The 123,027-nt window shown below is 45.2% G+C and overlaps 2 protein-coding genes across 2 annotated transcripts; both read left to right on the forward strand.

The window, feature by feature from the left end:
* Positions 1–10,592: 10,592 nt before the first annotated feature.
* On the forward strand, positions 10,593–113,853 carry LYN (LYN proto-oncogene, Src family tyrosine kinase). Its single transcript, XM_080938743.1, has 13 exons — positions 10,593–10,798; positions 65,295–65,431; positions 68,536–68,581; positions 69,309–69,414; positions 71,852–71,950; positions 72,066–72,169; positions 73,278–73,427; positions 75,175–75,327; positions 82,838–83,020; positions 84,733–84,809; positions 105,096–105,249; positions 107,101–107,232; positions 113,271–113,853. Exons 2-13 carry the CDS (start codon positions 65,300–65,302, stop codon positions 113,471–113,473), a joined length of 1,539 nt encoding a protein of 512 aa, XP_080794869.1. The 5' UTR covers positions 10,593–10,798; positions 65,295–65,299; the 3' UTR covers positions 113,474–113,853.
* Positions 113,854–117,119: 3,266 nt separating this feature from the next.
* Positions 117,120–120,130, forward strand: LOC308437426 (ubiquitin-ribosomal protein eL40 fusion protein-like; the record flags this gene model as incomplete). Its single annotated transcript, XM_080938521.1, has 2 exons — positions 117,120–117,124; positions 119,728–120,130. 2 exons carry the CDS (start codon positions 117,120–117,122, stop codon positions 120,128–120,130), a joined length of 408 nt encoding a protein of 135 aa, XP_080794647.1.
* Between the last annotated feature and the right edge of the window lie 2,897 nt (positions 120,131–123,027).

Here is a 123,027-nt window from a genome sequence, read left to right on the forward strand (position 1 = left end):
CACATTCCCCTCCCTGTGCCCATACTATGGTACCACCTCTCCACTGATTACCATTTCCACTTGCTTCACTGAGGAAAGACTTATTTGGGCTCATAGGGTTTGGCTCGAAGTTATTCAGCTTATCAAGGCCTAGAAAGCTTGATATGGGATGCTTCACAAAGAGCAAGCCAATGGAAGCTGCTTGCTCACATCACAGGGGACCAAGAAACAGAGCTGAGCTATAAACCTCAAGGACTGCCCCCTAATGACTCCCTTCCTCCAGCTACCTCATTTCTTCCTTGCCACCTCTTAAAGGCCCATAACCTCCAAAATACCAGCCACTGGAGACTACATATTTAAATATATCAACCCACTGGGACACTTTACATGCAAACCATAACCTGCTTCTAGCCCTCCCCTCCCCCCAGGCTCATGGCCATCTCATAATGCAAAGTGCATTCACCTCAGATTCAAAAGTCCTGGATTTCCAATAGTGTTTAAAAGTCCAGAGTCACTCTGAGACTTAAGACAAGGTCATAGCTGTGAGTACCAGTTCTTAAAAACTGATGTACACATTCAACATATATAACAAGAGAGCAGTCATAAGACAACAAGGAAAGATTGCAGCAAAACCTGGAGTAGCAAAGGGAAGTGTCTGGCATCTCGGCTCATGATGAGATCATCTGGCTTCTCGTCATCTAGGGAAGACTCATCCTCCAGCATTAGGGCCTGAATTATATGTGACCTCTTGTGACCTTGGTTGTCTACTTACCAGAAATCAGATAATACCAAAGCCACAGAGCACACATGTGAAGGATTTCTTTGATCAGACTAATTGAGGCAAAAAAGATCCAACCTAAACAAGGACATGGAAAAGGAAGAAACGTTTGGGTTTTGCAGCTTGCCTCTGCCTCTTGCTGGCAGATTTGCCTATTGCCTGTATTTTAGAGCTAACTTCTTTGAAATTCCAGCACAGACCCAAAATCAGCTCACCAGGAATCTTCTCACACTCCTTTGCTGTGAAGGTTGTTGTGCTGGCTGCATATATGGTAACTTGACACAAATTATAATCATCGCCGAGGAGAAAAGTCCAGTTGAGAAAATGCCTCCACAAGATCAGGCTGTGGGCCAGCCTGTGGAGCATTTTCTTAATTTGTGATTGATGGGGAAGGTTCAGCTCATTGTAGGTGTAGCCATTGCTGGGCTGTTGGGCTGGTGTTCTATAAGAAAGCAGGCTGAACAAGCCATGATGAGCAAGGCAGTAAGTAGTACCCCTTTCTGCATCAGCTCCTGCCTCCAGGTTCCTGCCCAGTTTGAGTTCCTGTCCTGACTTCCTTCAAGTGATAGACTATGTTAAGGATGTATAAGTCAAATAAATCCATTCCTCCCAACTTCCTTTTGGCTGTGGTGTGTCATCACATCGGTATACACCCTAACATAAGACAGTTATTGATATAGAAAGCAGATTCCTTTTACACAGAGAATGTTAACAATGAGCCATGAATAAGGCCTCAGCCTATATGGTCTTCACGTATGACCTAACTCCTTTCTGGAATATCTTCTAAGAATTTCACAAACAAGACTGAACTTTTTGTTTACAATAAAATCTTTTTTTTTTTTTTTTTTTTTTTTTTTTTTTTTTTTTTTGAGCTGTAGAAATGGTCCAATAGTTAAGAGCACTGGCTGCTTTTCCAAAGGACATAGGTTCAATCCCCCTACCCCCCACACCTCAGGAGGTGTGACACCATCTTCTGGTCTCTATGTGTACTGTATACACACGGTGCACAGACATGCATACAGGCAAAGCGCCCATACACACAAACTAATAACATTTAAAAAAAAAAAAAAACTTAAATCTAAATTTTCTTTACAATCCTTGTGACCTAAAGTTTTATGATGTGGTCAGCCTTAATCCTACCCAAGTCACAGGAACTGCCATACTGTGTCATTTAGGTTCCTTAGCAATCCTTAGAGATGTAACATCAAAAGCCAAAATCAAAGAAAAAAAAAAACCTATATATAGCTACTGTAAAAACATTTCATTGATGCACTCTTGGTATTGGTATCAGATATGTCTTTCTTCCAGGGTGCCTCTTTCTCTTAATCTTCATGCTTAAAATCTATATTAAAATCTCTTTAATAACCCCAAGATCTGGTTCATATTGCCTTGAGATGAACTAGCTTTACCTGGGTAAAGGAGATCCTTAAAAGCTAAAGGGAATGTCTTTGACTTTGGGTATGAAGCAGCGTCTCTGTCCCCCCATCACTGACACCAAATGAGTTCATTACTTCTGAATTTGGTCTCACTCAAGTCGGCAGAGCGCAGCCTGATTGTTCACCAGAATGTGACATGGCATATCAGGCTTCTAGGTCAGTGTCTAATAGAGTCCTTGATCTCCTCAGAAAGCACATGACTGTCTCTATTATTTACATTTCTGTGGGTGTTAGGATTCTCCTCGTTGCCACCAGGATGCCCTATGAAACCCTTCTTATGTCATTCTGAGATTTTGCGGACCACGTGTCCACATTCTCCCATATTGCTACTAAAAATCCTAGCATTGGCTTCACCAAAGCAACAGCCCGGGGCTGGGCACCTATCTGCGCTTTGGTTCCTTTTCTCACTTCCGTGACCAAATATCTGACCAGCAGCAACTTTGAGGAGGAAGAATTTCTTTTTACTCACGATCTGAGGGGCTTCAGTATGACAGCTGCCTGCTCACATCTCAGCAGACCAGGGGCAGGGGAAGAAAAATGCTGGGACTCAGCTGCTATCTCCCCACCTCCCCTTGTTTTCTTCTATTCAGTGTAGAGCCCCAGTCTCTGGGATGGTGCTGACAGCTTTTAAAAACTGCCCCTCTCAGTGAGTCATCTCTGAAATATCTTCCCAACCATGTGAAGGAGTGTGCCTCACTAAAACCCTAGGCTTCTCTTTATCTAATCAAATTAATGACCACATACTAACCAATGGGTTAGAAAACTTGACTGCTCCATCCCCAGGACTTGCACAGAGTTGAGGAGAGGAGAGTCTATGTCTATACAGTGCACAAAACCAAAGGAAGTATAATTTATACAGAATAACCTCTTCTATAACCCTTAGGTCCTATAAATTGCTATCCAGTTTCAAAATCATGTTAGTTTAATCAAGACTTGGCTGTTGTGAAGTAAGGGTAAATAAGAACGGCCTGAAATTCTAAGTCTGTGATGGACTTTTTCTTCTGTACCTTTGAATCTTACCTATAACCAGAGCTAGAGAATGTAAGAGCCAATGGTAAATTGTCACGGGAGGGTCCAGTTTTGGAGGAGTGACATTCTCAAAGCCTAACAATAAATGGTTAAAACTAACAGGGTCTCTGAGGAGCTCGTACACAGAAACTACTTCCATCTACAAAGCAGATACACGCAGAGCCAGAGAAACCCATCCCGGGAAGAACTCTGCCTTCTAGAAGGCAACAGAGACTCTCCCACGTGCCCTGGAGAAGTGTTCACAGCTCTGTAGTTTTCTGAGGTGGGGCTAAGGAATGCCAGAGGACCAGAATGAACCCACACTGGACTCCATGACACTTCCTTGGGTACATGACATCACTAACCTGTTGCTCTGACATGCTCTGAGGACATAAGCCACTGATGCTCAGGCTAAAGCACATCAACATTTCCCACACAATTAGACTCTTATCAATTTCTGGGGCACACTTTTTGTTTCATATCAATGGTGGCCACGCACAAGAACTGGCATTACACAAAGCATCATGGTCAACTGGCTTTGGTCTTTCCTGGATTTATTTGATGTCTTTGGGTGGGGGGTTCTTTTGTTTCTTGAGACAGCACTGTTCTGTGTAGCTCTGGCCATCCTGGAACTCAATCTTTAGATGAATCTGGCTTGGAGCTTACAGAGATCAGCCTGCCTCTACCTCCTGAGTGTTCGTGTTAAAGGTGTGGGCTACCACCACCCACTTCATTTAAAGTCTTCTAACAGTACAAAATCGTAAGTTCTATAAGATGCTAAGTTTATTCAAAGGTAATATAGAACGGGCATCTAAACATTCAAGATGGGCAAATACAGGCACTCATAAATGTACATACACACATGAATGTTATAACACTGGCCAGTGAAGATAAAACTATTAAGATAAAGAGAGAAATGACCAACATTGTTATGTCAACATTCTCAACTGGCTATGTTTGCCTGGTAGGTATCAATAACAAAATTTAGAATTGAATATAAGTTGGATGTGGTAATTCATGCTGACTTAGGAAGATTGTTGTGAGTTTAAAGCCAGCCTGGGTTATGCAATGAGTTCAAGGCCAGCCTGAGCTGTATAGTGAGATACTGTCAGAGAGAGAGAGAGAGAGAGAGAGGGGAAGGGAGGGAGGGAGGGAGGGGGAGAGAGGGAGAGAGAGAGAGAGGGAGGGAGGGAGGGAGGGAGGGAGGGAGAGAGGGAGGGAGGGAGAGAGAGAGAGAGAGAGAGAGAGAGAGAGAGAGAGAGAGAGAGAGGGAGGGAGGCTGAGACCCCTGTCAAGACCAGAGCAGCATCACTGCTTTCCTGCTAAAAATCAGCATTTGATAAATTCCTGCATGGATGGTATCCTTAGTCAGAGTTACTATTGCTGTGATGAAATGTCATGGCCAAGCAGTCACTGAGAACTCCGAACAGGAACTCAAACAGGGCAGGGACATGGAGGCAGGAGCTGATGCAGAGGCCATGGAAGGGGTGCTGCTCACTGGCTTGCTCCCCCTGGCTTGCTCAGCCTCCTTTCTTATAGAACCCAGGACCACCAGTCCAGGGGTGGCACCACTCCGAGTGAGCTGGCCCTTTCTCCATCAACCACTAATTAGAAAATGCCCTACATCAGAATATGATAGAAGCATTTTATCAATTGAGGTTCCCTCCTTTCATATAACATTAACTTGTTGACATAAAACTAGCCAGCACCAATGGTATTTAATAATACTTGTTGCAAATTTTTTTATAGTCTGCAAGTTTCTTTTAAAAAATAATTCTCTGCATCTGTAAGTAATTTATGCTAAAGACGCCTATTTTTTCCTGGAAACAAATACAGGTTTGTTTCTTTTTCCAATTACTACCATTTTGGACATGGGAAAGTACACACACATTCTTTCTAAGAAAACCATCCTGGGTGGCTGCAGTCCTGTGGGTAGTTAGGCTCACAGATGATGAAATGCTCTTAGATATTTGAAATTAGTCTCTGGAATATGAAGTTAAGTGGGGATAGAGGAATAGGGATAGAATTTGGACAACTAGTTTTTAGGACTGAAAAAGAGCAGCCGCCAGGAGGCTTGTGCTGAGGTCCAGCCTGGAAGTAGCTGGAGAGTCCTGGCTGGACCCAAGGCTATCCCCCTAGAGATCTGAGAGCACAACACAGCTTGCTGGTAAGCTCGCCATTCAGATCCTAGGCTCCTGCTACCACTATACAGAACAACCCAGGGGGAGGAGAACTTGGAAGAACACAGTTAGGGATGGGCATGAAGCTCCGCTGTAGAGTGATTGGTTAACCTTGGCTAACCTATACCAGGTTATTGATTGATTGAGATTGATCTCTGGCACAACCGGAAAGAAGAACAAAAGAAATAAATGAAGAGGGGGTAGGAAGAAGAAGATGTAGAGAGGGGATGATAAGAAGGAGGAGGATGAAGAGGATAAAGAGGAAGAGGAGGAGAGAGAGCATCACAGTGCAATATTCAGTGCCTGACTACTCCCGTAGCTGTGACCCTGGATATCTTCGCAGTAATCCTGGTCCTGCCTGAGGATGGGGTTGCCATCCTCTTTTACCCATGGAGTCTCTCCCCAAAATCTCTGTCTCCTGAAACCTCTGTGTATTAACAGACTTACCTGCCACTTTCAACTTGCGGGGAAATAATTCCTGGATCCACATCTTCCAGCAGGAATCAAGCATCTCTCCGTGTTTTCAGATCAGTGTTGTCAGGGTTACTTCTGGAGGTACCCATGATGTCTCCTAAGGAAAGTGTCTTTCTGTAGCCGGAGCACCAGGCCCCTCCCAGTGCCTGCTTCCTCCATCTTGTTTTTCCCAGCTATTTGCACAGTGCTGATAGCCCTCTGACTAAAGGACACTGGGAAACTACTCTGAAAACTGGCTTAAGGGAGCAGGGGAGGCTTTCTCCTTGATCTTTATCATTTTTTAAACCAACAATCAAATTCCAGTAAGCTCTTTTTATCCAAAAGTCATAGGCACTTAACATTTGACAATCTTGCGTAATAATAATTGATTATCAGTGAACACACCCATGGTTGTGGGTAAAAGTTTGGTAAGAAATGGAAAATGTATAGTCGCAGAGATGGAGAGATAGAGAGATGGAGAGATAGAGAGATAGAGAGGTGGAGAGATGGCCCCTTTTGCCTCCAGATGAACTCATGTACTAAGAAGAAAAAAGCGCTTTATGATAGAAGTTCCCAGCCAGCAAGGTGTCATCTGAATCCTGTGAGGGAATACTGAGCTCAGAGAGAATTCGATGAAATCACTGATGTTTGTGTGTTCTAGAGATGGTTGGTTGTGAGCCGTCATGTACATTCTGGGAACCAAACCAGAGCCCTCTGCAAGAACAGCCAGTGCTTGTCGTAACTGCAGAACCAGCCACAGGTGTCCTATCTTAGGAAATGGAGGGTTAAGTGACTAGAGGGTAAAGGATTATTATTCCTCTAGTTGTCAGATGACAGTTCTGACCATTTTCAGGTAGAGAGATTGGTGGAAGAGAGGGAGAGATGGGGAGAGTGCTAAGGAACCAAAGTATGGTGTCTTAGTCGGGGTTTCTATTCCTGCACAAACATCATGACCAAGAAGCAAGTTGGGGAGGAAAGGGTTTATTCAGCTTACATTTCCACATTGCTATTCATCACCAAAGGAAGTCAGGACTGGAACCCAAGCAGGTCAGGAAGCAGGAGCTGAAGCAGAGGCAATGGAGGGATGTTACTTACTGGTTTGCTTCCCCTGGCTTCCTCAGCCTGCTTTCTTATAGAACCCAGGTCTACCAGCCCAGTGATGGCACCACCCACAATGGGCTGGGCCAGGGATGGCTCCACCCACAATGGGCTGGGCCCTCCCCCCTTGATCACCAATTGAGAAAATGCCTTACAGCTGGATCTCATGGAGGCATTTCCTCAACTGAGGCTCCTTTCTCTGTGATAACTCCAGCTTGTGTCTAGTTGACTCAGAAGCAGCCTGTACATGTGGTTAAATGTAAATAACAGGGGGATTGGGCAAAGAATATATGTTATTCCGTGTGTGTTACTTTAGATACAGTCCTGTGATTCTGAAACTATGTCTATCTAAAAATTGAAACATGTGTTTCTAGAGACCATAAGGCCACTTAGAAACCAGGTTTGGCATTTGTAGAATTGGAACTCAGGGTGGTGAGACCAGCTTGATAAGGAGAGGAGAGCTGGGCATCCATGCTGAAGATCTGAGGCCACTGGGGCCTCCCTCTCTCAGAGAGAACAGAAGCATGCTCACCCCGGTTCTTCTTACCTTCCAGACAGGGCCTGACAGAGCTTGGAAACCTCTAATCTGATTGCATGAGGCAATCTTTAATGTGTAGTTCACCGTTTTGGTGTAGCTACCGTGCAGTACACTTCTGTGTATCATCCAATGGCAGAATAACTTCGGTAAGACTCAAACTGTAATTATGGAATTGGCGTCATGATTCTTAGCATGCGGCTCACTTTTAATAACGTATTGTTCAGGTTTGCTCCCTGGTAATGTCGGACAACTGACTCGGTTGGGAGCTGGAGTTCCCTGTTTGATTTGGAAAATGGAGCAGGGCTGGGGTTTCTTAGCTGAGGCTGTGTCTGTGGCATCTCAGGCTGAGAAAGTGACTGAATAAAAAGTTTCAACGTCTCTTGAGTGAGCGCGCGCGCGCGCGCGCGCGCGCGCGCGCACACACACACACACACACACACACACACACTGTACTACAAGGTTCAAATCCAACACATCCACTTCACACAGGGAATTCGGGCAATCTGCCTATTCATGCCGAGCCTTTTCTACCTACACAGTGGAAAGAGCAGAACATGGTTGTGAGGACTGAGTAAGAGTCTCTTTGAAGAGCCTGCCTGGTGGTGGTTATGACAAAGAAGCCACTAATTACCTCCTTCCCCAAAAATCTGGGTGAACTATTACTCCTGGTTCCCTTGGAAAATTCTCCCACACCCTTCCAGCAAAGTGAACTTTCTCATCTCTGAAGTACGGTTTTCTAAAACCAGCAGGTTTCATGATAATTGTGCCAAAATGGGCGACTGAATCTCTCAGTGGTTCCTGATGGCATCTCGTTAATAGAGCGATCTAGGGAGCTTGAGGTTGTTGGGTTTCCCTCCAGACACTGACTTGATTGGTCTGGCAACGATGCTTTGTGGTATTGCCATTTAGATCACATGGGTCTCCAGCCAGGCTTGAAAACATCCAAGGGAGTCTCTCTGTCCGCTCCTCACAAGAGTCAAACAGGAGCTTGTGCAAAGAGGTGTGTGTGTGTGTTTGTGTGTGTGTGTGTGTGTACATGCTGGGCTCAGAAATCTGGACCTCTGGAGAAAAATTCCCCAGGAGAGTAGAAGGGGCGACAGTGACAGTCAATGCCAAATAACTTAATCTTATCCTGATTTGCCACACGCTATTAGCCAAGACTCCAAGGGCTCAAGGTAAGAGTGCAATTACAGCTAATGTATTGAAGAGGTCATTCAGCAAAGCCCAGAGTATGAATTCTCAGAAGGTGAATTCCTCTAGAGCAGTGGTTCTCCCACTTGCTAACGCTGTGACCCCATAATTATGGAACCCCCATGGTTATGGACCCCATGTTTATGTGACCCCATGGTTATGGGACCCCATGGTGATGGACCCACAACCATAAAGTTATTTTCATTGCTACTTCACAACTGTAATTTCACCACTACTATGAAATATAATTTAAATACATGTATTTTCCAATTAGCCCCTGTAAAAGGATCATTCAACGCCCTCCCCCCAAGAGGGTTGGGGTGCACAGATTTTGAACCACTGCTCTATAGGATACTTGACAGATAACAGCTCATGTGTACCACAGATTCCCAGGGTAACCCACTGGCTACTCTTCAGCAGGACAGTGACAGTAACATTGTTCGTTATGGGAATAACCTCACTCTTATTGTTTTCGTTTGAGGAAGTCTTCCCGTGGCTTAGTGATGGGAATCCTCTGAAAGGTGTGCTCTTTCGTGATTTAGTCTTCTGGTGGACATTGTACACTCACTTAAATCTAAGTGCTCCAGGTCACTTAATCACTTACTTTATTCCTTCTTGATGCCACCAGTAGTGTGGGCTTGTTGGCACCCGCATCACCACAGTCACTGTAGAGCGGTCTTACACCATGGGCGCTATGACAGTTATGACATCACTAGGTGATACAGCTTTTTGTTTTCATCTTCGAAGTCCCAGGGTTCATTGAAAACATGAGCCAGGCACTGCCGGTGCTCACACCTTTAATTCCAGCACCTGGGAGGCAGATCATATTTCAAGCCCAGCCTACTCTACAGAGTTGAGTTCTAGAACAGCCAGGATTACAAAGAGAAACCCTGTCTGGAAAAGAAAAGAAAAACAACAACAAAAAAAGAGATGTATCTTTATGCAAATGTCAGTCTTCCTCAGTACAAAGGACGGCTCCACTGGACTTTGTTACAAAGTGGCTGCTCTGACCTGTTGAACTGCAATTAGGGGATCCCAGAAAACAGAAGTCAGATTAGCATAAGTGGGTATCATAGTGTCAGGCTAATTGTGTACCTTGGTTCAGGAAGGGGCGTTCGTTTATCGAGTCAAAACTTTGGTTTGAACAAGCCATCTTACAACAAGCACTGGTTATGCACCTACAGTATGCCAAGCATTGTGTGTACACACAGGGACATAAGGGCACAGCCTTTGTTAAAAATGTGGTAACAGCTACCGGGACCACGCGCTAATCAATGCGAGCCCGGCTACCGAAGGAGGGCGGTTCTTGATAAGTAGACTTCCTCAGCTCCATTTTCCTGGAGGCTTTAAGCTATTGACACGCCTTTTAAATGCTCAGCTAGTTCCCACTCCTCATTCCAGCGAATATCTCGAGCACCCCTGGTACACCTTTAAGGAATTTGGTGTTTTGATTGTTAAAGCAAAGATTCTCATTCCCAGTACCCTTCCCCAACTCCTGTCCAAACATCTACTCGCTGGTACCCATTTCTCTCTGGGGAGCTCCAAACATTCACAGTGATCAGAGAGTGCTGCTTCTGTTCCTAAGCACACAAGGCGCTGAGGAGTTGGGTCAGCAACGTGGGGGGAACGTTTTCACGACCCTTGAGAACCCCCCCACTCCCAGATCTTCCATGCAACCCTAAGGGAGAATGCTGTTTCCGAGGCTGCCCCCACTCTTCCAACTTGCATGCTGGGTCTCCAAAGTCTGTTTGCTTGCAAAACCCTGCGCGACGGCCACACCAAATACCAAACCTTGGACAGGAACCAAACGGTCACTTCCCCGCCCTCCCAGCACAGTATGCAAATCCGAGCACCAGGAAGTAACTGGGACCTCTCGGGCCGAGCCCAGCGACAGCCAGTTCCTCTCCCACCAAGGCGGGCCTGGGCGCCTCCCGGCCAACGTTCTGCAGCTTGTAGCCTGCTGCAGGCCGGGCACTGTCCCCTGAGCAGTGTGCCCGCAAGCCCGGCTACGCGTCCTACTTCCCGGGCCCAGCAGCTGCTTCCCAGGCGGGCCCCGCAGGGCTATCCCGTCGCGTACGCAGCTTTTAACCGAAGTCACCGTGGAGTTCCGCCGCCCCGAAACTTCCACCGTGAGCGAGTGAGTCAGGGGCTTGAACACAGGGTGCTGTGTAGGGTGGACCGGGCAGGGACTGGGGATGGGTCATAGACCGGAGCACTGGTCGCTTTCTTGGCTCGGGACCCGGGGTTTCGGTGCAGCCACGGCTCCCGCAGCAGAGGTCGCGCACTGTTTCTTGGTGGCGCTGGCGCTGGCCCCGGGTGGTGGTGAGAGCATCCAGACTCCTCCAGCCTGGGGAGACTGTGACTCGCCCGGGCGATCGAGCGGGGACGCGGGGGCGGCGACTCCGCAGGTGTCCGCAGCGGAGCGACGCGGAGGCGTGGTGGGAGGTGCGCACGGGGTGGGCGCCCCTGGGTCCTTGGCGTCAGTCTCCCGCATGCTCGCTCTAGCTTTTCTGGCAAGGCAAGGAAGCCTGAGTCCACTCCGATTAGAAAGGGAGTCGCCTGGGATCCAGCCTCCAGTCTCCCGGCCAGGAGAAGTGGGGTTTGACCCCAGCCCCTCTCTAAGGTTGGCTGGCGGCTGAGGTCCCTGGTGACGTCGAACGGCTGCCACCGAGGCTGTAGCTCGACCTCCCGCGGAGCTCGGCTTCTGTCAGCGGGCAGAGGAGTAGTCCGACGCCTTGGCCAAGAGGAAGCTGGAGTTATTTTAAGAATTCAGGGATGCCTTTCCTTCAGAATGGGGGGAAGGGTGTATGCGACAGTTCCCACTCGCCCGCCTTATCTGGGCTGGCTGTAGTGGCTTCCCTAATGCTGTTTATGTGGTGTTTTTTTTTTTGTTTGTTTGTTTGTTTTTGTTTTTTGTTTCTTCCCCAATTGTCCTACCACTCTGGGCGCTTGTGGTTGTTTCTTCATTTCTTAGAGTACCGGTGTTTGTGTTAATTAAGCTAATCCGCCCAACTTCCTTGCTGCTCAGAATGCAGGTGGGAATCTAGGCCAAGCAGTCTCTCAGTTTGTGTGTGACTGTGGATTATTGAAGTTCCCGGTTTGGGTTTCCTCCTGATTGACAATGGACCTACTTCATAGGTTTAGTACACTGAAGGTCCTCGGAGAGTCTCCGCGTTATGTAGTGCTACTCGGTACAACTGATTCTCCATTAAAAATAAATAAATAAACGGAGGTCTTGGGTGGGTGGCACTTTGGTGATTTTTAAACCTGAGACCACATGTCTGAGGTGAGCTAGCTGACTTTTGAAAATCTATTTAGTATTACCTGAAAGGTGTGCTGCCCCAGAGGTCCCTCAGACCCCCTCAGTTCAAGAGGCCCCGAGACTAATGAGGAAGACGATGGACTCTTTGCCCAGAAGCTCAGCTAGCTGTAGGGTGTTTTGTCTCTGTGCTGTCAACACCCATAACGTGTTTTAGGGAAATAGGCTCTGCCTTGCGGGTGCTGGAGCTTCCTGAGCCCTTCTTAAGTGACAGAAAACTCCCCTCCCCCTAAGACTGATGCTTACCCAGTCATTTGGAGAAAGGCAGGGGAGGGGGGGTTGATTTGGGGGTTTTGTTGTTTTTAAAATTCGTCTCACAAGAGCCTTGACAACGAACCTCTTGGTTTGTAAGTGGAGTAACCTTCTGAAGAGGGCAACAGATGTGGAGGAAGAGAGGTCGGGAGCCAGGAATACTGAGCTCTGTGTGGTGTAGGAACCATTTGCCAGAGCTGAACTTTTGGACCAGCCACTTGGACCATGGATTGAGCTGGCGCTCCTCAGGGCAGATGTCCATGGGCTTTTCATCCTGACAATGTCAGTGCCAAGACAACGATGTTCTCTTTCTTGTCCCACACAAAGTCCTGGCGCCTGGTGCTTGGTCGCCTGGTGCTTGGTCGCCTGGTGCTTGGTCCGGGCTCAGTGAGGATCCCTTGAAGGAGGAAGGAAGGCTGCCTACTGGGCACAGTAGGGGACTTCTGACCCTTTCTGTCTTGGTTTCTGTACTATGGGGAGGTCACTGTAGAATAACAGCAGAGCCAGGAAATCCCTGGTCATGACTCTACTCCCTGTGGCTTGGAGGAGGTAAGGCGGTTTCTGTAGAGGCTGTCACCCTAATTTATTTCAGAGCAGAAAAAGCAGTCCTGCACAGCTTTGCAAATCAGAGACTTCCAAGACCTCCTCATTCCTGCGGTGTCTGTGTTCAGAAAACAAATTACAGAAACATCTGGGGTTAGAACTTACTCTTACAGAGATACCACTTGAAGCCATATGATCATATGTAAACCTGCACTGATGTTACAAACAGGAGCACAATATGTATACATGTACAGCATAAGATGTTGTTACAGCTCACTGGGACCAAGGAAGCACCAGATACATAGATTAACACAACACTCAAGTTCATTAACTGGTGATCTATTGGCAATGGAACCAGCCTGGGGCCTTTCTGAGCAGTTCTTAGCATTGAAGATGATTCTCTCTCTTTCCCTCTCTCTCTCTCTCTCTCTCTCTCTCTCTCCCTCCCTCCCTCCCTCCCTCCCTCCCTCTCTCTCTCTCTCTCTCTCTCTCTCTCTCTCTCTCTCTCTCTCTCTCCTTCCTTCCTTATTTATTTGCTTGTTCATGACTTCTGAGGCTTTCTCAATGCTGACTTCATTTGGACCCCCTCATGGTTCCCTACAGGATAGGCCAGGACAGACGTGGAAAAAGAGATTCAGGAACTTGTCTCAGTTAAAAGGTTAAACGGTCTTTGGATAGTACCGGTGTGTTTTTCCTACTTTGCCAGTAGCCAATTACTTAAAATTGATTTATTATTTAATCACATTTGAGAAAGAGAATTAGGAAGTCATTTTCTTTACTTATTTGGTAGTGTTTTGTTTTGTTTTTTAAACTAAGTATGGGGATATGTAGAAGGAGATCTCCAGGAAGCAATCTTTTATATTTTCAGAAACGTTTCCCCTTAGGTGTGGACAGTTCATAACTGTTATGGTGATAACCTGTATATCAGCTGCAACTGCCTTGGTTACAACACTTACTAGTCAACCATAAATGTCCAAGAACTAACTTTCAAAAGAATTCTCTCTGCCATCACTGGAAATAACTTGTCCACATGCTGTACCAGCTCTCTGTGCTTGTTAGGGTAAGAGCACCATTCCCAATGAAACTACGAAACCCAAAAGACCCATGCAGAAGACCATGTGTCTGGCCTTCTGGGTGTCTGCTGGGCTTCCTATCTTTTAATGAAGAGAAGGAAATGGAAGAGGAGGGTCCTTTTCCAGTCAGAAATACCGAAGTATTTCTACAGCCGCCCAGTTTCCTGATGCTTAAATTGTGAAACTGAACTCTGTCATCATTTCTAACACTTAAGTTCCCATTTGAGAGGAGATACTCAAGTGCAGAAAATGGGGCGTTAACTGAGGGATTAGAAAGTGTGTAACAGGGCAGTGTCAAGACTTATGTCTTTGTCTTGAGATGGCAAGAGGACCTTTCCTGTAATGTTGAGTGACAAACTTACATAATTATGTCAAATTCTGCCACAGTCCCATTTCTTCACTTTTAGTCCTTCAGTCTTTCCTTCATCTTTCTCTAGCTCTCCTTTTCCATCCTTCTTATTGGATAAGCCATTGGATTTGTTGCTTGCCATGAAACTGCTTCTTGAAAGTTGTGTTCACAGTTGGGACGCAGTTCTCTGGAAGCCCTGCTGACTTCACTGCGTCTTATCAACCACCAATGTCTTTCTAGGGTAAGTCCTGCCATCTTAGAAAGACTCCTCTTTCTGTCACTGGCCTGAGGCTAGTTGAGCAATTATGTTCTCACTATTGTAGCCACAGTCACGGGTACCCACAATCATAGTTCATAAAGCTGAGGTCCCTAATTTGTGCTGTTATAAATGGTGTCATATAAAACCACACAGAAGCGAAAATCACAGTCATTCATCTTGTTTTCAAGACCTGGCCTTAAATTTCCCAGACAAACCTCAAGGTCACTATGGAGCTGAGGGTGACCCTGGACTCTTGAGACAGCTCACCTACTTTTAAGGGCAAAATTACAGGCGTGTGACACCAGGTCTGGCTCATACATCAGTTTGAGAGACAATTTCTTAAGTGTCTTATTGACTAAGAGGGAGCCTTCCTATGTGTGTGGCCTGGACCATTTCCAGTTTATTTTCTTTCCTACAGTTTATACTTCAAAGTCATTCATTTCCTTTGTGCCCAATTCCACCTTTTTTTTTTTTTTTTTTTTTTTGTAAATATTCAAAATGTCGAAGGTTATCTTTCTGACTCCAGGCCATCTTGATTGGAAGCTACTCTTGAACACACCTCCTCCGGTCCCCTCCTCTCTCTGTGCTAACAAGACATCTGTTGGGAAGCTATATACTAACTTGGAAGGGGATACTTTTGAGTGCAAGGAGTCCATAGGTGAGACTGTAGAGGTGGATCAATGTTTACTCTTGTTCCTGAAGTCTAGATGGCTACTTGGTGCTTGGTCTTGTAAGTGTCAACTCCCATGAGGCTGAGGGAATGGAGAAATAGGTCTCTGAGAGACTCTCCAGAGAGGGAGGACTACTTCTGCTTTCCACGGGAAAGCTGTGTTGCTGAGAACAGAAATCAGCCAGAGGGAGAAGGCACAAAGGAAGTGATACCCCCCACACCCTGCACCATCCAGTCATTTGCCTGTGGGGCCCCTCCCTTCAAACCACTCAGAATCGCCTTTCCCTTGGGGTTCTTTCTACCAGCCTTGCTTGGTCAACAGGTTCATAGCCAGCTTTCCTTGGAAGAAGACAAGGAGGATGGGTGGAGGAAGGGAGAGAAGAGAGAGGGAGACTGAGCCAGAGGGAGAAAGGGTGAAGACTCTTCCCAGGCAAAGACCCTCAGCAGGAAGCTGAATATTTTGAAATATATAGTCTTGATTTTTTTCAAGCACCAGAAAGATGTATGTTTTGAAATTTCCCCTCATGGAAACTCAAAGTAAGATTTCACAATCTTTAAATGTTCTCACAATACAAGATCTTGACTGTAGTAGTTTAAGGATTATTTTTTTAAGCTCCTGAATTATAGTCTTTTGTTAAACTCTTCAAATGCAGCAGTACTGTGAACTCTCCACAAGCACAACCCCTGACCTAAAAACATACTTAACATATGCCCATAGCACATAAAAACCAAGTGGACAAATCAAAGGACGTCGAAAACTGACTGAAGAGCTTGTCTTTTATATCAGGGTGGTTGGGAGTCCTCCTGATACACTTGGGCTGCAAGTGAGCAGAGGTGAACCTGGGTCTGGCTGTAGATTTGTTAAAGAAATACAGATTCAGCTGGCTAGGGTGAGACACAGCTGTAGTAGCAGCTATTCAGTAGGCTGAGGCAGGAGGGTCATTTGAGCTCCTGAGTTTGGGGCCAGCATAACCAAAACAATGAGATCCCATTTAAAAACCACACAATCCAAATACAAATTAAGAGACATGTATCCATGTAGCATGTAGTCTTTGCTACCCCCCCTTTAAATGCTCCAGGATGCCCAGGTTCCCTTGGATGTATGCATAACACACACACACACACACACACACACACACACACACACACACTTACTTTCAACCTTTCTTATGACTCGATTGCTGAGTGTTTCCAATCTTCCACCGCTAGTGTGCCCTTCCCAATACTCTTAGTTCGGCACCATAAATCTGCCCTCAACTTTAGTTGCTCAGTTGCCTTCTCCCTGTTCAGCAACCCAAAACTTCCCTCAGCTTTAGTTGCCCTTCTAATCTCTGTTTGGGGAAACGGCCTATGGCCACTCAGCCTGAGATCTCAACATGGCTGGTTACCTTTTCTCCCTCCAAAGCATGGTGAAAATCTCCCTCTTCTCCTGCATCTCCTAGCTTGCCTGTGGGGACCTGGAACTCCAGCTTTTTTCCTTCCACCCATCAGCTGGCTCACGGCATCTTTATTGATCAATCAAGAACCAACTGGGAAACAGGACCTTAGCATCAGAACCACCCACTACATGTCCTTACAAAGGAATATCCTCCAAATATAAACGCCTTAAATAGCATTTGATTGCAAAATGCTCCCACTCCCTGTCGTATGTTTTTGTGTGTGCATGAGATCATGCATGGAAGCCTTAGGTTGGGACTCCTTATTTAGAGTTCTTCTAGATGGTTCTTTTAGGGAAGGGTCTCTCAGGCTAACCCAGAGCTCACTCATCTTGCTAGCAGGCATCTTCAGGAATCCTGTCTGCCTCTCAAGACTGGAATCACATGAACGTGGATTCTGTGGCCCCTTGTTTCAGCTGCAGGTGCTTTAGCCATGGAGCCATCTCCCCAGCCCAAAGGTGCTTTTTAAAAGCTGAATGCAACTGAGGAACGATAAGAGTAGGGGAAATAGCCTTCCCCAGGGAAGACCCCCCCAACTGTTTTTGTAATACCAGCCATAGGTCTTAAGATCAGATGCTTACAGATAACATTATACAGACTGAGCAGGTTGTATTTATGTGTTTAGGAACACACACACACACACACACACACACACACACACACACACACACACGTGTAACAACAATTAAAGCGAGGCCATGAATTTGAGAGACTTTCAGCATTAAAGGGAGGGAAGGGAAGGAGGAAATAGTGTAATTCCAAAAGGAATATTAAAATAATATTAAAAATAATAAATTTTAAAACCTTTGTGACTCATACATTAAAACTGTACACATTTGTGAAGTACCCTGAGATGTTTGAATACAGATATGTCTACATTCTACAGTGTTTAAGGGGGTATGAATCTGTCCCTGCCATAATTTGCATCTGGGATGGTCTCTAAAGTATCTGTGTTTAAGGCTTCGCTCCCAGTTTGGTGCTGTGCGGAGGAAGTGGGACTTCCCAGAGCAGGACCTCATGGGAGGTCTCCAGGTCATTTTTGTTACACTCTTAGAAGCTATAGTCAGTTCTCGGGCCTCCTTCTTCCTCTGCATTATTTCCTACTGAGGAGATGAGTGTGTTTTCTGTGCCACATGCTTCATCCACAATGTGCCTCTTTGTCATAGGCTCAAAGCATGGGGACCACGGATCATGGGCTGCTCCACTCCGGGTTAGGTGCCAAAACAAAGTGCTTCCTTTCATTAAAAATAAGTAAATAAATAATAAATAAGCATTATAGCATCCCTTAAAAAACTCATCAGTGGGGAATACGATTTATAAGCTCTACTTGTCAATGTTTTTATTCTAAAGTCTTCATAGTGTTTTTTTTTTTTTTTTCTGGGAGGATAAATGGGTGATGGTTTATTTATTTACTGTGGCATTGTGTGTACTAAACAATCTTTCTACCGCCTGCTTATCTCTTCCAACTCACATCCTTGTTCTATTTTACATCTATTTATTTGCATATGTGTGTGATACTGGCAAACACTATACAACCAAGCCTAATCTCAGTCCCTTTAAACATACCGGGAAGTGATTGTATTACTCACAGGAAGAATCTCCTTCACCCCTCCCAGAAAAAGGAGGAGAGGAAACACAGGAGAAACCCCTGGTACAGAGCTCCAGTTCCTGCTTGGAGGATGGATGCTGCTCAGTCCCACACACCAAAGGTAGCCTGCTGTTGTCTGCTCCACTGTCCTGTCAGCCTACAGACAGAAAAACAAGGCTGGCAAAGGATGCTCTTTCATGACAAAAAAGGAGTAAAAGTGCCCCAAGTTAAGATAATGGGAAACCTCAATAAACACATTTTAGGGTAAAAATACCTTATTTTGAAAGCATCTCTCTAAATTGCCCAGGCTGGCCTTAAATTGAGCAGAATACACACAGTTAACAAACAATGGCAGACACAGAGGCTACAGGCATAAGTTAGGGAGGTGAGGAAACTGGATTCTTGAAGGCTGCTTGTGAGGATGATGCTGTTGTCCTTAGTGATTTGTGGGTAATTGGTTCAAGGACCACTCAAGGATGTGACCTCACGTAGTCTCTGAAGTTTGGGCAGCCATCTCTAGGTTACTTATGATGCCTAAAACAATATAGAAAGAGTAAAAATACTTTTTACATGATATTCTTTTTTAATTATTTATTATTTTATATATTATGAGTACACTATAGCCATCCTTTGACACACCAGAAGAGGGCATCGGATACCATTACAGATGGTTGTGAGCTACCATGTGGGGATTTGAACTCAGGACCTCTGGAAGAGCAGTCAGTGCTCCTACCTGCTGAGCCATCTCTCTAGACCACTAGAAAAAAAAAAGTTTATACTCGTTCAGCAGTGGCACGTTTTGTGAATTTTTCCTGTCAGTCGTTGGTCGAATCTGCAAACATGAAATCATAGACATCAAGGCCGAGAGTAATTGTGAGCTGCATCCCAGAAATGTAAATATGGAGAACGCTTTCTCCTCCCCACCTTCCCTTCCCTTTCCATGCTTCCCCTCTTTCTCTGCCGTTCACTTCCCTCCCTCCCCTCTCTCTTTTTCTCTCTCCTTCCCTCTTTGCTTCTTCCCTTTGTCTTTTCTTTCTTTCTTGGAGACAAAGTCTTATAAGACACTCGAGACTGGCAGTTAGATTGCTGTCCTCCCCCCACCCCAGTCCTCCCACGTGCCAGGATTATAGGTTTGTGACGTCACATCCTGCTTTAGGAACAGTCTTAACTTATTTTTATTTTTGGAATCGTATCTTGCTATGTATCCTAGGCTGATCTTGCTCATGTTGTGTAGCCCAGGCTAACCTAAAACTCGTTATCTTTCCGCCCCACCCTCCTGAGTCCTGGGTTTATGTGTGTGTGTCATCATGACTGGCCAGAGCATTTCTTTAGAAAGTTCTGTGGTGTTCACTGATCCGTTTGGCTAACTTTTCTGTAGTACCTCCTGGGAGTCCAGCTGGTGTTGACGGAAATACAAAAGGAAGAGCTTTAAGGAGGAAGATACACTGTGAATGACAAGGATTGGATTCTGAGGGGACATCAGTTCAGCTCTGTCACTAGACCTTGTCCTAGAATGTGTAATGAGGCTTGGCGGGAGAATCCCTGACTAAAAATGACAGATTGTTTTTTAAATGAAGGAGAACTTTTAGTAAGGAGCAGCAACTTTAAGTCATAAGCAGCATCCTGACAGTTTTTATAAAGCATATGTGTATGTATGTACGTATGTATATATTATCTATCTTTTTATCTATCTATCATCTATCTATCATCTATCTATCTATCTATCTATCTATCTATCTATCTATCTATCTATCTATCTGCTTCTCAAGACAGTGTTTCACTGTGTAACTCTGGCTGTCCTGGAACCCAAAGAGATCCTTATGTCCCGTCTCTGCTTCCCAAGTTCTGGGATTAAAGACATGTGCCACCACTGGCTGTAAGAAGAGATTTATGATGTAGAATCAGGAGGCAGTTAGCACGTTTATAGCTTTGTAGGAGTGGGGGAGTAACTGAAAGACTCAAAGGGTGTTCTACAAAGCTTAATTCGAAAATAATATCCATTGCTGCTTGTTATGAGAATGGTAGGCTTCACTTGGGATCCTCAAGTGGATCTATGATTGCCACTCTAAGTGCGCCGAGTAACATTGGCCTTGTCTACGTGTTTGTCTACATGCCATTTGAATAAGAGATCTAAGTTTTGGGGCAGTCACCAATCTTTGCCATTCAGTTTAAAGGAGAGGCTATTGTGATGAAACAATCTGGCACCGGTCCTATAATTTATAGCCTACTAAGAGCATCACCATAACTGGAAATGGTATTTGATTAAAACTAAGCAACCGCTTGCATAATTAGGTGTAGTGTACCGAACAGCCACGGTAACCACTCCCTGTGAGATTCTGTTCATCGTCAACTAGAATAGAGTTTGGAGTTTGGATGACCCCGAGACTGACTCTTCCTAGCTGTGGGTTGCTGGGAACCTACTGACCATGCTAGCCTCTGGGAGCTTACATTGAACCTCAGAGATTGCTGGTAAGAGGTCCAAGTTGTGACAGATTGCAAACTGGCTTTGAAACACAGAGCTAGCTAGTAGTTACAAGTGTTAGTGAAACAGGACAAAAGTTGCCCTGTATGGCTACTCAGAAACAAAAAGAAAACAAAACCAAGGAGAAAAGAAACTGATGGCCAGGATGTGGAGAAATGAGTCTCTAAGCATTCATATTGGGCAAGTCAAATGGGGCAGCCATTAAGGGCAGTTCCTCAAGAAATGACACAGCAATCCCACATCTGGGTGTACACCCAAAAGTGGGGCTCTTGAATGATGTATGCCCACCCATGCTCAGTTAATTTAGAATAACCAACAAGCAAAGGCAAGTATGCTATACGCATAGTAGGCTATTTGGCCTAGAAAGGAAATTCTGGCCCTTGATATAACATAAATGAAGCCTGGGGGCGTTTGCAGAGTGAAACAGGCTGGTAACCAAAGGAAAAATAGTGTGTGATCACTGTGATGTTCATGGACTAGTCAATCCACAATGGACAGACAATAATTAGGGTGGTAGCTTCTAGGGGCTCTGAGGAGTTGGGAATGGGGAGATATTGTTTAATGGGTACAGAACTTCAGTTTTTCAAGGTGAAAATAGTTCTAAAGACAGCAATGGCTGCATCAGTGAGTTACAGCCTTAAAGTAGTTCGGGAGTAAATTTTATACTATAGATATTTTTGCTTAAAATTCTAAAGAATGATTTTTTTAAGGTCTACATGCAGTAATATGGACTAGGAGCAGTCTTGAGGATACATCACCGAGTTTGATAAATTCTCTCTTCTGATCCAGCCTCACCTATCAAGCTGGCCAGTGTGTCTGTCTTTGGTCTCTTAGGGTTTCTGTCACTGTAATAGTAATTTTTTTTTTAATGACTCACAAAAGTAACTTAGGGAGGAAAGGGTTTGTCTCGTTGTATGCTTCTGTATGACAGCCCGTCATCAAAGGAAGTTAGAGCAAGAACTCAAGGCAGGAACTAAAGCAGAGGCCATGGAGTCTTGCTGCTTACTAGCTTGCTCTACATGGTTTAATCAACCTGCTCTCTCATGCCATGGAGAACCATTTACCCAGGGATGTCACTGTCTGCTGTGAGCTGAACCCTCCCACATCCATCACTAATCAAGGCAGTATTCTCACGGACTTGTCTACAGGCCAACGTTTTGGAAGCATTGTCCCAAAAGTCCCTCTTTTCAAATATGTCTTGGCTTGTGCCAAGTTGACACAGACCAACCGCCACAGCGGAACACTTGATCACCCCATTCAATGTTAGACCTTGCAGATTTCTGACCAAGTAGGATAATGAGAGGCTTACTACAATAGAGCCTGTGCTGTGGGTGGTAAGGAGAAAGGTTCTTTTCTTGTCCTTTTGAGAACAATCCAGGTTGGCTGCAGGGAGCTCACCTGTGACACAGACTGTCTCCGTCCTTGCAGGTTTGTCATAGATTTCCCTAGAGAACCCTGTAGAATTCCCCCCAGAGAACCCATTGGATTAATGACTTCTAAAGGTACTTTCTGCTGTTTCTCATTGACTTTCTTTCTTTCTCTCTGATAAGCATTAGCTCAGACACAGCTTGAAAGAATGGATATGTGCACACTTATTATCTGTTTGTCTATGTGGATGTGGATGTCTGTGTGAGAGGGTGCATTGGGAGAGGTTCAAGTGTACGTTCAGAGGTCAGAGGTCAGAGGTCGGTGCCGGGTGTCTTCCTCAATCATTTCTCTATCTTACTCTCGTAAGATGGAGTCTCCTGAACCTGGAGCTCATAGCTTCTGCTAGACTGGCTAGTCAGGGTCTCCTTGTCTCTGTTTTCCCAACACTGGAGTTACATGGAGGTGTCACCACACCTGTTTTCTTGTCTCACAAATGCTATGGGTATGAACTGGGATTCTCTGGAATGGACAGAAAGCCATCTCCCCAACCCCTTGAAAGTATATTCCTGTTGGAACTCTCCTCATAGACTTCAGGGGGATATCTGTTTTCAGGGAGGGACACCTTACGTTAACCGACGCATGAGGAAAAGTACAGAAAGAAATGTCCGGTGCGGTGCAAGTGTTGGGGCAATGACAACCTGACCAAGAAACAGTCATCCCCACACAGGACTGCCTATCTACCCACCAAAGCACCATAGTGCTACCCCACACAGGACTGCCTATCTACCCACCACAACACCATAGTGCTACCCCACACAGGACTACCTATCTATCCACCAAAGCACCATAGTGCTATCTCGAAGGTATCCACCTTCCTGCCTCCCCTTTTAACTCAGTTTTCAAGACAGGCAGATTTTTAACAACACAGCGTAAAGGACTGAGAAGCCAAACAAAGCCAGTTGGTCTCCCAAATAAACCGATTTTCACGCTGTGTGTCTGGCTGAAACCATGATCTCGCACGCTGGGCTTACTGCCACTTGGGGACAGAGGCAGGTCCTGCCCTGCTATACACTCTGGCTGTTCTTCTCAAACTTCAGTTTGACCTGAGCCTGATTTAAATGCTTTTTTATTCATCCACTAACTAGTAAAGTTAGTTGGCACTGGCCGCGTGTGGCTTCTCTCCTACCCAGTTCTCACAGTGACACTAATTCCCAAATGCAGATGTGCCAGTGTGACTGGGACGTTTCTACTGACTCCCTGACTTCAGGCATCCTGTGAGTGGCATCGCGCCAGTGTCCGCAGTAGCCTTTGAAGCTCTGTGGACTCAGAAATCCTCTTCTGAGGTTACACCGGATCCATATTCTGATGTCAAGGAACACAGCATCTTCCTTACTGGCTGTTCGGTCTCTGCGTGGGTTAACTTTGCATATTCCATTTCATCAGGGTGCGGGATGGGGGAAGAGAAGCATAATTTAACCTGTGGAATTTGTCAATCCGTGAAGCCGCGCTTTATTTATTCATCATTCAGAAAACATTTCTTGAATGCTCGGCGCTCATAAATATGCATGTGATTAACTGTCAGTTATAACCCCTGGCTCTCAAAAGCAGACTTGTTCCGTACAGAAAGCCACGCTTCCACACCCTTGCCTCTGTATCTTTATTTGTAACCAAATTTGGATTGAAAATATTTTTAAAATTTGCCCTGGTACAAGCAATTGCAGCTCTTTTGGTTGTTGCTCCCTAAACGACACCGGACAACAGGGACTTACACAGCACTTACAATGTATTAGGTCCCGTAAATAATCCAGAGATGATCTCAAGTACATAGTGAATGTGCCTAAGGTCGATGCAAATGCTACACTACTTTATAGAACAGACTTAAGCATCCACAGATTGTGGACAACGATAGACTTTATTCCTTGCCGTCCCAGTTACATTGAGAGACTGCTGTGCTCAGAAAATTAAAGTGTTTCCAAAAATCGAATGAAAAGCCTAAATTTTTTATTTCAAACAAAATAGGGGCGTACCAGGCGGTGGGGTTGTGGGGAAGCTATTTTACCTGTGCAACGTTTCAAAGTGACACCCCGCAGGGGTGCTAAGCCTATGAGTGGACAGCTCACAGCCCTTGACTTCAGTTCATTTCTCCTCAGTAGACAGGCTGAGGGTCAGCATCTGCATTCCGACCGCCGGTGCCTGTTGGCTACCACAGGTACTGCTGAGGACTGAGAGATGAGCGAGTCTCTGGAGTAGAGGAGAGTGTGGGACCCAGGAGCCTGAGCAGAGAAAAGTGATTTCCAAGGGAGGAAGTGAAGCCTCAGTTGAGTATCAGGAAGACAGCAGAAAATGCAGCTGGGCTCAATTCCTGATTATCTTAGCAAAGACTGTAGGGCAGGGACTGGTACCAAGGTACATTGTGGTAGATGTCCATTGTCACTAGGGTGTGTGATGTCATAGCTGAGATTCAGGGACTGGAGTGATAATACACAATATTCCAATGTTGGAATATTGGCTGATGTTTTTTTAGCTCTCCGGTCTTCGTTTTCTGTCATACACAACGTACCAACCAACGTCTACAAGTCCATCTGCTTGTTTTAAAAATGAAATGAAACTATGTGAACTTCACCTTGTTGTGACAAAGTACCCAAAGTATCAAACCTACACACAGAAAACACTACTGTACTTCCTGGGTTTGGAGGTTTTAGGCTAAGATCCACTGATGTCATTGCTTGGGTCTCTGATGAGGCCATATAGCAGAAGAGGAATACAGGATGGACCAAATCAATCACACCTCATGAGCCAAGTCAGAAAGAGAAAGGAAGAAACAATGTTTCATGATCCCCAAGCAACTTGATGACCTCATGGAAGGCTCATCCACCTATTAGCATTTCTCAATATCCACCATGGGGGTGAGGGCCTTTGTGGGCGGGACACTCATCCAAACTATACTAATTCCTCTGAGTTCTTTGAGGACTCTTCACTTACTACAAACATTTGGGTATTGGTTGGTTGGTTTGTCAGTTGTTCTGTAGACAGACTGTGTGCTGCCTAAAGTGTTTTAGAATTCTTGAGCTTAAGCAATTCTCAGGTTGGTGAGACTACAGGTCCATCCCACCATGTTGGGCCAGGTGGTTGTGGTTTGATTGAGCCACAGTATCCCCAGCCTTTTCTCGGTTGTAACAATTCCCTCAACTCTCCCCCAGCCCCACCCACATCACCTTGCTCTATCTTACATTTTTACATCATAACCATCCCGTTTGAGAAATTGAGACTTGTGTGCTCCAAGTGAAATTCACTCTTAAGATGCGAGGGCAGGTTTGGGGAGATGATTGAGTATAAAGTGTTTGCTGAGAAATCAGGAGGAACTGAATTCAGATCCCCTGAAACCCATGTAAAAACTGGCCCGCCATTGCACATCTGTAATCTCAGCAATGGGGAAACAGAGACAAATGAATCCTAGGGTTCACAGAGCAGCCAGCCTAGGTAGGCAGTGATCCCCAGGTCCTGTGAGAAGAGGAAGAAAGGAGGACACCTGATGTCAACCTTTGGTCTCCATGGGCATTTGCACATGCACCAGCCCACATAGACACTGATGTGAGCTTTTATACGTGCACAAACCCCACCCCCATACATGGGGAAGGCAGGAGATGGAGTAGGGGAGAAATAGAGGTCTGGGTATACGTGTTGTGTATGGGGGTCAATGGAGTTACTTCTCCTTCCACTTTATGTGGCTTTTGGGACTCAAACTCAGGTTGCTAGGCTTGTGTGGCAATCGCCTCTGCCTACTTAGCCACCTTGCAGGCCCTTCTTTCCTTTTGGAAAGAGTCTCACTAGGTAGCACAGGCCGGCCATTAACTCAGGGTGCTCCTGCCTTAGCTCTACAGTCCTGTGCACGATCGTTTTGGCTGCAAATATGTCTATGCATTGCTTGTGTGCCTGGTGCCCAAGGAGGCCAGAATAGTGCACTGGACTCCCTGAAAGTGGAGTTAGCCACCACGTGTGTGCTGGTGATCGAACGCCGTGTCTTATGGGAAAGCAGCCAGTGCTTCTAAAAACTGAGCCATCTGACTAGCCCCTCTGTTGTGCCTTAGCACAGCCCTCTCCGTTCCAAGTAAAGAACGGCTTAGGTGTTGTATCTGAGTGACCATCTAAGACCAGAGTGCTTTGGAATTTGTTTTGCAGTTTTTGAATCTAAGCACCTATGAGATACCTTAGACGTGGGTTCTAAGCCTGCACATGAAAGCCATTATGTCTGATGTGTGTCTTACACAGCCAGAAGGCTCAGTGGGCCTGAGTTTTGACTGCAACCTATCACATGAGATCAGGGTTAACATTTTCTTCTTGTGGCTTTTACTGGTGCATGAATATTTCAGATTCTGGAGCATTTCAGGTTTCTTCTCTTTCTTTTTTCTAATTAGAAACATGCATTACCCTATTCTTAAAATGACATAAAGCTAATGTCCTACAGAGAAAACCCAAATTCTTGTCTCCACGTAAATAGATGTCAGGCTTTCTATGAGGAGGTTCCTGGGAACTTTATTATAAAGAGTCTGGCAGCTGGGCCACATTTGGCTTGTATTTCCTTCTGTATTGTTCTTCAACTCTGATATCCCTTCATCTAAATGGAAAACCCATGGCTTTAAAACACTCCAGAATACTCAGTTTGCTGAAAACTTTATAGCATACAATACTATAAACCTTTAAAATAACTTTTCAAAAAGTTTTATTGTCTAATTATGTGTGTATGTATCCGTGTTTAGGGAGTTTTGGGTAGTTGTGAGCCGTCTCACAAGGGTCAGGAAATGCTGGGGTCCTTTGCAAGAGCAGTAAGTGCTCTTACCAATTGAGCCACCTCTCTAGCTGCCCAAAATAACTTTTTACTGTTGGTGTGTTAGTTACTGCTCTTATTGCTATGATCAAATAACCAGTGGGTACAGCTTAGGGAAGAGATGGTTTAATTCACCTCACAGCCTGTCCACTGTGGGAGGGAGTGAGGAGGGAAGGAGGATGGAGGGAGGAGGGAGAGAGTGGGGAGAGAGGGAGGAGGGAGGGATGAGGAGGGAGGGAGGGGGAGTGAGGGAGGAGGGAGTAAGGAGGTAGGGAGGAGGAAGGGAAGAGGTAGTGAGGAGTGAGGGAGGAGGGATGGAAGAGGGAGGGAGGAGGGATGGAAGAGGGAGGGAAGAGAGAGTAAGGAGGGAGGGAGGAGAGTGGGAGGAGGGATGGAGGAGGGAGGGAGGAGAGGGTGAGGATGGAGGGAGGGAAGAGGGAGGGAAGAGGGAAGGGTGCAGAGGGAGGAGGGATGGAGGAGGGAGGGAGAAGGAAGGGAAAAGGTAGTGAGGAGTGAGGGAGGAGGGAGGGAGGAGGGAGGAGAGAGTGAGGAGGGAGGGAGGAGGGAGGCAGGAGAGAGTGAAGGAGCTCCACCTGAACTGGGCAGCTGAATGCTTGGCTCTACTTCTCCTTTCCATTCAGTTTAGCATCTCACAGACAAAGAAGGTCTTCTCCTCAGTCAGTCCTCTGGAAACACCCTCCTGGGCCCTGGGGTTTGTTACCTGGGTGATTCTGAACATCTATTAACTTGACAGTGGAGATTCACCATCATTATCAGCAAATAGTTATTTTACTTTTGAAATGAACAACAAAAAGAAATAGCGATGTGTGTGTGTGTGTGTGTGTGTGTGTGTGTGTGTGTGTGTGAGCATGCTTTGGTCTTTCAATCGATGTTTACGTTTTCTTATATAAGCCAGGTGGACGGCTCTTGTCTCTAGGCCCATCCACCTGTAAGCCAAGACTTAAGAACCCCTTGAGCCCAGAAACTCCAGGCAAGTGCTTTGAATGATTTGTTCACAGTGTCTGATGTTTCTCAGACTGAAGCATTTCTACTCTAACTCAACTTCATTTTGCAGACTTTGAGGTATAATTTACACTGCAGCTTCTGGAAGCCTTGTTGGGAGCATGGCGAAAACTCTTACCATGTCCTTCATTAAGCCAGTGACTTTTAAATTAAGTCTTTTCTCTTACTCATCTTCAGCCTTTAAGATATCAAAAGGCAGTGTGGTCTACCTCAGAATGAGTATCACTAGGAGGGAGCCTGGCAGGGGAAGCCATGTTTTCGGTTCTTATGTGATGCTGGACATGGAGCCCAGGGTTCATTCTCTGCCTTGGAGCTACGCCCTCTGTCCCTAACCAACTCTGAAAGCAATGCTATGTCATCATGTTTTGTCACATTGTCCTGTCCACTCATGCTGTGGGGATGACAGCAGTGAACCCTCCCAGGTGTCCTTTACAGGGGGTATCGGTGAGCCTTGGATCCCCCACTAGTGAACAGACTGGTCCACAGCTTCTTGGGGTTCTTGAAGGATACAATGAGGGCAGTCTGATGCCTCTTCACAGCCCTTCCATCTCCACAGGCAGCACCAGGGAGGTGCACTCAGTAGGTCCACACCCATCTCAGGACCTGGCTCCACAGTGGGAGGCACAAACCCTTACAATCGGAGACATCATTAGGCAAGCCACCACGTGTGTCACACCTTCTGTGGCTGTGTGAGATTTGGTAATTAATGATAGCAGTTCATTTTGAAGTCTTTCTGGGATTCTGTGGATATTTCCAAACATAAGAGAGGCTAGATAAACATTTAACACTTACTTTTGTTTTTGTTGAAACTGGTCGTTATTCAGACCATAGAAGTTTTTGACTGGGCTTTTCTGTGTGTGTGTGGTCTGGCCTTTTTTTTTTTTTTTTTTTTTTTAACCAAGGTCTTGCTATGTTGCCTGGGCCACTCTCAAATTCCTCGAAGTAGCTGGAACCGCAGGCACATTCGCCCATGCTACTATACTTGAGTGTCATTTACTTTTTGATACTGAGGCTTGAACCTAGGGCCTCATGCACACTAGACAAACACTCTGAATTTGATGTAACTGATCTAACCACCATCATCACAAATTTTCTTCCTTTTATCTTTTCTTCCTTCCTTCCTTTCCTTCTTACTTAAAGTATAGGCTCTCACCCTATAAGGCCAAGCTAGTCTTGAGCTTCCCTTTGCCCTACATCTCACATCTTCCTCATTCGCCCAAAATAAAGCCCTTTGCAAGGACCACAGCGGTCCAAACCAAGATGCTCACTTTGACTTGAGCCACCATTGTATTTTGAAGTGTTCGCTCAAGGGAAAGAATGTTTGGATGAACCAAGATGGACAAGGGAGACAAGCACACAGGGGTGATTTGTTTTCCCTGCGTTGTTTAGTCTCCCTAGGAAATGAAAGGTACTTTCCAGTAGAAGACCCGAACCCGGCTGAGGAGGTGGGGTGCCTCCTGCTTCCTCAGCTGATAGAGACCTGAACGCAAAGTCAAGCTGAAGCTCTCCCCCTCCATGAATGGCTACTCTTCAAGGAACAAGCGAGCAAGGGAGCCAGGGCTTAATCCAATGGGCACAGATGGGGAAGCAAGTTTCTCCTTTAGCTGGAAAAATTGCATAATTATGCAATATTGTGATCGTTTGTTTTACCTTCATACAAAACAATAACTAACTTTTACTCAGAGACTCTAATGAAGTTCTTGACTGAGCATACTTTGTTAGATGACTTGTTTCTTAAAAGGTGTTTTATTCGCTCTTGTCACGGATAAGGGCACTGAGATGCAGAGATAGTTACTGAGTAAATGAAACATGAGTCAGCAATCTCATGTGCTGTGCTTTCGTAAGCAGGAGGTAGTGTCCTTGATTTTAGTACATCAGCTGACTTTTGAAAAACTCACAGTAAATATGAGGTGGAGAATATTTTCTGAGCATGCCCTGCGCGCATTCCTTATGCTAAACACTAGTCAAGCTCTGAGTCATTTGGTCATGGTGCCTCTATGAAATAGGTGAAGTTATTCTGTGAGGCAGACAGCAGAGGTTAAAGTGTTACTGTGGTGTTGCTCAGCAAGGTAGAGCTGGAACCTGACCCTAGGAATCTGCTGTCAGGCTGAGCTCTATAAATTTGAGAATGGGAGGTTCTGTTGCTGGCTTGGGAAGGCAAAGACCCAGACACTCCAACCAAGAGAGCTCCACATGCCTGCATGTGCCAGCTTACTGTGGTCATAACTTAAATCGACAAAGAAAATAAGCTCAGTGAAATTAAACAGAAAATTGGTTGCCTACATCATGATCATTTAGCAGCACCCACGTTGGCTTCAGCCGACAATTCCTATTTCCTACCTATTTCCCTTGTCACTATTGGTTGGGAACAAATAATACTTTGTGTGTCTCACCCTTTTCCTTGGATGACTGGTTTTCTGCTTGTCTTTTTCTCTTCCTGCCTGACAGATGCTCTTTGGTACTGATGACTTTGGAATGCTTTCCTTTGAGATGGTACTACAAAATCTTAAACTGTTTCCCAACAGCAAAAGGGAGAATATGTGGTTTTTATAACTGAATAGTTTCTCCTCCTCCTGGTTTCCTGGTGGCATCTGAGGCAACCTGTCTAGGACATCTGAGAAAAACCAGTTTATTCCCAAGAAATGAAGTAAACTTTACGGCTGCTGCTTCGTACACTCAACAGCTAAACAGTTCCTATATGGTACTCCAGATGCTGGGTAGCGGATCTCTCCATGTATGGTACTCCAGATGTTGGGTAGCGGATTGCTCCATGTATGGTACTCCAGATGTTGGGTAGCGGATCTCTCCATGTTTCAGTGGTCACTCTCTGACATGGAAAACAGTGAAACAATGACTAAGACCCACAACATTGCATTAGAAAAGAGCGATATATTTAGATTTCCCAACTTTCTTTCATTGCTAGGTATCAGATGATTTATTTGGTAAAAGCTCAATTTCTTGTCTCAGTGAAGTCAGTACAAGTATGAATGTTTGAACACTGACTCGGATACAAAAGGTTGATGTGTCAGGCTGTGTACTTAGTACTTGTTCTTGGGCATCAGATGCTCTGGAGCTGGAGTGACAGGCAGTGTCTCGGGTGATGGGAACCACTGCATTATCTCTTCAGCCCCAATAGCCTGACTTCTTGCAGGCCTGGTATCAGGTCCGCCTACTGATTTAGCATTTAACTACAAATATGAGACTGCAGTTCTATCCTCAGTCCCATAGACAGCAAGAGCCACACAGCAACCTCACCAATGCCAAGCCTTAAACTGCTAGATTTGTAATTACATCTGGAAAGGGATCTTGCACAGTTGCCCAAGAAAAGGCACTGAAGAGCACAAAGAGGAAGAGGGGGGAGAGGAAAAGAAGAGGAGGAGAAAAGGAAGAAGATGAAAAGAAGAGGAATAGGAAGAAGAGGAAGAATGAGAAAGAGGAGACAGGAGAAGAAGAGTAGGAGGATGGGAGGAGAGGGAAGAGGAAGAAGGGGAGGGAGAAGGAGGAGAAGGAGAAGAACAAGAACAAAACAAGAAGAATAAGAAAGAGAAGGGAATTTTACTGAAAACTAGTGGTTGGTAAGATGCTTATGTTTTGCTCAGGTTTTTTGTTGTTGTTGTTGTTGTTGTTGTTGTTGTTGTTGTTCTTTGAGTTCAGATTTGGAGTCACAATGGAAGTGAATAAAACCTAACCATCCCCTCCTGAATAGGGCAGAGGACTGTAACATATGGGATCATTATTATAGCAACCGCCCTACAGGAAACCTGAAGTAAAATCCACCAAGTCCTCTCTTGCTTTGATTTCAGTTTAGAGGTGCAGGTCTGGGTGGGGTAATGTCCCTTTCACTATAGTTCTTCCTCGTTGTCTCTGCCCTCTAAAGACACTTCGGGTGGGATGAGGACACACTTTGTGAGACAGCCTCACTCTCCCAGGCCGAATTGCTCTATGTGGGAAAGCACAGAGCTTCTGTCACTCTGGGGATGTCCTACTCAGGGCTGACTTGTCTTGACTCTCGCAGCTCTGGGTGTGCCTACACTCTGCAAAGCAGCCCTTGACTGAGGAAATGTGCACAGTAGGCAGCCATGAAGTAGTTCCCTGGTAGCTCCATTCTTTTGTAGGGCTTTCCTGTCATCTTGTTTCTTTTACGAGTCAGAGTTAGATCGGGTACCTCCTGTCTTATCAAGGGCTGAGGTGCTGAAGCCACTCTGTGAACGTTATGTTGACAAGATTCCTCCTTTAGGAGCTGATCTTTCATGATCTTTGTGAGTTCCTTACCCAAGCTGAACTATGCTTGGTTATGACAGATTATGTGAAAAGTGTTCGTTAACAAAGCAGTAGGTGGTCAGTGAGATGACTTGGTGCACAAAGACACTTGCCACCAAGTCTGATGACCAGAGTTCGGTCCTTGCAGCACACATCTTGAAAGGAGAGTGCCAGCTCCCATAAATTGTCCTCCAGTCTGTGTGATCTCTCAGTGGCAGAGAGCACCTGCTATATGAATGAATGAATGAATGAATGAATGATGGATGAATGGATGTTTAAAAGAGGAAAAGAGATGGGATGAAACCAGCCTATCCAGACTCCAGCTGATGAGGGGATTTATCCCTCAATGTTTGTTCACTGATCTGTCCCCACCCATGACAAAAAAAAAAAAAAAAAAAAAAAAAAAAAAAAAAAAAAGATGAACAACGCATAATGGTGGCAGGGATACAGGAAGACCATACATAAACAGGTAGAGGCTGCTGCTGGGAGACCTTTGCAGTTTTCATGTACAACTCAGCAGACCCGTTCTCCAGCCAATTCCCTGCCTAGAGAAATGAAAGCACACACCCACAAGCATGCATACTGCTACAAATGTCGGCTTCGGTCACAGCAGACAGGTTTCAATCCCTGGAAGAACGTTTGATGAACTTTGAACTGTTTCTGAAATGAGGTCATGGGACTCAGCCCAAGTAAGGTGCTCACGGGAGCGGAAGCTCTTGCACACCCCATAAGCCTTTCTTCAGCTACGTAACACCTGCTATTAGTTCACAAGCGTGGAGCTGAGCTTCTAGGGAAGATGGCAAGGGAGAGAATGGGAGCACAGGTGACAGCAGTGTGTGGCTTGTGTTTGAAAGGCTTGTGTACACAGCACAACAGTCGGGGCCTCTGTCTTTTGCCGTGTATACATTTTAGACACTAGGGGAAAAATTAATTTTACCCATTTGCAAGTGTGTGGCTCTGAGGAGGGATTCAGTACACTCGCGGTTGTCTGCAAACATGACCACCATCTATGTGAAGAACACTACATCGACCTCAGAAAAGCAGACAGCACACAAGGGAGATCAGTTAACCAGCGTCTGAGGCATTAAGCCCTCACCTACTGTGTGGCCAGGAGTTGCCCCTGCGGTGCCTGGTTAGCGGTGCCTGGTTAGCGCTCACATGGGTTTGCCTCTTTCTGCTGCTTCTCCCCGGGGTGCACATAGAGCCGAGGCTGCCTGGCAAACCTTCCCTGGCCGTGGGTGTTGGGAAGCATGTGGAGCGCTGAATGGCCGTGACAGCAGAACCTATTTTCAAGGTCTTCTTAAAGAAAACATGCCCATACCCGGAATGTTGTGTATGCCTAGTAAGGACCTGGAGAATTTAGAAACCCGAAGTCAGCAGCATTTAGTATGATGGTCCTTCCAACCACTCCCCACGAACTTCTCTCCGGCTTCTGTCCAGGCCATCTGCCCAATTTGAAAACCACTCATCTGAACAACAAAAAGGCCTGCATGTCCAGATCACAGGGCTGGGGGCAGGGGGTGAGGGGAGGGGTGTAAATCCCGGAGTCCGCTGTGTGCCTCAGACCCTGGTCACACTACTATGCCTGGACCATTTCTTTCTTTGTTGTGCTTTCATCTATTTTTAGCTCTCAAGCTAATGAGATTTGGGACCATCCCTAATAACTTAATTCTTTCTATGCTGCTTTCTGTGACAGATTTTCATGTAGGGGTAGTTTTTCAACCTATAGCATCTCATCCTTGGTCTTTACTGTTAATCCTCCGCCCCCACCCCTACCCACACAATAAATATATCAACTTAAGTCACAGAAGTGTTTCACTTAAGGCCACGGAGGCTTTGCTGTGAGCCTCTGATTTTTCTCCTATGTTCTTTGGAACCTCAGCTTTCTGTAGCATGCACATCAACACTTTGGATGCTGACTTTCTACTCGGTTCTAAAAAATCAAGAGGTTAAAAGATGTCCAAGTAACTAAATCACATTCAAACACACAGACCAGATGGCAATTCCGTTGGCTGAGCTTTTCGTGAATCAATAGGAATGTGCACTCACAGCTCGGTGAGAAGGTCTGGTGCAGGAAAGGTTGTTTTAGGAATGCCTAAAACATATGAAAAAAAATGGATCATGTAAAGTGGAAGTCTGCCTAGAGCAAAGGAAACCTCACCTAATAGATGCCACCATTTTTCATTGATCAGCAAAGAGACGTTGAACTGGCACGTGCCCGATTCAGATTTGTGTTCTCCTGAGTCAGGGCAGATGCAGAGGGTATTCTTCATGTATGTTTCCGGGATGATTCAGGGCTCTGAGGAAAAAATCACTGAGTCATACAAAGGGGATGCTTGAGTACTGTAGATGCTTCTTTAGCTACTCTGATGTGGGGATGGTGTGTCTTGGAGCTCTGATCTATCTAACAGAGGAGGAGAGGTTCTAGATGGATGTATAGCATGTGCAGTAGAGCTAAGCATAAGTGTCTGCTGAGAAGGTTTTGTTGACTGAAGTTGAAGTACTCTGCCAGCCCCTCCTGCCTTCTCCATCCAAAAGTGGGATGGGCTCAATACAAATCTTAAATAGAACTAAAAAGCATGAAGAAAGACCCCAAATGGTTTTATTTTGATGTGGTGTAAGGAATGGATCCTGGGGCTCACATATGATGGACAAGCAATTTACCCTGCTAATAGCTTTAGTAAGAGGGTTTGTAAAACATATTGATTTTACGTTTTCTAAATAGTGTATGTGCGTGTGTGTGCACCCCTGGACAATCCCTAGAGCTAGGGTTATAGGCAGCCTCTAGTTCTGAGCCACCTAGCATGAGTGCTGGGAATTGCACTCCGGTCTTTTGGAAGAGCAACACATGCTCCTAACCACTGAACCAGCTCTTCAACTAAAGAGGGTTTTAGTTAGCTGAGGTGTAGCTGTACGAAGAAATCAGGGGGCAATAACCAATAAGCCAAATGAGGCCTTTCTTTCCCCAAGTTGTTTTGGTCACCAACAGAAAGGCAAACTAGGACAGAAGCGAAAACATCTTAGTATAGCTTGTGTGGTATCCAGGGAACATTTCCACTGCAAAATGATTTGTTGTTGGCGTGATATCTCTCATCCTTGGGTGTCATGTTTATCTGACAGCGCAGAGGCGGCGTCCTCTAAGTTACTGGATGGGGATCTGATAGATGTTAGCATCTGCAGTCCTCGGAAAGGTTGCAGACAAATTTGGGGAGGGAGGAAAGCGAGGATCAAGGATTATTTCTAGGTTTTGAAACCCTCAGAACTGGGTGGTACTCTTTACTGAGTTGGAGAAGATGGAAAGGGAGTGGCTTTGTCCAGTTACGTCTGACGTAGAGTGTAGTAGGTGTCTCACTGAAGATGTGGAACGTTGAATCATTGTGGACCATTCCTTGCCTGCACTTAGTATTTTAACCCAAATTAAGAAGTCTTCCTCTTTATTTATTTTTTTTTTAGTTATTGTTGCTTTGAGGCAGGGTCGCACTGTGCAGCACTGGCTGGCCTTGATTTCTACATAGCCCAGATTGACCTTGAACTCACAGAGATCTGCGGCTTCTGCCTCACAAGTGCTGAGATCAAGGACATATACCAATAGACGGGGCTAAGAAATCATTTCATTATGAAGAAAAATAGTGTCCATGAACACTATGATGTCACATTACTTGATATAAGAAGAAATAATTTCAAATATATATGTTTAATTTTTACTTTTCTGTTTGATTTTTGTTGTTGTTGTTGTTGTTGTTTGATACAGGGTCTCACAATGCAATTTAGCTGGTCTGGAATCACTATAAAGCCTTGGCTACACTGAACCTCTTGTGTCTGGAGTGCTGGGATTAACTGTGTGCACTACCATGTCTGGCTTAATTTTAAATGTGCATACTCATGTGTGTCTCTGTGGGCATGTGTACAACTTAAAATTAACTACAGATAATTTTTTTTCATAAAATGGCCCTATTATTAGACGTGTTCATTTTGACCATACCCTCTTACAGCAATGAACGTTTGTAGCTTATAGGTGTCACTTGCCTTTGACCACTGAGACCACTGACAATGCCTTCCGGCACAGTCGGTGGAAGACCTGCCTGTAGGAGAGACACAGCTAGATAATCTTTTTGGTTGATTTGTCTCAGTGCTTTGCCTGCTCTTATGTGTGTACCTTACGGCCATGGGAGCCAGAGAGGGCACTGGTCCCAGGACCTGGAGTAAGACTGTTGTGAGCTCACTTGTAGGAGCTCAGACTCGAACTCAGGACCTCTGGAAGAGCAACCAGTTCTCCTAACTGTTGATCCATCTCTGAGACCCACAAGCATGCTGATTTCGGAAGGTTCAGATGTAGAATGGTCTTGATACAGAAAAATGGTCTTCTACCAAAAATTCCAAACAGAAACTAGTGGTACGCACCTTTTCCGTCCCCCCCCCCACCCCCCTCGAGAATGTCTAAAGAACATTCTTTAAAAAAAATAATTTGTTTACTTATTCACTTTATGTCCCGCTCACTGCCCTCCTCCCAGTCACCCGCTCCCATAATCCTCCTCCACACCCCTTCTCTCCTCCTCTGAGCGGGTGGGGTCCCTGGGAATCCCCCCCCTCTCTGGCACATCTAGTCTCTTTGAGGACAGGTACCTCCTAAAGAGCATTCACGAGCATTCACATTAAAGATAAGGTTTACCACGTTTCTCTCTGCCAAAGGACTCACAAAATATCAAAAACATCGAAGTCAAATCAGCAAGTGAATTGTTTTGTAGGCTCAAGACTGCAGCTGTTTGAGTTTTGTTCATCATGTGTGCAGCCCTAGGTTCTGTCCCCCCAACACTGTCCAACGTAGGGAATGTATTGTATTAGCCACCTGACAGGAAGTAACAAGGGAGGAATTTTTTTTTTTTAATTTAATTACATTTATTTAGTCGCTTATTCAGTTTGCGCATGGACAAGGTGTGTGGAGCTACTGAAGCCGAAACTCCTCGGTGAAATAAGGTACCAAAAAAAAAAAAAAAAACCCAAAATCTTCTTCATGAAGCCCGAGAGATGTGTGCCTGTTGCCTGGACGAGTTCCACAGAGGATGTGGTATTCGAAATGGGTTATTTGAAAGGATGGGGGCTGCTTACACTGTGCAGTATCCCGGGAAGCTGGCAGGGGCTGAGCTAGGCTTCCCAAGTCTGCTCCCTTGGCGGGTTGGAAGGAACGTGCAGCGTGCAGCTAAGCAGAAAGCCTTTGCTGTGAGCCCCTGACATCCAGCCCCGTTACAGGGTCCGCAGGCAGGGAGGAAAGAGAGTTGGGGCTGTTGTAAGGAAAGCTAACTGGCTTAGCAGTGGTCGTAGGGAGGATCCGTACGGATGTTGGGGAAAGATACAGGAAAGGACGAGGAGGATGCGGCAGTGCGTGGTGACGTATTATTCAGCGTAGTGACGTAGAGTCCTGAGGGATGTCAGTAGATGAAGAAGGAGACTAACACTCAGGGACAGGTTCTGTGGCAGAGCAGGTCGCCAAGACTGTGTTCTGAGGAGGCCAGTCCCTCTGTTTCCTAGGAACACTTTATGTATTTGATAAGAAACATGGTTCAGCGGCCTTTTAACCTGTACAAAAAATTTTTTTAATTGTTTTATGTATCAGTTTAAAGAGGAAAGAACTGGGTCCGGAGGGTGCCTTGGTGGTTAAGAGCACTGACTGCTTTTCTACAGGACTCAGATTCAATTCCCAGCACCCACATAATGGCTCAACAACCATCTTGGATTCCAGCTCCAGGTAATCTGATGACCTCTTGTGGCCTCCAGGGGCACCAAGCACACGGATTGTACACCCACATGCATGAAAGAAATTAGTCTTTAAGAAAAGACTAGACTGACACAGCTTCTAATGCCCTCTTGGTGTGAGGGCTGAGGAGGCAGCAGAGATGTCTGCCTGTGACCAGGCAATCTCCGGGTCCTTGGGAGCCCAGGACTCTGCACGCAGCTGCCTGCCCTGTCCTGCCACCACGGTTGTGCCCCGACGATCTGCTCATGGAACTCAAGGTTTTTCTCTTAGTCCCTTTGCCAGGAACTAAGGTGGAATTCTGAGGGCAGGATCACCAAGTTTTTCTGGTTCTATTTCCACCTGCCTCTGTCTTTCCAGATATGAAGACTCCACTACCTCAGAACACAGTCTTGTGGATTTACCCGATAAGAAAGGCTGAGGAAGTTGCTGTTCTCTCAGCTCCTGACTCTCTGTTCTGCTGTTTGCAGTGGTGGTGCCAAGTCCCAAACAAATGTAGAAAAGGTGAACACTCTGAATCCCAGTCGGGGACAGCCAAACTTGAAGTTGGCTTTGAGCCATCTGTGAGCCTGGTTTCGTCTGCTTTCAATTAGGATGTCGTTATAGCCAATCAGACCGAGAGAGTACAAACGGCTTTGTTAATTAGATGAAAAAGTGACATTTTGTAATTCCCATCCAATTAGCCATAGGCTGGTGACCAGTGACTGCACTCCATCAAAGCCTTGTCTGTTGTCTGTTTCCCTCGGAAAAGTTGTTTTCTCATCCGTGACCTGTGCATCCAGCCGGTCTGCCCAGTCTAGAATGGGAGGCTGGTGTCTTCCACTGGGCAGCTCTTTCCATCTTCTGTATAGGATTTTGTGATCACGAATACCAAGGTTGTAGCTATTGAGCCACTGGTCTCCAGGTTTATGTCACTAGAGTTTGTTTTAAGGTATTTATTATTAACTTTGTGGTTTTGGAAAATGGATACTGCTATAAATCTGAACCAAGCAGTGTGGAAGTCTGCTCTCCTGAATCACATCTTAAAGGCTAAAGTTCTGTGGGCCCTGTGGCTGCACCCTGGGCCTTCTGTCTTGTCTATAAATCAAGGACATGGAACTTGAAGTTGAGCTAGCCTCCAAAACCCCTGAGGGTTTGCTCAGACCCACATTGGGGGGGGGGGGCTGTACCTCGATGTATACGTTGTATCCATACTATATTCCGCTCCTCACCAGAATGAAATACGGACCAACTGTTGTTGCTTTATGTGGCTTTGAGGCATGTATTCTGTGTTAATGATGTGGTTGATGTTGATTGGAACATGTATGTTCCCAATTCTAACACAGAATGGAATTACCCTGTGTTCTAACTTTAAGATGATGCTTGATAAAAATGATACTATTTTTAGAGCTGTATCTCCCACTTCTGAAGTTCGTTAGATGACACACTATGAGTGATTCCTCACAGTGTGGTCTGAAAGGGTGTGAATGAGCACAGACCTTCAACAGAGAGGGCATGTAGCACAGCCTGTGACCGGGAACAATTGCTCCAGATACGTATCCTTCCTTTGACGATAATCCCCCGAGTGCCAGATGTTGAGGAAGAGATAAATCCCTCGTCGTGCTGGCTTCTGGCGATGTCTCCCCATGGCTCGTGCTGGGGCAGAGCACAGGCAGACCTCTGTGGGCTCCAGCCTGGATATTCAGGAGAATAATGAGACTGAAGTACAGCTTTGGGCTGTGTGCGTGCAGGTTTTGGGGATGTGTGCTGACCTTTAAGCTCTGATTTGATGTGAGAACAGAGCGGGAATAGACGTGCCTGATGCTCAGAGGTGTGGCTGTGGGAAGGAGAGGGAGGGATAGTGAGAGGGGAGGGGGGGGAGAAGGAGAGGGGAAAAGAACTCAAACATGTGGTTCCTGTCTCCCACTTTCTGTCCCACATTACCCTAGAGCGCCGGCGGCCAAAAGATCATGACCAGATGTGGTCTCTTGACATTGAACCTCAAGAATTATAAGTCAGAATTAGCTTCTTTTCTTCAAAGTTTACTCAGATAGTTCATTGTAGTAATGATGGAGGAAGGACTATATAATGGGCTGTGTGTGTGTGTGTGTGTGTGTAAAACCCTAGATAGAAATGCAGAATACCAGGTTATTGGATTGCTGTTCATTTAGAGTAATAGTCAGGATCGGAGAGAATAACTATTCTGGCAGTTCTTTGAGGAAGGTGGATAGTACAACCCAAAATGCAGACACCGATAAGAAGGGAGGAAAGGAATTTCTCAGTTTGTGTACCGTTACCTGCCACTTACTGGGTGGTGGTGGCCTCGGGTGGTGTGTTACCTTGCGGGTTTTTACTCCTATGTCTTCTTACCGAAGACTCAGAAAGCCAGAGATTTTTGAGCTGCAAGGGATGGATAGGAACCAGGGTCACCCAGTTGTTTTACAACTTCTAGACTCTAGAAGTCAGGATGTATTTAGGTTGCTCAGGGGTGAGGCTCTGAGAGATTCCCCAAGCCTCATAAGCTGAAGTCACCAGTATGTCAAGTGGAACTGTGTATAATAAGACTAGTTTAAAGGAAATGACATGTGTACCCATAGAAGGCCTTTGGGTTTCTACCGAAACCTCCCCTGGCTAGCTTTAGAGAAAAGAGGAATTTATTGGAAGGAAGCTGAAATTTTGCACACAATTGCACAAAACTAAAGGAAGAGCTGACCAAGCAAGGCTGTGATGGGAAAGGACCTGCAGGGGTGGGGTGGTACCAGAGTGCTCCAAGCAGATGTCTCTGTCTCTCTGATCTAAATAGGAGAATGTGGTTTCCTTCCACACAGGTCTCAGCATAAGCAGGATGTGCTGAAGCAAGCCTCTCCCACCAGGGCACCCCCAAAACACTATCCTCTTACCCGAATTTATTTTGGCCTGGGGTGGAGTCAAGACTTGTGCATATATCTTAAAAGATCTGGGCTAAAACAAAGGCTTGTGGTCTTCTGCACTGACAGAGGGTGTTTTGTTTTAACCAGGTTGCCTAAGAAGGATGTTTCAATGGATAAAGGATGATGAATCTAGCGAAGATGGATATTTGTAGGCCAGCATGTATAAGACATCCACAAGAATTCTCCCAGATTGTGTGTTTAGTAGATGTTCTGGGTATATATTTGTCTCCTGTCCTCACGGAGTTGGTGATGATGCTCTTTCGAAATGATTTAGCTGAAGCTGGAGGATTAAGTGTCTTCCTAAAGTTTAGGCTTGCGACTTAGCCTTTGGTCACCATTCGCAGCAAATCCAACCATTGCGCCCAATGGGATTCTGATCCACTCCTTCTGGTTGGTACCCATGAGGGACTATGCGGTGGTTTGGGCAAGAATTCTCTGCCTATGTGGAGACGAATACTAGGTGTGTGGATTTCCACAGCCAGACCTTTCTTGGTGGCAGACATTCCTGACATCAAGGATTTTAGACATGTTGGCCAAGGAAGAGCACATCTTTGTGGAATCCATGGGAGAAAAAGAATTTCAAGTACAGGAAGAGAGATGGGCCATGCTGGGTCTTCAGGGCTGAGGGAGGGGAAATATGGAAAATGTGTGAGCATGGCTAGCCATGGTATTGTTGGTTTGAAGAGGAGGAAGAAGTTAGGCATGCAGCTCAGTGGTAGAATGTTTACATTGCTCCATCCCTGACAACAAAAGACCAAAACCAGTAAGAAATCGGTGACATTTTGACCTCTGTCTTGTTAGAAACGGAGATCCAGTTGAGTTTGTATGTTTCTAGAGTTAGGCGACTCTAGGGTGAAATGTCAATATGGTGACCTGGTAAAAACATGCTTTTGGTGAAGGAATTGGGACAGATGGATGGATACAGGGATAGAGTACATGCTTAGCATGCTGAAGCCTAGATTAGCTTCCTTATAACCTCCATAGAGAAAAGATGGGCCTCACCGAGACAACTTCTGCCTGAGTGATTTGGAAATGGGCTGATTTTTGCACGAAGGGATAGGGTGGACTGCAGGCAACTGTGAATTCTCTAAAGAATTAATCCACTTGGGCTTAATCATTAGGCAAATTTAGCTTCCTGGTTTCAAAAAGAGAAAACATACCCACACACAAAAAAGAAAAACTCCTGGGCCCCTGGGAATGAGTAGCTTCCTCCTCTTAGGGCAGTTTGAAAAAAGTCCCCTTCCTGCTCAGCATGAAGCAGTCTGGGGAGGCAGCCAAGAGGCCATGGGGTCCTGGTTAAGGAAGACGTGCCCCTGGGGCTGAGAAGCTGAACACACTGGCTGAGGTGGCAGGCTTGGAAGACTCGGGGCTGAGAGGCGGCTTGTTAATTCTGCATCCACAGGAGGAAAGGGGGTGTTCCTGCCACTGGGTCCCCTCCTGACTTCCCTGCTTCTTGATGCTGGCACTTACACTTACCAAGACCTGAGGGTACAAAGTAGGCGTCTTTTTGTCTTTTTACTTCCTCTGGATAAAATTAAGAAGTATGAGAGCCCATTGAGAAAGAACAGTCTATAAATATGAAATGTATTCCTGCCACTGTAAACGAAGGGATGCCTTGCAACAGAAGAGTCGCCTGGAGCCAGTATGAGCCGAAGATCTGGAATTTCAGCCACTGAATTTCAGGAAAAGGAACTGCGGGCCAGACTGGGAGCTTGTTCTCAATCTCTAAGTGCAGGGATAGAGTGCTGCAGTTGTTACCAGAATTTTCTGTCAGGCATGAAATATTTCATTGCTAGATACTTTAATATGCATGTAATTGACATTAAAATTATTAGCACATTTTTGTTGTTCTTGAAAAATCATGCTGTTATTTGATGTGTATGGGTGTTTTTTCTGCATGCATGTATGTCGGCGATGTGTGCCTGGTGCCCTCCGAGGCCATAAGAGGGCATCAGATACCTGGGATTGGGTTCCAGATGGTTGTGAGCTACCATATGGTTGCTGGAAATTGAACCCTGGTCCTTTAGGAGAACAGCCAGTATTCTTAACCACCATGACATCTCTCCAGCCCCAGTGATTGTGCAAAATGAAAAGTTTCACTATGAGACTTTCACACACACACACACACACACACACACAGAGAGAGAGAGAGAGAGAGAGAGAGAGAGAACATTCTTCCATCATGCAGACTCTTTCCCATGCTTTCCCCTCTGTCTCCTTTCCTGCCCCTCCCCCAACCTCTTCCTCTTCCCAAAGCCCTGAGCACATTTCCTCTAATGATTTTGTTTGTAGAAGAAGTCACAGGAGCCTCTCTTCCTTCAACTGTGATTAAGTCACTCTACTCTGGCTTTCTTTGCTTTAGGGGTCTGGGAAGGAAGCTGGGACACAGCCCATTGTTTACCTGCTTTGTGAGAAGCATTTAGCATCTGGTATTTTATTTAGTTCTCACAGTAGAGCTTTGTTAAAGTGGAATTATCCGAATTCACAGATGAAGTAAATAGCGTCATATTAAGAAACTTTTCTGGTGTTTATGTGCCTACTCAACAGATGGAAGGTCCAGGTTGGACCTGGTTTCCCCATACTATGGCCTTCTTCTGTATGTCAGGAAAATTGTTGTTTTAAAGCGAGAGTCTTCTAGCTCAGTCCTTTGAGTGTTTCCTGATTCTTAATGAAGTGGGTGGGATTTGGCTCAGATTATGGTGTAGCCGTGTCTGAAAGTAAAATAACTTTGGGAACTAACATTTATTGATCATTTATTATAAACAAAAAAAATGGCCCCAAAACAGAATGGGTTCTGCTCATAGGCTTCTTATAAACCACAAAACATAGGTCATAGAATTTCTAAGTCCGCTCTGATTCAACAAATGGTGCTTTGACACTGCCTTGTTGAGCAGGTAGCCATTGGTCTCCTTTCTCTGTTTAAGGTACCAGCGAGGAGCATGGAAGTAGACAATCGTTTGCCCGGAGGCCTAGAAATTAGTAGTGGTTGTGTTTGTGTAAGAGGTCCAGATGCCTCTCTTCACTTAAGTATGATGATTTCACAGAGGTGGCCGAGGTGACATTATGTCTGCCCTCAGGGTGTGTGCAGTTGAGCTGAGAAAAGAGGTGCACCTGTTTCCAATGCAGAGGGCTCAATGCACAGGCAAAGTCACACTGCCAGTTATTAACGTCGGGACTGGTGACTGGGGAGAGAAGTAAAAGGCAGAGGAGGGAGTGAGTGAGCTGTGGGAGGGCAGCTGGCCAGACCTTGCATTCGGTTTGGAGGGCTGCTTAGATTTGCCTGCATGGGAAGGACCTGCTCAAACCCACACGGGGAGACAAGATGGCTGCCATGTTCATCAGCTGAAACCTCTATGCCTGACAGAAGTTTTCTGCTGGGGCCCTGCGGGTGGTTGACAATGTAGGCTGGAGAGAGGTGTTGTCAGATTGTGAGCAGCAGGGTGTCTGTGCTGAGTGTGTACTACTTGCAAAGAAAGACAGTGCTCTTAGATCTAACAAGAGGTGAGGATGCTATTGGACAAGTACTACGTATTTATCCTATCAAGTAGCCTTTATTGTACAATAGCTATAGAATGTTTAGAGTGCCCGTCACTGGCAAGTCAGCAAAAGCACACTATTGACAGAAAGTCTAGCTGCTGTGGGCCTGCATCTTCATGAGAGATAGACTGATGATAAAATAGGTAAATTTTGGGTTGATGTCACAAAAGAACCAAGTAGAGCCGTGAGGTGGGAGGGTACTCGGAAGAGGACATCCCCTTTCTAAAGCTTGTTTCTCTGCGTGTCCTTTGTATTAAACCAGGAAGGTAATGGATGGGAGGAGGTCTTCAAAGATGTTCCCAGTCATACCCACAGTACAAGGGCAGAGAGAAGAGCAATGTCGTAGGAACCAGCTGGTGGGAAGCCTCACCTTTAGATAGATCCTGCAATCATTAATATCATAAAGGTCTGCCAGGAAAAAAAATTATCGAAGGGAAGAAAATCAAAATTTACCATTTGTCATGCATGCCTTCCCGGAGCTCAGAACCCAATGTGAGTCTGACACAGAATTGATGGGACCTGATAGGGTTGGATTTGACTAGGGGAATGCAGCACCAAACAGCTGGGGTTTCACACGCTGAGTGGCCAGTACAACGAGGAATAGAACAATCAATGAAAATTCAACAGAATTTTCTAATATGCTGCCCAAGTATGTAAGTCAGGTAAATATTGTCAAAGACTTTCTTACCAGGGTAGTGGCACAGGCCTTTAATTCCAGCACTTGCAAAAGAGGCCAGCCTGGTCTACAGAGTGAGTTCCAACACAGCTAGAATGACAGAGAGAATCCCTGTCCAAGAAAAAAAAAAGAAAGAATTTTTCAAACTTCCAACATACTACAGAGGTACAAAGTATTCCATTTATGTTGGAATTTTTATGGTAATATCACATGATTTTGCTTGTGAATTTGTGTTCTTTAAACATTAAATTTTTCCTTTTAATTTTAATCTTACTGGTTTTTAAATTTTTCTTCCTTTTTTTCCTTCCTTCCTTCCTTCCTTCCTTCCTTCCTTCCTTCCTTCATTTCTTATGAGACAAGCCGGCCTTCAATTTCAGTAGCAGAGATGACACTAAACTGATCCTCCTGCCTCTGCTCCAGTGCTGAGACCACAGGCACGTGCATCCCATTGAGCAAGTTTTACATTTTATAAGGAAACACAGTCTAAAACTGATTGATAGCGTTCCCTAAAGTGTTAGTCCCCGGGAAAGCCAGGAACGTTTCCGTCTGGAGTGTGAGCAACACAGAAAGTGAAGGCAGGATTGCTCAGTGGCCCCATGATGTGCGTTCCTGACACTGTACTTAAGTATCGAGCCTGTGCTGGCCGGACTCGCTCACATGGGCTAGCTGCTGTCTCCCATTTCTCCTGGTTCTGAGTCACAGTTTCTCTGGCACTCTTGGTTCATGGTCCTCTGACTACAGTATTTTTACAGTAAAGTAAGTTTTGGACGCAAGGACATGTTGCTGTTTAAAAAGATGTCCCGCGTTGGAAGGAAAAATTCTCTTTCCGTTGTGTTTTAATCACAGTCACTCACGAAGGGCCCGCCTGTACCTCGCCATGCAACTTCTCAGGCCTTGGCAGTGCTACTCGATGTCACTGTCCTGTTTCTGTTCCATTTTTGTGCAGTTGACACTTGACTGTTTTTGAATCACACCGGACAACCTGGTTTCGAAAAGCTAAGGGCACATAGTTGAGTCAGGGCTGAAACCAAGCTTGTGCCATGGCATTTCCCCTGAAAGCTTGAAGTTCCCTACAGTGTTCTGTAATGTCACTTGGTGTCCTGAGGTGGCTTGACACCAAGAGACATCCTTTAACTCTATTCCCATGGCTCTTCTTGGCCTCATTTTTGAGAAAGTAGTTCCTAGATCTCTCAAAGGAAAGTTTGCACATACTTTATATATCAGGGACCGAGGAGATGACTTGGTGAATAAAGTATCTGTGCAAGACCAAGACCTTGAGTTCAGATCCCCAGAATTCACATGAAGCTGAATGTAGTAACCCTTGTCTCTGATCCTAGCTCATACATCAAGATTGGAGGCAGATTCAGGAGAATGGCCAGCAGCCTGTGGTCCAGGGCAAAAGGAACATGAGACTCTGTCTCTTAATAGACCTAAGATCATCCTCTGGCTTCACATGCACACACACGGGGGGGGGGGGGCAGAGACAAAGATAGAAACAGAGATAGAAAGAGATCCAGAAATCCCAGAACAATAAACCAGGCAGTGGTGACACACTCCTATAATTCCTGTGCTTGCATGGCAGAGGCAGGCAGATCTTTGTGTTCAAGGACATCCTGGTCTACAGACTGAGTTCCAGGACAGCCAGGGCTACACAGAGAAACATTGTCTCAAAAACTTTAAAGTATGTGTTAAAAAGTAGTTGCTCTGCCAGGTTATAAAATGCTGATAAAGTCAAGCTCACTATGTGAATTTGTAGATTATGTGAACAATCACAAGGCTGCCTTATCAAATGCACTTTGCTTTACTGTTTTTATAAGCCCCATCTAATTGTATGTTTTATTTCTTATAAACGGCTTTGGGCCTATTAGAAATAATGACTACAATTAAACATTAATAGTGCTCTGCACTCTTCTGAGGCATTTGCTCAAGCTAAAAGTGTAGACACTTGAGAATTGTCTCAAGAAGATTGAATGAAATTCTACTTCACCCCCCCCCTTTCTTCCTATCCCTCCTCCCCAACACCTTACACTCAGCCCAGGGGGTTCAGAGCAGGCCAAGTGGCCTTGTGACCTGATAATGGCCAAGGCTGTTGGGTGTTGAGGGGCACATGTGGTACTGTAGAGCCTCCTTGTAGAGATGCATTAAGTTAACAGTCTTGGTAAAATTCATTTCTTTAAAGATTGATTTAAAAATCTTCAGACTGTCACCTATTCTGTCACGACACATGAAAGACATTAATGGGGTAAAGGCCAGTTTTAGGATTGTGGGAAATTGAGCAGAAAGCACAGTGTCTCCGTAGGAACCACACCAATGTTTCTGCTGCTAGCCAAATTCCCAGAGGAGTGTCTGGCCTTCCTCACGGTAGAGTTGACGAGCCAGTATTGATTACTGGAAGGCCACAGTTGTCACTTTTATTTGTTTGGCTGTTTGTTCCGTATTTTGCCAAAGGGTTTCTCTGTGTAACAGTCCTGGCTGTCCCAGAACTCACTCTGTAGACCAGGCTGGCCTCCAACTCACAGAGCTCCTGCCTCTGCCTCCCGAGTGCTGGGATTGAAGGCATGCACCACCATATCTGGTGTGGCTTTGCCACTTTTCATGTTACATGTTCTATGGATTTTGAAAAATACATAATAAGATGTTTCCACCATAAACTCCATGAAATAGAGCCAGTAAAACTGTTTGACTGCTCATCCATTCCTTTTCCCAGTCCCTTGACAAACACTGACCTTTTATTCACTGTCTCTGTTCTCTGCCCTTTCCCAGCTGCCGTGTGGTTGGAGCACATATTACGGAACCATCTCTTGTCCGCTTATTTCCCTTACTCATAAGCAGTAACAGCACCTCCATGGACATCTAGGTTGCTTCTGTATTGTTGTCGATTATGAATAAAGATACTATGAATATCCATGTTCAGATTCTTCAGTTTTTTAGTATAACTATCAAGGAGTGTGATTGTTGGACCACAGAGTAAGAAAAACCTTAAAACTGTTGGAGAGTCTTTGGGTTGTTCTCTATGTCTCCAGCAGGGAATGAAAATTCCTACCTCTCCTTATCAGCCCAGGCTATGAGTGGCAGCATTTTAGAAGCTTGCCAGTCTCATATGGTTATGGATAGCTCATTGTTGTTGTTTTAATTTATAGTTTCCTAATATGTAATGTTAGGTATGTTTTCATATACTTGTATGCCTCTTTATGTTTTAATCACACTTTGTATTGGCAAGGGGAGCTCTTGAAGGTTAGAGAACAACTTGTGGAAGTCAGTTCTCTCTTTCCATCATGTAGGATCAAAGGACCAAGCGCAAGTCTTCAGGTTTAGATACATGTACTTTTGCTCACTGAAGCATGTTGCTGGCCTCTGGCCCCTGTATACTTGCTAGCTTGCTTGCTTGCTTCCTTCCTTCTTTCCTTATTCACCCTTTCTTTCTTCTTTCCTTTCTTTCTTTCTTTTTGTGAGGTGTTTGCTGAAGTCTTTCGCATATTTTAAAAAACAGATTGCCTGTTTTCTCAGTCTTGATTTTTTAAAGAGTTCCTTTTATAATTTGATTTCCAGTCTTTTATTAAAGAAAAACTTTTCTAAAAGATTTTCCTCCTGTTGTGATTTAGCTTTCTTTTCTTTGTCTCTTTGATCTTTCTTTCTTTTTGAAGATAGGATCTTACCAAGTCACCCTGGAGCTCTTTAAGTAAACCAGGGATCCACCTGCAGCTGCCTTCTGCTTCTAGGATTAAAGACATGTGTCACCCTGCCTGGTCACCTTTCACTTTCTTAAGAATGGTTTTTGCCAAGAAGTTTTTAATTCTAATAAACTTCAACCTTTTTTCTTTTGTAGATCCTATTTTTAATTTGTATTTTAAACTCCAGCACCAGCCCATGTGCTCCTGTACTTTTCCCCCTGTGTTATCTTCTAGTTTTCACTTTACATTAGATCTGTGATTGAGACTGGAGTAAAGGTTGGGTCTGGGTCATTATCCCCATTAACATGGTCCATTGCTCTATACTGTTTGTTGACAAGATTGCCTTCTGTTTACTCCTCTGCCAGAGAGCAGCTGGTTGTGTGTGTGTGTGTGTTTCTATTTCTGACTACTATGTCATTTTAAATGAGTTTTTAGTTTCTTTTAGTGAAAATGAAATCTGAGTTATTAATCTAGGTTTGGCTGCAGGGGCCCTTAGCCATGCTGTGAAGCGGGGAATAGATACACTGAGTCGTTCACAGTCACACTGAGTCATTCATACTGTTCAGTCTATCATCTACCCTGAGACTACTTTATATTTAAGGCAACGTGCAGGCTGGCAGCATTGTCGCTGAACCTTTCAAGGCCCGTTTCAGCCAACATCAGGCCTGCTTATCTTGAAGACACCTCTGTCAGAGTACCAGACATCTGTTTAGACAGGTCCTCTATAACCTCATCTTTCACTGAGGACTAGGAGAACATATTTATTTGTTCAGCCCAGTCGAGAGCATAAATATTAATACCCGAGGGTTTCTATCATCAGTAAGATGCCAGCTTTCTTTCAGGCAGGTTTCATCAAGGGACATTAGGCAATGTCAAGAGACATTTGTGACTCTCACGAGTGGTAGTGGGGTGGGGGGTGGAGAGCTATAGACTTCAAGCTAGTAAAGGCTATGCTTGCTACAGAAGGTCCTATGATGCATGGGGAACTACCTCCTCTCCAGTTATTGTCCTGTTTCAACTGTTACTATTACAGAGGCTGAGAAGGGGACAGATTTATACCCCACACATGTTTTCCTCATTGAGTTGGCCCCTAGATAAGTATGAGCTGCGTACATTTGATGTCTACACCTAACAACTGTGCAAAAGCCTACACAGCCAAAGGAACACCCAAGCCACCTCTCAGATGGCAGGAGCTCAGTTTCCCTCTTTCTAATTTCATCGGTTATCCCCATTTTTTACGTTATGGTTTAACTACTTAAGTGAGACAGAGTCAACAGTTGTGTGTGTTTCTGAATATAGGTGGCTGGATTGTTGGTCATAAAGTCTGAGTCTAGAAACAGAGCTAATGCTTCGTGGTGCTTCTTGGCTTGTTACTTGTGTGATTCTGGTCCTGCCTCTGATTTCCCTTTAAGACCTTCAAGTGGCTCATTTCCCAATGTGTATATGTTTCCATGAGCTCATCTTCTTTTCATATTGTTCCTTTTTGTTAAGAGAAACAAATTAAACAAATCCTTGGTCTCAGCAATCCACTGCTGTCTTCCTCAGTGAGATTACGACAGTTCCTCAAGCGGGGTAAACCAAGTGGGAGGGGCTGCTTCCTGCACGCTGACCCGCAAGCATCCCTCAGAACTGGGCTAGGCTTGTTGGTGGCTGGACTGTGTCATACACCATCCTCTACCGATGCCCTGGCTTCTCTGTAGCTATGCCAGGTTTTTCTCCAGTCTTCAGCTCACTCCAGGCAGGAGGCTGTTGCCTGGCAACTTGCCCACCCCCACCCCCCCAACCCCCGCCATGGTCTCTCCGAAATTCCCATTGGAATTTCAGTCTTCCAGAGCATACCTGGGCTCACTGCCAGCATGGCCAGAGATTTTTCTTATAACTAGTACGAAATCGTCATAACTGAATTTCGTTTTCTTTTACTTTCTCAGCAACGCCTACATTTCCAACTGGACTCATTCATCCCAAGTTATTCAGTCTTATAGACTTCCAGAGCTGCAGGCTAGAAAATAAATGCACAATAGCTTTATGCATCCTATTCAAAGTTTGATTAAAGATTTAACATATTTCCATTCAGCATGTTAGATGTAAAATATATCATGATCTATATAGTATATAAGATATATACTGTTCTGTAACTTGGACGTGGTATATATAATACGTACCATATGTAACTAGAGGCTGTGCATATGTGTGTTGGGTATCTACTGCTTACATACACATATTTTATATTCATATAAAATGTGGAAAGACAAAACTCAAAACTTACTACATGGGCTTCAGTGATCAAAGTCAGATCATCAAGCTTCTCAATAAGCACATGTACTTGCTGGGCCATGCTGCTAGATCCACGCCACCATCTCCTCCTCCTCTTCCTCACCCTCATTCTCCCTTCTCAAAAAGATTTTATTCATTCTCTGAGCGTTTCACACACGCATCCAGTGTATTTTGGTCACATTCATCCTCCCACTCTTCCTCTTAATTCCTCTTATATGTCCTTCCCAACTTCCTGACCTTCTTTGTTGTTGCTGTTTAAATAATCAGTTCAGTTTGTGCCACCCATATATCAGGGGACACGCACGAAGTTTGGTTGACCCAGGAGCCATATCCTTAATAAAAGATTCTTCCTGCCCCAGAAGTCATCACCTGCCAGTAGCTCCTCAGTTAAGGTAGTGGCCTGTGGTCCTTCCCCTCTCCATATTGTAAGGTTGGCTGGCTTGATCTTCTGCAGGTCTTGAGCCCACACCTATAGTGGCTTCGCACCCACAAGCGCGTGGTTCTACCATGTCCGGAAGACACGGTTTGGCTCTGGTGCTTCCGCTGGCTCTTAGATTCTTCGATTCCATCTTCCATAAAGGTTGCTGAGCATTGGGGAAGGAATATGATATCAACGTGATGTAATATAAATAGATATAAATACTATTTGTGTTAAGCATCCCACAGCCTGACTGTGCATGTTAAAGGTACTTTTGCCAAAACTTCAAATGGGTATGCCAACAGAAACGCATAGTTTAGCAGTGGAAAAAAAAAATTAATTAAAATTTGAATTTCTATTTAGAAGTATTAGAAGGAAACTGGACCAAAGAAGGAAGTGAACCAAAAATTCCCAGCACATCCAATATGATGAAACTTGGGTATATGGAAGGAGATGCCTTTAATCTCAGCACTCAGGAGCAGAAGCAGGCAGGTTTCTGAGATCAAGGCCAGCCTGAACTACAGAGCACGTTCCAAGATAGAGAGAAAGAGAGAGAGAGAGAGAGAGAGAGAGAGAGAGAGAGAGAGAGAGAGAGAGAGAGAGAGGGAGGGAGGGAGGGAGAGGGAGGGAGGGAGGGAGGGAGAAGAAGAAGAAGAAGAAGAAGAAGAAGAAGAAGAAGAAGAAGAAGAAGAAGAAGAAGAAGAAGAAGAAGAAGTAGAAGAAGAAGTAGAAGAAGTAGAAGAAGAAGAAGAGGGGATAATAAGCATCCATTGGTGTGAAAGATTAGCTGTATCCTGAGATGTGGAAGAAAGTGCAAGTGAGAGAAGAAACAGGAGGAAGAAGCAAATAACCCTACAGCTGCATGTGCAATACAATAACATACAGCTGCATATATAATAAAATAACATACAGCTGCATATGCAATACAATAACATACAGCTGCATGTGCAATACAATAACATACAGCTGCATATGTAATAAAATAACATACAGCTGCATGTGCAATACAATAACATACAGCTGCATGTGCAATACAATAACATACAGCTGCATATGCAATACAATAACATACAGCTGCATGTGCAATACAATAACATACAGCCCTAGGTGAGAACATTAGAAAGATTACAAGTCCCAAAACATGAGGCTGGATACAGAAAGAAACAAGCTACCGATTATCAAAATAGGCAGATCTCACAGGAATACCCAAACTACAGTTGCTGTTAAGAATTATTAATAAAGCCCTAAGAAGGCTCAGTATCCTTAACTTCTAAGACATGGAACATTCCGAGCCAGATGTAGCGGTGCACACCTAGAACCCCACACCTGGGAAGCAGTGATTGGGCTACATAGTGGGGCCCTGTATTAACCTCCACCCAATACATTTTATAATAAACATCATAAACATATTCAAGAGGGCATGGCTCAGCAAGTAGGAGCGTGAGTCACTTCTGCAGAGGACCTGAGTTCAGTTCACAGCACCCATGTAGGATGGCTCACAAACTACTTTTAATTCACGTTCTCGGAATATCCATTCCCTCTGGCTTCTGTGGCACATACACACACATGTACACATCTACACACGGACACACATTCACATACAGAGTGAATAAAAAAATAGGCAAGAGCTTTTGAAAGTCGGTTAAAATTGGTAAGAATAGCATTCTCAAGCTATTAAAATAACAACAACGGGCTTGCATCTAGTATGAAAGTGCCTAAAACTTACAGTCGAAAAATGGTAGGCATTGAAGTGGTCATCCTAGAAACCAAAATCCTAAAAGAACTGACTTTTATCGAAATGAAGTGTGAGAACTGGTCCACATTGTCTGGCAAGTTATTTCTTTTCGGTATTGGAAGTAGCCCTCACGAAAAATGTTCCTTTACACTGAACGCTGTGTAATGCACCCCTCCCCCAGTAATTTTCTTAGAAGCAAATTTTCCCTGGAATTGTTAATGTCTGGCTAAGAGAGGCCCACATTCTAGAAGACTGCTACACCGGCTAGTCTGACCATGGCTCACTTGCTGTCTCCTGCCATATCCAAAAAAAATTTAAGCTGAAGAAACAAGAGTCTGGAGATTCCTTTCTAAGTGACTCTTACAAGTCATATTCACTACCCTCTATTTCTTTGCTCACCCCTCTCCATTGTCTAGGTGTCGCTTCTGGCCTTCAGGATGGGTAGCTCTTTCGTCTGGACTTTCTGCTCTTGAACTCCTTCTAGCAAATCCAGTGAAGCAGGGATTTATTAAAGGCTCCGAAGGGCGCCTAAGCTGCTGCATTTATGCGCTGTCGTTTCCACCCACCTCAGCATCCAGCACGCTTTCCACGCTCCTGTAACCTGTCCGTGGCACGGCTAGGTGTGCGGTTCTGGATCTATGGCTGTGTGAGCCCTAGGTTCTAGGTAGAAGATCTGACCAAGGGTTAGAGAACCTACATTTTAAAGAAGGCATCAAGCATGTAGGCTCTCTGTCAATTGCGTTACTTTGGGATGAAAAGGAAACAAAAGTAAAGAGGAAAGAAACCTGAAAATGGTAGTACCCAGCTAAAATATAATCCCAGCATTTGGAGAGTAGAGTCCTGAGGATCACAAGTTCAAGGCCACTATCTTGACCCTCCTTCTCCCGCAGCATGGTGGCTCTAGTGATACAGACTATAATACCAGTTCTCTCTCTCTCTCTCTCTCTCTCTCTCTCTCTCTCTCTCACACACACACACACACACACACACACACACACACAAAACTATAATTCTCACACTAAAGATAAAAGTTTATTCTAAAGCCAAATTCAGGAAGTCATAAATCAAGGGCAGCTTGTACCTCTCCGTGGACACCGGAGAGGTAGTTGGAGCAAGGTGTAGGAAGCTTTTCAATAGGCCCGAGATGCTATCTGATGATGACCATAGCTTTGGGGCTGGGAAGTAGTCTGCTAAGATAAAGAAATTCTGAAAGGTTTTACCTATTAGTCAAAGGTTGTTAGTTCTGATGCAGAGGCGCTCCAGGAATGGCTGGTCCAGGGGATAAAGCTGGTGGGAGATAAGACAAGCCTCCGGACCGCAGCATTCCAGCCTCCCAACAACACCGCAGCTCTAATCAGTCAGTCGATCTCCGAAGACACAGCTTATTTCCTGGAATTCTCCAGCTACTCCGGAGGCTGGAAAGCTCACAGCCAGCTGTTATTCCAGAGTTCAAGGCCACGCAGGGCAACTTGGGGAGACACTACCTCAAAAATAATAAGTGCAGAAGGACATCTGGTTCGTGAGCGCACAGACGGCACCAGAGAATTCAGAGCTGTTAAACACACAGGCGGTTCCCTTCCACGGAAGAAACTGTCACGTGATATCCATCCCGCAGGCTGGGGATGGATATGTTAATACCTGTTGATCTTTCCTATTCGGTAAGGCCGGCCCTCACTGAATCCCTCAGAATCCTGAGCATTGTTTTCTAGTCTATTGAATCCGTTCTTAGATGTCTACTTACCCTTCCTCCCCACACCCAGACTCAAGCCGTTTTCATGGGGAAAAAAAGGTCACAGGTGCTGTCTGCTTTGGAGTGGTACCTTGTGATAATCTTCATGTGAAAATTTCTTCTTCCAAAGTTTTGCTGCGTTTAAATGTGTAAAAAATAAAATAAAATAAACCTCTAGGAGTCAGACTCCAGAAGTTTTGGCCGTGCAGCAGCTAAACTAAGTTGAGATGAATCCAGATCTCATCTCACCTCACCTGGATTGCTTCCCTGTTGCTTTTGTTATATGGTTTGAATTCTTATCCGAGTGCCCTTGGATGCCAGAAGCCAGGTTGGACTCCTGGAGCTTCTGTTACAGGGGACTGTGTGCTGGCTGATGTGGGGTTAGGGATTTAACCAGAATCCTCTCCATGAACACCGAGTGCATTTAACTGCAGAGTCATTTTTCCATACTCCTTAGGTGGAGAGGCATTTTAAATTCAAGTTTTCCTTCAGAAAGTTCAATACAGAAAAGCTCGCCGTTTTGAAGTATCAAATTCTTGAGGCTGGCGAAATAACACAGTAGTTAAGAGAGGTTCCCAGCGTCCATGTTGGGCTACTCGTGGCTTCCTGTAACTCACCTTTCGGGTATCTGATCCCCTCTGCTGGTCTCTGAAGGCACTACACTCACTTCCACGTGACCCCCACACAGACAGACAGACACACACACACACACACACACACTGATACAGACACACGCACACTGACGCAGACACACAGACACACACAAAACTAAAGTCTCCTGTTCGATATGTTTTTGTGTATTTCCCACATTGCACACCATCGCATCACCACCGCATAATTCTGGAGCCCATTGCGTTTTCTGCGTGGCTCTCTACAGGAATTTATACACTGCAGTTCAGCGTCAGGGAAAAACCCTCCATTTTGCAAGTATGTTCTCTCCTCAGCCCTCAGTATGACTGCTCCTCAGAGTAGCAATCAGTGGGGTAAGCCTCTCAATTTGTCGCAGTCTCTTTCAACGGAACTCGGCTGTCTTCAGATGACGTGTCTTTAGGCTCGCAGCCTAGTCCTTCAGGCTGCTTCGCGCTGCTTGCCAATCTCACACTGTTCGGGGGAGAAGTCTCAGATTCCTCCGTGTTTTGCATGATCTATGTTCTTCCTGAGTTGGTCTTGGCCATAGAGGGGATGCTGAGATGTTGCTGAGTACTGCTGATTTGGGGGAAGTTGTATAGATATCGAGGACCTCCGGATTCCCCTAAAATACCTTCACAGGCTCAGTGAAGAAAGATAAAAATAGACCCTGGGTCCTTTGTCTTGACATCCTTTCCAACTGTGAGGAAAGAAGCAACAACTACTTCAAACTGGGTTACCTCTCTTCTGTACGTAAGATGTGCACCTGGTACAGGTCAGGGATTCTTAAAGCAAATTCCTCTCTCGAGACCCCTTCCCCAACTAACCACTAACAGAAACGGCATGTGGCATAATCCTGAAATTCCAGTGCTGAGAAATTAAGGGAAGTCTGGTGTGGTGGCACATGCCTCTAATCCCAGCACCGGGAGGCAGGCCGATCTCTGTGAGTTCAAATCCAGCCTGATCAGAGTAAGTTCCAGGACAGCCAGAGATACATAGTGAGACCTTGTCTGGAGAAAACAAGCAGGCAGACAGACAGACACAGAGACAGAAAGACAGAGAAGGGGGAGAGAGACACACAGAGACACTGAAACAGAGAGAGAGACAGATAGAGAGAGACACACAGACAGAGAAGAATTGAAAATTTGAGTCCAGCCTGGGCTGAACAGTGAAACCTTGTCTTAGAAGAAGCAGAGGAAACTGGAATGGTGGTGTGGGCTATGTGAACGCAGGCTCAACCCCAACCATTCACTCTTTCTTCTATTTCTCCCTTTCTCCCTTTCTGTGAGATCCAGCTGCCTCTCTTCTCACTCAGTCACCTTTACCAACATTATGGCTCACCCCCACCCTCCACCTATGGTACTCAAAACCCCTAGGGAGGGTCTGGTGTTGCAATTGGACAAACGCAAGTCCAGTCAGCTCTCTGGATGGACTCTAAGCTTGAAGGTGGAGCCTCCTCTTTCTCTCTCCACTTCCTGTCTGATGGGAAGGCAGTTCAGGAAGAGATTTTGAGACTGTCCAGGGGCTCCTTTTCTGCTTCTGTGGACGGTACTCAGGAAACACAAATGTTCTCAGTATCCCTATAACATCCCCTTCAGCAGAGCGATACCCTTCACAGCTCCAACTCACCCTTCAATCCACAGGTAAGGGCACCAGCTCAGCCACTGTGGCGGCCCTGGTTTTCTGGGATGTGAGTGGAAAGATCAGAGACTCTTGGGATGGTAATTGAATTACGTAAAGAGGGTCTAGCAACACGCTTTACGGCTGTGTTTCACATGGGGTTTGGGAACGCTCCGTCGGAGGGCTTCTTCTGGTGGAGCCCTCTCTTCCTAAGCTGGATGTTCTGTGTCTTTTTTTTTTCTTTCCTCTCTTAAGTTTCATTTCTGAAAGTGAAGTAAAAGGGAAGCAATAGAAGGAGGGCGAGGGCAGGGCATTGTAGTGATCGAGTCCTGTCCATGACGTTTGAACCAGACTTAAACCTGACTTGAGGCCCTTGGTCCTGTGGAGGTTCCAGTGTAGGGGAGTGCCGGGGTGGTGAGGTAGGAGTTGGGGGAGGTGGATGGGTGCGGGAGCACCCTCATACAAGTAGTGGGAGGTAGGATGGAATAGGGGGGTTGCAAAGGGGGAACTGGGAAAGGGGATGACATTTGAAATGTAAATAAATAAAATATCCCATTTAAGAAAAACCTGACTTTTGAAGGATGAGATCTTTTCTTGGGCTTCTGTCTTCTTTTCCTGTCTCTGCTCCTAACTCAGAAAACTCTCAGAAATGAGAGAAATGAGACTGTAGGTGTAAATCAAGGGTAGTTTTGAAGCCAGGTAAAGCAAGTTTCAAGATCTTGGACGACCCGGGACGGGTCCTCCTTGGCTGGAGTGACCATCCCTTTCTTTTCCACATCTTAGAGCCCTGTTTCCTGCTCTGTGTTTGCCCTAAGTAAGTGCTTGCTACAATGCAAAGTTAAGTAAAAGGAAGTCGGACATCAGGGCTCCCGTGGAGCCTTTAGGCGAGAACTGGTCTCGAACTCATGACCCTCCTGCCTTACCCAGTGCTAGGCGTTCAGATCTGTGCAGCTAGCAACATGGTTTCTTTTGTATTAGTTTACAATGGCATGCTATTTAAGTCACAAAGGGTTAGATTCTAGTGGTTTTGTCTTTAAATTTTAAAGATGTAGAATTGTATGGATCCTTCGTAGAATCGCGTTTGGTTATAATGTTCATGACTGTAAAATGGAATAGATCAGAATACAATAATACAACTAAAAAGAAAAATCTAGAATATTCAGATCTTCTCTCCTCCTCTCTCTTTCTGTCTCTCTCAGTCTCTCAGTCTCTCTCTCTCTCTCTCTCTCTCTCTCTCTCTCTCTCTCTCTCTCTCTCAGGGTTTCATTCTGTACCCCAGGCTGGCCTCAAACTCACAGCACTCCTGCTCCAGCAATCTCTAGTGAACATGAGATAACATGCAAAGGCTGACAGATTACTTAAGGAGAAACTGACATCCAACTTCCTATTTGGGGTTTAAGTTCTGCTGATACAAACAATGAAAAACTTGTCAGTTTGCCCTAATTTTATGAATTTCCCCGGTGGTGTCTACTGGTTTCTGTTTAGAATATAAAGTTGCTGGAGACCCCAAAAGCAGAGCCCAAGGTATCCAGGTGCTCAGTGGCTTTCTTACCCTATAGACAGCTATCCTTAGGCATTATTGCAGAGAGAGTCCAAGGATACAGGCTGATGACCATGAGTTAAGTCTGGTAGTACAGAATATTGTTTTTAGTTTAAAAAATTATTCATTTACTATTCTAAGTTTTTTTTAACTGAGGGTTACCTATATACTTGTTCTCATGAAAGAATCTTCTAGCAACAGATGTCACCAGCCTACCGACTTTGGAGTGTTGGCGTGTGTGCCTGTGTGCACAAAGAGCTGCCTATCCATTTGCAGCTCTGGAGCAGAGTGGAGCTTCTACAGGGAATCCAGACTTTGTCTTTTTGTCACGTCCAACCCTGAATGATAACAGCTTCACACAATTTAACTTGGTTCTATCCGCCCCCAAATTCCTTCCTCTTCCTCCCATCATATCTTCCTCTCACCTTCATACCCTCTCCTTTCTTTTGGAACCCACTTAGTCTACTTGGCTTTGTGAAATATTGATGGGTCTTGTTGACTCAACTCAATCTGATGCAGGTAACCAAAGCTGCCAGGAGTCTGTGAGTAGAAGGCCATTCCAAGTCTACACGGCACTTCACAGCATCCTCTCTGTTCTTGGCCCCCTTGGACGCTGACTTCTTTCACCCCCACCTCCATGCGGTTTTCTGAGCTGTGGCGGGGATGAGATAGACACCCTATTAAATGGTCATTCAGTCTCAACACTTTGACTAGTCACCAGTCTCAGCCTTGCCTGAGGCACCCTGAAAAAAAGAAACTTCTCTGGCCAAGATTGAAAATAGCCCTAAGCGTAAACATCTGGAAGACAGTTTGAAAACTGGTCCAGTTAGCAAAACAATAGTACATTCCCTGACTTGGGCCTATGAACCCCCAAGATGTGGGCTTTTGACCTTGTTTATAGCACTGGATATACATTCCCTCTTGAGGAGCAGGCCTCAAGTCCAATCAGAAGGTTGTTCATCACCTCACAATTTACATTCTACTTTGCACAAGCAGTCACACCTGGTAGATTGGAATTGTAGCATCCAGGGTTCACCACTGGATAACCCCAGTAATGTTCCTTCTCCCTCAAAGACCTTCATAGCAATGTCTGGTACCATGAGAACTAGCCAGAATAAAGAAAGTTTTCAGGTCAGTTCAAGCTTTATTTCTCTATGTCTCTCACCCAAAGTGGGTAATGTCTCAGCCACAGGATTTTACATATAGGTGGCCAAGAACAATGACTATAGCTTGTGTTGTTTGGAGGGCATCTGGGACCTTCTTGACTGATAACTTGTAGGAAAGTATCTCATGCTTAGTGCTAAGTAGGATTTTTATTTTGTAATTAGTGTTTCCTGGAGAAGTACTATCCATTCATAGTAAATATGTGCATTCAAAATCCCTTTAAAAAACATACGGTTTTTATTACATCCTAAAAATGGTGTGTGACTGCACACTGCACAGACATATAGAGCTTTTCTCACTGTGTGGGTACCAGAAATGGAACTTTAGCCATCAGACACGGGGCAAGCACCTTTGCCTTCCGGGCCTTCTTTATGTAATTATTAATACTTTTAAATTGGCAGACGAAGTAATAGTTTTTTCATAAGCGTTCTTACCCATTCTCAATTTTAGTTAATACTCCCGCCCCCCCATAAAATTAAGTTTAAATAATTTGCATATTAAATGTGCCTTTATTCACTGTTAGAAACGACAGGAGGCACACAGGGTATCACAGTACATGTCTGAAATCCCAGCACTGGGGAACCTTAGGCAGGAGGATTGAAGTTCAAGGCCAGCCTGAACTGCATAGTAAATAGTATGAAAAAGAAAGAGAAGACAGACAGACAGAGAGAGAGAGAGAGAGAGAGAGAGAGAGAGAGAGGGAGGAGAAAGAAAGAAGGAAAATGGATAATACCAAAAGAAGTAATTCATTCACATAACATCACTTACCAGATTTAATTAAGTCTGTTGAGTAGAAAATTAGAATTTTAGCTAGGGACTCACAGTGTTCCTGAATAAGGCTTGTCCCTTCTCTCCTGGTGAGTCACATTGTTCCTTAAGCATGCAGCTCAGCTGAGCCAGATAAGTCACCCATGGTATACAGAGGTAAAGCATACTGTGTTTACCTCTGTTCCCTGGCCTGACTCTGGTTTCCTTGTATTAACCTCACTGACTCTTATGGTGAAGCACTTTATAACATTTTAAGAGGCAGCCTGTAAAAACGATCTGTTTTAGCGTAATTAATTTACATTAAGTGTAGTGTAATCTAATAAAATACCTATTTCAAGCAGTGATATTGTGGGAAAACGGCAAACACACGGGCTGCTGCCTTGGCTTCGGTGTTCAGCCTGAGGCCGGCCTGAGGTCATGCAGAGAGGGCAAGCCCCGCTGAACCACTCCTGCAGCTGTGTGCCAATCTTTAACTCCTCCCAGCCCAAGTTCTCACCTCTGTAAAGGCAACATCATGATGCCGGGGAGCGGGAGCGGGGAGCGGGAGCGGTGAGTTTCTTCAGGGAGTAAACAAGAAACTCTAGCACATGATACGTTTAGTAAGATATATCGAACGTGCAAAGCAGCTCCGTCTGCTCAGATATGTTGTAACAATGCCTTTGGGTTTGGGCAGGAGTCGATTGCAATTCAGGGCTTTCTGGTTCTTTCCTACACAGCACAAGGAGCTACATGACCTGACTGGGTTTGTATGCAGGAGCCCAGACCTGAACTCTGTGCTTGAGAGCTCAGTCCCGGCCCTGTGGTCTGTGCTATTCTCCTTGGTCTGTCTTTCCACTTACTGACCATCATGTAGAACTTACTTCTGGTTCTGGGTTAATTGTGGTTGGCGGTGAGCAGGGTTGGGGGATGGGATCATGAAATACAAGCAAGGGCTGGAGGGATGGCTCAGTGGTTAAGAGCACTGACTGCTCTTCCAGAGGTCCTGAGTTCAAATCCCAGAAACCACATGGTGGCTCGAAACCAACTATAAGGAGATCTGATGCCCTTTTCTGTGTGTCTGAAGACAGCTACAGTGTATTAATATACATAAATAAATTAATTTTTAAAAATACAAGCAAATAGCCAACCAATGCTCTGGTCCAGGTTGACACCCTGCCTCAGTCCACTGGCTACTTTACGAATGTCCTCCACAGACAACAGTCGTCACGTCTTCTCCAGGCCTTCCTCAGGTCGAAGCACCCGAAGAATAGAGCCCCGCCCCCTGCTAGTTGGGAGCCCAACTTTAATGTTTCCCACAGAGTTATCTCTCCGAAAGAGTTCTCTACATCTCCGTGTCCGTCCAATTAGAGAATTTCCGTGGCTCCCTGCCAAAATGAAGACTGCACTGTAGCAAGACTCTTGAGCCTGCTGCAGGAATAGCATCTGCCAGCAAGCATTCTTAGTAGCAGCTATTCTTGAGCACATGTAGGACAAACCACTTTAGTTCTTAACGTTTTGAAACTCAGTAAACCTTGTTCCGTATCTTCTTGTTTCCTTTTTGTTTGTTTTGTTTTGTTTTGTTCTTTTGAGACATGGTTTCTGTCAGTCTGTATTAGAACCAGCTCTTAGACCAGGCTGGCCTGGAACTAAGAGATTTGCCTGCCTCTGCCTCCTGGGATTGCAGGCGTTTCCAAATTCACCTTTTTGAAAATGTCAAATCTACAGAAAAAGATAGAAGGACACGTCTGTCTTTTAGTCACTGATCTTTGTGTATCCGTTCCCCGCCTCTCTCCTCCAGCTCCCTCTCACTGTGGTGGAAGGATCTGGAATTGCAAAGACTTTACTCCTGCACACCTCGCTCACATCCTACATTTCCAAGGTACCTTTATTGAATCTATACAACTGAGACAATTCCTAAGATTGTGCTGGGACTGACACACTTCCCGCAGACTTTTCAGGCTATGCGTGCTCTGTCCCCTCCCCGGATTCAGTCAAGATCCACATGGCTCTCCTGCACCCTTCTAATGTCTTTCTGCATTGCTGGGACTGGAACCCTGGCCCTCATGGGTATGCTAAGCTACACCCTTTTAGTATGGGGTAGGAAGTTCTGCCTTCTTTTCCCTAGAGAAGTTCCAGACCAGTTATTTTAGAACAGGACACATTTTAGACTTGCCTAACTTTATCTGTCTTCCCTCCCATATTTTCTACAAATTGTGTGTTAGTTCTACCCTAGAGACAATGCTTTTTAAAAAAAAACAAAATTAATAATTAATTAATTTTTATGCGCCAGGCTTGCACAGTATGACTTAGGCTGGCCTTGAACTCTATTTTCCTACCCTGGCCTTTTGAGCTTTGAGGTTATACACATGAGCCAATATCTCTGCTTCTAAACTGAAGTGTTGGGAAGGTCTTTGACCATACATGCTGTCTCCCATGAAAGAAGAGCCTAAGAAGGGTTTCACTCTGTCCCCTTCCTTCCCTCTGATGCTTCTCATCGAAGACCCACATGGTCTGTTAGCACAACGCTGGGTGTCTGCAGTGATCCACTTGTGCCTTCTCTCTGAGGGAGGCCTGAGCAGGGCGTGGCCGCTCTCCTGTAATCCCAGCTTTCTGGAGCCTGAAATGGCCTGCCACTGGGAGTTTAAGGCCAGCCTGGAGGATAGACCAGCCTTGGGGTACAAAGTGAGACCCTGTCAGAAAAAAAGGTGGAGAAGAGGAGAGAAGGAAAGGAAAGGAGGAATGGGCCTTGAGCCCGTCTGGAGCAGCGGTACTGTTTTGATTTTGGGAGCTGTACAGCAAACTTAGCAGTGGGGGTGGAAGGGGTGGGGGGTCCTGTTGGGATCTGAGAAGCCCAGTCTCTGGAGCGTCCGTGTGTCCAGGGATCCAGGGCTTTCCTGAATAGCACACCATCATAAGGGATGGTCATTTGGACAGCAATTTTGGGAATGGGTGGGATGAAGAATGGATAAGGGGAATGAACCCATGCTAATTTACAGATCAACTTTAAGAAAGAAAGGAAGAAAGAAAGGAAGAAAGAAAGAAAGAAAGAAAGAAAGAAAGAAAGAAAGAAAAGAAAGAAAGAAAGAAAGGAAAGAAAGAAAGAAAGAAAGAAAGAAAGAAAGAAAGAAAGAAAGGAGAAAAAAGAAAAAGCCAACCTCCCCATCTCAGGAACTTAGGCTGTGAAAAGAAGAAGAAAATCTGTTTTGAAGCAGAATGCTCACTTCCCCTTTGTTTTGGGAACTACCTCTTGCTAGTTTGAGAAGAGAAGTTGCTGAGCTTCTCACCCAGACTGTTGAAGCTCACGTCCCCAGAGCCAGCCAAAGCCTGTAGGGGGCAGGGCAATGTCCAGGGTTCCACCGGTTCAACTCCTGCTCCTGCCACTTAAGAAGCCCAGTGAGCAGAGCTGGGAATTGAGTCATAAAGCCACACTCTATTCAGGGAGCTGTGATTAATTAACATTCTGAAAAATCTCTTCCATCTGATCTCCAGCCAACAGATTGGGGAAGAGGGGTGGGGTCGGGAGGTAAACAAAGGTAATCAGTCATGCAGAGCTCAATCCTGCCTCAACAGTCCAGTTGGCAGCCAAGTTCCTGAGATATCTGTGAAATCCCTGCCCCTTGTTCCCATCCCTACACCCTTCACTCATTCTGTGGCTGTTTTGGACACACCTCTCTCTCTCTCTCTCTCTCTCTCTCTCTCTCTCTCTCTCTCTCTCTCTCTCTTTCTTTCTCTCCCTCTCTTTCTAACTCTCTTTGTTTTAATTTAAAAATTTGAGATTGTAATATACACATCATTTCAAGCACTTTCTCAAATGCTGAGTCAAATTAGTTCCTATACCAGCCTTGTACTCCTTTGGGGACATCAGGGCTCAGGTTGTGGGGGAATAATTCAGAGCAAACAAACCTCACCCCTCAGTTCTATCCGTAGTCATGGCTTGTAGGTGGTATCACTGTGTCTTAAGAACGGCCACATTTCCTGTTTTGCAGGCTTGGATATCTTAATAGGAAGCCTACCTAACTGGATCATCTAAATGATCCTTCCAGTATATTTTACCCTCAGACCTGTGTCTCTTTTATTTCCAGTCTTGACAAAGGCATCGCCATCTTTGTAGGTTCCTAAGCCCCACACAGTCCACTCTGGCTGTCAATCACACCAGCCTGAAAAGCCTCAAGTTCTTTATCTCTCCCTTGCACACTGGGAGAGTGTGCCAGATGCGATGTGCCAGTCGTCCTCAGGAAATACAAACTAAACTGATATCGTCATATGCACTGAAGTACTCTGACATACTCTCTCTTCCCCTCTGACTCCTGGCCTTTCCTGCCTATTCCTTCACTAAAGGGCTACCTCTTCTTGCACTAGCTCCTGGGACCAGATTATCCAGGGTCACTATGGCTGCATCTGAAGACCCTTCCCAGAGCCCCTTTGCCGATTTAAATCTGTTTCCTCTCACTTCTGGAAGCTTCCTGGGACAGCTCTTTCTCTTCTTGCCTGAATTAGAAGTTCTTTCGTTTATTGGGACTTGTGTGTTCTGTGTCATAGACACACCAACCCAATTATGTTGAGTTGATGTAAAAGTGACGCTCAGAAAGCAGTTTTAAATAAGTGAAGAACCAAGATACCCTACTCCCAAACAGCATCCATCGCTGAGGATATTAACCAGTGTGTAGCAGTGGATAAAAGCATATTCTTTCTGTTCTTCTTTAACACAGAGATCTGAGTGGCTTTCATCCAATTTTGGATTGATTTAAAAAAAAAAAGAAACAAATGCCATTGCTTTTCTATTTCCACAGGAAATATGGGATGTATTAAATCAAAAAGGAAAGACAATCTGAATGACGATGGAGTAGATTCGAAGACTCAACCAGTACGTAATACTGACCGAACTATTTATGTGCGAGATCCAACGTCCAATAAACAGCAAAGGCCAGTAAGTAGCCTAGTCTCAGGGACAGCAGGATCAGAGCATCGCTGTGCATCCTAAACCCCAGTCTTTGCATGCAAAAAAAAAAAAAATCATCATATTGATTACACAGACCCCCCCCCAATAATTTTATATTCCTTGTAACTTTATCCTTTGAAAAGTGATTTTAGGGATCATCTGGCTACTCAATAGATTATAAATAGATCTTCAGTTGCATTTCCAAGTGTGGAGGAAACCATCTTTAATGGTCCGAATGAAAAGATCCCAGCATATACACGGGCCTGTGTGACTCAGGACAAAGGATTTGCAGGACTTAAACCAGAATCTAAAACGTACGATAGCTAGTGTGTCTTTGGGGTATTACATTTTATTCCTTATTGTCTTTTCTCCAACTGATTTAAAACCGTACAGAGTCTAAGATCGTCATGATTTATTATGGTGGAGGAAAAGGCTAAGGAAAAGCATATCTGAGTCCTCCTTGACACTTTACACAGGCGTCCCCATTAGAAACTTTATGAGTGATGAGCCACCTGCTGTACCTGGAAAAGAAGCAATGCCGGATTTTAGGAACACGGGGGAACTCAGAACTTGGGACAGCTATAACTTTAAATCTGCTTTACTTTGGAGCTTGTAACCCAACGAGCAGGTCCTCACTGGGTGTCTGTATGCCATCCCATTGCCCGGGTTTTATGGACTGTCTTGGCATTTAAGCCGAAAACAAGTTATTCCCATTTAGCTCAAATGCCTTTATCATCAGTTTGGCCAGGCATGGTGGTCCACACCTGTAATCACAAGTTGGCAGCAGAGGCCGGCAGATCCGTGTGAGCTTGAGGCCAGCCTGGTTTACATCTCAAGTTCCAGGACAGCCAGGGCTACGCAGTAAGACGCCTCCCTATCTATCAGAATCAACTGTCATCATCTAGAATAAGTCAGAATTAGTTAAAAAGAAGTGACGATGAATGATGATTGCATTGTGCTGTTAAGTTACTCTACATGGTGTTTCTGTATAGATAAATTATTAATACGTCATGTAAAATTGCATATAGAGGGGCTGGAGAGATCACTGTGATTATTTGCAGTGGCTGCTCTTCCAGAGGGCCCGAGTTCAATTCCCAGTACTCACATGTCAGATCACAATCCTCTGTAGCTCCAGTTCCGGGGCATCTGACATCTCTTCTGGACTCTGCCTGCACCACGCGCACACACGGTGCAGAGTTTTGTGCAGGTGCAATGCCTATGCTTATAAAAATAAATAAATTTGAAAAATAAACTATAGAAAACATATCCATACAAGTGTAGAAGATAATTTAGAGTGCTGGTAATTTGATGATGATGAATACATATCAATGTAAAATTTTAAATCACTTTATAAATATGGATATAGAGTTATATTCTGAAACAAACATGATTAATAGAAAGAAATGAAGGAGAAAAAAGAAATGGCAAAAGGTAGTTTTCTTTGTAGACTTCAAAGGTCTCATTAAAAGTTCTGTTTATTTCTCATAGCAAATTCTACAGCTTTTTATGTGCTTTAAAACCTAAAGATTTTTTTGTTTTGCTTTGTTTTTTCTTTGTTTGCTTGGATCTGTTTTTGTTTGTTTGGTTGGTTGGTTGGTTGGTTTTTTGTTTTGTTTTTGGTTTAGTTTTTTTGTTTGTTCATTTTCCTGTCCAGGTATTATTTATTTAGGAAAGCAAAGAAGGCTAGTTTAAAAAAAAAAAAACTCAAATATTCAGTGTAGAAAGGATTACAAGTAAGTTGGAAAGCAAGAGTGAACATGTTTAAAATCTTTCAATTGTTCACCAGGAAAAAAAAATAGTTCCCGTCTTCTGTGGTCATAGATGCTTTCCATGGCTTCTTAGCTCGGCCTTGTCCTATGGCCGTAAAGACTCTTAGCCTTTGCCACGTATGAAAACTGCACATTCCCAGTTTGATTACAAGGGGCTCTGCAAGTAGGTGAACTGGAACTGTTCAAGGAAGAGCTAGAGTGATAGTGTGGTACATCTTTTAGTCTTACAAACGTGTTTTAAGATGGTCTGGAATCCTTCAATTCACACATCTCAGGACCAGGCTAGCCAGACATATAAAAATGTGCTTTGTTGTATTGTAAACTAACCTCTCTAGTATTTGCAGATCGGCTTGCTACTTTCAAAATTATTTAATTTCTCATCTAATTGTTTCCTCTAAATCATATAAAATAGAATGTAATTCCAAATTATGCACCTCTAAATGACTAAAACCAGCAATATAAACTGCTTTAAGTCTTGAATATGAGTGTGGACCAATGATTGCTTGCTCCTTCAGTCCTTTCCTTTGGTGAATCTGAGATTTTCTTGGGCTCACTTTCAGGAGGAATTTATATTTTAGTATAAGCCACTTTGGTCGTGTTTTAGGAAATGACTACTCTAGGGGAAGCAGAGAGATGAGATGTTTAAAATCCGGGCCCAGGCAGGATGTCCTTAGAGGAGGTCACCAGGCCTTACAGACCCCCCATTAGTGCTCTTGTGTGGAAAGGGTTTGGAATAGAAGGTACCTCATGCGATATACCCACTGCCGCCATAACTGGGAATACCCCTGGCCCCTGGACAGAGTCAGACCAGAAAGCCTGACTTGGTTGGGCTTGTGTGTATCTCTTAGTGATAGGTCTGGTCATTAAGAGGCACATTTTACCAAGGCCCTACCCAACCAGTGAGCTTATGGAAGGCTCCTCCTCCCACTGCATAGAGGCAGACATTGCATTGGGCAAACTGCCACCCCAAATATCAGAGTCCTGCTAAAAACATGGGAAACCATCCTGGTGGGCTGTCATCCAGTTTCTATCTCAAGAAGCCCTATCCACTTTGCCTGATGATGCAAGCCAAGGGCTACATGTCCGGGAAAATCCCTAAAACTGACTTGCAGGTCCCTGCCGATGTCATTGAGCACGAGAGCCTAGCCAGGAGCCCTGGTATCACCCTATAGGATTCTTCTATTTGGCTCTTCTTTCTCGTTCAGTGGCTGCAAATCTAAACCTCACTTGCCGGCCGTTAGGGAAACGATATTGCATGTGAGAAGAAAAAAGTAATAATAAAAGATCATGACTCTTTTCCCTCTAACAAGTACTCTTCCGTAGGTTCCTGAATCTCAACTTTTACCAGGACAGAGATTCCAAGCAAAAGGTACGTTTTCTTACCAACATAGTTCACGTTTTGTGTGTGGTTGTGGGGAAAACATATGTAACACAAATTTTTATCGCAGTGAGGTCTTCCTTGTTTGTTTGTTTGAAGTGTCAACGTCAGAACAGGAAGTCCTCACTGCTGTGCACCGCTGCTAGCGTGTGTCACAGAAGGTTTTCATTATTCCGAGTGGAATGCTATCATTAACCACTCGTTCACTGCCCTCCACTCCCCTCTGCTCTGGGCAGCCACCATCACCCTCTCTGTCCTCACGGACTGGATTCTATGTAGCACATGCAACTGGAAGCCTAGTCTCTGTCGTTTTGTGCCTGGCTCATTTAGCACAGGGTCTTCAAGGCTCGGCTGTACTCCACTGTGTGTGAGAATTTCCACGTTCTGTAAGGCTGACTGTTCTGTGCATACGTATATTCTGTTCTGTGTATGTGTCACGTTTTGTGAATTTCATTGACGGACACTAGAGTAGCTTCTGCCTTTGGAGACCGTGGCAGCGTTGCCAGGATCACGAGTACAGCCTTTTCCTAAACATGGTTTTAGAGTTATGGTGGTAGATCCTATGGTATCTCTATGTGTACATAGGATACAGCGTGTGTCGTTTATAGGTGGGAAGCCCTGAGCTTCACTCCATAGGTCTCTCTCCACTGCTTCCTCTCTTCCTTTGTGCTTATGTTGATAGACTTTGAAGGACTCTGCTTGTGTCTTTTGTTCTTAGATCCAGAGGAGCAAGGGGACATTGTGGTGGCCTTGTACCCCTATGATGGCATCCACCCAGATGACTTGTCCTTCAAGAAAGGAGAAAAGATGAGAGTCCTGGAAGAGTAAGTAGGCCCTGGAAACACGCTGATCTCAGTTCCTTCAGGCTTCTTGCTTCAGCACCAGAAGGAGCTGGGCAAAAGCAGCTTCCCTTTTGAGTGGGCTGGTGGGCCCTTCTATGGTTTCTCTCAACAAGGACAGGCGCTGTTTCTTTCTTTGCCGAAGAGGTTTGGCTCTGTGGCATGCTACGTAAGATGGTCATTGTATAGTTTGGGAGATAGCTCAGTGAGTTCCCTAGGACCCACAGTTTTTAAAAGGAAACGTTGGATATGGTGGCACTTGCTTGTGGTGGCACAGCATCGGGGAGGCAGAGGTAGGCGGATCCCTGATGCTGTCTGGCTAGTCAGTCTAATCTGTCTGCCAAGTTCCGGGCCTGCAAAAAAATTAAATCTATACCTACACCTAGTCTATATCTATACCTAATCTATACCTATATCTATACCTGATCTATACCTATACCTGTACCTAATCTATACCTATATATGTACCTATACCTATACCTAATCTATACCTATATCTAATCTATACCTATACCTTTACCTATACCTAATCTATACCTATACCTGTACCTATACCTAATCTATACCTATACCTAATCTATACCTATACCTTTACCTATACCTAATCTATACCTATACCTGTACCTATACCTAATCTATACCTATACCTAATCTATACCTATACCTCTACCTATACCTAATCTATACCTATACCTGTACCTATACCTAATCTATACCTATACTTGTACCCAATCTATACCTATACCTACACCTAATCTAGACCTATACCTATACCTAATCTATACCTGTACCTATACCTAATCTATACCTGTACCTATACCTATACCTGTACCTATTTTTATACCTGTACCTATCTATATCATCTATCTATAGCATTTGAAGAATGACTGTGAGGCTATCTTCTGACATGTAAACACATGTACACATGTGATGCATATCTGCAAACACAAGTGCACATTCATAAATATGTACACAAACACACACACCATACCCACCATAATCCTGTGATTCAGATACTATCCTTTCCACTTCAAAAGTTAAAATTCCCAGGGATCGACTGAGTGGCTTCTCAAGGTCACAGAACTCTCACAAGAAAGGGCCACGTTTAGATGCAAGTTCAGCGACTAGTGCATTATCTTCAGTAAGGGGTCTCCACTGTCTCCCTCTTTGGCAGGCCAGGGTCAGGGTGCTGCTTTATGCAAATTCAGTACAGAAAGGAAGTTAAACAAGTGCTCGGACTTCCTTGTTCTCCCTCCTCACCACCCTGGGGCCTGGCCAGGGTCACACATGTGAGTCAAGACACAGGGCTCAAGGAAACAAAGCATGTAAGCAGCTGCAGGGAACCATCGAGGAAGCTGGGCAGGACTATTCAGTGTGACTGCGGCACCACATCCTCAGACATCACACCGCCTGGCCCACGAGCCCCGCCTATGCTAAAAAACCGCCCTCTGTACTTCCAGCCACCTCTGGACGGCTTCTGTCTAATACAATTCGGTTGTGATTATTATAGAAATATCCTTATGCTGCACTTAAATGGGGAATAATAAGAAAGACAGATATAAAAGCTTTAGGTCCTGAGAAGGTAGCTCAGTGGGAGGAATCTTGCCTAGCATATGCAAGGTCCTAGGTTCGATACCCCTACGTGGAACAAGAACAACAACAAAAATTCAACCTACATATTTTAAATAATTACCATCTCTAGTTTGCTCAGTTTGAAGGTGTAGCACACACAGGCTGCCTGTGTGGATAAAAAGTTCATAGGTACAGCTAAGAGTTGGTTATGATCCTCTTTTCTCCCGGACAAGAGCAGGCATTTGAAGAGTAACATGGAGACTTTTAGGGTTCAGTCCCATAGCGCCCCATCTGGAGCTCGCTTGCTCCTTCCCGGCCTGGCCCTTTCTGCTTCTCCTTCCTGTCGTTACCCTTTGGGTCAGTATGGTGTTGTGCGGTATTCTGTGAGAAGGCTTACTTTCTCTTCATTAATTCTGGTTTGCTTATTTTTTCTGTGTTGTTGTTCATTAGTCATGGTGCCTATCTCTGGGTAAAGTGGATGTTTGTATGAGCAAGTTTATAACACACGAATTTTAAGTCTCTATTCCCTTGACTCCTGTTGCTATAAGGATCCTTCCCAACATTTCTTAGCCACCTGGATAAGTGAGAAGTGTCTGGCTTTCATAAGGTCAGCCATTTTGCCAATTCTTTTCTATGCTGCACTGCAAGCCACATTAAAGTTGTAAGGATGCTTTTTCTTCTTCTTCTTTTTTTTTTTCCTCCTGTCACCAAATATATTTTTCTATGAAAAGAAATAACTTTTCTCCTTGGACTCAGGGGTTCCAGGCATGCTCCCTCTTGCCTCCACTCTGCTAAAGAAACACCCGGAGATGGTTGCCATTGCAGTTCTTGACTCTGATTTCTATTCCAGGCATGGGGAATGGTGGAAAGCTAAGTCCCTTTCAACAAAGAGAGAAGGCTTCATCCCCAGCAACTACGTGGCCAAGGCCAACACCTTGGAAACTGAAGAGTGAGTCCTATTGCGTGGCCATCTTCCTGTTTCCAAACGCTGCATGGGGATTGTGGGATTGCTTGTTTCTGTATCCCTGGCACGACACCTGTGACATGTGAGTGTGTCTTCACAGATGGTTCTTCAAGGACATAACGAGGAAGGATGCGGAGCGACAGCTTCTGGCGCCAGGGAACAGTGCGGGGGCTTTCCTCATCAGAGAAAGCGAGACCTTAAAGGGTGGGTACGTGGTTGAAGACCATCCAGAAGACTGCTTGGGGACTTGATCAATAATATCCTTAGATGTAGATCCTAGGGCCTTGTGCATGCTAGGCAAGCATTCTGCCACCAAGCTACAACCATAGGCACAGAAAATTGCTTGAAAAATTATTCCAGAATGAGCGAAATAGAGAATGCAGTAGGTTCTGGGAAGGAAGGGGTTATTTTTGTTTGGTTTTGATTGGGGTTGGGTTTTTCTTTGGTTTTGAGACAGAGTCTCCCTATGTAGCCCTTGGCTTCCCTGTAGCTTAGTAGGTAGACCAGTCAATAGGTAGACCAGTCAGGCTGAGCTCAAACTCAAAGGTCTCCTACCTTTGCCTCCAGAGTGCTGGGGTTAAAAGCTTGTGCCGCCACACTTACATGGTTTAATTTTAAATTTGTAGTTGTTGTTGTTGTTGTTATGTGTGTGTGTTTGTGTGTGTGCCTGCCTGGCAAGGCGCTCGAGTGGAGGTCGAAAGGCAACCGTGTAAATCAGTTCCCTCCTTCCATCATAGGTTCAGGGATTGGCTTCAATTTATCAGGTTTACACAGCAAGCTCTTTTTACCTGCCTAGCCGTCCTCCAAACACTCTGACAGTAAAGTTTGTATTTTGACAGCAAATAACAAATTCAAATGACAAACGTTAACAAACGGAAAACAGCCGTAATTACAGTCGGGCCCTGCTTGCTGTTTCGTTGTGTTATTATGAAAGTCAATCCTAAGTGTCAAGAGGAAACTCAAAATTATTTTCCTTTTCAGCTCAGTGATTTTTGGAAAACTACTATGTAGGGGAGTGATATGTTGGCTACTTATCTAGCAAACAAAATGCTACTGTCATATATCAAGTCCAACTTTTAAAGTACCTTTCATTTTCCCCTTTGAGTCCTTGGCTAGCCCGGAACTGGCCAAGATTTGCCTGCCGCTGCCTCCCAAGTGCTTGAATGAAAATCATCACTGCATCTGGCTGCAGGCCTTTCATGTGATGCTTTTATATTTGTATGCTTCATGGTAAAACATGTACCACAGCGTGATACAATGTAGACTTTATTAATAACATATAAGCATGCCTTCTCTTAACTTCTCCCCACAGGAAGCTTCTCGCTTTCTGTCAGAGATTATGACCCAATGCACGGGGACGTCATTAAGCACTACAAAATTAGAAGTCTGGACAATGGCGGTTATTACATCTCTCCGAGGATCACCTTTCCCTGCATCAGTGACATGATTAAGCATTACCAAAGTAAGTCGAAACTGGAGGCAGGGAGAGGTAGAGTATCCATGCAAGGATTAGCATAAAGCAGCAGGTACCACTCTATATGAAAGTTTTCTTTCAGTGAAAGCCGTAGATAACTCTCTATAAGCAGTTTTAACTTAATGTAGATACTCCTTGACTTCTGGTGATCACATGTTCCAATACCTTTATTGTGAGCTGACATACTGTAAGTTGAAAATACATTTCATTCACCTTGTCTTCTGAACACCCAAGCTTAATGTAGCCACCGGTGAATGTACTCAGCTACTTACATTCCCCAGGGTTGGACAGAGTCTGTCACCTTTACAATCTACATGTGCTATTGGCTCGTGCAAGCGTGCAAGCACTTGGCTGGGAACGAACACAGGTTGGTTGTGGAGGCACACTTTTACACCATGGTAAAGAGAAAGCATTAGGCAGAGCGCTGTAGGTGGGGGCTATCATGACATTCACAGTGACGTTGCTGATCTGATAGTCGGGGCCTTCTTGCTTCGTGTGAGTTACTTAATGTCTAGTGTTTCCTATGGAGGGAAGTATTTATTGTTTTTGCACAATGAATACTCTTAATGTGTGAAAATATTCAAAGTACAAGATATACCGATCCATGTCTCTGAGTAATGCATGTGTGCAAAAGAACTATGTGCCCACGGTAAGAGTGCACAACATAGCACCATGGGCGTATTTAAAAGTAGAAAGTAGATGCCTTATGCCCGGTACCAGTGTCTGCCTTGTGAAGCTCACCTCTGTGGCCTTAAGTCCATTTATTTTGGCTGACATCGGGTGCAGGAGTTGCTGTGGCGGGTTCCTCCTGTGTGGGTTTACTTAGGCCCCAAAGCACAGAGCAAAGACAGTGTGCTGAGAACAAGGGTCTGGCTTATGGAATCCTCCTTTCCTCTCTTACTTCTTTTATGCTCCGGCTGAGGTGCTGGGGGTGGGTTGGGGGTATGTGGCACCATCCTGTGGCCCTGTTGTGAAGTGCTGGGGTCACCTAACTACATTCTTGCCCGTGTGCCTCTGAGCTTATGAGGATACAGGAAGCACCCTTTGTTACGTGTGACAGTGCATCAAGGTCTTTGCTGGTTTTGTTTGTGTATGCCCGCCAGGTCAGTGAGCAAAATAAAATGTTTCAAATTATCTTCTGATAATTTTCAAAGTTGTGATTAGGCAGAAAGGTATCCCTATTAGCATTTTTAGATGGTGTCAGGTTGGACATTATCGATAGAACAGCTTATTCAAGATTCCTGACGTAGATGCTTCTAAAACAGAAAGGCCGTGCTGTCTCAGTTCTGCGTCGGCAATTCAGCCAGCGGAGTATCTTTAAACACATCCGCACTGCACATGTACAGATGACTCTCTTGTCGGTCCCTAAACAACGCCCGGTTACATGGTGTTTACATTGCACTTGGTAATATAAGTGATGCAAGAATGATTTAAAGAAGGTATATATATATATAACGTATTATATTATTTTATATAAGGGACTTGGTTATTTGAATTTAAGGGGATCCTGGCACACATCTACCATGACTACAGACTATATTGCTTTATATTACTTTCTTTTTTCTTTTTCTTTCTTTCTCCTCTTCCTTCTTCTTTTTTTGCATTTATTGTATGTATATATTTGGGAATCCAGGATTGAACCTAGGTTAAGACTTGCAGCAAGCTTTCTTACCGACTGAGGCATCTCTCCAGCCCAGCGTGTGTTCCTTAGCATTTGTTCTTCCTTTCACTTCAGAGCAGTCTGATGGTCTATGCAGAAGACTGGAGAAGGCGTGTATCAGTCCCAAACCACAGAAGCCATGGGATAAGGATGCCTGGGAGATCCCCCGGGAGTCCATCAAGTTGGTGAAGAAGCTCGGCGCAGGGCAGTTTGGGGAAGTCTGGATGGGTGAGTGTGCAATAGCATCCGACTCTGGAACGGATGATGAAGAGGTCTAGCCTCTGCCAGCCACTGAGCCAGGCAATGGGCCACTCAGAAGCATCATTTCCTGCTTTCCTGTCTGTCTTGGGCCAAATTCTGTCTGCTTCGATGCTCACTCAATGCAGACAGATGTGGGACTGGATAATTCCTTTCATCTCTTTCAGGATAGGGATATGGATGCTTGCCCAAATCCTCTCTCCTCTTGCACCGTTCTCTCGCCCTCACACTCTGGGCAAACACTTGAAATCTCAACTCAGCGAAATGTACACTCAGGCTTGGGACCTTTTGTTGTTGTTGTTTCTTTAAATATCTTTTGAGATCATTGGCATTCACGTGATTGTGTGAAAGGACACCGAAGATGCTGGAGAGATGGCTCAGCAGTGAAAGCACTGGTTGTTCTTCTAGAGGACCTGGATTAATTCCTAGCATCACAGGGCAACTCTTGGCTATCAGCAACTGCAGTTCCAAGGGATCTGATGCCTTCGTTCTGGTCTCTTTGGGTACCAGTCATGCGCTTGTGTATAGATATATGTATAAATACATAAACTGGCGAAACACCCAGACACATAAAATAACACTGAAAAAAAAAAAAAAAACAAAGAGATGCCAAGTCAAAGTAAAATAGCAATAAAATTAAGAAACAAGTTCAACTGAGGCAGGGGAGGGAGGAAGGAAAGGAGTGAGAGAGAAATGAATGAATATGCCCCACAAAAGCCTGAACAGAAACATTCATGACAGCATCATTCAGGATGACAGGAAAGTTGTCTAGAATCCCAACATTTCTGAGAATGAAGCAAAAGAATTTTAAGTTTGAGGCCAGCCTGGGCTGCATGGCAAAAACTTTCTCAAAAACAAAAGTATAAGCAATCTGAATCTTTATCAATAATAACAATAATAATAATAATAATAATAATAATAATAATAATAATAACGTATAAGCAACCACTGTTGTAGCCATAGAAGAGGAACTGGTACACAATGTAACGTGAGTGACCCTTGGAAGGAGCTGGTCACGGGGGTGTCATTCTATGTGCTAACAGAGTGTGAGGTACCCAGAACAGACAAAGGTACAGAGACTGGACGAAGGCGTCTGGTTGCTGAGAGTTAATGGAAATGTTTCTAAGTAGCTTATGATGACAGCTTCACACGTGCGACGAACTGTATGCCTGAAATGGGCGTGACATGAGTTGTTTCAACACGCTGGCATGTATGTGACATAAACAATATAGTGAGCTTCCAGGTACCATTTATCCAGTCCCCACATAACACCTCACAAAAGTCTAGCAAACCATCACTACTAAAATAGTGACGCCAATCATTTCTCTTACTCACTCGTTCATTCGTTCATTTATTCATCTGTGAGACATTTTTGTTCCATGTCCCTTGTCTTGTCCAGCACTTACTATGTAGCCCCAGCTGAACTTGAACTCATATCAATCCCCCTGCCTAGGTCTCCTGGGTGCTAGGAGCCACCATACAGCCTAGTTGTTTATAAATTATCTTTGTGAGGAAGGGAGGGAGGGAAGGAGAGGAGGAGGGCGGGAGAGGAAAGGGCAGGGGAAGAAGAAACAGAAAATATGGCCTGAATCTGAGTTTGGCTGTTGGCTAGACATCTCCTTAGCGCCTGGAAGATGTCGTCCTGCTGAACTTGAGCAGGTAGCACTGGGGGTAAAGCGGAAAGAAGTGGGTGCTGTGTGAGTGTCAGCGGTCAGAGGTGCCCTGCCTCACTCCCCTGTGCCTCTCTGTCCTCCGTCCCCCCATCTGAGCTTCCTCACACTTCGAGACTAACCAGATTTCCTTGGTTTGCTTTGCTTTTCTTTTTCATTCATTTTTTCATTGGATATTTTCTTTATTTACATTCAAGTGTTATCCCCTTTCGAGATTTCCCCTCTCCTATCCTCCCTCCCCTGCCTCTATGAATGTCTTCCCCAACCACCCACCCCTTCCTGCCTCCCCACCCTAGCATTCCCCAACACTGGGACAGCCCTGGCATTCCCCAACACTGGGGCATCGATCCTCCACAGGACCAAGGACTTCTTCTCCCACTGATACCTGACAAGGTCATCCTCTGCTACATTTGCCGCTGGAGCCATGGGTCCCCCCATGTGTACTCTTTAGATGGTGGTTTAGTCCCTGGAGCTCTGGTTGGTTGGTATTGTTGTTCTTCCTATGGGGTTGCAAATCCCTTCAGCTCCTTCAGTTCTTTCTCTAACTCATCCATTGGGGACCCTGTTCTCAGTCCAACGGTTACCTGCAAGCATCCACCTCTGTATCTGTCAGGCTCTGGCAGAGCCCCTCAGGAGACAGCTATAGCAGGCTTCTGTCAGCATGACACTTCTTGGCATCCACAATATTGTCTGGTTTGCTTTATTTTTTTAAAGTTTCTTCTTTTATTGTTTAGATGTATGGATGTTTCTTTACTTATGTCTGTGATACATTTGAATGTCTGGTACCTAGGAAGGTCAGAAGCAGGCATTGGATCCCCCCATCCCCCACCCCAGCAGGAGTTAGAGATGGTTGTGAGCTACTATGTCATAGTTGTCTCTGCCTCAAGCTGTTTCCTCTCATTTTCGGGATGTGTGCGTCTGTTGTGTGTGTCTTGCTCTGTTGTGTGTGCCTTGCTCTGTTGTGTATGCCTTGCTCTGTTGTGTGTGCCTTGCTTGTGTGTGCCTTGCTCTGTTGTGTGTGCCTTGCTTCCTCCGTGTATTGTTAATATTCCCAGAGATCTGACTGGACAGGGAGGACATGGAGTAAGTGGCTTCTTCACGCTTGGTCTCTGGAAGGCTTTATTTTAAGAAATGAATTTTTTTATTTGAATTTTTGCTTGATTCAGTCTTTTGGTTAGTTGTTTTTCTGAGACAGGGTCTCACCATGTAGGTCTGGCTGTCCTGGAACTCACTGTGTAGGCCAGGGTGGCCTTAAACTAAGAATTCTGCCTGCCTTTGTCTCGAAAGTGCTGGGATTAAAGGCATGAACCACCACTACCGGGCTGTCCTCTCTTTTGTGGGGGAGGAGTGTGATTGTTTGTTTGTTTATGCATGCTTACCTGCATGTATGTGTGTTCACTATGAACATGCCAGAAAAAAGCTTCTATCCCGTGGAGTTACAGACAGTTGTGAGCTGCCACGTGGGCGCTGAGAACCAAGCCTATGCCTCTGAACCATTCCTCAACCTGATACATTCTTATTTAGAAGGAATTTAGTTAAAACTAGTCATCAGGGCTGGAGAGATGGCTCAGCGGTTAAGAGTACTAACTGCTCTTCCTGAGGTCCTGAGTTCAAATCCCAGCAACCACACGGATATATAATCTAGAACAACAACACAAATGTGTGTGACACAGTCAAATGACCGGCTCTTTGGTGGGTCTGCTGGTGTTCTGGAGCTTTGGACGCAGCTGTTAAGTCAGGGCCGAGTCCAAATTCCTTATCAGCATTTTCTGCATCTCTGGCAGCTGCGCTATTTCCTGGCAACGATTGCTCTCGGCCTCTGGAAAGCGTATTTTTCCTCATTTCAAAGGATGTAAACGTTTCCAGGCTCCATTGTTCTCGGGCTGATGAGCGGGAGTGCCTTTTGTTCCTTTGACTTTGATTCTTAGGGGATGTGACAAGTCCACGGAAAAGCTACCACACGAATAGGAAGGAGCAATTGCAAAGTCCACAGAAACTTGTCAGACCCTAGAGTCCCTCTTACCCTTCTCTGTCACAGCTCCACCTGTCCCCAGGGACAGCTGTTGCTCTGACCTTTGCCATAATTCCCTGACTTACCCCCTAGGGTTCCGGAAGTGGAGCTTGTGTATGTAGGCTGTACTGCAGTGTCTTTTATATGTGGTGTGACTACTTTTATGTATGCTATACAGCATGTATCAAACAGAATAGTCCAGCTATGTCTGGGCTTGGTATTAATGGGTCATGCTGAATGCATTCTCTCCTTTATCTCTTTTATTAGACACTTTTAATGAATTCACCCATGTCTTGGGATGTCATAACACTGAATGCATCTTCGTTACCATACAGCATTCTTTGTGTGTGTGCATATGTAATGAAAATAGAGTTTTCTTCATTTTTTTTTTCAACATTCACTGGTGAAGTCAGAGTTACTCCTGGGTTGTGGCTGCTCTGAACATTGCTCTTATTGTGGTTTCGGTGGTATGTGATTTTTTTTTTCCCTAGGAGTAATAGATTTGCTGGATCATAAAGTACGGTCAGGCCTCCATGTCTGTGGATTCAACCTATGTTGGTTGGAAAATGTTTGGAGAGAGGGTTACACTACATACGGGTTTTTGTTTTTTTGTTTTTTTTGTTTTTTTTTTTTTTTGGGGGGGTTATTTGTGTGTTTATTTATACCTAAGCAATATAGACTAACAACTACATACACAGCATTTGCATTATACTAAGCATCTTAAGTTACCTAGAAGTGATGAAAAGTATTCATGAAAATGTTCACAAGTTGAATGCAAACGCTGTGTCATTTTATGTGAAAGAAATCACCGATGGACAATATAGCTGGACCAATCTCTGCGGATTATATAGGGAAGAGCGTTTACGAACCACTGCTCTGTTAGTACGGTCAATAGGTCCGGGTTTCACCTGTTCCTAGCAATATACAGTGTGCCTTCTCCTGAACTGTGGGCTGGTGCCTAGAGCATGGCTCCAGTGCAGCGCCACCTGTGTGGTGACTGGGAGGAGGCCCCTTGGGATTTCATCACAGAGCTTTGCGATTAACACTCAGTGGTGCTCAGGAAAATAGCAGAGGTGGGGCTGAGGGAGCTGCCTGCCACAGCACTGCTCCAACCCCAGCATCACCTATAGTTGGTCAATGTCACACTTTCTGATTTGGGGTCAGCCGGGCTGGTTCGGAGAGCTTCTTTCGCATTTCTCTGATTACTAATCCAATCAAATTACTTTGGTTCATCCTTAGGCCCTGTAATTTCTCCTTTTGGGTCTGTGCACCCGAGAATTTACTGCTTTCCTACGTAACTGGTTTTCGGGAATTACAGATTAGAGATACTAGTTCCTTGTCAGCTGTATAAGTCACGGAAACCATTATCGTGCTCTGCCCCTCCCTCCATGTGTGTGGGGGGGAGGGGATCTGGGTCAGATGCGGATACTGCGTATCTTCCTCATTTGCTCTCCACCTTATTTACTGAGCCAGGGGAGTTACTTACTGCACCTTAACTTAGCCAGACTCCTTGGCCAGTGAGCTCTAGGAATGCTATCTCTGCCCCATCAGCACTGGAGTTACAGGGCTATGCCTGGCTTTTAAATGGGTGCTGGGGATTCAAACTCAGGTCCTCACACTTGCAGAGTGATTGCTTCACCCTCTCACCCCCCCCCCCACTCCAAGAGTGTGTTGTCCTATGTCTTACCACCAGTACGCTCGGTAACTTGAGACCTTGTGTATGTACATTAACAAGGCTTTCGGAATGGAATCCATGATTCCACATAATTTATTTTTGCAGATTTAGTCATTTCATTTCATGGGTGAATGTTTGGCCTACATGCACGTATGTGTACTGTATGCAGATTTCATGTTCCCAGAGATCACAGAAGGGCGTTAGATCCCCTGGAACTTGAGGGGAGTGTTGGTTGTGGATACTGGAGATCAAACTTGGGTCCTGTGCAAGAACAGCATGTGTTCATTACTTCTGAGCCCCTCAACTATAACTTGAAAGATTAATTGATGGGATAGATTTTTAAATTGCCCTTAAAGCACATAAAAAGACACCATTTTCACATTTAAAAGGCAAATCAACATGATTTATGCAGTACCTAAACATCTCTGAAGTTTTCTTTTCTATCGCTGTCTTCATATTGTTTAAATTTTATTTCCACTACATTCTTCACATTTCTTCTGAGTGGTCCTATTTATTTAACCTTTTTCCACTACAAAGTGTCATACAGTATAATATAAAGAAAATATTTTAATAAAGATCTGCCTCTGCCTCCTTCCTCTCCTCCTCTTCCTCTCCTCCTCCTCCTTCTTACTTTGCAAGGCTGGGGATGGACACAGGTCCTCACATGTGGGCATCAGGTATGTCACTGAGCTACACCCCACCCGGAGAACTCACTCTCAATGACTAGAAGAAAAATCACTCACTAAGGGTGCTCATAGAAATTAATGCTTTCATTCTGATCATTTTGAAGATACTTTAAAAAACAATAATACTTCGTTTTGTAAAAATATGCATATTTATTGTTAATTTTAATAAAAACAGAAAAGATTAAAAAAATAAGTAGAAGCCCCCCCCACAAATGCTGATACCAAGAAGCCACTGTTGTTTGAGCCTGTTTCTTGCCACAGCTGATTCACTAGCCTACGAAGGGGTCTGTCCACTCCCAAGCCACTGTCTGAAGAGGGCCACAAAGGTCTGCCAGTCCAGGTGACATCCCAGCAGATCTTTAGGGTACTACTAGCTGCACATCCCTCCTCAACTTTATCTTTCCCATACTTCCAAGAGACCTATGGAAACAGAGACAGAGAAAGGGGGATTTTGCTTATCATTTTTATTTCAGTTTTGCCAAATTACTGAGAAGAAAAAGGGCTTCCTATAAAAAAAAATTCATTAAATTTGGGCACTTCATTGAAGCAGTTTCCAAACTAGTGAGAATTTTAAAAGCTAGATTAAAGAGTTGGCATTTCTCAAGGGTTTCCACGAGCCAGTGTTCCTGAGGTTGTGGGAAAGAAGCCTGAAGAAATTCAGGTTTCTTGCCTGAAGAGGTCTGGGAGAGGTGGCCAGGTGTGATCCCTGGCCTTCAGCAGTGAACAGTCACCTGAGGCCAGGCCTCTGAAAACCTTGGAAAATATTTATTTGACCCTGGGATACTATCTTTTCAAACGTGTACATAAGCAGCTTTTTAAGTGCTACACTTCTTCCTGATAGTAAAGGTGATATAAGCCAGGCATGCAGACCCACATCAAACCACAGAAATCAGAAGATGGGGGTGGGGGGCACACCAGATTGAAGGCAACCAAGGCTACATAATGTCTAAACAAAACGAAACCATCGATTGATCCACTCCATAAAATTATCTGTACTATTTCTTTAATAATGATTAATGCTTAGTGTGTTGATATATTTTCTTTACACTGTCCTTTGCATGTTCACTGTCTTTCTCTGTCTCTCTGTTTCTGCCTCTCTCTGTCCCTGTCTCTGTTTCTCTCTCTTTCACTTTTATTATAAAGTTTTGATTTTCTTGTTTATTTTGCCTTGAAGAACATCATATTAACTAGAGGGAAATTCTATTCCTCATGGTATGCATATAGATTTTTCACAACTATTGTTTTATAAAACCTTTTAGATTTTGCAATAAATTTTAAGCATTCTGTGAAAGAATACCCTCCAGTCATTGTGCCCTTGGTATTAAACACCATTGTATCTTGAGCTTTCTGTAAATAAGCTTCCTAGCTCTGCATTTGGAAGTACAATGTTTGAGTTCTCCATCTGACCAGCATGCTCTGCTTTCTTTGCTCTGCCCAGGTTACTATAACAACAGTACAAAGGTGGCCGTCAAGACCCTCAAGCCGGGCACCATGTCTGTGCAGGCTTTCCTGGAAGAGGCCAACCTCATGAAGACCTTGCAGCATGACAAGCTAGTGCGGCTCTACGCCGTGGTCACCAAGGAGGAGCCGATCTACATCATCACTGAGTTCATGGCCAAGGGTGAGTGACGTCCCATGTCCTTGTCCCTAAAGAAGGCAGGTCCCAAAGCAGAGCGTTACAGCCATCAGAGAACACTCAGCTTTATTGTGAAGCGTGCTCAGTACTGGAAAGTAAAAAAGAAAGAAAGAGAGGACATTTCATAACCACAGCCTAGGGACAGCATTTTCCTTCCTTGCTTAAAAATCGGAGTTGTCACACTTCTAAAATGGCTAATTTTTTTTTTCTTCAGCGTGATTTAAACTTCTGGGTGTTACTTTAAAGTATTAACATAGGGTCTGAGGCTGTGGTTAAGATGGAGAGTTTATATAGCGCACAAACTTAGTCAATGTCATTTAACCTGTGGAGGTGAAATCCCTGTGCTGTGGAATCTCCAAAGTAAAGGTCCTAAGCAGCCATCTTTCCTTGTCAGCCCTTTGGGAATGGCTATCAATCACAATATTTTTTCCTCCACCTTCAGTCTGGTAGAGAGATACTTATAAACTCTCACATTGCTTTGAGTCTTTGGAAAAATAAAGATAAGAACAAAAATAACATGAGTAATAATCCTAAATTAACTGCACCTGCAAGTCGGATTAGAGTGTGCTGTGATAGCCAGTATGTTAGTAATTGTTTTTATTGCTGGAGATCACACCTGGGTCCTCACTCATGTACCCACGTTCTCTAGCATCGAGCTGACAGATATAAAGTCCTATTAGCAGAAGATTAGAAGCATGGATATTGCATATTTTAACTTAATGCCTATTAATAATTGCTACTCAGAACAACATTTACTCAAAGCCTTCCCCAGAAGGGGACATGTGCCATCTTTTTCATGTTTTGCTTTCTAAGTGTGGTGTTTCCTTATAACAATAATGTTCAGCGAGTGCTTGTCATCTACCACTTTGGCCAGTGATATCCATGTCCAAGGACTAAGTACTGTTCTGTGATACTAAGCACTTACCAGCTGCCTAGCCCCAAATTGTATAACTTAAACCCCCTTGCTTACATCCTTACAAGAACTCCTTTAGAGCTATGGGGCCCACTGTGCAAAGACTCGACGATAAGAAGCAGAGCCAAGGCTGCCTGTGAGGTTGGTGCTTGTAGTTCTGCAGGAGAAAGCAGTCTCATAGATATGAAACCGGAGGAAGGAGGTGGGGGCTGCCATCGGCGCTGTATTTAGGGAAATGACTTGTCTCCAATGCAACAGCTCTCCCAGAGCCTCCGGTTTCTTCTGAGGTCTTTACTTTTGCTGGAGCAAGCCAGAGCAAGCCTAGTCTGATGCCTGGAAGAGAAAGGCCTGCCGTGAGACACTGCTTCCTGTCTTTCTGTCCCAGACAAGCTGACCAGTGATCAGACAGCTGAAGGATGTTAACACGCTGCCTAGTCCTCTGAAACATGATTTCACATTGCTAGAGAGAAATGATACCACCATCTTCCCCTCCCGCCCTGAGCTTAGCCAGTCAACAGTAACTGACCGAAAAGGATTGGGTTTGACCAATCTCAGGGAAAGATTTTATAACATACATCAAGAACTACAAAGCCTATCATTTTAGTGGGGAGCGGGGGCTTCTCCCTAATGGCCATTTTCTTTCTCGGTGCTGGAGATAAATCCTAGGGTCTTGAGCATGCTGGATAAGTGCTCCACCCCTGAGCTCCACCGTAAGCCCCTTGATGGATTTTTTTTTCCTTGCCTTGAGTGCTTGCGTTGCATTGACCTATTCCTCTGTCTGCAGGTAGCTTGCTGGATTTCCTCAAGAGCGATGAAGGTGGTAAGGTGCTGCTCCCGAAGCTCATCGACTTTTCAGCTCAGGTGAAGTATTAGAAAGCCCAGTGAACGTGCACTCCTGCAGATGCAATGTCTCTTCCTTGGAGGAGGAGCTCCCCTTGAGTGCTCCCGAGTAGTGTGCGCGTGTGTATCTGTCTGTCTTCAGACCTGCTGGTGTGTCACGTTCTGTGAAGCAGGCCAACCTCTTTATTCTGGATTACTGTCCCATCATTCATAGAAACAGTGCTCAGAGTTATGAAAAGGCAATCCAATACTGTGTAAGTGTAACAGTTTTTAAATCGTACAAACGTTTCATCAAGTGTGACTCTAATATACTGTTGCTGTGGAGTCCTGGCAGTCTTGAAGGGAGACCTGTGTTCCTTGCCTGCTCTTCCTCTTAAGCCCTGTCAGTATGTCTCATTGGGAGTCTGAGATACATTCGTTTATAATGCTTCCAATACTAACTCAAGAGTTAACTGTTTTGGAGTCACATACTTCCTGAAGTGTGTTTATAAACCAAGGCAAATTACCTGGAATCCAAGCTATGGGCCTGGTGCAGTGGGGAAATGTACATTTCAGGAGAGGAAGGGAAAGCAACCAGAGGCCCTGCCTTCTTTGCCATCCTTGACTTCTGTCCTGGCCCTGGCTCTGGGATACCACTGCAGGGCTGAACACATTCAGGACCATATTATGAAGCCCTGCAGTAAAGGCAACAAAGCTAGCAGAACAGGAAGTGGAGAAAGCGGAAGTCTGATAAATGTCTATGGCACAGTACACAGATAAGCAGGCCCTCTACTTTAGTGGGGGTAGGTTTCCTACTAGGCTGGAGATTAGAGGAGCACAGTAAAGGTTCGTCCCATGGGGCAGGGATGTGAAAACACGGCACATGTGTCTGGAAGCCTACACAGATTCTCTCCTCACCCTGGCTGAGAGTCAGATTGTGCCCATAGCTTTTTGGGTCAGACTTTACGCACATCTGGGTATATGGTGTATCTAAATGCCATCTTTCTCTTTTGGCATCGGTATCTGCATTTGGTTTTGTACCTCTTATTTGATAAAATATTATCTTATAGTTGAAATTCTGAGTGTTTGAAAGTCTGGGTGTTTGAGACTTCTGTATAAAGGGTAGTTTTCACTGATTTATAAATAAGACAAAAGAAGAGTCGCTTTCTGAGCCTTTGTAGATTACAGGCCATAGAGTTTGCTCTAACTGTGGCCATGCATCTGGATACCAGGCCCACTTACAGGACTCCACTTTAACTAGCCTAAATCCTGTTGGTGACTGGAGAGGCTAGGAACAATCAAGACACCACTGTCGTCCTTTCTGCCTTGTGCCAGATGAGCTCTATTTCCATGTCCCGGAGCATCTCTCCAGGGAGGTGTCCCCTGGGTAAACTGCTGAGCCATGGAGGTAAATGGGAAAACCATTGTCACTGAGTGTGACAGTAGCCTCCTCAGGGATAGCCTGAACATGCAGGATTAGAACCAACTCACTCACTCACTCACTCCTCCCTTCCCTTTCTCCTTATTCCTCTCCCTCCCTCCCTCCCTTTCTTCTCTCTCCTCCTTCTCTCCCTTCATTTCTTCATAGATTGAACCCAGAACCTGTACTCAGCTATGCCCCCAGGCAATTTTTTTTTTATACCAAAGCTGTAGCTCCTTCCCAGTTCACATTTGTTCCAAACGCAAGCCTCACCCAGACTCTCCCGAGCTCTTTCCCTAGGGGTGCAGCTGGTGAAGCACCTGCTTTCCCTCCTTTAGTATTTGTTCCCTTTGCTTGTGACTCCTCCTCCTGTGACTGAGGTGCTGGACTCACCCCTGGTAACAGTTCTGCCACCGTGGTGCCCTGGGTTCTGTCTACGGTGGGATTTTGCAGTGTGTTGTCTTGTTCTTCATGTGTTTCTCTTAAAGCCCTTCATATCTCTCAAGCCCTGTCTTAATCTTTCACCTGCCACTAGTGAACTCCGTCCATTTTCTGAATTGCACGAGAACAGGGAATATTAATGTGACTAATTCAAGTAGATAGTTGGTGGCCAACTATTTAGATAATCCACCCCTGCAACCTGTATCCCCCCCCCCTTTAATTCTTAGGGTGGACATTGAATGAATCCACTCGGTTATTTGAGCCCTAACTCAGTCAGTGAGCAGGGTGTATAATCCATTGATCAATCAGTGAGCAGGGTGTATAATCCATTGATCAATCTGTGAGCAAGGTGTATAATCCATTGATGGTCACTCTGTCCCGTTACCATTGTCATATACGGTCAAGAGTGGAGAAAAATTCACGTTCACCATGGACACCATTGCCGTCAACAGCTGAGATAGGTTATCAGGACTGGAGAAGAGTATACTAACAATCATAGCCTCAGAAGAACAAGGCAAAGCGTGGAGGGGCAGAGTTGGGACTTCCCCGTGACCTACTTCTCTACTTTCTCTTTCCCACCCTCCCAGGGTGTCCAGTTGAGACAGGAAACCCATGATGCACGTGACCATGTCCCAGTTCATGTGGGAGCTGATTTCATCACTTCCTGTCTCAGGAAAGTGCTGAAAAGGCTTATGGGGCACAAGTGTAATGCCTGCCCTCCAGCCAAGCCCCCTCCCCCAGCCCATGTACCTCCTGATCACCCGGTAGAGAGGAAGGGATTTTGACTGGAACACATTTCCTCATAGCTTTTCTCCTTATACTTAATAAAGCTGTCTCATGCTTTTTTTTTACTAAGAGAGGAAAGTGATTCCTTAGGAGGCATTTGACATTTCTGAGCAGATTAGCTTCACCTAAATACAACAAAACAAATAGATAGAACAAAACAAAACAAAACAACAACAACAAAAAAAAAACCAACTTGGCAAAAGAGGTTGAAATTAGTTGGGAGCATCCTGGGACAGAACCAGATGTGGAATCACAAGCTTGTAAAACTGAAGAGAAAAGAGAGAATAACATACAAAATTTGAAGGACCATATGGTTGATCAGATAAAATTCCTTTGTCTTTCTGGCCCAGTGAAGCAAAGCGTTTTTGGCTACTTGGCAACAACATCTCTAAAATGCAAACACAGTTTGCACTCACAGAAACGCAGTTACCTCTGAGCAAAGCTGTAAAAGCCCATCTGTTAAGATCCCGTAGTCATAGCAACAATTCAAGTTTGTTTTAGCTTCTTCAAGTTGATGAAACAATCAATCCCTCTTACCCAGTGAGAGCCCAACCACTCTGATACACTGATATTGCTTGTTTAGTATGTTTTACAGATGCGTGAGTGAACTCAGGTAGAATTGCTAGGACTTGGTCCAGGGTCTTCAGATTACAGACAATCACTCAGCAGTTTCACCTGTATTGCTTCGGAATTGGTAGTCAGTGTTCACCCTGTCATGAGTTCGTATCTGGTCGGCTCCAGCGGTGTTTTGCCTCCTTGGCACGTCTTTGCCTTGCTGATACATTGTGGATTCCTTCAACTCCTTTCTTCCTCCCATTCATCCTATTGTCAGCATACACCTTTCTTCTTAGCCTGGCCTTGATCTCCTTCCTGACCCTCTTGCCTCTACTTACCTCATACCAGGATCACACATATGCACCACCACACCTGACTAAGTCATTGCATGATGTAGTAATTGCCCCCAAGATGTTTCTTGTCATCGGTATTAAATTTGAAGTCACCGTCTAAGTTTGAAATTAGTTAGCCGAGGAAAGGGGCAAATCTCAATTCAAGTGTTTCTCGACCTCTTTCCGGAGCTAGGAGACTAATCTGTCTGTGATAAGTCATCTGGAAGGAACAGGATGGAAATGTCCTCAGGAAGCTTCTACAGTATTTGATAATGTCATCAGATGCCACATGAAGTGAAGGTTATCTCTTTACTTCTGTCTTTGTGAGGAACCGAAAAGAAGTCAGACTCTCATTTCCCAGCTCAGGGCTCTTATTCAGCGTCATTCCTTCGACATACACCATTGCTCTCATAACATCCTAACAAGGCAGCTACTCGACCTGTGGGAGGTCAAACAACCCTTTCACAGGGTCCCCTAAGACCACTGGAAAACAGTATGATTCCTAACAGCAGCAAAGTTACAGTTATGAACTAACAATGAAGATAATTGTATGGTTGGGGGTCATCACAGCGTGAGGAACCGAATTAAATGGCCCCAGCATTAGGAAGGCTGAGAACCATTGTCATAAAGGGTCTACTTCATGTTCAAATCCTTGTTTCAGATTTACAACATAAATTCAACACTGACTGACCCTTGGGCAGGTGCCTGCAAGGCAAGTGTTGTGCCACCACGTTTCACACCAGCCCTCCCAAACAAGTGTCTGCTTGTCAATGCCACCAACTTCAGTTTATTTCAACAGAGGAAGAGGCTCCGGTGCGTAGGGTCCATCTCGGAGGCAAGTGGAAGCCTCTAGGAGCTGGTTTGTCTATCTGCTAGGAAACCACTGTGATTCCTGCTTTCTTAGTCTTTCCCCTTTCCTGAGACTTCTCAGGTGTGCCTCTATTTTGGCATTTGCACGTCCAGTTGATGGTACAAGAAAGGGAAAGACCAGCAATTTGTGGGTATTCATTAATTCATTCATTAATTCATTCATTAATTCCTAAGAATACTGGGATCAGAAAGCTGCTGTAGATAGAGGGGCCTGGGTGATCAGGACAAAGATGCCTCATTACGCATCGTTGCCTGGGAACCGTGGCTTCCCAGTGCAAACCTACACAGCTGGTGGTTGCCTCATCCTGTGAAATGGAAGATGTGCTGCTGCTATTTTATAAATAGCACCAGGTTAGGAGTTTCATGGTCTCGGCTCTAATATTCGACGACAGAAACTCCTTTTCTACTGAGACTACATGAATTGTCACTCTAATATAATTAATGCTTTTACTGTTCTAAACAAAGGGACAGAAATACATGATATTATTTTAATAGCCAGACTGAGGCAAGGCAATGTTCTCTCTTCAAAATTAAAAATATTCTAATTGATAAAAAATAACTGTGCATACTTATAGTGTACGGTGTGATTATTTTTGTCGGTTGCTTTTGAGACAGAACCTTGCTGAGTAGCCCAAACTGCCCTCACCTCACTAGCATTCTGCCTCGGCCTTGAAAGTGTCAGGGTTACCCGCATGTGTTATTGTCCTAGGTCAGTGTGACTTTAAAAGAAAAATTAACACATTTTTATTGTGTGTGCATATCTGTGCAAATGCATACACGTTCATTTAAAGGAATCATCTGCAGGAGTGTATTCTCTCCTTCCATCAGGTGGGGTCCCTGCTTACAACTCAGATCCTCGGGCTGGCAGCAAACACCAACATCTGCTAAGCCAGCTCAGCAAACATTCACAAATCAGTGCCCCTCCTGTTTTGATATACACACAACAAATTACTGGTACCTTCTGCCACCCTTTCACGCTTTACCACTGTTACCACCCTTTTAGAACACTAGACTTCACCCCATATGTTTTACTGTAATTTGGCCCCATTTCTCTTTATCCACTTTGATTAATGAGTTTCATTCTAAACTCATTTTAAGCATGTGACTTAACTCTGGGGGCCATGACAACTTATAAAAATGGACAAGTGAAACTAGAACCAATGTTGGAATTGCAAAACTGGATATTAGGCAGTTTTCTTCTAGGGGGAAAAATAGAAGAAGAAGAAAAAAAAAAAAAAAAACCACTTAATTGTCAGTTAAAAATAACAAAACAGGAACTCTGTGTGTGTGTGTGGTAGGTTGTGAAGTTAGTATGTTCAGCAGAGGGACTGTGGTCACAGAGGACTGAGGTCACAAACGAAGCCAAGCAGTCTGGCCAGAGGGGCCTTGTTTTCTTTGGGTTTTGTTGTTTTGCTTCCAGAGTTTGTTTGTTTTTATTTCTTTTTGAGAAAGAGCCTCACTCTTCTGCCTAAATTGGCCTCAAACTCAAGCCCCTGCTTCCGGCTGGGATTCCAGGTGTGTGACAGCACATCTGTCTGTATTGTTTGAACCTGGTTGGAAATCGTCCTAGCCCCAGAAAGAACTCCTGAATCAGATCGGCCTTGAATCTTGATACCGTGTTGTCCAGAATGATAGTTGCTAGTGTGTGTTATCGATGAGTCAAAAATCAGCTTCCTCTTTGGGAAAGCGTCATGGCATCCCATAGAGACAGACTTAATGGGGTGAGTGACTTAGGGCCAGTGAGGGTCCTCACCAGAAGTTACATTCAAAGCAGAGGTTCAAAGTAAAGGTACAAAAGGTGCTTTAAAAGAAGCAGCTGGGACAGCCTTCCTTGGGATTTATCATGTGCTTCTCCCTCCTCTCTTTCACTCGCAGTGAGCTAGGAGCACAGCTTGGCTCGTTACTAGGAATGGGATGAGCAAGACACACACTGTCTACCCAGAAGAAGAGGACTTATTGTAGGAGGCAGATGCATAGCTGATGAGGACAGGGTTCAGCACCAGAAATGTGGCCAGGGAAAGCACCTCATATTGTTCTCAGAGCACTATAGGTGGGGAGGCTGGAACCCAGTGTGCAGGAGATCTGGATCACTCCATCAGCTTAGGGAAGGCTTAGACTGTAGGTTGCTGCCTAGAACAGAAGACATGAGGGTTGCAAATGAGGCGTGGTGAAATGAGAGAAGCCAGTGAGCAGGACGTAGGCACTAGGGAACCTGCACACGTCTGTCAATCACACTCAACTCTTTTGTAGGTAACTGCACGGTTTAGAGCTGTATTCGAGCGCGAGTGCTCAGTCAAAAAGGTCTCGACTGCACTGCAGCGGTTTGGCTCTCTTGGTTAATAATACACTGACACTTGGTGGTTAATGGATGGTGTTTGCATTGTCTATGGCATCCATGGAAAACTTGAGCCAGGTAGTTTCCTGGTGATGCCACGAATACAGACTCCTGAGGCACAAAATCATGGCAGGCTGCCTGGCATGACTGGCGCTGGGAGTGGTAGGAACTGACTCTGCAGCAGGAATGAGCTTTCAAGTCTGGACATGACATGTTGGATGCAGGAATGATTAGAAAGAGAGTCCGGGTGTGGGTCTGACTTGTCTGTGGTTGCCAAGGGCCCGTGTGTAGTGAGTGTGTGGATGTGAGCACTTTAAGAAGTGGGCTCCTGGCGAGTCACAAGCCTACCCCTCCTGCCCTCTGGTTTCTATTTGCCACTATGAGTAGGATCTGAAAGAAGTGCTTAAAAAGAGAACAGGGGAAAAGGGTTATTTTGGTTTATTTTGGCTCGTGATTCCAGATGTTTCGGTATGTGGTCAGCTTGTTTCATTGCTGTGAGCCTGTGGTGAGGGAAAACACCAAGCTGGTAAGCGCGCCTGTCAGAGCAAACTTGCTTACTTTGTGTTAGCCAGGAAGCAGAGAGAGAGAGAGAAGGAGGAAAGGTCCTGAGTGTGCCCTTCAAAGATGGTCCCCCCCAGAGACGTCTAGCCAGGCTCCGCCTGCTAAGTTTTCCTCACCTTCCAATAATGACATCCATGCCGTTGTGAATCCAGGGCTGGGCATGTGCCTATTACACACAATGCTGGGTTCCATCCCTGGTGCTGTGAGAAAAATAGCTAATTCACAAATGGCTCTCATGGCCCATATACCTCTCAGTAGCACTGTCAACTAAACTTGAGTTTTATTAGAAGACGGTTCTTATCTATGAAATAGGAGGAGCCCCTTGTCAGGAGCCTTGCTCTTTTGTGAGCTAAATAGGCTTTAAAATTACCTGGCCTCCAGTGTTTCATTATGGTGACGGGAACACTTCTTCAATTCAGGTTCTCTCTTTCCAAATGACACTGGCTTGTTTCAAGCTGACCTAAAACTTGGCCAGGGCCCATAAATCTCAGACAGAGTTGGCTGCCCGCTCTTCTTTCTCCCCTCTCCTCAGCTTCCTTCTTTCCAAGTTTCACCCAGTAGGCAGGCCAATGGCCGGGTTTCTCTTTTCCCTCTGCCCCCTCTCCTCCTCTTCCTCTCTTTTCTCTCCTCTCTTATTCTTGGGTTTTCAAACATGGTGGTTAAATAGGGGCTCGGAGATGATTTGGTACCTTAAGCACTTGTCACACAAGTAGAAAGAATGAGTTCAAAGTTAACCTCCCATGTAAAGCCTTAGGGTGGAAGGCAAGGACACGGGAGGTTTCCCTTTGGCTTCTAATTTCGTTCTGTGGCATGTCCATGCCCTGCCCCCACACACATCAGACACACATACACAGTTGTGGTTGAAATTACCGTAGCATCAAATGCACCAGTCTAACCCCATTTGGTGCTGTCCACAGCATGAAGTCCATTCACACTGTCGCAAAACCAAGAGCACGTCCAGAGCCAGCTCCTCCCCTGCCCTCGCCATGACCCCTGGCACTACCCTCTGTCACCCCGCATTACCCCCCTTTCTAAGTCTGCACACTGTCTGTATCTTACCACCTGGATGACTTTCATGCAACTCCCCTCCGTAGGTTCCAACCAGACTTCGGGCTCCAGGGGTCCACAGCACCCCCCTTCCTTAGCTCTGCAGCTCACAGATACTTTCTGGGCTCAGCGCCTTCCCCAAAGTTTCCTTCCTGGGAGCTACTGTCATTTGCCTCATGCCCTCGATCTTGCTGCCAACATCTGACCTCCCACCTGAGCCACTTCCTGCCCACTCCATGGTGGTTCCCGATCACCGCCACTGAGCACTTCTTCCGTAGCACATACATTAGTATTTCAATGAGTCCTCTTGCTTATGGTCGTATCATCGGTGCACAACAACGAAGCCTTGAAGAGAGGGGGTTCAGGGTAAAAACTCAAAGCCGTTTTATTGACCCTTACGTTGGGGCACGCCTCTCTTGCTTCACATAGCTCTGAATTGGTGACTGGAAGGGTGTGTGTCACCTTGAAAGGGTTGCCGGAGGCTCGGGTGTGAGCAACGAGCTTTCACCCTCCACGTCTTCCGAGAGTTTATTTTCCTGCACAAAACTTGCCGGATCGGCCAAACAAAAGCAAGAGAAGAAGGAAATAGAATGTGAGTATCTGGACTGTCAGAGAAAACAAAGAGTGGCTTTGTTTTACATTCCTGTGGTACAAACACCAGGAAGAGTGAAAACCTGTACATGAACTGAAGCATGGGGTAGGAGGGTGGGGGATTTGCACAGCGGAACAGGTGTTTTTCTCTCTTGGCGTAAGTCAGGGCCTTTCCTTGTCACCGAGAGCACCTTGATTCTGGAATTCCCATGGTGAAGGAACACTTCTCTCCAAAGTTAGGGTTTGAAGCTGATAGAAAGGTTTCCACCTGCCTCTCCAAGTGGTTTTCATCATTTCCTGGGTCATGCCAACCAGTCCCTTGTTCCTCTAAGATACAGCTAGCGGTGCAAACGTGTTTCTTAGCTCACTTTTTCTCGGTGCATTCCTACACAGTGTGATCCTCTTGCTGACTGTAGACCCCTTTGCTTCATCTCCAGAACCTTCACTCCCTTAAAGCCCTCATGTCAGATGCTGCTTGTTGCAGTCATCTTGGGGTCTCTGGATGCTCCCCTCACCGTGACACAGAAAACACTGGCTCTAAGCACATCCCCCACTGTTCCCAGAAATCCTCACCTTCAAACTCAGGCTTCTTTCTTACTTCCGGCCCTCAAGAACTCTGTCTTATATCCTCACTGAGCCCCTGGGTGGTGAGAGATGCTCGTTGGACCTTTGGTCCTGCTCTGTCTCCACCACTGTCATTTCGTTTTAGTGTCGCTCCCTTATACATTATGGGTGCCCACACTTGCTCCGTCCTCATATTCCCTCCTTTCCACACACACACATCTCTCTGCTGTGCCTTCCAGATGAACTCTTTCCTAGCCTCGTGCAAAGCCGGAGTGTCATCTCTTTGACCCTTAACTTTTAGCCATGCACCTTTTCAGCCCCTGGCCAATAGTGTTTCTCCTTTGTCTACACACTCCCCACCCCCTCATCAGCGGACTGCCTGACTGGACCTTTCCCTGAGAGCACCCTCATCCAGCTTCTGCCCGCCTGACCTGATACAGTGTCACAACGTGGTACACTGTGCTACACACTGAGCCCTCGCTTCTCCGGCTGTTTCTAGACACTTGACTCTGGTGTGAATTCAGGTTAAATTCCTAGGATTTAAAGCCGAGTAACAGCCTCAGGAACACGGCGGTTCTTTAGGACCGCCGATTCTTCCCTTAGCTCTTCCAGGTTCTGGTGGCTCCTGACACTCCCTGGTTGGAGGCAGAGTTCTCTAAGTCCTGCCTACCCCAACCTTGTGTCTTTGCCAAGACTTCTCTCTGCAGGAGAAGCAAAGCCGCCCTCAGTTGTTTTTTTTTTTAAACAGTTAGACGCGGGGTCCACCCTGAGTCTAGGTTGGCATTTCATCTCAAAATCTTTAATTTATTAACTCTGCAAAGATTTTCTTTACATCAGTGGTTCTCAGCCTTCCTCATGCTGTGATCCTTTAATACAGTTCTTCATGTTGTAGTGACCCCCCCAACCATAAAATTATTTTATTGCTACTTCATAACTGTAATTTTGGTGTTATGAATTATAATATAAATGTGTGTTTTCCAATGATCTTAGATGACCCTACTTCATAACTATAATTCTGCTGTTATGAATTACAATATAAATGTGTGTTTCCCAATGGTCTTAGGACACCCCTCTGGAGGGTCATTCCACACACACACCCCGGAAGTCATGAGCCACAGGTTGAGAACCATTGATTTTCAGGGTCAACTTTTGCATTCTGAAGGGTAGTCGTTTGGGGGCACTGTAGATCTAGTAAAACTGTCCAGCGCTGAGCACACTGTAGCTCCAGTCTCCAGCTCTAATGGTTCCCTCCAGTCCACTGCTTCACTGGGTTCTCCACACGAGTGCATGCTAGCCATATCCTAGCCACATCACACTGACCATGCCCAGCTGAGTTGCCTTTTCTTCCTGCTCCCGAACCATTCCTATTCGAGAGTGGTCTCCTCACACTGAAAGCAACATGGTCCTTAGAGTTGTCAAGGCTTGACACTCTCCTCAGTCCTCTACACAGGTGACTCACATGGCTACCTCCACCACCACCCCTCCCCCGATGACTTAGAGAAATAGCTGTCTGCTTCTCTTTACTTCTGGTTTCCCTACTCCTGAGCCTACTGGAAACTGGCCAGAGCACTATGGGATGACAAGGGTTGAGTCATACCTTGCTAAGAGACCGCCAGAGCTTGATGCACGCTCAGGACAGACTGAGCCCTGATAAAGGTGTGTGTGTGTGTGTGTGTGTGTGTGTGTGTGTGTGTGTGTGTGTGTGTGTATTGCATATCTCACTTGCATATCGTATCCTGAGTCACCTCTTAAGCGTGTGTTTAAATCTATGTATGCCTGGTCTGGTTATCTATAACTGAGAACAAGCCTCGGGTGTTCTTTGGGTTTATAGAACCTGGAAGTACTGATGGGAAGTTGCTGGGTGGTGCTTTCGTAGCCCATGTCTGTTCCTTTCTGAGGCATATCAGCTGGCAGAAGTCTATGGAAGAAGTAGACTTTTGTCACACTCACTGGGTCATCTGCCCAATCCCGTGGGTTCAGGCAAATTCTGACCGGTGAGTGGACACGTTTCAGGGTCACACTCCAGCCTCTACCCCTTCCTGCTTTGTAAGGAAAAGCCGGGGCGGTGGAGGGAAACCTTCAGAGGCTCCACCTGTAAACACAGATTATTTTCTAAGCTCACTTCAAAGGGGATGAAATATAAATAGAGATGAACCCCCGACTCTGTTTCTGAAATTGATTAGATCTTCTCACAGACTTCCTTGAAGCTCATCCCAGGGTGAGTTAGTGATTCCTTGAAGAGCACTTTAACCAACTGCAATGTAGAGAGCCTGCATCCGTTTCCTTAGTTTCTGGCTTGGTGTCTTACAAATTTTTACCTTCTGTCTCTCTTATTAGAAAGTAAAAGTGATAGACAAGGTTTTTTTCTAAGGCCTTTGCCTTGAGAATGGGGTGGGGCTTGTAGGCAAGGACAAATGTGTCAGTGTCTACTTGGACGGGTAGATGGATGAATAATGCAGTTCTCTCAAACAAGAAAGGCTCCCGCCTCAGAAAAACCTTGACCTTCAGACCTTTGCCACACTAAGGCCAAGCTACTATAGCTCAATTGGTGTCAATCCCAGCAACAACAGTAATGGTAACAACAACAGACTGGGTGTGCCTAGGGAGTTCTAGAGAAGGTACAGGGCTAGTTATTTTTCATTTTTATTGAAAGTCTATAAATGTGTGTGTACCAATCACAAAGTAATCTGCTCCTGACCATTTCCTTTGCCTTCACCTAGAGACACAGCGTAGGCCATGCCCAGTTCTTCACAGAGCACAGCTGTGCACAAGTCTCTGCTGGGCTGGGCTCCTTAGGCTAGAGCCCAGGACCAGACAACAGCATCAGGGGGTGGCTGTCTTAGTTCTTGTCAAAGTCATAGCTCATTCCCACTGAGCATTTTCAGCCTCAAGCTGTTCCTTGCTTGGAGGCGTCCGGGTTCACCTGTTGGGTCAGTGAACATTTCACAGCAGGAATAGTCTTGACTCTGAAGAAGCGTACAGTAGCCAGTGGTATTTCTCTTGTTTCCTCCTTCCCTCACTGGAGTCAGCAGAAAACCCGCTGTGTTTTTTTATATGGGCTTATTGGGGTTAAAAAGTTACTGCAACAGATGTACACGTATTGCTCAAGCCCTTACAATAGTTTCTTGTATGTGTATATGTGTATGTCTGGGTGTGTATATGTGTGTTCATGTGCGTGCCAATGCACATGTGAAAGTATATGTGCATGTGTGTATGAAGGGCCAGAAATAACCTTGTGTTTATTCTAAACCTTAGGAGCAGTTTATCTCCTTTTGAGACGGTCTCTCACTGACTAGGATGTCCGGAGATCATGCTGTTTCTGCCTGTCCAGCACTAGGATTAAAAACATGTTACCGTACCTGGCTTTTTTAATGTGGGTTCTAGAAGTTAAGGACCTTTTCTTTCTTTCTTTCTTTCTTTCTTTCTTTCTTTCTTTCTTTCTTTCTTTCTTTCTTTCTTCCTTCCTTCCTTCCTTTCTTTCTTTCTTTCTTCCTTTCTTTCTTTCTTCTTTCCTTCCTTCCTTTTTTCCTTCCTTTTAAGAAATAGATTTTCTGAAACATGTAGTGATTCTATTTTTAATAACGGCCCTCTGTGCTGTTTTACACAGCATCTGCTTTGATCCCTTGTCCCTCACTAGCCCAGTTCACTCATTTCTAGTGCGTTCACACAATTCTCAGCAGAGTGAAGTAGTTGCATGTGGGTTATTGTGCAAGAGAAAGTCTAAAAACATTAAGTGACAATTCCCCTCTGCCCCCTAAAGAAAGTGATTCCTTTTCATGGAAACATACTGATTTAATGCTTGGTGGAGCCACCTTTGGAAAGCTGTGTCCCCGAGGAATCCTGGCCTGTTCTTGGTTGCTTACATTCTGACCTGTCATAGATGTGGTTTGGCATGTGTGTGTTCTGATATCCTCTCTCAACTTCAGCAGTGAGGATGGCCCAACAGACTTCCGGCTTTGCCTTGGCTGGGGTTTCATTTATCTCAGCATCTCTTTTCTCTTCCCCTTCTTTATCTGGCGAACGCTCCGTTTTTAAAGGCAGAAGTCAGTGTGCATAAGGAGGAGCCCCTAGACAAGGTTTCGAATCCTGGTCTTGCTCGGAGGAGACCTTCTGTGGACTCCAGCTCCTCTTCTTTGAATGGCACCTGTAGAGTGAGCTATTGTTTCTACTGTTACAAAGGTCCAGTAGGGTCAGGGTGAGGAGAAGCCATTAGATGACAGCTGTTGTCATCACCAGCATCATCAACATCAAAGCATAGGTCATTATGCCCAGCTGTGTTTTCTTAGGAAAGTGTAGATGTTATATAACTAAATAAAACTAAGAGTTTCAAGAGACTCAGCAGCAATGATCGGGCTTTTGATCCATGCTTCCTCCACCCACATTATAGATTTCAGTATAGGCACCCAGTACGGAGAATCAGTGGCCATTGCTATCTTTGGTTTCTGTGGAAACTGAGAGCCAATGGACAAATGCTGCCCTGCTGGGGACACAGAGAAATGTGGATGCTTGGTTTGCAAACTCTTTCTGTTCTTGTCATTTCACCTTCTCCCTGTTAGGAAAGACACTTCAGGGACTATGATGTGTATCCGTTGCTGCTCATTTTTCCCTCCCCTTTACTATAGCCGACCGTCCTCCATGGGTTCTTGGTGCCTTGGAATAGAATTAACTATCTGAACCCTTTGTTCAGCCATAGGAAGCAAGTGGCACTCTAGAGTGTGGGGTGAGCTTGCCCCACAGAGCAGGTGAGGCAGCAGACTGGCGGATCCCTTCTTCCTGCCCTTTGGTGGCTCCTCCTTTGCATCTCTCCTGCTTGTCTGGGTGACTGCTGTATTCCCATGGCCCATTCTAAGGCAGGCCACAGTTCAGTTCCAGCTTCCCATTCAGGCTGGACCTTCCTGGGATAGAGTTTTAGCTTTGCTTGAGAGATCACACTCAGTTTTTCCTGGGTTCCTTTCTCTCTGAGTCAGCTGACTCTGCTGTGGGTGTTTCTTATTAAAACCGGAAACAAAACCTTTCGCCTGCTCTCTGCCGACGTTACCCAAAGCTAAGTAATCAGTGGATATAAGCACTGGAGCAATCAATCATTCTAGAGCCAGGTCACCTGGGAGATGCTTCATTATCTGTCCACACCCTCAGGAAGTTTGGTGGTGACATCTGAGCCAGTGTCCATGAACAGATGAGGGTCACCTCGAGGAGCTGCCTGGATTCCAAGCATTGTGGTGGGAGTTAGCTGAGAGCTACACTCGGTGGAGCACTGGAATTGAGTCCACACCAGGAGACAGATGACTGACTTGGGAGCACTTCTCCCTAGTAACTCAGCCCCCAGGAAGGAGAATTATTTGAGTTCTGCCCGGGTTTGCAGGCATAATTGATATTTCCAGCTAGAGTTAAATCCCCCATAAAGAAGGCTTGCTGTATATCACTGAGGGCATTTAGTTGTTCTCCACAGAGATGTAACTGCACTGTGATCCCCCAGCGTGGTGCTACGTGTGTGCAATGGTGGTGAGAAGCTCGAGTTCATTAGTGGAGAGGGACCAGTGTTGTCAGCCCTGATGCAGTTCACCTTACACCCCCAAAACTGAGCCTACACTTGCCAGAAGCAATGTTCATTTTCTGCATGCTGAGGCTCCTGGAATGACTTCTGTTAGAGGCTAATACTTCCCATCTCTGACGTGTGCTTGGCCAGACCTGTGGCTCTGGGCTTGTGGGAAGGGCAGGCTATTCAGCTGATTGGTTATTGAAGATCAAGTCTGTCTGTCTGTCCGTTGAAGAAAGTTGGCTGACTGGTGAGTGAGTAAGAACATCCCTGAAGCCTCTCTTCTCTCCCAAGGCGTGTTAGAGAGGCTGCATCTCAGGACTCAGTCCCTGACATTGCAATCTGCTTATCAACTAACGACCAGGCAGTCCTGAACCCCGGGTAGCATCATTATTACTTTCTGTGGCTCCGTTGCTAGGCTGGTGTTGCTAGGCTGGTGTTGCTAGGCTGGTGTTGCTAGGCTGGTGTTGCTAGGCTGGTGTGGACCGTGTGGTTTGTAGCTCTCCACCTCGTCTGGTGGCTCTGCCCGTCCTCTCAGGAGAGCAGCACACCCAGCAAGGGTGTGTCTCACAGCACTTGCTTTGATCAGAAACATTTTCAAGTGACAGGCACCGTGTTGGACAGACTCTGGTCACGGAGTGTGGTTGTCATATAACTCCATGGGCTTCCTTTACTCTGGTGTTTTATGGGTCCTTTAACTTCTCTAAACTTCATTTGCTTATGATCTGCAGGAGTTAAACCTGTCTCATGGTTGTTATTAGGGTCAAACATGAATTTAGCATCAAGTCTGTAAAACACAGTGAATGCTGAACTCATGGTGGTTATTATCTCATTCACCACCACCACTACCACCACCACCATCATAACCACCACCACCACCACTACTACCATCATAACCACCACCATCATAACCACCACCACCACCATCATAACCACCACCACCACCATCATCATCATCACCATCATCGTCATCATCATCTACCTGAACACAACACAACAAAACTATTTCCTGATCAAAAAGGTCCTTTCTCACTAGACCTGATATCTCCAGCAGGGGCCATACCAGTGACTTCTATGTGTTGTCAATATATAGGGAGTGAGAGGCTTGAACTCTTCTCTTGGGATCCCCAGGGACAGTGGTATCTTGGTTTGAAGTATCTATCTGGCAGTTCTTTCTGTAGTGCTGAATGCTAAGTTATTGAAAGTCCTAAGTCCTGAAAGAGGGAGAGGGTATCCTGTGAACAAAGCATCCCTCCTAGTCTGGACCAGCAGGAGGAGCTGGCTCTGGCTTCTTCCTGCTGCTATCAACTATTGCCAGATTTGTTCTGGCTAAAGTAAAACCTTTTTTTATTCTAAATATTTGTTTGTTTGTTTGGTTTTCGAAGCCAAAAGAAGAAGACCATAGAGATAGAGGCTAAAGAGAGGGAACTGATTTTACAGACTAGGGTTGTGATACTCAGGAGCCTTTCACTTCACTGGGTGTGTCTACTGTTTATTGAGCTCAGTCAAGCTACTGTTTAAAGGCTCGGTTGGAGAATCCCCTCCGAACACATTCAGCGGGTGCCTGGCTTGAGTAGATGGGCCTGGAGCCCTCCTAGCAAGTTCTTGGAGTGTCCTTAGAATGAGCTGACCGTGGGGACCCGAGACTGAGCATGAGTGGGCGCTGAGCCCTCGCCTGCTGTGCTGTGGCTGTATTGGTGTGTCCCACACAGGTTTCCGGGTAACTTCAGTTCAGACCTGAGTTGGAGTTTAGCAGGCTCCTTCGCACTCCTGCCCCAGGTTCTATGTAATTATTAGAGTATTAGCTAGGTAAGTGTGACCTAGCATTTCAAAACGGCTCCGTTGCTAAGGAGGACTGGAAAGAGAGTGTCAGTAATGACCGCGCAATTATTTGGTATCCCTTTGGGGCTCTAGAACCTACCCCCCCGGCTATTTCAGCAAGGTATCTCTCTGTCTCCTTAATCCAGACATTCCATCCAGTAGAACAACTGCTTGGTCCATTCTTGTACTTAGTCTCAGCATACTCTGCGCTCTCCACTTTCCTTGGATTTAGTAAGTTTTGTTGAAGTTGGTGTGCCAGCAAACTAAGAGAAACTGAGGTATGACTCCTGTCCCCAACCTTTGCCTCAGTCCCTAATATTACATCACCCTCTGCCCTCTGTGTCATGCCCCACTGGTCTTCTAGAGGAAGTCACACATGCCAGCATGACCTCACCTGAGCCTTCACCACACATACACACCACACAACACCTCCTGTGGGCTTCCTGTTGAAGCTATTTTGAGTATTTCCAGATAAGGGTATGCATCTTCTGAGTGCCTGGGGCCATTGAAAGTGGGGGGGGGGAGCAGAGACTGTGCTGTCATTGCTATCTAGAGCAGTCTCGTATTTCCCCTGCCACCCTCTGGCGGAAGTGGCCAATCAGCTGAGGCCTGCAGAGGCATGGGTCACATAAGAGGGGAGGGAATGTTCCTTGCAGAGGTCTGAGGGTGGTCACCAAGAGGCTGTGGGAAGGGAGGGGTTATGGTGAGGAGGCAGGAAGATGAAGCTAAGCCAGGTCCTGTAGAACCTTGGTAGCATTGTTAAAGTATTGGGACATTGTGCCTTGGTGCCCATAGGAAGTGAAATTCTGGGTTGACTAGAGTAGGAAATAGGTCTGGGACATAGTGAGTATTCTCAAATTTTTATAACCAGAAATATGACACCTGCCAAATCCTGCGTGCTAGCAACATAGCTTCCTGGTGCTAGTAAAACCCTAGTTCTGTGGCTGGAGAGAAGGCTCAGCAGTTGAGAGCACTGACCTGAATTCTATTTCCAGCAACTACATGGTGGCTCAGAACCATCAGGAATGGGATCCAATGCCCTCTTCTGGAGAGTCTGAAGAGAGCAACAGTGTACTCACATATATTAAATACATGCATACACACATACATACATACATACACATACATACATACATATATACATACACACATACATACATACACACACATACATACACACACATGCATACATACATACATACATACATACATATTAAAAACAAAAACGCCCAGCTCATTTTTCTGAGGGAGATTAGTGACAGCAGCAAAGTTGCACGAGAGAAAAGTGAGAATAGAAAAGATGTACAGTGTAGCCTTTGCTTCAGAGGCGTTTACTATCTGGTTGTCATGACAACGACAGCACCCTGAACAGAAGACAAACAATGGTAAAGCTATAACCCTTAGCTGCGAGTACGTGCAAACCATCACTGTAGGACAGGGAAGAGAGGTTCAGGTTGGGACTTGGAGAACTCTGGAAGGGGAACCAGGGTGAGGCCCGGAAGGAACGGATGTGCTCCCCAGCCTCCTTTACTGAGCAGTAGAGGACAAAGTGGCTTGAATGGGCTTCACAGCATGAGGTAATGAGGCTGCTGCAGCTGATGATGAGCTGCAGTGGTTTAACAAAATCTGGGGGCTGGAGAGATGGCTCAGTGGTTAGAGCACTGACTGCTTTTCCAGAGGTCCTGAGTTCAATTCTCAACAACCACATGGTGGCTCACAACCATCTGTAATGGGATCTGATGCCCTCTTCTGGTGTGTCTGAAGATAGCTACAGTGTATTCATACATGAAATAAATAAATCTTTTTTTTTTTTAAAGACAAAATCTGGGGGATGATTCACTCTATAGAGAAGTAATTCTGGTGGAGGTGACTTCTCTTCAACACACACACAGAGACAAGCACACAGAAATGCACACACTCCACAAATAAACACACATAAACACATGCACATGCACACACACGCACACATACACACTTTCTTCCTTCCTTATCTTTGACTGTGTAATTCGGATAGCACAGTCCTTTAACTAATTTTAGATCTCTGACACATTTCCTACCAGCACTCAGTGGTGCCTTCTCCTGTCTAGGCCACCATCTATTTAACTGTTCACTCTGCTCATGCTCTTGCTTAGCTGTCAGAGTATATTCTCTTCCTCCTGAGGGACTCTGCTCAGAGGCTCTGGAGAGCTAGCCCCACACCTCTTCCTTAGCCAGATCCTGACAGAAAGGGTCTTACTAGCAAGCTCACCCCTCATGTCCCGTTGCTGGTCCCTTTTAATGAACTTGAGTTAGCACATCCCTTTCTTCACTTCTGTTGTCTTTTCTGGTTTCCACCTCAAATCCTGTGCACTGAATGGCTGGAACTACAGGTATTTATTTCTCAGAGATCTAGGGACATCCAGGAGGAAGGACCAGCACATTCGGCATCTGGCTCAGGCCCATTCCCCTTTCAGCCTCTCAATAGCTATGGCCACCCAAGGCGGAAGGGACCAGCTCTCTGTGGCCTCTTGTGTAAAGGCACCAAGTCTGCCCTGCCTCCCTGACCTAATTACTTTACAATTGCCAACATGTAAGGATCATATTGAGGGTCGGGGTATCAATGTATGACCTTAGGGGACATAAGAGCCAGAGAATAGCATATGTTTTCTCACTTGAGAATCTAAGATTATAACATCTGCATATCAGCATGGGCAGGTTTTACAGGTCTTAAAAAGAGCCTTCCCACTGTTAAAAATGTTAAGATATATTGTTATTTCCAAAACAAAACCTTACCATGGGACTGAAGAGACAGCTCAGCAGTGAAGACCATGAACTGCTCTTACAGAAGACTCAGGTTCAATGCCCCCCCCCCCCCGCCATGGTGGGCGGCTCTCAACTCTCTGCAACTCCAGCTCCAGGATCTGATGCCCCCTTCTGGCCTCCATGAGCATCTGCATGCAATGTTTACACTGACATGCAACACACACACACATGCACATGGGAATGGACACACAGACACACAGACACACATACATACACATGGGCACAGACACACATGGACAAACACAGAAACACACAGACACACATACATACACATGGGTACAGACACACATGAACATACAGACACATGGACACACACAGAAACAAACAGACACACAGACACATATACATACACATGGACACACAGACACATGGACACACACAGAAACACACAGACATACATAACATACACATGGACACAGACACATGGACACACAGACACACAGATACATAAAAATAGAATAAAACCCTTTAATGTTACCATTGTTAGAAATGTCAGGGACAGATTTTAGAAAGGATCCTAAGGGTGACTTTAGCACGATCTTAAAATTTTGAACAATCAGAATAGTAATACACGTAAAAGGATCTCGAGAAACAAGTGTTCCTTTTCCTTGATGGCCAACCATGGCAGCCTGTCTAGACTACGGCCCTGAGCCCCTTCTGTTTGCAGATTGCAGAAGGCATGGCGTACATCGAGCGGAAGAACTACATCCACCGTGATCTGCGAGCCGCCAACGTCCTGGTTTCTGAGTCACTCATGTGCAAGATTGCAGACTTCGGCCTCGCGAGAGTCATCGAAGACAATGAGTACACAGCCAGGGAAGGTATGTGCGCTGGGTCACGGACGCCATCTCGCATGACGCCCTGCCATTTTTCCACCCCCAATTCCACCCCGTGTCCTCTCTGTTCCCAGAGACCTGGCTTCTACCGTCATGACAGGGCGTTGCCGTGCAACAAGAACATCCACAGATAGTTAATATGCAAACAACTCAAAAAGCTACATAACAAGAAATATTTCATCTTTAGTCTCGTTTCACACTAATTTTTTAATAAAGCATCTACCAAAAAGGTCATCATTTTGAAAAAAAAAAGACTTATTTGGTACAATATTGAAGGTGTATCGCGAGTGTAGCTTACTGTTTGGGAAGGTCTGTGTTCTTTGCTGGTTTTGGGGATAAAGGGGTTGCTTTACTTTTTGGTGGTGGAGTTTAATGGACTAGGGTCTCTTGCCTGCAAGGCAAGAGCTTAATCACTGAGCTGTAGCATGGCCTTGCGGTGTAACCCAGGCTGGCCTCCAACTCTCAAGCCTGCTGCCTCTGCCTCCCAAGTGCTAGGATTACAGGTGTGCACCACACACCCTGCCTTGTGTTCCAGTTAGTCAAACTAAAACAAAACCAAATTGGTCAAAATTCACATTCTTTGTTCACCGTGTGAGGCAGATTTCTTCCCTCGGGGACAAAGCACACGTGTGTCCCTGGACTGCACAGATATTTGTAGCACTTACTCTATGCTGCAGCCTACAATGATGAGCCACACCGGTTCTGCAGCTCTAGAGAGCCCTCTGTAGAGGCCTGGGCCAGGATCCAAACCAGGGACTCCAGCTTCTAAGTACACGAAAGAAAACTGATCATGCTGGTCCGTTGACACCGACAAGCACTGAGTCTTTGAAAAAATACCAGAAAGGTTCAAAGCCCATAAAAAAAACACGTTAGGATTAGACCAAGTAGAAAGCAGTAAGGTGGGAATGCTCCCGGTCTCTGCATCTCTGCCCTCACCTCTTGTACTGCTCCAGACACTCTGCAGATAATCCAGGAATCCGTGACGTGGCCCAGCACACAACAGGTGTACACAATTGCCTTTACTGCTCTTGTAGGGACTTCTCGTGGATTAGTAAGGCATTGCAAAAGAAAACTCACGCAGACATGGTAAAGATAATGCTTTCAGGCAATGGCTATGAACCTCTAGGAGTTTCCACAATGCTGGAGTTACAGCCTGTGCCGAGCCTTGCTTTCCTCAAAGGAAATCATATATAATTTTGGTTGTGGATATAGTTCAGTAGCCTGGTGTGTGCTTAGCATTCCTCTCCAGCACTAAAAATTAAGTAGGTAAATTTAAATGAAATAAAAGATATATCCATGCAAACTGAGAATGGACTTATTAAAGGAAAGCCTGAACTGTTTTGTAGAGAAGAAATATGCATTTCAATATGTTTGTTTGGTTTGGTTTTCTGAGATGGGGTCCTGTGTTGATGTCCAGGTTAGCTTTAAACTCCTTGAATCAGAGATTCCCCTGTCTCATCTGAGAATACAGGTGCATACCAGCACACTAAACTCTAGATAAAGTTTCGCCACTTTTGAAAGGTCAACGATATAAGAAAAATGTACTTGCACTGTGCACCACGCCCTTTCGTGTTAAAGTTGAACTGGTTACAGTGCCCCCTAGAGGTTCCAGAAGAAACTGCTTCTAAGGAAAGGAAGCCCCAAAAGGGAAAAGCAAGGGAGGATAACACATCCCAATGACATTTGACAGCATGTCCGTCTTGATTGTACAAGTATCTTTTCTATACCAAGTATATTACTTGAATTTCTTTTTTAAAAAAAAAAGTCAAAGACGAAAATTACCCATAACCCATTAGCTTGAACTCGGAATAAGAACCCCCATGTCTTCCTCTTCAGGTGCGAAGTTCCCTATCAAGTGGACAGCTCCAGAGGCCATCAACTTCGGCTGCTTCACTATCAAGTCTGATGTGTGGTCCTTTGGAATTCTCCTGTATGAGATCGTCACCTATGGGAAGATTCCCTACCCAGGTATCACTTCCCTACACCCCACTCCAGTGTGAGGGAGTAACCCAGCACCCCGAACACAATAGCCTCAGCTACCCAGATCTGTGCTTCTGACAGAGCTTGGGGTCATTACTTTTTGTGCAAATCTTGCGGAAAGATGCTTAGATGTCTGTCTCTACCTCACTCTTCCTTCGGTGAGTTTGCCACTTACTGCCTGGTGCACTTGGCGCTGCTTCGGGTGTTTTAGTGAGACAGATTAAACACTAGCGCCCCTCTGCCAAAGCAGGGCTCCAGATGGGGCAGACCGTGTCCAAGGAACAAGGGTCTTCAATGTCTTCTACAAGTTGTGAGAACTGAGGTGGCAGACAGGGTGGTGGGTTCTCTCCCTCTTTAGGGGATACGTGCTACTGACCAGAAGTGAGGGACACTTCGGATCTTAACTTGGGATCACTGGGACATTGTTCAATACCCACACATCTGAATTCCAGAGCACCAGGTTTTACCTGCCCTGCCTTCCTCCGGAGTCTATACTGCCACAAAGAAGGGTCCCTCTCAAATTCCCTCCTTCTTCATGACTGTCCTTCAGTCAAAACCGTGTGAGTAAGATGGATTTAAAGTTAAAATTTTAGTGGCTTGAGAGATAAGTCCTCAGTTGAGAGGGCTGGCTACTCATCCAGAGAACCTAGGTTTGATCACCAGCACCCACGTGGCCCCTCACAACCAGCTACAACTCCAGTCCCAAGGGATCCAACGCCCTCTTCTGGCCTCTTCGGGAATTGCTTGTACATAACACACAGGCATCCACATGGGGAAAACACCCGTACACATAAGATTTAAAGTAAGAGGAGAAAACCACAGTTAAATCAGGAAAGTTTCTAATTCCCCCATTCATTTAGAAATACCTGGGCACGTGGGCCACACTCAAGGCCAGAAGGATACAGGGTCTCCACCCCTTCCCTTCGTGGGAGAAGCTGATGGTTAACAGCTTGTGGTGGGGTGAGGGATGCTGAGGAGAGCGTGTGAATGGCTGTGGACTTGCAGAAGTTCTTGCAAATAAGGGAGCTGCTGTCGTTACCCAATGGTTGTTTGTGGCCGGGACTCAAAGGCGTGAGGGAAGGAGGCCCAGAATCTGAGAATTGAGCATCCCAGTGGAAACAGCCATCTATGGACTTAGGCCACAGGAAGGCGGCCAGTGTGATTTGGACTTTAGTTAATATCTGATGGATGAGCAATACACAAATGAAGGAAGGAACTCATGTAGACTACTTAGCCTCCAGATGGTCTCCATACTGTGGATGAGATACTAGGAGGCCAGAACAGCAGAGAAGGCAATGGACTCGGGGCCAGAGAGAGGCAGAGGCCATGGGCTTGGGGTCAGAATGGTTCAACTGAGTCTTAATGGCTGTAGGATAGCCTCCTGTCTCAGCTTGAAGTGGAAGATGGGGAGGTGGTGCTGAAGTTAGTGATTTAACATTGCTGTAAACTAAGAAAACTATTTCTACTTATCCACAATATGTAAACTGACAGACGTCATTCTGTACTTAAGTCTAGATCTATATAAGCCTACAAACATATATACATCTCCCTGTACAAATAAGAAAGTTACATATTCATATATATACAAATATGATACCTGATACACATATAATAACGTGTGTGTTGTATGTGACATGTTACATGTGATATTCAGCCATGGCCTCTGAGGCTTGGAGAAAATGACAGGATCCAAGCCAATGGTGACGGTGTTTCTAAACTGTGACTGAGTGTCTCCCAAGACCTTCTCCTTGTCTGGTATGCTTGGTGTTCCAGATTTGGAAAGATTCTGGGTGTGTGAGTGAGTGAGTGAGTGTGTGAGTGAGTGAGTGGGTGAGTGAGTGTGTGAGTGAGTGGGTGAGTGAGTGTGTGAGTGAGTGGATGAGTGAGTGTGTGAGTGGGTGAGTGTGTGAGTGAGTGAGTGTGTGAGTGAGTGTGTGTGTGAGTGAGTGAGTGTGTGAGTGGGTGAGTGAGTGTGTGAGTGATCACAACATGTGTGTCTGTGTGTGTATTCAGAAACTATTGCTCCCTCTACACACGACTACCTTGCCTCCACAGCATTAAGAACGACCAGAAGAGCCACCCTTAGCTCCTTAGAGGACGTGATTCACAGACACAAGCATTAGCGAGTGAGCAATCTCCACCCAAAGGCAGAGATGCTGTGTAGAGAGAGTCCTTATGATGTTGTCTGAGACCTTCACTGCCCAGAAAAGTACTGTGTGTGTGTGTGTTAAGAACTTCTTTTTTTAAGTGCTTTCATCGACTATGTGACTATTTACAGAATAAAAAGGGAAAAAGAGGAGAAATAAGAAAGCCATGTATAAAAAGAACATATATATAGGGGAAAAAAACACCTAAAATGTAATTTACCAAAATGCTATTGTCTTTAGGCAGAATGATAATAAGAGTATATTAGTATTTCTTCTTGGTAAATTTCTAAAGTCTTCTAATTCTTTACAATTACTTTTTATTAAATAGTTTTATTCTTGTCGAAAATAATATATGCACATTAGGAGCTGGAGAGATGGCTGAGCGGTTAAGAGCACTGGCTGTGCTTCCAGAGGCCCAGCATCGATTCCCAGCACCCACACACACACACACACAGTACCTCACAACTGTAACGCCAGCTTCGGGGGTTCCAGTGCTCACTTCTGGCCTCAAAGACACTGCACACATATGGTATACAGACATTCATGCAGGCAAAATGCCAATATACCTAAAATTTAAAAATGAAGAGGAAAAATTGGCACATTAAAAAGCCAAACATTCTACTAAAAGACTGCCGCTGGTCCCCGCCTTTAGATGGTTTTCCAAGAAATCGCTCTAGGTGTCTGGTTACCTAGTGATGTGCAACTCGCGGTTCTAAACATGTTATTAACTTTAGACTGTGTGGGAGCTGTCCATCTTACTTATTAGTAAATGGAATGGTCACGTGATCCCAACATGTCTCCCCCTCTACCTGGGCCACACAATCCCCAGCCCCGTGGTCAACCTTTCATACCAATTTTGAAGTTCATCAAGGGAGAATAGTTGCTTTCTGCTCTCTGCTAATCATGGCTCAGTCACCAGAGTGTCCTCTAAGCCATCCACAGTGGGACACGGGTCATGGCGTCTGGTTCTTTTTCCTCGTGTCCAGCATTCCTTCTCCACACTCTGGCTGGAGCTTGCCCTGTTCGGGTTGCTCTGGCTCTCTCTGTTAGAGCAGAAGGCCTGAGGCTGGGCCTCCAGAACGGAAGTATGTTGCCTTTGCCTTCAGGAGTTTGCTGCCCTTGGGTGGAGAACGTGTGTGGGTGGCTTCACGGCGAGGTAGAAAGCAGTCAGGCAAGCAGCTCAGACAAAGGGGACGAGGTGGCGGGGATGGCGCACTTGCTATAAATCCTCTCCTGGTGACTGATGTGGGCCCTCAAGAGCAGACACTGGTTCCTGTGGGTGAGGCGTCCATCTTGCTGGGTAACCTAGTGGCCCAGCCACCTCACAAAGTGTTCAGAATAGCATCGAGTCCTCAGCGTGAGTTTTAGGAGGGAACATTCAGGTCATTTGCTGCGTTTGCAGTACCAGTGAAGCCAGACTTGTCCCAGGACTGTGTGCTGTCATCAGGTGGGTGGCTCCTGACCTCTCCTGACAGGCGCTTGCCACTCCATCTGAAGACGTACTTGTCAGGACGGGCTAACATGCCTGCTGTCCCTTTCCTGTCTGCTCTCTGCTTATATTTTCTTCCCTTTGGTTCAGACCACCTCTGCCTCTGAGTGCCCGCTGTTTCGGAATGAAATCACAGCGGAGTTTAAGTTTTTATTTCTTGCTCTCTTTTTTTGTTTGTTTGGGGGTGGATATTATGGGGAGGGGGGGCGAATAGACAGGAAACATAGAAAACCCTCATTTTTTAAAATTAAAGCTGAAGTTATGGTTATATGTGTATATGGTTTTTACAAAGAGAAGAGAGATGTCTCAGCCCAGGGGCCTTCCCTTTGCTTTACTCTTATAAAGAGGAACTGGGATGGAAAATGATACAAGTTCTGACCCATAATGTCATCTCTGGCTTTTTCTAACCATGTGAGAATTCAAAGTTAAGAGTCCCCCCTACTGTGAATATTTGCCTTGACTTTAACTGATGCTCAGAGAAGACAGTTCAGCTTCTTATAAAGTGTATTTCCACATCTTCTCCATTCCAGTACCCCCTGACCCAGGGGGACTGTAGACAGTAATGTTCTATGGTCCTGCTGGGTCCCCTCCCCTGTCACCAACGCCCAATTTCTTTTCTTATCTCTGCACCACATCTTCCTCTTTCTCATGTCCTTTGACCAGCTCGTGGTTTCTGCCACTTCCTACTCTCTGGATACTACCTTCTCCCTCCCCAAGTGAGAGCATCTTCCCAACTGGGCTTTGTGTCACTTGAGGACAGCTCTCCATGTTAACCATTTCTGCATCCCTCAGAACGTCACGCTGTCTCATGACCCACGGTGAGTCTTAAGGCAGTGTGGAAAGAACAAAGGATGCTACGAGAAGGAGCTGGAGGTCTCCAGCTCATGGGCATTTGCTTCTTTTAGCCTAGCCACAGACTAAATAGAAACGATTCGTGAGTTTAGGGTGCAGTGGAAGTCCGCTCCCATCTCCTTCCCTCTATAAGACTTGGCATATTGTGGCTTGCTTTATGTGTTGGTTCAAGAAGATGGGTTTCCGATTCTCCCTTCTTTCTTCTCTTACCAAAGCAGCTTTGGTAAAAATGCTTACCGAAGCATCCCAGACAGGATAGAGCTTGCTCTGCAGCACTGAGTGTGTTCTTCAGAGCTGAGAGAACATACTAGAGAAAGGAAGAAAACATCCCAAAGTTTATCTCCTGTGGGCATCTGATCGTCTAGGTAGCCAAGGATTCTTCAGGTAGGAAGTAAAGAGATGTCGTCAACCGAGCTTGCGAACCCGTGGCTAATTACAGCCTCCTGGGCACTGCCGTCCACCAGCACTCTAGAACTGCAAAGAGAAGTAAAACTAGACATTTCCTCAGAAATGTACCCAGTCGTCAGAGTTAACATCATTTTGTGGAGACCCAAGTTCTGACTAAAGAAAGCGCTCATTGGCTGGGCAGCGAGGGTTGAGTGAAGTCTTCTAGTCCGAAGATGTCAGGAGATAGATATGAAAGTGGTATCTCATAAGTAGACTTGAGGAAGGTTAATCCACCTTAAAAGGCATGTGAATGGGGAGATGGCTCAGTGGTTAGAGCACTAACTGCTTTTCCAGAGGTCCAGAGTTCAATTCCCAGCACCTATATGTTAGCTCACAGCTATCTGAAACTCCAGTCTCAGGGAATGTGATACGCTCTTCTGACCTCTGACCTCCTCAGGCACTGTACACACAAGATGCCACAGAACATACATTTGGGCAAAACACCCATACACATAATAAATAAATGCTTGGCTTTTGATGTAGGCTCTGAGAATCTACACACATGCACATTCTGGGACACACTTACTGAGATGCCGAGATTTCCCTCTCTGTCTTAATTGGCCGAGAAAGAGGCACACCAAACACTGGGATTTAAAACAGCAGAAATTCCACAATGTTGTGAATGCTCAAAAAAAAAAAAAAAACAAAAAACAAACAAAAAAAAAAAAAAAAACCAAAAGATCAAGATCAGGTAAAGTGGATTTCGTCTGAGGTCTCTGGATGGTAGATAGCTGTCTGATCCACTTGGCATTGTTGTGGTCTTCTGTATGTCTGTGATTTATTCACCCCTTCCTGGAATGACCCCAGTCCATTGGATCAGGACCCAGCTACAGGGCTCATTTCAACTTAGTCACCTCATCACAGATCTTATCTCCAGCTACAGTCCCTCTCTGGCAGACTGACAGTTAAGACTTCAATCTGTGAATTTGGGGAGAACATACCCCAAACCTGTAGGTAGACTAAAGGAAGCTTCCCCCCCCCCCCCCCCCCCGGTTTTAGCTGCAGGGTGCTAGTAGCAAGCCACCCCTGCGGTGTTGTGCCATGGAACTGGGCTTCTAAACTCAACATGGCTGTGTTTGTTTGGGCCTTAGGAAGAACTAACGCAGACGTGATGAGCGCGCTGTCACAGGGGTACCGAATGCCACGCATGGAGAACTGCCCAGATGAGCTCTATGACATCATGAAAATGTGCTGGAAAGAAACGGCAGAGGAGAGGCCGACCTTTGACTACCTACAGAGCGTCCTGGATGATTTCTATACTGCGACCGAAGGGCAGTATCAGCAGCAGCCGTAGTGGAGTTCGGAGGAAAAGCGGCCTGGGCGGGGAGCTCTCTCCTGCCGGGACCCTCTGTGTTCCGGGTTCCTGGCGGACAGGATGAATTAACTCAGGAAGAACACCCTGGATATAGGATGCTGTTTCTCAAGTGGGTGTCCACTGCTCAGTGGGACCACGGTCAGAATACAAACGCCTGCTCTCCCCAAAACGCACACTGGCTCTACACGGGGCCGAGTGACTCAGGTTCAGAGACTGGCGCAGCAAGAACTAAACTCACTTAGCAAAAATAAACCCCCAATGCACAGCGGCTGCTCCCTCACCTCTCAATACTTTGGCTTACTTTCTTTAAAAAAAAAAAAAAAAACTACTAATCCAGCCTGTTAGGTTTTACAGGTGAACCACTGGCTTTAAAATGTCTTTTCTAAATTTGAATGTTTTTTTTGTTTTTTTGTTTTTTTTTTTTTTTTTTTTTTTTTTTTTTTTGATTCCTCCTCACTTCCCACCCCACCCCCCCAGAAAAAAAAAATGAGACTTTTAATCTTTTCCTTTGTGGTAAGATCGCTGGACAGAGCGCTATGCTTGGGCACACTGAAGGACCACGACTAAACTGGAGCCCTTTGAGCTACATCACTGTACAGATCTCCCAGCGGAGGCAGGGAAGCCTCAAGTTCTGCCCTGTAGGGGAATGTTTATAATGGTCCGGGTGTTTCAATTTCAGGATTCTCTAAAGTCTTTCTTGGTGGTGTCCTTTGGGAGAAATGTGTCTATCTAATCTTTCAGGACTTTATGAGACCTTCCAAAAATACAAAGCATTTCTCTCGTTGCCTCAAACGACTTGAACATTTCATAAATCATATATTTTAGTTGTACTCTTAAAAAGTTAAAATGCTATATTTGCGGCTATTTTTGTGACTCGGTAATCTTTTCTAAATTTGTGTAAGACGTGTGAGAGGCTCCTTACACCTGCAGGTAGGAAGCAGGTAACCATGGTGTCCAGAGCGGTTTTGTTACCTGGGTTTTCCGCTATAAACTCCAATTGAAAACTGTTATGTCTGCCTCTTTCACTTACGCTGTGTACAAACTTAGTATTTCTATTTTTGATTTTATTTTTAATACACCCAGTAACATCTTGAGCTTTTCATCTTGTGTATCAGATTTTCAACTCGTCGGGGTATGAATAAGAGCCTGTTGGAGGGGAGAGGACAGGCCACCTGTGCAGTCACATTGCATGAACGCGTGAAGGTCGCCCCTCCACGGCAGGAGCGCTTCAGGATGGAGGGCTGACAAGTTCATGGCCAGCACGCACAAGGGTCTGTTTCTAACAGGCTTTGCAAGCACCGTTGAAAGTGTAATTTGTATGTTTATTTGAAGCTCTGGAGGCCTAGGGGAAGGGATTAAATATCTCGTTCTTCTCAAACTTTAATTTGTCTTTTCCCTGATCTTTTAAAAAATGGTGTCTTTTCAAAGCATTCTGAAGCCCTTCATCTCCAAGCGCCTTATTTACACACACAGCATGTGCACGTTCGGGTCACTTGATTTACAACAGTGGGTTTCCCAATGCCCTCCCCTTCCGGTGCTCACACACACACTCGTTTCACACTCAACTGCAGTGTCTACTTCACTTCCCGGAAAGGAAGTACGAACAACCCTTAAAGTTAAAGAAACCGCTAAAACAGTGAGAAGGATTCATTTTCATCTTGTCTGTCTTCTCTCATACCTGCTTCCATTTTCCACTCGGCATTTCCCCGAGTGTTTGGTCCTTACTTCCATGTGCTTGCTTCATCAGGAGATATCCTGTGCTGGGGAGGGAGGGGAGACAGCTCATTGGGTAAAACTTGCCAAACTTCACTCACGCCTCCAAAACTTGTGTTCAAGGAAGGCACTTGCTGCAGTGTCTGTGTTCCTGCTGGGAGGAGGCAGTCAGACACAGGAGAATCCCCAGAAGCCTGGGGTCCAGCTAGCCAGGCATATGCGGCAACAAACAAGAGACCCCCCAAAAAAATAAAGCAAAATGACCAGTGTCCAAGCTTGACCTCTGACCACTCAAATGTGCACACACATCCATAGGTTTTATATGTGTGTATGTGTATACATGCACATATATATGATACATTATATATCATATAAACAATATACACATCACACACATCTCATACACATCATACACACATCACAAACATTATACACACACGTCTCACACATACACACCACATACATATCACCTACATATCATACACACACACACACACACACACACACACGACTGAAAAACAAACAAGAAGACCTTTCTAATGTTCACACAGGGGTTACATCCATAGCAAAGAGACAGTGAAGACATTTCCACCCCCGACCCCTTTCTAATCGACATCTAAGCCACAGCTCTGAGATGTTTGCAATGGGAAACGCTCCACGGCTCAGCTGAACTCAGTGAAATGCTCATCCTACCGTTGGCTCCAGCTCTCCCGGTTCTCACCACCAGCACCCACAACCATCTGAACAGTCTCCCATTTTCCCTTGGGGACACTGCTTTAGCACCTCCTGGTGGCTCCCTTCCTTCTTCCCCTTTGTCCAGTGGGAGGGCAACTCCACATTTTCCTGAATAAACTTAGGAGCCGGCAAGCCCTGCTGTTTTTGCTAAAGGAAATGTTGGTTCTAAGCATCCCTGCAGTTTACTCAGGCTTTTTTTTTTTTTTTTTTTTTTTTTTTTTTTAACTTTGGCACTTTATCAAATGTTCTCCAGTTCACACAAGAGCCCTGGAATTCTTGAAGATCTAATTTCAGGACTGAATGATCCGGTGCACTCATCACTGAAGGACTAAACTGGGGCTTGTTTGTTTGCCTATTTGTTTGTTTTCCTTGTGAGATAAAACAAGAGCCCTTAATTCCAACCTCAAGGCCACTGAGAGCATCTACCTTATAAAATAAAACCCTGAAGAACTTCGGTTGCAAATTTGCCCTGATTCAGTAGGACGTTCTGATTGCCAAGAATGCGCATTTTTAAAGGATTCACTAAAGTCCACATAGATATGATGAGACTTTTTCTTAAGTAATATTTTGTGTAAACAAGATGTAATGCAAGCCATGTTTTGAGGCTAGCCTTGGCTACTGTCTTACTTAAAGTTTTATTCCTGTGAAGAGACAGTATAACCACGGCAACTCTTATAGAGGAAAATATTTAATTGTGACTGGCTTACAGTTCAAAGGTTTAGTCCATTGTTATCACACTGGAAACATGGCAAACATGGTGCTGAGAATTCTACATCTCAGGCCACAGGAAGGAAGAGTGAGCCACTAGCCCTAGGTTGAGTTTCTAACCAACAAGGTCACATCTCCTCCAACATGGCCTCACTTCCCAATAGTGCCATTCCCTATGAGCCTAGGGGATCATTTTATTCAAACCACCACAGTACATACCAAGACACGACCTCAAAGTTAATAAAATGTCATGTAAGAGTTAAGCTCACTGGGCTGAAGAGATGGCTCAGCGGTTAAGAGCACTGACTGCTCTTCCAGGGGTCCTGAGTTCAAATCCCAGCAACCACATGGTGGCTCACAACAATCTGTAATGAGATCTGATGTCCTCTTCTGGTGTGTCTGAAGACAGCTACAGTGTACTTATATATAATAAATAAATAAATCTTTAAAAAAAAGAATTACAATGAAAATGGCGTAAATTCCTGGATAGTTTATCTGCATATTAAAGACGAGCTGGAGTTGAGGGGAGGTATGGGGTTCTTCTGAAGAACTGGCCCTGGGAGGGATGTTCCCTCTAAGGTCACAAAGGCCTCACATGCCAACGCTTTGGGAACAGAGTTAAAATACATGTAAGCTGAGGGAAGGGCTACGGTACAAACAGGCAGAGTGAGACGGTGTTTGCGCGTTCCAGAGAAGAACCAAAGTTTCTGGAGGGTAGGACCAATAAATACTGCCCTGGTTCGAATCCCAGCACCCAGAAAAGCACTTGGAAGGGAAAGAGGGTGTCTCCTGGTGAGAGACTGTAGGGGAGACAGCGGCGGCTCTGTTTGTGCCGCAGGCAGTTAGCGCTGCAGCATCACAGAAGCTGTGGACTCAAACCCAAAGACAATGCAGAGGGCATGGAGCAGAGGACGTGAAGGTGAAGGAGACGAGCAAGCTGAAATCCCGCACTGAGTCTGTCAACTGGCTCACCAGAAGGCCAGCCGTGGGCTCTAGCAGGCACCTCCTTTCTGGGCCTCCTTCATAGTTGCTCTGAGAGAGTATCAAACGTGCCATATGCCACCAAAGTGTGTTTGGGAGTGTGCTCTGGTCGCCTCGGAATCGAAGCCTGTCTCCGCTTTCTGAATGCTTCGGGTGTAAAGGATGTGAATTAGCCTCCCGCCAAGGCTGCCATGCCAAAGCTGGGTGACGTAAAAAGAAATAAAGTTTTCACCACTAGGCTATTAGAAGCTATTATCAAGTCGTGGACACTGGCTTCCTTTAGAGCCTTTGTTGCGTCCTGAGGTCTTTTCCCTGTCTTTGCTTGTTCTCTCTGTCCATACCTGTGCCCAAAGTCCCTCTCCTTACCCGGACATCAGTCCGACTGATATACATTACATCCCCATAACCTCATTTATCCAGTCTCTGTAAAAGCCCTATCTCCAAATACAGTCACACTGCGAGGCATCGGGAGTAACGATGTCACTATAGAAGCTTGGAGCTGAAGTTCAGCCCATAATACTCTTGGGAAATGGGAAACACGAGCCAGCACTGGTCTTATTAAAAGAAAAAAAAAAACTACATTGACAGCGTGGAGCTCAGGGAGGAACGGTCTCAATTCCTGTACTCGGCCCTACTAAAGCAGGTCATAGTCCAAAATTGGGTTGTGCCGCTGTCCGCACACAGCACAGAGACTGGGCTTGATGAAGTTGTCTGTGCAAAGCTTTATTGGCCTCCCTTGGCCTCTGAACCTTTCTAAACCTGAATTTATTATTCACAGCCTAACTGTGGTGGTTTTAATGAAAACGGCCCCCATAGGCTCACAAGGAACGGCATTATTTCAAAGGATTAGGATAAGGCTTTGTTGGAGGAAGTGTGTCACCAGAGAAGGACTTTGAGGTTTCAGAAGCTCTAGACAAGGCCAGTGACTCGCTCTCTCTTCCTGCCGACATGCAGAACTACTTCTCCAGCACATGTCTGCCTGCATGCTTCCTCCCATGATGTTAATGGACTAAACCTTTGAATGTAAGTAAGCCCCCAGTTAACTACTCTCTTTTATAGGAGTTGCTGTCTCTTCGAAGCAAAAGAACATTAGCTGAGGCACTGCCCTACTGAATTGTGGAGCTATTGTCTTCCAACTAGGAAAAACTGTTTAAAAATACAACCCCGTCTGCAACGGGGCTGTGCTGGTCATAGTAAGTAGGAAAGGCTTCCATCCAAATCACTTTGCAATGCTAAGTACTCAATCATCAAGCATGCATGAGACCCTAAGACTAGTCCCTAGTACCCTACGCCCCCCCACCTACAGCACTTAGATGAGCCCCCTCAGTCCCAGCTGTTTCTGTAAAGTACCAGAAAAGAAGGTAAAAAGGATGCTCTCCCCGACCCCGCACACACACATATAACCCACGCAGACCAAGTGTGCCGGGAAGCCTTAGTAAGCAGGAAACAGTAAGGAACCCCTTAGTAAGCAGGGGCTGCACTGGCTGCTGCATCTGAGCCTGCAGACAGTATTGGACCAACAGGCATAGTATAAAGCATCATCAACAAGAGGGGTAAGGATGGCTCAGTAACTGTGATGGTTTGTATAGGTTCGGCCCAAGGAGTGGCACCATTAGAAAGTGTGGCCCTGTTGGGGTAGGTATGTCACTGTGGGGGTGGCTTTAAGACCCTCCTCCTAGCTGGTTGGAAGTCAGAATTCTGCTAGTAGCCTTCAGATGAAGATGTAAAACTCTCAGCTCCTCCTGCACCATGCCTGCATGGATGCTGCCATGTTTCCTCCTTGATGATAAAGGACTGAATCTCTGAACCTGTAAGCCGGCTCCAATTAAATGTTGTCTTTTATAAGACTTGCCTTATGGTGATGGTATCTGTTCACAGCAGTAAATCCCTAAGACAATAATTAAGAGCACTAAGTGCTCTTCCAGAGGACTTTGGTTCAGTTCCCACGTGATCTATAACCCTAGTTCCAGGAGATCCAATGCCCTCTACAGGCCTCCATGGGCACCAGAGATGCATGAAGTATACAGGCAAAGCACTCACACATATAAAATAAATGAACTTTAAAAAAGAAAGAAACGCTCTTTCTCTTCAACGAGGCGGCCGAGCGGCAGACCCCAGATCTTCGTGAAGACCCTGACGGGCAAGACCATCACTCTTGAGGTCGAGCCCAGTGACACCATCGAGAACGTCAAGGCCAAGATCCAAGACAAGGAAGGTATCCCACCTGACCAGCAGAGGCTGATATTCGCTGGCAAACAGTTGGAGGATGGCCGTACCCTGTCTGACTACAACATCCAGAAAGAGTCCACCCTACACCTGGTCCTGCGACTGCGCGGTGGCATCATCGAGCCGTCCCTTTGTCAGCTTGCCCAGAAGTACAACTGTGACAAGATGATCTGCCGCAAGTGCTATGCACATCTGCACCCCCGTGCAGTCAACTGCCGCAAGAAAAAATGCGGCCACACCAACAACCTGCGCCCTAAGAAGAAGGTCAAATAAAGCTGGGGCCATGCCTGGCCTGGGACCCTGGGACCAAATAAAGGCCCCTTTCATCGACTGGAGCAGAAAAAAGAAAGAAAGAAAGAAAGAAAGAAAGAAAGAAAGAAAGAAAGAAAGAAAGAAAGAAAGAAAGAAAGGAAGGAAGGAAGGAAGGAAGAAAGAAAGAGACAAGTGAACAGGGCAGTGTAACAGCATAGCTTCAGAGACTCCTTGTGTACCCTAAACACGACTGGCCGAGCCAGCCCCTGCGGACCCCACAGCTACTTAAGTAGGGGTCCACATCAGGTGGACTGTTCCCTGGCCAAGAACAACCAAGCCTGTCCCGATTCTCATGATGTAAAAATATATTCCACAATCAACCTCTTAGCTACTATGTTCACACATACACACGCCTGGCTACAATCCCGTCAGGAAAGATGGTTTGTGTTTTTATCCTAAGCGACATGTAGGCATGCTGAGGTCAAGTTTTGTTTAACATAAAATAATTTTAGGAGACAGAATTCTTTTTGTTGCTGCTGCCGCTGCTGCTGCTTAGAGGCAAACTCTCCCTGATGTCCGTTGTCACGATCCTTGAAGATTTCTCTAGTTTTATTGTCTGTTTGTGCTGTGTTAGGATGGACCCAGGCTTTCTATGTACCGTATCAGTTCTTGGCCCATGAACCATATCTGAAGCACAAGATTATCTAGTTCTGTTGCTGAAGCCATTGTTTAAAATTATTTCTTTCTCTTAAAGAAACCAGACTCTGGGCACCAAACATAGGAGTGAATTTGCTCTCAACTATGAGAATAAAATAAGACACTAGACTCATTCACTCTTTCTCTTATTTATCAAACATCTGCCGTATAGCAGGCACCATGTTAGGTGTGTGCTTGGCATAGCTGAACTTTGAAGGTTATTGGGCATAAGTCTCATCCACTCAACCCACCCTTTGACCTATAGTGACGTTTACATTGTCATCATCTTTCTCTGCAAAGAGCTACATGCTAGCATCAGTGGTGAGAAGACACAGACACAGCTCCACGCTGTCACCCTCAACAGCACGGGGAGGAGCTCCCCTAACCTCTCAGGACCTCAACTCAGGGCCAAACTCAGATTCACAGCTTTAACTCCAAAAAAAAAAAAAAAACAAAAAAAACAAAAACAAAAACCAACCAAACAAAAACAAAAACAAAAACAAAACCCAAAACAACAGCAGCAAAAAAAGACTTTCAGGCATTCACAGAGCAGGGTTGGAGCTTTTATTAATTTAATACAGACTTAAACACAAGGGTGAGGTGGGTGAGAGGTGCCAAGAGCTAACTCGGTAGAGTGACAATTAACTAGCTATCAATACCATTCAGGTAGTTCTTGAGTTACAGCTAAACCGGTTGCAAAGAGACCATCCCCCCCCCCCACTTCCTTGACAGGCTAGATTAGAGTTTAAATCTGAAAGAACGAAAGCAGAGACCATTATGACTGCAATGTGTTTACTGCGTGTTCTTTCCCTGGTAAGTGGGATTTCGGAAGCGTCCTGTGGGAAGTTGTAGCTTTACAGCTGCAGTGAGAGGAAGGCTTGGAGCAGCTGTCAACCCTGCTTCTTGCTGGTGAGGCTTCAGTGACATTCCTACATTCCTAGGCTAGGAGTGTGCTCTTTCTCTCTGTCTCTCCTCTCTCTCTCTCTCTCTCTCTCTCTCTCTCTCTCTCTGTGTGTGTGTGTGTGTGTGTGTGTGTGTGTGTGTGTGTGTGTGTGCATCTCTGTCTCTTTGTCTTTCTCTGTCTCTCTGTCTCTCCTCTCTCTGTGTCTCTGTCTCTCTGTCTCTGCCTTTCTGTCTCTACTACCCTCTCAATTCTCCTCCCCATGCTCTGAATAAACCCTATTCTCCAATGTCATGTGGCTGGTCCCTCAGAAGGAAGGGAATGCCTCGGCATGGACCCACTGAGACACCCCTTTTCCTACACCCTACCACACACCCAGCAAACATATTGTTTCTTCCTTATCTTTTTATAAAACACAACACAACACACACACACACCTGCAAATAACTAATTTGTAACAACACAATACATTCAAAGTCTGCTGTGCAACCAGACATGTGCAATCCATTTAAAGCACAGATCAGCTTAGTATATTATAAAAAAAGGGGTAATAGAATAATGTAGAACATTCCAATGATATATGTGAGAATCTGAGACAATGTTCACAATCCATCGTTAAAACATAGTTAGAACACATAGTTACTTACAAAGAATGTCCAGAGTCACTTTAAAAAGACCTGTGTGACAATATGTAAGAATAACGAAAGTGCGAAACGCAAAGGAGAAAAATCAAAACATGTCAAGAGAACACGATAAAGTCATAGCAAAGACCGGCCTTCTTCCGGTTCAACATCCATCTGTTTGCATTAGTCTAGATTAACTTAAAGACTGGAAAGAGAAGATGCTCAGACAGCACTAATGCTAAATGCTATTAGAAGAGTGAGAAAGAAATCTGCACAGTAGAAGGCAAACACGTTGTTAAAATACACCACAGGGGATGGAGTAGGCACAAGAAGTTCTGCATCCAAGTGGAAGAGCAGAGGACCCAAATGGGGATGGCGTAGGCAACGAACAGCAATATGTTAGCGTTTAACCCTGGAGCAGCATAAATACCCATAAGTCCACACTGGGGGCAGAATAATTATCCATAAGTCACACTGGGGGTTCAATAAATATCCGTAAATGCACACTACGGGAACAATTAATACCCATAAGTCCACACTGGGGGCAGAATAAATACCCATAAGTCCACACTGAGGGTTCAATAAATATCTGCAAATGCACACTACGGGAACAATACCCATAAGTCCACACTGGGGGTATAATAAATACCCATAAGTCCACACTGGAGGTGGAATAAATATCCATCAGGCCACAGTGG

The sequence above is a fragment of the Micromys minutus genome (genome assembly GCF_963924665.1).
Source record: "Micromys minutus genome assembly, chromosome: 26".
Taxonomy (NCBI): domain Eukaryota; kingdom Metazoa; phylum Chordata; class Mammalia; order Rodentia; family Muridae; genus Micromys; species Micromys minutus.

Bases quoted from the DNA above. Each gene is read 5' to 3' on its own strand.
- LYN (XM_080938743.1), top strand. From the start codon at position 65,300: ATGGGATGTATTAAATCAAAAAGGAAAGACAATCTGAATGACGATGGA. The intron at 84,810-105,095 runs GTGAAGTATTAG...TTCTGTTTGCAG, and splicing joins TCATCGACTTTTCAGCTCAG to ATTGCAGAAGGCATGGCGTA. The intron at 105,250-107,100 runs GTATGTGCGCTG...CTTCCTCTTCAG, and splicing joins TGAGTACACAGCCAGGGAAG to GTGCGAAGTTCCCTATCAAG.